Source organism: Drosophila gunungcola, unplaced genomic scaffold (assembly GCF_025200985.1).
Source record: "Drosophila gunungcola strain Sukarami unplaced genomic scaffold, Dgunungcola_SK_2 000108F, whole genome shotgun sequence".
Classification (NCBI taxonomy): domain Eukaryota; kingdom Metazoa; phylum Arthropoda; class Insecta; order Diptera; family Drosophilidae; genus Drosophila; species Drosophila gunungcola.
In genome coordinates, this window is record NW_026453270.1 from 438 (window position 1) to 144,616 (window position 144,179).

The 144,179-nt window shown below is 36.0% G+C and overlaps 11 protein-coding genes, 1 long non-coding RNA gene and 1 other non-coding gene across 18 annotated transcripts; 9 read left to right on the plus strand and 4 right to left on the minus strand.

The window, feature by feature from the left end:
* Positions 1-7,587: 7,587 nt before the first annotated feature.
* On the plus strand, positions 7,588-14,342 carry LOC128265295 (dynein regulatory complex subunit 4). Its single transcript, XM_053001214.1, has 5 exons — positions 7,588-7,913; positions 9,406-9,448; positions 11,331-11,495; positions 11,802-12,105; positions 12,658-14,342. Exons 1-5 carry the CDS (start codon positions 7,911-7,913, stop codon positions 13,580-13,582), a joined length of 1,440 nt encoding a protein of 479 aa, XP_052857174.1. The 5' UTR covers positions 7,588-7,910; the 3' UTR covers positions 13,583-14,342.
* A 2,224-nt stretch (positions 14,343-16,566) lies between these two features.
* LOC128265292 (uncharacterized) lies at positions 16,567-21,146 on the minus strand. Its single transcript, XM_053001210.1, is given in 8 exon segments — positions 16,567-17,316; positions 18,222-18,403; positions 18,455-18,645; positions 18,696-18,819; positions 18,882-18,997; positions 19,000-19,971; positions 20,735-20,974; positions 21,048-21,146. Coding segments are annotated over 7 exon segments (1,929 nt in total). The 5' UTR covers positions 20,937-20,974; positions 21,048-21,146; the 3' UTR covers positions 16,567-17,174.
* Positions 21,147-21,377: 231 nt separating this feature from the next.
* LOC128265302 (mitochondrial import inner membrane translocase subunit Tim29) lies at positions 21,378-22,175 on the plus strand. Its single transcript, XM_053001223.1, has one exon. The coding sequence runs from the start codon at positions 21,512-21,514 to the stop codon at positions 22,085-22,087; it is 576 nt and encodes a 191-aa protein (XP_052857183.1). The 5' UTR covers positions 21,378-21,511; the 3' UTR covers positions 22,088-22,175.
* Positions 22,176-22,481: 306 nt separating this feature from the next.
* On the minus strand, positions 22,482-24,565 carry LOC128265297 (alanyl-tRNA editing protein Aarsd1-A). Its single transcript, XM_053001216.1, has 3 exons — positions 24,406-24,565; positions 23,579-24,345; positions 22,482-23,099 (listed from the first exon to the last, which is right to left on the minus strand). The coding sequence occupies exons 1-3, from the start codon at positions 24,442-24,444 to the stop codon at positions 22,580-22,582; spliced, it is 1,326 nt and encodes a 441-aa protein (XP_052857176.1). The 5' UTR covers positions 24,445-24,565; the 3' UTR covers positions 22,482-22,579.
* Positions 24,566-25,318: 753 nt separating this feature from the next.
* Positions 25,319-33,103, plus strand: LOC128265290 (sodium-dependent neutral amino acid transporter B(0)AT3). Of its 3 annotated transcripts, none has more exons than XM_053001208.1 (7): positions 25,319-25,715; positions 26,514-27,008; positions 27,251-27,564; positions 28,195-29,152; positions 29,558-29,761; positions 30,114-30,535; positions 31,089-33,103. In XM_053001208.1, the coding sequence occupies exons 2-7, from the start codon at positions 26,919-26,921 to the stop codon at positions 31,285-31,287; spliced, it is 2,187 nt and encodes a 728-aa protein (XP_052857168.1). In that variant the 5' UTR covers positions 25,319-25,715; positions 26,514-26,918; the 3' UTR covers positions 31,288-33,103. The 3 variants fall into 3 exon arrangements, with proteins under 3 accessions (XP_052857168.1, XP_052857167.1, XP_052857169.1); XM_053001207.1 differs by having other exon boundaries at positions 25,319-25,662; XM_053001209.1 differs by having other exon boundaries at positions 25,319-25,662; positions 26,932-27,008.
* Positions 30,420-36,051, minus strand: LOC128265305 (uncharacterized). Its single transcript, XR_008268841.1, has 4 exons — positions 35,674-36,051; positions 33,465-34,475; positions 33,249-33,396; positions 30,420-30,549 (listed from the first exon to the last, which is right to left on the minus strand). It is a non-coding gene; the product is annotated as an uncharacterized LOC128265305 (long non-coding RNA).
* An 822-nt stretch (positions 36,052-36,873) lies between these two features.
* Positions 36,874-48,831, plus strand: LOC128265293 (glutaredoxin domain-containing cysteine-rich protein CG12206). The gene is given in 6 exon segments (XM_053001211.1): positions 36,874-37,181; positions 38,847-40,401; positions 47,499-47,526; positions 47,529-47,731; positions 47,793-47,858; positions 48,393-48,831. Coding segments are annotated over 5 exon segments (1,740 nt in total). The 5' UTR covers positions 36,874-37,181; positions 38,847-39,132; the 3' UTR covers positions 48,567-48,831.
* Positions 48,832-50,265: 1,434 nt separating this feature from the next.
* On the plus strand, positions 50,266-51,588 carry LOC128265298 (E3 ubiquitin-protein ligase MARCHF5). Its single transcript, XM_053001217.1, has one exon. It carries the CDS (start codon positions 50,441-50,443, stop codon positions 51,545-51,547), a length of 1,107 nt encoding a protein of 368 aa, XP_052857177.1. The 5' UTR covers positions 50,266-50,440; the 3' UTR covers positions 51,548-51,588.
* Positions 51,589-51,777: 189 nt separating this feature from the next.
* LOC128265294 (uncharacterized) lies at positions 51,778-55,344 on the minus strand. Its single transcript, XM_053001212.1, has 3 exons — positions 54,644-55,344; positions 53,001-53,701; positions 51,778-52,287 (listed from the first exon to the last, which is right to left on the minus strand). Exons 1-3 carry the CDS (start codon positions 55,218-55,220, stop codon positions 51,907-51,909), a joined length of 1,659 nt encoding a protein of 552 aa, XP_052857172.1. The 5' UTR covers positions 55,221-55,344; the 3' UTR covers positions 51,778-51,906.
* Positions 55,345-55,825: 481 nt separating this feature from the next.
* Positions 55,826-57,105, plus strand: LOC128265300 (uncharacterized). Of its 3 annotated transcripts, none has more exons than XM_053001221.1 (2): positions 55,826-56,037; positions 56,092-57,105. In XM_053001221.1, the coding sequence occupies exon 2, from the start codon at positions 56,312-56,314 to the stop codon at positions 56,912-56,914; it is 603 nt and encodes a 200-aa protein (XP_052857181.1). In that variant the 5' UTR covers positions 55,826-56,037; positions 56,092-56,311; the 3' UTR covers positions 56,915-57,105. The 3 variants fall into 3 exon arrangements, with proteins under 3 accessions (XP_052857181.1, XP_052857180.1, XP_052857182.1); XM_053001220.1 differs by having other exon boundaries at positions 55,826-56,033; positions 56,089-57,105; XM_053001222.1 differs by having other exon boundaries at positions 55,826-56,033.
* A 33,856-nt stretch (positions 57,106-90,961) lies between these two features.
* Positions 90,962-91,848, plus strand: LOC128265303 (uncharacterized). Its single transcript, XM_053001224.1, has one exon. It carries the CDS (start codon positions 91,120-91,122, stop codon positions 91,690-91,692), a length of 573 nt encoding a protein of 190 aa, XP_052857184.1. The 5' UTR covers positions 90,962-91,119; the 3' UTR covers positions 91,693-91,848.
* A 9,731-nt stretch (positions 91,849-101,579) lies between these two features.
* Trnaq-uug (transfer RNA glutamine (anticodon UUG)) lies at positions 101,580-101,651 on the plus strand. Its single transcript has one exon. It is a non-coding gene; the product is annotated as a tRNA-Gln (tRNA).
* A 34,815-nt stretch (positions 101,652-136,466) lies between these two features.
* Positions 136,467-138,302, plus strand: LOC128265299 (uncharacterized). 2 transcript variants are annotated; one of them, XM_053001219.1, is made up of 3 exons: positions 136,467-136,495; positions 136,706-137,192; positions 137,875-138,302. In XM_053001219.1, the coding sequence occupies exons 2-3, from the start codon at positions 136,809-136,811 to the stop codon at positions 138,100-138,102; spliced, it is 612 nt and encodes a 203-aa protein (XP_052857179.1). In that variant the 5' UTR covers positions 136,467-136,495; positions 136,706-136,808; the 3' UTR covers positions 138,103-138,302. The 2 variants fall into 2 exon arrangements, with proteins under 2 accessions (XP_052857179.1, XP_052857178.1); XM_053001218.1 differs by lacking the exon at positions 136,467-136,495 and having other exon boundaries at positions 136,672-137,192.
* Positions 138,303-144,179: the final 5,877 nt, after the last annotated feature.

Consider the following 144,179-nt stretch of genomic DNA (forward strand, 5'->3'; position numbering starts at 1 on the left):
ATAAATAAATTTTTCAAAAAACGTCTTTTAAAATTCGGTTTTTTTTGTCAAAACTAATGAATTGTTTTCAATCGATCAGGGATGGATAATATAGGCTGCCAGCTGTTCAAAATAGCTACTCTTTTGACTTTGGGTCTTATTTTGGCACAGTTACAACAAAAAGGCTCTTCAGAAATAATTTTGTTTGAAAAATCGCCAAAAATCCCAAAAAACACATTAAAAACTTGGTTTTTGTGTCAAAATCCTGGGAAATAATAGTCAAGTGTTGGAATGTCATACACCGTTGAATTTGTAATAAAATTTCCAATCGAATGGCATTTATAGTTAAAATTTTTTCAGATTTTCAAATTTCTGCAAAAAATGATGATGTACCCCCTTACAAAAAAGTCAGAAATTGAACATAAATAAATTTTTCAAAAACCGTTTTTCAAAATTCGGTTTTTTTGTCAAAACTAAATGAATTGTTTTCAATCGATCAGGGATGGATAATATAGGTTGCCAGCTGTTCAAAATAGCAACTCTTTTGACTTTGGGTCTTATATTGGCAAAGTTACAACAAAAAGGCTCTTCAGAAATAATTTTGTTTGAAAAATTGGCAAAACACCAAAAATCACATTAAAAACTTGGTTTTTGTGTCAAAATCCTGGGAAATAATGGTCAAGTGTTGGAATGTCATACACCGTTGAATTCGTAATAAAATTCCCAATCGAATGGCATTTACAGTTAAAATTTTTCAGATTTTCAAATTTCTGCAAAAAATGATGATGTACCCCCTTACAAAAAAGTCAGAAATTTGAACATAAATAAATTTTTCAAAAAACGTTTTTCAAAATTCGGTTTTTTTGTCAAAATTAAATGAATTGTTTTCAATCGATCAGGGATGGATAATATAGGTTGCCAGCTGTTCAAAATAGCAACTCTTTTGACTTTGGGTCTTATTTTGGCAAAGTTACAACAAAAAGACTCTTCAGAAATAATTTTGTTTGAAAAATTGGCAAAACACCAAAAATCACATTAAAAACTTGGTTTTTGTGTCAAAATCCTGGTAAATAATAGTCAAGTGTTGGAATGTCATACACCGTTGAATTCGTAATAAAATTCCCAATCGAATGGCATTTACAGTTAAAATTTTTTCAGATTTTCAAATTTCTGCAAAAGATGATGATGTACCCCCTTACAAAAAAGTCATAAATTTGAACATACATAAATTTTTCAAAAAACGTTTTTCGAAATTCGGTTTTTTTGTCAAAACTAAATGAATTGTTTTCAATCGATCAGGGAGGGATAATATAGGTTGCCAGCTGTTCAAGATAGCAACTCTTTTGACTTTGGGTCTTATTTTGGCACAGTTACAACAAAAAGCCTCTTCAGAAATAATTTTGTTTGAAAAATCGCCAAAAATCCCAAAAAACACATTAAAAACTTGGTTTTTGTGTCAAAATCCTGGGAAATAATAGTCAAGTGTTGGAATGTCATACACCGTTGAATTTGTAATAAAATTTCCAATCGAATGGCATTTATAGTTAAAATTTTTTCAGATTTTCAAATTTCTGCAAAAAATGATGATGTACCCCCTTACAAAAAAGTCAGAAATTTGAACATACATAAATTTTTCAAAAAACGTTTTTCAAAATTCGGTTTTTTTGTCAAAACTAAATGAATTGTTTTCAATCGATCAGGGATGGATAATATAGGTTGCCAGCTGTTCAAAATAGCAACTCTTTTGACTTTGGGTCTTATATTGGCAAAGTTACAACAAAAAGGCTCTTCAGAAATAATTTTGTTTGAAAAATTGGCAAAACACCAAAAATCACAATAAAAACTTGGTTTTTGTGTCAAAATCCTGGGAAATAATGGTCAAGTGTTGGAATGTCATACACCGTTGAATTCGTAATAAAATTCCCAATCGAATGGCATTTACAGTTAAAATTTTTCAGATTTTCAAATTTCTGCAAAAAATGATGATGTACCCCCTTACAAAAAAGTCAGAAATTTGAACATAAATAAATTTTTCAAAAAACGTCTTTTAAAATTCGGTTTTTTTGTCAAAACTAAATGAATTGTTTTCAATCGATCAGGGATGGATAATATAGGTTGCCAGCTGTTCAAAATAGCAACTCTTTTGACTTTGGGTCTTATTTTGGCACAGTTACAACAAAAAGCCTCTTCAGAAATAATTTTGTTTGAAAAATCGCCAAAAATCCCAAAAAACACATTAAAAACTTGGTTTTTGTGTCAAAATCCTGGTAAATAATAGTCAAATGTTGGAATGTCATACACCGTTGAATTTGTAATAAAATTTGCAATCGAATGGCATTTACAGTTAAAATTTTTTCAGATTTTCAAATTTCTGCCAAAAATGATGAAAAAAGTCAGAAATTTGGACATAAATAATTTTTTCAAGAAACGTATTTCAAAATTCGGTTTTTTTGTCAAAACTAAATGAATTGTTTTCAATCGATCAGGGATGGATAATATAGGTTGCCAGCTGTTCAAAATAGCAACTCTTTTGACTTTGGGTCTTATTTTGGCACAGTTACAACAAAAAGGCTCTTCAGAAATAATTTTGTTTGAAAAATTGGCAAAACACCAAAAATCACATTAAAAACTTGGTTTTTGTGTCAAAATCCTGGGAAATAATGGTCAAGTGTTGGAATGTCATACACCGTTGAATTCGTAATAAAATTCCCAATCGAATGGCATTTACAGTTAAAATTTTTTAAGATTTTCAAATTTCTGCAAAAAATGATGATGTACCCCCTTACAAAAAAGTCAGAAATTCGGACATAAATACATTTTTCAAAAAAACGTTTTTCAAAATTCGGTTTTTTTGTCAAAACTAAATTAATTGTTTTCAATCGATCAGGGATGGATAATATAGGTTGCCAGTTGTTCAAAATAGCAACTCTTTTGACTTAGGGTGTTATTCTGGCAAAGTTACAACAAAAAGACTCTTCAGAAATAATTTTGTTTGAAAAATCGCCAAAAATCCCAAAAAACACATTAAAAACTTGGTTTTTGTGTCAAAATCCTGGGAAATAATAGTCAAGTGTTGGAATGTCATACACCGTTGAATTTGTAATAAAATTTCCAATCGAATGGCATTTACAGTTAAAATTTTTTCAGATTTTCAAATTTCTGCAAAAAATGATGATGTACCCCCTTACAAAAAAGTCAGAAATTTGAACATAAATAAATTTTTAAAAAACCGTTTTTCAAAATTCGGTTTTTTTGTCAAAACTAAATGAATTGTTTTCAATCGATCAGGGATGGATAATATTGGTTGCCAGCTGTTCAAAATAGCAACTCTTTTGACTTTGGGTCTTATTTTGGCAAAGTTACAACAAAAAGGCTCTTCAGAAATAATTTTGTTTGAAAAATTGGCAAAACACCAAAAATCACATTAAAAACTTGGTTTTTGTGTCAAAATCCTGGGAAATAATGGTCAAGTGTTGGAATGTCATACACCGTTGAATTCGTAATAAAATTCCCAATCGAATGGCATTTACAGTTAAAATTTTTTAAGATTTTCAAATTTCTGCAAAAAATGATGATGTACCCCCTTACAAAAAAGTCAGAAATTCGGACATAAATACATTTTTCAAAAAAACGTTTTTCAAAATTCGGTTTTTTTGTCAAAACTAAATTAATTGTTTTCAATCGATCAGGGATGGATAATATAGGTTGCCAGTTGTTCAAAATAGCAACTCTTTTGACTTTGGGTGTTATTCTGGCAAAGTTACAACAAAAAGACTCTTCAGAAATAATTTTGTTTGAAAAATCGCCAAAAATCCCAAAAAACACATTAAAAACTTGGTTTTTGTGTCAAAATCCTGGGAAATAATAGTCAAGTGTTGGAATGTCATACACCGTTGAATTTGTAATAAAATTTCCAATCGAATGGCATTTACAGTTAAAATTTTTTCAGATTTTCAAATTTCTGCAAAAAATGATGATGTACCCCCTTACAAAAAAGTCAGAAATTTGAACATAAATAAATTTTTCAAAAAACGTCTTTTAAAATTCGGTTTTTTTGTCAAAACTAAATGAATTGTTTTCAATCGATCAGGGATGGATAATATAGGTTGCCAGCTGTTCAAAATAGCAACTCTTTTGACTTTGGGTCTTATTTTGGCACAGTTACAACAAAAAGCCTCTTCAGAAATAATTTTGTTTGAAAAATCGCCAAAAATCCCAAAAAACACATTAAAAACTTGGTTTTTGTGTCAAAATCCTGGGATATAATAGTCAAATGTTGGAATGTCATACACCGTTGAATTTGTAATAAAATTTCCAATCAAATGGCATTTACAGTTAAAATTTTTTCAGATTTTCAAATTTCTGCAAAAAATGATGTTGTACCCCCTTACAAAAAAGTCAGAAATTTGAACATAAATAAATTTTTCAAAAAACGTTTTTCAAAATTCGGTTTTTTTGTCAAAATTAAATGAATTGTTTTCAATCGATCAGGGATGGATAATATAGGTTGCCAGCTGTTCAAAATAGCAACTCTTTTGACTTTGGGTCTTATTTTGGCAAAGTTACAACAAAAAGACTCTTCAGAAATAATTTTGTTTGAAAAATTGGCAAAACACCAAAAATCCCATTAAAAACTTGGTTTTTGTGTCAAAATCCTGGTAAATAATAGTCAAGTGTTGGAATGTCATACACCGTTGAATTCGTAATAAAATTCCCAATCGAATGGCATTTACAGTTAAAATTTTTTCAGATTTTCAAATTTCTGCAAAAAATGATGATGTACCCCCTTACAAAAAGTCAGAAATTCGGACATAAATACATTTTTCAAAAAAACGTTTTTCAAAATTCGGTTTTTTTTGTCAAAACTAAATTAATTGTTTTCAATCGATCAGGGATGGATAATATAGGTTGCCAGCTGTTCAAAATAGCAACTCTTTTGACTTTGGGTCTTATTTTGGCACAGTTACAACAAAAAGGCTCTTCAGAAATAATTTTGTTTGAAAAATTGGCAAAACACCAAAAATCCCATTAAAAACTTGGTTTTTGTGTCAAAATCCTGGGAAATAATGGTCAAGTGTTGGAATGTCATACACCGTTGAATTCGTAATAAAATTCCCAATCGAATGGCATTTACAGTTAAAATTTTTTCAGATTTTCAAATTTCTGCAAAAAATGATGATGTACCCCCTTACAAAAAAGTCAGAAATTCGGACATAAATACATTTTTCAAAAAAACGTTTTTCAAAATTCGGTTTTTTTGTCAAAACTAAATTAATTGTTTTCAATCGATCAGGGATGGATAATATAGGTTGCCAGTTGTTCAAAATAGCAACTCTTTTGACTTTGGGTGTTATTCTGGCAAAGTTACAACAAAAAGACTCTTCAGAAATAATTTTGTTTGAAAAATCGCCAAAAAACACATTAAAAACTTGGTTTTTGTGTCAAAATCCTGGGAAATTCGTTATTAAATTCGTTATTAAATTGTCAATCAAACGGCATTCACATATAAAAATTCTTAAATTTTTGAAATTTTCGAAAAAATTCTTAATAAAAATGCAAAAACAGACCCACAAAAAAAAGTTTTTAAAAATCAATTTTTTTTTATCAAAACAAAACGAATTTTTATCGATCGATCGGCGATGTACAATATAAGTTGCCAGCTGTACGAATCAGTAACAAATCAGTTAGATTGACATACATCGTTAAATTCGTCATGAAATTTCCATTCAAATGGCATTAACAGCTAAACAATTTTTAATTTGTAAAATTTTCAAAAAAAATTATGATGTAACCTCTCATGAAAAATGCCAAAATTACAACATTTCCAAATTGATTTTTGTTATTTTTTTTGTTATTTTATATTTATTTCAGTTTCTTTTATCAAATTTTGCATTTTTGATTTCTTTTGAATATTAAGCATTTGTCTGTAAATAAAAAGCTTGGGCTGTGGATACGAAATAGACAACATTTTTGCTTGCAGGTACCATCTGACCTTTATATTTTTTTTTAATTTACTCGAATTTTGCTCTTTAAAGCGATAAGCAAATTTTCTAATCATGTTTTGAATACTTTCACTTTCAATCAGTGCCTCGCTCAGCCCCGCCCCCTTCCCGCCACCCCTTTAACCCTTGACAGCCGTTACGGAACTCAATGGGCCATGACCGACCGCAGCCGTTGGCCAGAATAAAAAGGAACAAAAATTATGCAGGGCGAAAGAAGAAGACCCGAGAAAGGGTTGAAGTCACACAGGAAAAAACGCCAGTGTAGTTCGCAGCCGAAAGCTGAAAACTAACAATAAAAACAACAAATACAAATTATTTCTTAATTATAAGTAATGAATTCTAATACAGTTATTTCTCAAACATATATTAGAAAAGCTTGTTTTGAAATATTCTTTAATATATTTCAGAAATGGAATCCCTATTTTAAAACAAAATGGAAATAATGTGAATTCAATGGTGACTTAATGAATTTAATTTAATTTAATTTAAGCTTGGCTTTTTGAAAAAAAAAAAAGTTAAGTAATTTCTTGATTGAATGTCAGAGGTATAGCATTAAAAATGGGCTCTAGACTATACTCTAATTTTTTTAATGTCTGTAGACTTTATATATAAATATCATAAATAAATGTATAACTATATTTATTTTAAATATTTTTATATTAAATGAATACGTTTTTTTTTCTTAGTGTAGCAGCCACAGCATCTTCGCTATCAGAAATTGACTTTTAATGAAAACAATTGAAAATTCTCGGTGTCTGTGTGCCGGGTCCCAAATTGTTGTTCCATGCGAAAGCCACGGAGTTCTCGTTTCAACTGCCCAACTGGCCAAACTGGCTGCGGTTATTAATTTCAATTAAAGCATTTAACCGGAGAGCCGCCGAAAGTCAGCAATATGCCTTTGTTTACCCAACTGGCGGCCCCGCCCACTAGACATTAATTAAGGCGAGAAAGTGGCGAGGTTTTTCGAGGAATTTCGCAGGCCATAGGTGGCAGTGTGTTATTCAAGGCACTAATAAAGTTGATTCGAGCGAGTTTTGCAGCACCAGCAGCAAAGGAGCCAAGGATCTGCCAGCTTCCTGATAATATCGTATTTCACGAAATCATCAAATTAGCCAGTCAAGAGCAGAGACTGCAGTGCCATAAGCATTTAAAGTCCGCCAAACAAACGGGCAAATAAACAACCCAATGCATGGGAAATTCTGGGGGGGGAAAATGCAGGGTGGAAATTCTGGGAGGGAAAATGCAGGGGGAAAATTCAAGAGACCATTTATAGGAAGCAGACAGCAGACGGCGATAAGAGAAAGAGTCTGGTCTGGTCTGGTCTGGTCTGGCTTTTCGGTTTTCGGTTTTCAGTGGCTTGGGCAGCAAACTAATGCCGGGCACTGTGTAAAGTACGAGGATACTGCCAAAAGTAGGTGCTATTAATTCTAAATATCTAGCATTTCATTTTGAATTTTGGTTTTAAGATTTTTTTTACATTTGTACCACTAATATCCACAGAAATAATATATTTGTCTTGGAACGTTACCCTTAGAGAATAATATAATACAAATGAAGAATGGGGAAAACTTAAGCTTCTTTTGTTCAAAAATGTTCACCTCAGAAACCCAGGTGATAACTGTGAAAATTCCCCTTGATTTTTTCCGTTTATTCCAGCACTTTCCCTTCGGGACCCCGGAAAATAATCGAGAGAAGAGAGCGCCAAAAAAACAGCGTTTTAACCTTTAACCTTTGCTTTTGGTTGCCCGGTTACCCACACACACATACACCAACACCATCACCAACACCCGTACATTGTCAACTGCTTTATCGATATCGTGTTTTTTGTTGTTGGACGGCAGGACATCGGCGGTTCAGTTGGCAGGAATAGTGCGGAGTGTAAAGGTCCTTTTTGCAGCAGAAGAATCGTGAGGGAGAACCGTCAGCAGAATGGTGAGTAATAAGTTGTTAAATCAGCGCAGCATCAGCGAAGCAGTGCATCCTTATAAGCCGCGCACTGCTTGGCCAGCTTGGCAGCTTCCGCCTCCTTCCGATTTCCGATTTCCGGTTCCGCTACTCCACTACTCCGCTACTTCATTCGCTCCTTTCGGTCTCAGTTTTTCAGTTTCAGTTGCACTGCAAGCGGCGCATTCAATTTTTCATGCCAAGCCAGGCTGTTGCTATTTTTGCATATACAAACTGCACTTTGCGAATGGGGTACGGTGAAGCCTGCTGGTCAAACAATTAAGTGGGAATAGGTTTTCGAATAAAAGCATTCAAAATAAATATGTTTAACATATAATTTTTTTTTTGTTATTTTTCAGTGGATTTTTTTTGTTATTGTGACTCCACTGTACATTTACTGCAGCAGGCATTCAAAATAAATAATTTTACCAACACACTTAATTAAATGGACAATTTTTCGAACCGATTAAAGTCTTTCGGAACCCAAAAATATATCTTTTTAATTTGAATTAAATTAAATTAAAACTATTTGTAACACAATGTCTTAAAAAAAAACAAAATTGGCGTACATTTAAATAAAAGTTAATATGCAGCTGATAGAAATTTTGAATACGTAACATTGTTTTTGTAGTTTTTCTGTGGCACCCTTAGCTTTCCTTTGATATCGTGGCTCTACTGTACATTTGTTGCAGCCAAGCAGCAGTCCTTTGAGCCCCCTCGATTCTCATTCTTTCGTTGGTTGTCTATTTTCGATCATTTGTTTATGTATAGACCTGCCCCCAACATATATCCGCCTTTTTTCCGTCCGATACATATATATATATATATATATATATGTTTATTTATATATTTTGCGCCTTTGGACATGGCGAAAGCGCGGTCGCCGGGCGCAGGCGGCTTCGAAAATTTTTGAATAATTTGCAGTCATAAAATATGCAATAAGCCAGCAGCCAACAGCCAACAGCTGTTGCGAAATTGTTTTGAAAGCCGCGCCATCACATTATTTAAAGCGACGATGGCAGTGCCCCGCCCTTCTCCCGCCTTTCTCCCACGTGGAGGGAACCGAATTAAACGTTGTTAAAGGATTTAAAGTGCGAAAAATAGTTGCGAGCTGCAGACGACAATTGCGCCAGACCCCGTTTTCATTTTCTGCGGAGCGAAGCTCATTCAATTTGCAAACACAAATGTGGAAATTCTTTGGGGCAAGTTCAGCGGCGACTTCAACTTGAGATTTGAGCTCAGCTGGAGTCTTTGGGTTTTTCTTTGATTTTTCGGCATTTATTTTAGTTTGTTTTTAGGACCTACAGGCTGCCTTTTATTGTATTTCGCAGGAAATATTATTCCTAATATTTGTCTTTATTACACATCATTAGTTATTGCGAAAAATAATTTAAATATTTAACAGCTATAATTTTAGGCTTATACAACTTTACAAGCTATTCTTTATTTATTACATTCAAAAATGTAATTTTTCTTACAGCCGCCGAAGGGTAAAAAGGGCAAGAAGGGCAAAAAATTGCCAGGTAAGTAAACCTTAAGTTAAATCATTTAGGTTTAGGTTCTCTATAAATCTGTTACCACATTTGGTTTATTTAGATTATTTTATTTTATTGAACCATTTGATAATCGTAATACGTATATATTTTTGATTATTTTAAAAACACAATCTCATTTGTTCTACATTTTTTAAAAATAATTACAATAACAATAGTTACTCGCATCCTATTTTCAAGTAATGGTAAAACCTTTTTGCATGGTACTTCAATTACCAAATAAGCAAGTTATGTCCGAGTTCGTAGTGGGTCCTCTTTAAGGACGCCGGCTGTTAAAGTCCTCGACGAGGAGACAAACGCAACAAGGACGAGGACTGCCTGGCAATTCATTTTCGGAACATTAATGGCAGCAGGGTGCCACTGGGTTTCGGGATATCTGGGCAGCTGGAATGGCGGACATTGGTCATTCAGGGCAATTTAAAAAGGCCAAGCAAAACAATTAGTAAATAACGATAATCTGCGTGAGACGAGGTGCAGGGGAAATGGAGGATCACTGTGGACATTCTTGTCCCAATGCAATTGCTTTGGCGGAGTCTTGCAGCCCAAAAATTAAGAGGAAAAAATGGGGGGCCAAACTGTCCACTTAATTTCCACGAGTGAGCACACTGCATTTTCCCCTGACCCCTTGACCCTTCGCTCTAAAGGACATCTAACGCACATAATTGTTTCTATGCATGCACTGGAAAAAATCTTCTGAAACAATTGGTTTACGTTATTTTTTTACTAAACTCAATTTTAATTTTTTCAATTGTTAGAATGCCGATATTTGTTTTTTTAAATTGACTGTTTTTGTGATCTTAAGACTATCGACCATTTTTACTTGCGATAGCCCTAACTCGATAAACCATATCTTAAACCGAGTGTTCTTTGGGTTTTATATTTTATTTTTACACAACTGCCCAGGTATTTTTCTCGAGTGGTTCTAGTGTGAGTCCTAGTAGTCCTGGTAGTCCTAGTAGTCCTTCCTAGTTCGAGTCCTGGCACCAGCCGGCCAACGATACCAATTACAGAAAACAATTACAACATGGTCTGCTGCTGGGCCACATATGCGGGCAGTGGGTAAGAAAAGGGGCGTGGCAGGGGTGCAAACTGTGTAAAGGGGGAAATGGGGAAAAAAATGGGGAAAAGGGGCACTTGGATGGGGGTAGCCAGGCGTGCAGCTCTCATTAAATTGCCATAAAGCCGGGAACCCCAAATATGCGGCCAAACTTTTCACTCACTCGCTTGCCCAAAACAATGGAAATTATCAAAGTCAAGATGCCATTAGAAACTAGCTTTAAAAGCGGAAAAAACTGTTTTGGGTCACCAAAAACTTAATACATATAATAACAATAAATATGATGATAAAAATGATAACTCACTTAGTCATCACTACATTTCATTGGTTCATGTTTTATAAAATTGTTTACTTTTATAATAAAAAGCTTTGCTTAAATAAATGAGAGCTTCAACCAAAACAAAACTATTAATTTATACCAAAAACTCAATCCATCACTTGTCATCCATTGTGGTTTTTAGTTTTTTTTAACTATAAAAGTATTTTTAAAAATTTTTAATTTTTAATTTGACTATTTACGGAATTGATTTTATTATCTGAACATATAATTTAAGTTTAATATACTATAATGCATTGTGTTTAATATTTAAATTAAATATTAAATCTAAAAAGCTTATTTCAATAGTCAGATTTATATTTTTACTACTCCATGTTTTATCTGTGTTTTTGTATATACATATTTGGTTACTATAACACTTTTAATTAGCTTAAATCTTTTTATTATCTTTTATTATTTTATTTAACAAATATAAACAAATATGTTTAAATATGGCTGATAACCTACTCAACCCTCAGTGCTCATCGATGGCGTGGACACCTCGGCGATGACCCGCGACCAGCTGGAGGCCTTTGCCCTCCGGCTGAAGGCGGAAATGGATCGGGAGCGGGAGGAGCGGAACTACTTCCAGTTGGAGCGGGACAAGATCCGCACTTTTTGGGAGATCACGCGCCAGCAGCTGGGTGAGTTTGGGGATTAATAATATAACAACATCAATATCAATATCAATTTCAATTTGAAACAAGAAGGTACGGAAACTTTGGCAAGTCCTTGCAGCTACAACAAAAACTTAGTAATATATAAAAGGGCTATATAATTATATATTTTTATGTGTATATACATAGTATGTATAACAACGAAAGCTGTCGATTTTCCTCTCTGAGCACTTTACATTGTCTTATTACTATTATTATAGAAACAGAAAGAAGGCCTTTGGCAAAGTATTATCCATAAACACTTAAATTAGTCTGGTTTTTGTATCTGTGCAGATGAGACCCGCTATGAGTTGCAGCAGAAGGACAAGGAGATCGAGGCCACGCAGGATCTGGCGGACATCGACACCAAGCACGTGATGCAGCAGATGAAGCACCTGCAGTTCGAGAACCACAACAAACTGGGCGAGGTGCGCGCCGAGGCGATGACCCAGCTGAAGCTGGCCCAGGAGCACCATGTCCTGCAGGAGATCGAGCTGCTGCGGGACAAGCGCCACCTGCGCAGGATCATCCGGGAGAAGATGGAGGCGGGCGAGATGCAGCTGCGCCACTTGGAGGCCAGCTTCAACGAAAAGCTGTTGTGGGTACCCCTGAAAAACCATGAAACACCATAGTCCCAATCGATCTATTGAGCCAAAATGCCCTGTTTTTATGCTTCCATATCGCATAGTTTTGTTGAGCAGGCCTCTTACAACCAATTTTAGTTTTTCGAAATTATTTATATACTATCATAAACTCCAATCAAAAATTTGTTGCAATTTGTATATAAAAAGAAATTATTTTTCTTGTGTAGAATATATGTTTACATTCTCTTTGAAGAAATCTAAGATTTTAAGGACTTAAGGGCTTAAAAAATATTTAATTTAAGACTTGAATTAGTTCAAAGAATTTTGACAAATAAATCTAAAGGCATTATATTACATTCATTGAGTAATATTAATTTTAAGACTTTTATAAATTTAAGAGATTTCGCCAGATGCTGTATGTCGTTAGGGATAAAAAAATATTTTAAGTTTAACAAAACAGCCATAATCGTTGTTGGTATCTTTGCTTCTGGCAAGGAATTCTTAAATTTGTATAATTTTGAAATAATTGAATTGATCAAAAATTAATTGTTTTGCGATCCTGGCAGGGAGCAGCGCATCACGTTCGAGCGCGAGCGCAAGGACAACGAGATGCTGCACGAGGAGAAGATGGTCGAGCAGAAGGCCAAGCTGGACCTGTTCTACGGCACCCAGATGTTCGAGGTGGAGGAGCGCAAGAACCAGCAGATCAAGGACCTGCAGGACCACCACGACCTGGCCTTCAACGACATGAAGAACTACTACAACGACATCACGCTGAACAACCTGGCGCTGATCGGCAGCATGAAGGAGCAGCTGGAGCAGCTGCGCAAACAGGCCGAGAGATCCGACCGGATTGCGGCGGACACGGCGGCTGAGAACCGGCGGCTGAAGGAGCCGCTGGAGCACGCCAACCTCCAGCTGAACGAGTTCCGCCGCAAGCTGGAGTTCTACGAGCGGGACAAGCAGCAGCTGAGCCGCCTCAAGGTGCGCAACACGCGGCTGGAGAAGAAGGTCAAGGGACTCACCTGGGAGGCGGAGACGCTCATCCTGCGCAACGACTCGCTGGTGGCGGAGCGCGAGGGCCTCAAGGAGCGCTTCAACGACGTCATCGTGGAGCTGCAGCAGAAGACCGGCCTGAAGAACGTCCTCCTGGAGCGCAAGATCGCCGCCCTGATGCGCGAGGGCGAGAAGCGCAGCATCGTGCTGCACGAAACCATCGCCACCTGCGCCCCCAACTACGCCGAGAAGCTGGCCAGCCTGGACGAGCGCGTGGGCAACGTCGTCGACGAGAAGAACAAGCTCATCCTGGACCTGCGCTACGAGGTGGCCAAGGCCAGGAAGGCCCACGACGACCTGCTCGAGACCTACGAGTGCAAGCTCAAGCAGCACGGCGTGCCCGTCGACGAGCTGGGCTTCAAACCGCTCAGGGAACGCGACCAGCAGCAGCTGTACATCTGCGGTCCGGCGGGAATCGTCACGGACAACAAGTAGTATTACAAAATGATCGAGGGACCAAAAACCAAGGAGACGGAAAACCATGGCAGAAACATTTCAATTTTAAAACACCAAAACGGTTTTGGATGGAGAGTGAGACAAAAACGATAACTAATCAAAATCACAACAATATTAAATCCCTAAAAGACCTTGGAGGCGACAGTCCTCAAAAGCATTATAAAAATAAGTTTAGGGACATATATAAAACGGATAAAAAAACCATTTTAGCTTTAAAACCCTAAAAAGATTTAAGATAGGGTGTGAAAAGAAATCTATAGTTAATTATTAATAAATCAAAAGCAATATAAGGTTAAAAAAGAAAAGGATCGAAAATGAAAAGCATCAAATGAAACATTCACAAGGCTCTCTTCAAAAATAGTGCTTAAAAAAAAGATTACGCAAAAAAAAGGGGATACAAAATAACATTAAAAGAGGGAGATCAAATGCAAAATGGGTAATACCCCAAAAACAAATCCCGCCTTCAGAGCCCCCAGTAAATTTAAATTGTAATAGTAATAGTGCTGTTCGGATTATTCAGAATTAATTCATTGCCTAGTTAGATTATACATAATCATGTAATATTTACAAAATTCTGGAACATTTAGTGGAAAAACAATTAATAAAAAATGTTTGCATTACAACACAAATAAATTGTTTCTTTATTTAGCGGAAGTAAGACTGAACCAATCCTTCACACATTACATAGTAATTTAAAAAGGTTATAGAGATGCATACCAAATACGCAAGTAAATTAAAATGCAAGTGCCGAGTGCTGTTCGAATCATTCAGAATTTATTCAACGTTAGCCTAGATTAGTGTATAAGAAGTATGTATACGTTTATGTATATGCTTATAAAAAACCTTCTGTAATACGTTAGCAGGGAGTTGAACATTTTGGGAATGCGCGTACAATCCGACTTCGACTAACACTACAGACAGAAAGAGATGCACAGTGAGAGTGAGGGGGCGAGAAAGAGAGACAGGATTGAGATTGAGATTGAGATAGAGTCAAAGTCGAGCCATGTATTTTGCTGATGTGTGTGTTTTTAATACTTAAAGGTCTGTGGTTTGGGGTCTTACGTAACTCGTAACTCGTAACTCTTCAACGGCAAATTATAAAAACCTTCTCTTTCGAAACTCCGCTTTCTGTTCTGAACGCTTCGTGGCTTTAGGCTAATTTACTATACTCTGTTTTCGTTATGGTTAGGGTTTCTTCTCTTTAGTTTGTCAATTGATTTATTTTTGAAATAGATATCACATGATGTTTTGCTTCTTGTTGCTGCTTTACTACGGATTTAATTCAATTCGTTTCGCTTCGTTTCGAGTCGATTTCAGTTTTCAGTATTTTAGTTTTAGTTTTAGTTTCCGTTTTCGTTTTTAGTTTCCTTTAAATTGATTTGATTTGATCAACAACAGTAATAATTTTTCTTATTTAAATTTCCCCTAACTGAAATGTGTTTCCTTGGCGTTTTATTGTTTAACTTTTTTTCGGTAACTTTACTGTAATAACTGTTTGGTTTGAGTTTCTGTGTGGCATACACTTTACAAACTGAAATTTTCTTACGTAACGATTATATGGTATAATGGCTTTTTGTCTAAAAATACAAAAAAAAATATATATAAAGAATAATATTCAAATTGGAATGATTTCTCTTATATATATATCAAATTCGGACCACAAATTTTGTGTGCTTAGTCTAAAAAATAAATGTTCCAAACCTAAATTAAAAATGGATGTAAAACAAAATGACAGGGAGAGACCTCAAACTAAGAAAACCTAGTGTTTTCCATTGGGTCTTTCCGGATTCCCCTCCTTATGGTTAAAACTCTTTCAAAGAGTGTACAAATGAGCCTTAAAGTTAGTAACAATAAATTCAAATAAGTGCGAGTGCTCAGGTCTTGCCTCAACAATCTGTAAAGTGTATACGTTCTGCGGTAGTCCGTAGATCCTTCCTTCCACTCCTGCTCCTTCGATGAACCGTATCCTGGATTTTTGGAATACTTCTGTGTAGTTTCTGCTGGATTTCGGAGTTCGATTGGCTGGCTTTGCAGTATCAGTTTCAGTTTCAGTTTTAGTTTAGCTTTTTGTTGTATAGGTACTTTTTCTGTTACGCTCCTATTGGTTTCCATATTTTGAGTTCACAAACTATATAGAATAACCTATAGCTTCCTGTTGCGGTTCGTATTCTGTATTCAGTATTCAGTGCTCAATAGTTTGCAGTTTTGTATTTATGTATGGTATAAATCAAAATTTAAAGCGATCACAACGGTTTAATTCACAGACGCGTGTGGAAACATTTGTTTAGAAATGTCCGTGGAAATATTTCCTATTTTCTTTCGTATCGTTTCGATTTCTCTGGTTAGTTAATTTTACGTTTTTCAATTTCCCTATTTTCGGTTGGCTTTTGCTTATCTTCCAAATTGGTTGCTATGCTTTCTATACAAGTAAATGTAATTTAATCGTAATTTGAGTATAATTTCACTTAACTAATTTTAGTCAAATTGGTAGCGTTTGCTCGTCGTTTCGTTATTGTTCTCTATATGGTTTCGTTTCGTTTCGGTTCGGCGTTTTTCACAGTCTTAATAAATATACTGATCGAGTGTGGGGTTTGTGTGTGTGTTTTTGTGGTGTGTATGGCACATTGGGAGTTTCCATTTCCATTTTCATTCATATTTATTGCCTTGTACGCGTTTCGACTATTTAGCTAATTTAATTCGTTTCTATCCGAGCACAACATAATTCTATAATCTGAGGCTATAACTGGATTTGCTTAGTGATTGGTGATTATTGCTTTGACTTGGACTATTTTAAAGTTACGTTAGATTAATACTCGATACATAGGCCATATGATTAGATTACATTAAACATTAACTTTATCTAAATGCCATAATTTGTGTTTCAGTTTCAGTTCCAGTATTCAATTTTTGAAAAAGTCTAAACTAAAATGAAAGTTTTACTAACATTTTTGTTTGTAAGGCAATTTGTTTGTTGTTTTTTTCGGTTTTTCTTTCTTTCTTTTTTTTTTTTTTTGTTTGTTTATTTGTTGTTTGCGCTTGCGTTTGCTTTTGCTTTGAGATTGTTTTAAATCCAAATTGAATTTAGATTGAGTTCAGTTCAGTTGATTCAGTTTGATTTGAAAAAATAAATCCACCAAATCTAGTACAAATACAAATATGAATACAACGGTGATGACACAAAACGAGCGTTAAAAATATCTAACCCGATTGCAAATGTGGATTCGGTTCCGGGGTGTAACTACTACCATTATTAGTACATAAGTATGTAGTAATGTTAGTTGGCCTGGCTCTACGAATATTGTGTATGTGTTACACGAGAGCTATTCGGAGCAGGATTGTGATTGTGATTGGGATGGGGAGGGGACTTGGACTGGTGCTTGGACGGGATCTAGTGTCTATGAAAGCGAGAGAGATGGCCGATGGCAACGAACCGGGGGCCATCGTCCTTCAACAAATGGAACTGCATTGCTTTGGAACAGCTGTGTAATTAATTGGGAGTCGTCGGTGATTCTCTAGGCGGCTCCTCCTCCCCATCTCCTCTTCTGCAGTCTCCGCCTAGGCTGTTGCCATTCTAGTAGAACTTCCTGCGGGCAAACGCGTTGATCAGGCGCGGCGTGTGCTCGTCCAGGCTGCACAGTTCCAGCAGGTTCTCATTGCGGGCGCCGGAGTAGATCATGGAGGCGTTGTGCTGCCGCAGGCTCACCATAACGAATCTGCGGAGGCACGAGTGGTTAATCAACTGGATCCCTTCAGGGGCATGTTGTTATCTGTTGTTATCAACATGAATGCATAATGTTCAAAACTTTAAAGATGTCGGTGCTCATCATAACTCCAAAATATTAAGTTCAAACGTACAGCACCGATCGTTTTACAATTTTAAACACTATTTGAGTTATTTGACAATAAAAAAAGAACAGAACGCAAAAACCCAAGTTTTTTCATCTAAATGTTTCCGAAAAGTGCAAAATTAAAATTAAAAAAAAAAACACCCACCACGATCCTGGAAAAAGCGATTATCTAACGATACAAATTTAATTTCGGAATTTGATTTTACTTCGTGAAAATACAACAAAACAACAAAACATTCTTTAAATTTAAAGTAATTTACTATTGGTTTTTATGAACATTTTTGAACTGTTTTGTCACGATTTAACCCTTTTTCTTAACATTAGGCGGGGAACTATTACCTAAAATGTGTCAAATATTGAGTAAAAACTTCCTTTAGATGGAGCCAAGACCAATTATGTCCTTATGACCTTAAGTCATTTTGTTTTTAAGCACTCTTTTTCTCTTTTTTTTTGAGCCTACAACTATGACCTTGGAGCAAAATCAGTAAACAAAAAATCGTAACTTAAAAAAAGGTGTGTCTTGAAAATAAACTACAGGCAGTATAAAAGTATAAGTGTTATTTCAATGCTAAATAATTAAACAAAACCCAAGAGTCTAAAACTGAAGTCTAAGCCTTATTTTAAAGGCACTTGAGTTTGGTTTTGTTACTTTCGTGGTATTAGTTTTAAAGTCATCTTATTGAGCAATTTTTCATACCCAATAGTTTAAAATTCGTGTAACAATAGTTCTTCTTTCGGGTGTCAGCATGTTTTAAGCAACGAATACTCACTTGGCATTGGAGCTCCGCTTCTCACGGTAATCGTCCATTAGGGCAGCCAAGCTCTTGGAATTATTGCCCGGATTTCCTCGCCCGGCACCCGGCACTAGCACCAGGAACACATCGTACGTGTTCTTCTCATCCTCCAGCGCTCTGTCCAGGACATCCGTCAGCGCCTGCTTGGTCTTCAGCACCTGCAGTGGATAATCGTTATAGTGATTGCCTCCCAGCGCATGGCTAACAACCTTCTGGTTCTGGCAGCAGGCCGTGGCCTCCGCCAACGACATCTCCTTGGTCCAGGGCAGCGTCTTCAGCTGGCCACTGCGGTCGTGCCAGAACTGCACCGTCACCTTGGGATCGCTACGGAAGTAGCCAAAGGCCAGGGCCACCAGGGCATCCAGGTATTTGAGCGAGCGACAGCGACCGGAAAGGTGTTCTGGGGAAAATATTAACTAGATGATTCAATACAGATTAGACGTCACTTACTGCCCAAGTAGAACTGCTCCAGATTGAGGGTGATGTGCAGCCGCCTGCCGAGCGCCTTGTTCTGGCCAAAGGATGCCTCGTACACTCTGTGTAGAAAATTCGCCCTTTGCGTGCGCGTTGGACACTGAAAAGTACACGTTTCGCATTAGGAACAGTTTAAGAATATCAAAAGCCAATGGATTTTACCACTACCACCACCTTCCGGGGCCTCCGCAGGCGCATGTCCTCCAGCAGGAGACGCACCGGCGGCACATTGCCCGCCTTCAGCTTCTTCTCGTCCAGCAGCTGATCGGCGAAGGGCGCACCTGGCTGTGCAGCCGCGAGAGGCGTGGCCAGAACTGGAGCAGCTGGTCGTAGGTCATGCGCGGAACAAGGAACTTGGCCAGCGCCGGATCGTTGAGCAGCTGCAGCGGCACATGCTCCCAGCTGAGCGACAGCTTCTTCACAATGGGCAGCGCCTGTTCGGGATCCTGCAGGAGGCGCAGCTTGAGCACGCCCTCAATTATCGCACGGCAGTGGCTCAGGGGCGTGAGGAAAGTGGGCCACTGGGCCAGCTCTTTGGGCGGCGAGGAGAGCAGTTTCAGGGCGGCCATGACTTCGGGTCGGAAGTCGGCATCCCGGAAGTGACAGCGGTGCAGCAGATCGCGGTGCGCCGCCCAGCGAGTGCCATCGCCCACCGACCAGAGGTGGAGCAGGCGGTCCACCGACTGATGGCCATACCAGTCCAGAATGGCCTTGCGCACCGTGCGGTTGAAGGGCGTCTGGCGGTCCAGCAGCTTCTGGACGCGCCTCACCAGCTGCACGAAGAGCAGGAGGTCCGACTCGCTGGTTATCAGGTCGGGGAACCTGCTGCGCACCAACTTGCGCTGCTTCTCGTCCTCGCGCGTGCTGAGGAAGACGGCCAGGATGAGGAGCGGCTCGTTCGGGCGCGGCAGGTGCTCCGCATTCGGTCCGCTGCCCAGCACACCAGCCAGGCACTCGGCCAGCTCTGCGTCGGTCACTTGGGCACAGAGGTCCCGCAGCGTGCTGAAGCTAATCTCGACGGCCAGGTCCAGCGTGGGCGGGGCGTAGACGGGGCAATCCGTGGAGCCGATGAAACAGTAGCGGCGCAGCTTGTCAATTGCCGGAATGGAGATTGGGGCAATGGACTCAGCCTGCAAGGGCTCCTCCTTCATGGGTTCCTCCTTCATGGGTTCCTCCTTCATCGGTTCCTCCTTCATGGGTTCATCCTGCAAGGGCTCATCCTTCAAGGGCTTCTTCTTTTTTGCTGCATCTGCTAACGAGATGATTGCAAGATTAGCTTATATTTTGGAATAAAACATACACAGTAACACATTTACTTTACTACTTATTGACTAATTTAACAATTGTGTATATTAAGCGGATGGGATGATATTGATGGGGATTTAAACAAATGTCTTTCCAGGGCCTAACTAAACTGCTAACTGCTATTTACTGTTCTTTCTTGAACGTAGCTGTTACTTATGAATGAACATATTTTAAATGTTTAACTAACTCCGATAGCTTGCAGCACTAAATTAAAATTAAGCCAATAAAGGTAATGCTATTTTTCCAATCACTGCTATGCTTGCATATGACATTAACACATAGCTTAACTTGCATAAAATACATACATACAAGTGCAAATAATTCACTTATACCCTGTAAGGAATTTTAAATAAGTGCTACTTTCTTGCCCCTAGCTGTGTTTGCATGGCAATGAGCACATTCTATTCCGATCAAAATTCAAAAAATCAAATTTTATAATTTTAAGTAATTTAATAATAGGAGTTCCTATAGCTTGCATTACTAAATTAAAACTAAGCCACTTTTGGTGCTACTTCTGCTGTGTTTATACATCAAGCTTGAAACACAATAAAAAAGTTCAATTCATATCCTGTACTGAATTAAAATTGAGTGCTACTTTCTTGCCCTTTGCTGTTGTTGCATGAGAATGAGCACATGTACCGTTTTGCAAGTTTTCGGAGGGGAGGGGGATGGGGATGGGAAAGGGGAAGTGGGAAGTGCGTCGTACTCACATTCCTTGGCTGCCTGCGACTCCTTGTTCATAGGCTGTTGTTGCTCCTTGGCGTCCCGCTTTGCCACCGAGGACTCCGCTAGTCCTGCTGATGCTGATCCTGATCCCGATCCTGAGGAGCCCTTGGACACCACGAGGCCAGAAGATAACCCCCGGGATAATCCCTTCGATCCCAGGGAGCCCGATCCCTTCGCCTTTTTCATGGCAGCAATTATTGCATTCTACACTCACGCCGCACTTTCTGGGAATTTGGATAAGCCAGCGTTATATTCCGATTCGCCACGCCCCATTCGCTGCGATTTGCCCACACTTACCTTTTTTTTAACTGCTCGCTGCTGGGCTTATTTTGTTTTAACAAGTTTTGTACATAATTTTGGAGAGAGTCAGCGATAGCACTATCGATAACATCGTTGGCTTGCTCCTTGTCATTTTGGCCATAACTATCGCTTCGCTATTATGTTTTTGAATTTGTTTGGTTTTAATTTTGTGAAAACAAGTTGTCGATTAGGTCATACAAAATTAAATAAATAAATGATAATGAAAATAAAACTGAACCAACCCTCCATTGGGTATTGTCTACGCCTATCGATATACCGCCATCGCGATACATCGCGCGCTGCTCTGGGAATTTGGCGCCAGCACGCATACGGTCACACTGGAGCGAACCGAACCGAGCCGAACAGCTGTTTTCCCGCACTGTCTATTTGATAACACTGGGATTCCGATTCCACCTGGCTTTCCTCCAAATTGATCACTGAAAATCGAAACCCCCTGGGAGATGCAGTTCCTCCGTGTGGGCGGTCGCATAACGGCACTGCGCCAGAGGCTGGCCGACAGGGTTCAGATGCCGGAGCGCTTTAAGGACACCTTCGTGGAGAAGTGGGTGCAGTACTGGAAGGGCCTGGTGCGCGACTACTCGGAGGTGGCGGTGGGCGTGGTGCGGGAGTCCTACACGAAGCCCAAGAAGGCGCTGCTCTACGGCACCGGCATGCTGTTCCTGTACCAGGCGGGCCTCAACAATCCCGGCGAGGAGGCCTTCATGACCCTGCTAAGGCGGTCCACGAACCGCATGATCACCGTGCCCACCGAGCTCCAGAATCCCGACTCCGCCGATTACCTGCTGACCCTGGAGCGGGCCATCAACCAGAAGAAACTGCGACTCCTCTCGCTGGGCATCTGCACGATCCTGTGGGTGGATCTGTACGACGAGGACGACTGCACATACCCGGCCATCTGCGAGTACACCAAAGTGGGGCTCCTCAACTTCCACGAGAGGATCATCGACGTGGGCTTCTGGAACCAGTACTGGCGCCTCGACTGGAAGATGCGCAACTACGATGTCAACTACCTGTGATCCTCCATATTGACACCACTCGTTGTTATTAATACCATGTTGTTCAGCCAAGGGAATACAATATATGTATGTTTTTAGTACAGGAAAACGTGTTCATTTCGTTATGTTCCTGGATTGTTTGCGTTTAATACGGCTGTAATAGTAAATTTTATTTTGGCTTACGGAAATGGCAAATGAAAATAGTTTAGAGGCCAGTTAAACACTATATAAATCTGCTTTTCAAATAGGTATAATCTCTGAAAATATCTATAAAAAAGTTTGCTTGGCAAATGCTTTTTTTTTTTAAATTTAAAAAACCAATAACTTGTTTATTCCTATCCAATGTTCAGATAAGTAAGAGCTTAGCGGTTTTCTTAATTGAAAGTGCATTTTTTTGCAAAATCTGATTTCCAAGTGCTTTAAAAAATAGCCAACATTTATTTTCGAACATTTATGTTCTCTAATACCATACAAATATTGTATATTGGATGGGGGGCACTGCCGAACGTTGCTCTACTCCTCCTTGTCCAACTCAGCGCCATTTGCAGGCGGGGCCGCTGCTGGGGCTTCTACGATCTTCTTTGGCTTGAACTGCGCCTCCAGCAGATCTTGGCAGTCCTGCAGCCGCGCCAGGTTGTTGATCTTGCCCTGGAAACTGCCCTCCTTGCCGTTGCCCTTGCCCTCGAGCAGTTCCACAAACTGGGGGCCCAGTTTCTCGACCAGTTCCGGATCTCCGCGCAGCACCAGATGGCCTTTGGCACTGCTGCCGGCGGCAACGCCCTCGGAAACGGTGAGGAAGTAGAGGATTCCCTCTGCGGGCGCCAGCCGCAAGAATGTGTTGATGAAGTCCACCTCGATGCCGTCGCGTCGATGGAGGGCGAAGTACTTGGGGCGCTCCTTCTTGGGCAGATCCTCCAGCCGCTCGGCCTCGGCGGTGGCGAAGTCCTTGAGCAGCTGCACGAAGTACTTGCGACTGCCCTTCACATTCTGCTGCAACTTCTGGACGAGCTCCAAGTGCTGGCCCGGGCCACCTCTGTAAAATAACAAATTAGTCGGTGAGTATACGGTCGAAAATTCTTACAAATTAATAAATATTATTAGATACATCATAAATATTAATCAGAAATATAATCTTTTACTGACAAGTGACATATAAACTGCATTTCGAATTTGTACATTACTTAAAATATTAATTATATTATATGATTTGGTAACAATATCATCGATATTAGTTTTACAAATAATTACAAATTTCATTTCTCAGTTTAATTGTGGTATGATAAATTTCAAATCTTAAATGGTCTTTATTATATATCGAAAAATTGTAAAAATGTCATGGATAAATTGTTAGAAATCATAAATACCAACCAAATAATTTCAGAAATAATAGGAATAAATTGAAAGTCTATATATGGTGATTACAGAGCTAATAGGTATGAACCAAGATCAAACCAAAGTGGCTACAAAGTTGTGAAGGGAGAAACCCTTGCTGAATACTTAAGGAACACTCACTTGAGGGCTTGGGTGAGCTGCTGCTCCCGCTGAAAGACCTCGCCCAGCTTTTGCAGAACCCTTTCGCCGACGACGAAGTGGACGAGCACGTTGGTCTTCACCTTCTCGGCGCAGAGCAGCTTGATGCACTGCAGCTGGGAGAGATTCGTGACGTGGGTGCCGCAGCACATGTTGCTTTCGATGCCCGCGATGCGCACCACGCGGGCCAGACCCTCATGGTCCTTGGGCAGTCCGCGCGGGGCGCGGGCATCCTGGAACTCCTGCGCCACCTCGGGGTCCACCAGGACCACGCTGACCTCGCGGCCCTCGCGTATCAGGTCGTTGGCCTGCCGCTCGATGAGGTCCAGCGACTCGCGACTGATGAGATGGGGCGTGCTCAGCTGGATGTACGAGGCACTGGAGCCCAGGGACCAGGAGGTCGTGTCGTACTTGAACTCCCTGTCAAACAGGGCGGTTATCAGGTGCTGTCCCGAGTGCTGTTGCATGTGGTCCAGTCGCCGTGGAAAGTCGAGTTGCTGGAGCACCTCCGAGTCCTGCTCGAAACTCGTCGGCGATTCCACAAAGTGAACGGCCGTGGTGCCCTTCCGCTGGACATTGCGCACGGGGAATCCGCCGAGGGTTCCGTAATCGCAGGGCTGGCCACCGCCCTCGGGAAACAGTATCGTGTCCTCGCAGACCACCTGGAAACCCTTCAGTTTCTGGACCTCTCCCTGCGGACTGGTCCAGTCCAAGGTGGCAAACTCACTGCTCACGACTTTCGTCTTGAACTGTTAATCGATCAATTAGGTTACAAATTATGTAACTACGGAGGTACTCAGCCAGGTTACCTGCTTCAGGAAGCTGTCCTCCTGGCACTTGAACACCATCTTCTCATTCAATCCACGCAATTCCCAGCCCGCTTATCGAAATAATAAACAATTTATGAGAGGTTCCATCAACAAGTGTTCATTTGGCGGCTAGTTCACTTCACTGCACCGCCAGTTCATTCCAGAGATGCCCAGATAGCAGATATTCACCGGAAAGCTGTCACGAGTCACGAGTCACTGACTGAAAGTCACGGTATTTCATACAATTATATCCTTATATAAAAATTGTACAATTTACAAATTGTACAATTGTACAAATCGTTGGCATTTAAAAAGACACAAATCATATTTGCCAATATTGTTTGGGTGACTAAGTTATAAAATATGTATTTTTATTTTAATCAAACCGTTAATATTTAAATGAATTATGAGTTAATATTGCATAATGTATTTCACATAGTTTTCACTGATATGCATTAAATTGTTTCACAGTCACTGCATACACTTAATTAATTTATAAAATTATTTACGCACTGTGCAGCACTTTTTTTTTAATAACTAACGCGGAAAGTTCAATTTGGGGAAAGTACTAACGCCTTTCCCTAATGACAGAACTGAATGAAACATTTAAATATGGAATGCAAAATGTATATTCAATTTAATTGATACGGATTATAATTGGATATAACGTTGGAAATATTATATTTATGGCCTCAAAATTTGGGACAAAAATGAGATAATTTGCTAGTTAATTTACTTATTTTTGGTTGTCTTATTTCTCTCATTATTCTGTTTACCATCTGCCCTCTCGCTCGGATTCAGGCAATGTGAAACTGCGTCTGCGCTGCTCTTTTCACGTTTTCATCTCCTCTCTCTCTGCCGTTTGCCCCTGTTATCGCCCGTTATCCATTATCCTTTTCGTCCAGCCATTCGGGTTGTTACGTCCCTTGCTGCTCAACAGTTTCCTGCCAACGTCCCGTTACGACACACCGTTACGTTATTCCAATCAGAGTCACGGGATAGCGAAGGGAGCAAATAGCGAACGGAATCGGTCTTTAAAAAGGTTTTAATGCAACCACCTGCCGTTGTTAATCAAGGGATAATCAAAGGATAATAAGCAACCCTCCTCTTCCTTCAGCGTTATCGGCCGAACGCTCGTTGTTTGTTTTAGTGCGACTCCATTTTTTTCGCGTGTTTTCTTCGGTTATATAAGTGAGAATTTGACGGTTAACAATTCAAAGGATACTACATATTCCTCCCCGAAAAAGTGCAAACAAAGTAAAGCTGCCCTTCAAATTATCTTTTAAAGCATGCTAGAGTAGAGTGGAAATGTAGGTCTCCATGTCAACGAAAAAATACTGCACTCCACCTGACAATTTAACCTCCATCGCCCTGGGAAACTTGGCCTAAACTAATTGCAGGTCGAAAATGAAAGTAAATTCCATTACACTGCATTAGTGAGTGGGCGGAAAATGTTGAGGGGGCGATGGAGGCGATGGTGGGTTAAAAAGGACTCACCGTTGATTGATTTATTGTGTGGACCTAGACCCAGTCACGCAAACCCCATAGATGCCCCAATGTGTGTGGATCGTTTTCCTTTGCATGATTTGATTGATGGAAAGCACACATGGAAAAATATTCTAATCTTAAACGAAATTAAATGAAATAAATATTTAACAGGCTTTGAACTACTTTATTGCATTGAATTATCAAGAATTTATTAGGGCTTTAACATGATTTTACATTTCTAATAATCAAAGAACAATCCGTAATCAAAAATATTGATTTAACTCTTTTCATGTATTTTAAACTAACTGTCATAATTATTTTCAATTAACTTCTGTATATTTTATATTTATTTATTTATATTTTGAACTACCTGCCATAAAACCAGTAGTTTTTTATTTTCAATTAATAATTTTTAATCAAGTAAAAACGTAGTTAACATCTTGTCATTGGTTTTTAAAATCCAAGATACGCTGATAAGTTTCATAAAATAGTGAATAATATTAATACGAATAGTCCCTTCAAACTTTCATTCATTTCTTTGAATATTGAATTGTTTTTTTCTGTGCATGCATGTTGTATACAATTATTAGTAATACGTGTTTCACTTGAAAAAAAAACAGCTAGCGGCACAGCGATGGCGTCTTCTACTAATGCACCGTTATCACCTGCAATTAAGCACTAACAAAAGCACCAAGCCACAGTAAAAACACAATACCAGACCTAAAAATAGACCAACTAAAACACAACTGAAAGGGCTTAAAATGCGATTGATTTAGCCACCCATAAAAGTATGCTACGAAAAATGTCCATTGAGTAGCTAGTTGCCAGAACGCAACACCAGGTGGCGCCAAAAAGAGTGAAAACTGAGGAACATTTGAAGAAACGGAAACGGAAGTGATTTAGCACACTTAGGCCCACACACACAGACACACACGCACACACACGCACATACCCACACAGCACCCACACGCACACACACAAATCTAATACTCTGTAATAAGTCGAAATAATAATAAAACGCAATCATGGCCAACACAGCTCAGTTATTGCGTCGTCAAAGCTCCCGGGATATAGTCCTCAAAAGCCAGAAGAGCATCGATCAGCTGGAATTGAGGGTAAGTGAAGGGGACTATGTCCTTAGACAGTTATTAAGGCCAAATATATGCTTCAAAAGAATACTATTTTCAATTTAAAAATATTTTATACTTATTTTAGCATACATATTTAAATGTAACAAGTATATATTTGTGTACTGGTAAAGATTTAAAAGATTAGTTATACAGCTTTTAGAAAATGTGGTTATTTTTGGCAAAAAATAAAAAAAAAAAACGTTACTAAACCCAATTAACTTCCACAGGAACTGCGAGGTCGCCTGGTATCGAAGGAGCATGGCGTCGGCCACCACCACCACACATCCTTGCACCACCACCAGCCACTGTATGGGGCCACCAACCAGGGCTTCATGTCGGACGCCTTCGACGAGTCCTCGGAGCTGGAGCAGGACCCGCCGCCCTTCGGCTCGGAGGCGAGCACCTCGAAGGCCAAGGCCGAGCTGGTGGCCAACGCCTCCGTCGCCGCCGCCGATCAGCAGGACATCGTCGAGGGCGAGAAGGAGGGCGAGGAGCGCGAGTCCTGGGACAGCAAGATCATGTTCCTGCTGGCCACCATCGGGTGCGTTGCCTGACAGCATTAGGTCTCCCTTGTTCATGCTCACAAAACAGAAGTCTAAGTGAAAATTCCACTACCAGTAGGTTTTTGATTCTTACAGATTTTGGATTTTAATCAAAATGTCATTATAAAACACTTACTCGACCAAAAAGCCATTAAACTCAACAGTGAGTCGGTAAATTGAATCTATACGAATGTTTTTGTCTGAGAAAAAAAGTTATTTTACTTCTGTTAAGCCCCTGTAATCTTCTGCAGCTGTCACTTAACATAGTCGTTAGGGTCTGTTAATTACTCTTAATCATTGGTACCTTACAACAAATTTTATGTGTCATTTTTTGCTAAATCAGGTTGGATTTTTCGACCTAAAATTTGAAGACCAGTGTAATATTAATTTTATAAAAATTTCTAAAATTTGTATTTGACTTCTATGGAAGGTCCAACAAGTGTCATATTTAGCAAAGTTTGTATTGTTAATTGTTAATTTATAGATCATGTTGTAAAAAATGCATACTTCATATATTGCAGTTCATATTAATTTGATTAGATTTTCTCATTGAGGGCATGAATACGAAGACTAATTCCTGATTCTTATAATCTCAGTAATTGATTTTCCCTCCTCATGCACATCCACAGCTATGCCGTTGGCCTGGGGAACGTGTGGCGCTTCCCGTATTTGGCCCAGAAGAACGGGGGCGGGGCCTTCCTGGTGCCGTACTTCATCATGCTGTGCATCCAGGGCATACCGATATTCTACCTGGAACTGGCCATTGGCCAGCGACTGCGAAAGGGGGCGATCGGGGTGTGGAGCCAGGTGTCGCCGTATCTGGGCGGCATCGGGATCTCGTCGGCGGTGGTCAGCTACATAGTGGCCCTGTACTACAACACGATCATCGCCTGGTGCCTGATCTACCTGCTGCACAGCTTCGAGTCGCCGCTGCCGTGGGCCGACTGTCCGACGCGGCTGTACAAGAACTTCACCTACGACCACGAGCCGGAGTGCGTGGCCTCGTCGCCCACGCAGTTCTACTGGTACCGCACCACGCTGCAGTGCTCGGAGTCGGTGGACCTGCCGGAGAACTTCAACTACCACATGGCCATTGCGCTGATCGTCTCCTGGTTCCTGGTCTACATCTGCATGGTGCAGGGCATCACGTCGTCCGGCAAGATCGTCTACATGACCGCCATCTTCCCCTACGTGGTGCTCATCATATTCTTCTTCCGGGGCATCACGCTGAAGGGAGCCGCCGACGGGGTGGCCCACTTGTTCACGCCGCGGTGGGAGACGCTCTTGGATCCGGTGGTCTGGCTGGAGGCCGGCACCCAGATCTTCTTCTCGCTGGGCCTGGCCTTCGGCGGACTGATCGCCTTCAGTTCGTACAATCCGGCCAACAACAACTGCTACAGGGACGCCTTGCTCGTGTCGCTCACCAACTGCGGCACCTCCATGTTCGCGGGCGTGGTGGTGTTCTCGGTCATCGGGTTCAAGGCCACGGCCACCTTTGACCGCTGCACCGAGGAGCGGAACGGGCTGATGGCCCAGAACAGGACGCACAACCTGCCCGTATGCGATCTGCAAACCGAGCTGGCCAATGTGAGTATATAAGACTAGGGGGAAACGCGAATTCTTTAGCATCATTCGCTGGCTAAAAAAGATGGGGGTTCTTTCACTACCTATATACAATGCACAATAACTAAGAGTTCGTAAAAAACGTTTTCTTCCTGGTGTAACTTCTTATACATTTTCGAAGCGCCGTAGGCCTGGATTTTGTAACACTTGACGTATGAGTAATTTTTGTAAGGATATGAGTCTCACAAAAGTAACTCATACGCCAAGTGTTCCCAAATTTAAAGAGAATATAACAAGATGTACAAAAGAATCGTAATAATATAATACATAAATATCTGGCTAATGGCAATGTAATTTAAGCAAAGGAACTTGATAAATTTTAACTTACTTGGTTTTGGTACTATTCTAATTTCGCACATTCATTTTCAGAGTGCTTCTGGCACTGGATTGGCCTTCATCATCTTCACGGAGGCGATCAATCAATTTCCGGGCGCCCAACTCTGGGCGGTACTGTTCTTCCTGATGCTTTTCACCCTGGGAATCGACTCGCAGTTCGGAACTCTCGAGGGCGTGGTCACCTCGCTGGTGGACATGAAACTGTTCCCAAATCTGCCAAAGGAGTACATTGTGGGGGTGAGAATTTCGGAATTGGTTGCCAAAATAAGATATATTTTAATAGTAATACAAATAGATTTCTTGAAAATAATAAAACATAAAAAATAGACCAACATACTATTGATCCCAATTTATTGAAATAAATAGTATAATGTTTTTTATATAGTATTTTGCCGACTTTTGTTAATCAGTAGAATCATTTTTTAAAAAGAAAGTTTGTTGGCATTTTTGAAGCTAACATTTAAGTGATTAAAATATTCACTTCATTTTAAAAGAATATCCAATATGCATACCTTTGTGTTAATTTTATGAAACAACATGTTTTCAATGAAACTGATCTCGTTATTTTATTACTATTATTTTATTTCAGGGCCTCTGCTTTTCCTGCTGCCTGATTTCCATGTGCTTTGCCAACGGAGCTGGCAGCTACATTTTCCAGCTCATGGACAGTTTCGCCGGCAATTTCCCTCTGCTGATCATAGCGCTCTTCGAGTGTCTGTCCATCAGTTATATTTATGGAGTGCGGCGATTCTCGGACGACATAGAGATGATGACCGGGTCGCGCCCAAACTTTTACTGGATGTTCTGCTGGAAGTACTTGTCGCCCTGTGCGATGGTCACCATCCTGCTGGCCTCCTTCTACCAACTGCTGACCGAGGGCAGCAGCTACCCCGCGTGGATCGGGGCCAAGGGTGCCTCCGAGAACCAGGAGTGGCCCCACTGGTGCATCGTCGTCGCCTTCTTCCTGATCCTCTCGTCCATCCTGTGGATCCCCATTGTGGCGGTGCTGCGGTGAGAACCTAAATCTGTATAAAAAATTTAATTGTGGCAGCTGGATTTTTGATTTTTTATTTATACATTATTAGACATTTATAAATAGTCATAAATGGCTTATATTACCTTATTCTTTTTGGGCACAATTTTTGTATAATTAAATAACAAAGAAAAGGTAGCAAACTATACTTATGAAACATTTACAAGTCCATCAAAACGGATTTATATAATATGATCTCGGGATCTTAATATGGTTAATAACAGATAAATCTAGATCTTTGGATTTTTTTTTATTTTCATTGTTAGAACTTTCTAAAAAGTCTTAAATGGCAAATAACACCTTCTTCTATTTAGGCATTTTTTTTAAACATGTTTATAAAATATTTACAAAGCTATCAATACAGATTGAATTGGTTTCTGGATCTTAAATAATTTAACAATCGATAAATTGATTTTACAGTTTGTATGCTAATTTGAATGCAGATCAATCTGTTAAACTTGCATTATTGTTATTTAAGGCTCCAAACTTGATTGATTTAAATGAGAGTTTAACCCATTTTGCGGCTTTCAGTCTGTGTGGCATCAAGGTGGTGGAGGACTCGGATCCAGCCTGGTTCCCCGAGGCGGAGCTCAGGGAGGTTCATGGCATTGTGCCCCACGAGCCGACCGAACTGGAACGCAGCATTTTCTGCTTTAACATGGACGGAACGGAGGGCATGTGCTGCCCCAAGTACGGACTTCCCGAGAAGTCCCTCGAGGAGGAGGAGTAGGCCCCAAGGGATCCCCAATCACAGTGAACAACAACGACAATATGCCCGATCAGAACCGAAGGAAATATAACGAATCTCGATGTAAATATGGACAATAACTAAGCACTCACCGATGTTAGCGGCGTCGATAAAAAAAAAAAACACTCCTATATGGTCCCAAAGACTGTTAAAAAAACATAACAAATAAAGCAAAGCAGCCACAACAAGGAAAATAGGGAAATAGCAATAGTAGGTAAAAACTCGACGCTGGATGCGCGGTTTCATTCAAGCAGAAAGCTATAGAAAATCAGAAAACATTAAAACAAAGGCCGTAATCAATGGAAATATTTCCGCATAACTTCATTACCATGTGGCCATATATATACGCGATTATTGTTTACCATTTTACCATTTTACCATTAAACCATTTTACCTTTACTTTTGGGTTTCTTTTTCGAAAGGGCCGCCCTTATAGGGTCTACATATCCGATTTCGCTAGCAAAGAGAAACCGCACTCTTTGCCACATCAAAATGCAAAATGCACGACTTGCTGACTATATACGATATATCTATATACGATAACTACGCTGTATTCTAGACTTAATTGTTTGATTTGACCATATCATGCGAGCATAGAGCACCACCTATAAGAGATATATACCTATATAATTATGATATAGTGACTTTGACCTTTGACTTTATACCCAACACAGTTCATTCTCTGTTGTGATCAGCTCGGCTTTCTGTGTTTACTGTTGTTTATCGAGGATAATGTTGCTCGTGCAGACGAAATCATATCACATCCGAAACTATGCTTAAAACTTTAACAAACCACTTTAACGTCTCAGTGTTATAGAGAAATGGAAACATGGGAGATATGTTATGTTTTGCTCCAATCGATAGCTATACGATAAAATTACTTGTTGATATCCGATATCATCGCCATAGCTCTCCACTCCATTGTACTTATGATCTACACACTCGAGATTATAGGTATATATATATATTTACATTAAAAGTAACATTAACAAAACGCAAACGCAACCGTTCAACTAGGTGGAAAAGGAACTCTATATACATATACTATACATAACTGGAGAAGGCAGCTTTGGGTTTTATGACTCACGATATCATCGCATTGAGAAACTATTATTATACAAAATAACGAATATAAATTAACATATATTTATGGGTGTTGAAATGCTGCTAACGGGTGTGTGAATTCGTTTTAAAAGATCATGTAGATGTCTTCAGTTTTATTTTCCAAAGAACACGGCCATTTTTAAAATCAAGCAAAACAGGAAACCCTTTTAAATCAATTCACTCGCCCAGAAAGCAATTGATTTCACTGTATTATAAATTCTACATTTATTTATGGTATATTTACATCGATATATTATATACATCTATTTAGAGCCAAAAAAAAACGTATATTATACATGTATTAAGTGTTATTGATGTTGACAATAAAGAACCCCTACGAAACGAGTTTTAAACCAAAACGAAACAGATGCGATATATATAGAACACAACACAACCCACAGTTTGAAAAAATCCAAAAGTGAAGTATTAAACAAAAGCATACATAAATATATTTACGTCGAAGCAATAATTATATAATTACTCGAAGAGATTCGATTATTATTACTATATTGTTATCATTATTTTACTCGCTTTCAAGGGTCTCGTAATTGATGTTAAATTCACTCATTCGTACTGAACACATGAAATGATGATAAAGATAATACCACGTATCATAATTTACCAATGTTTAATTCGCAACTGATAAAAAATAACGAAAATTCCAACTAAATGACAATAAACAATGTAAAACTTATCTTCATAATGTATTTCAATTGGAAAATTTTAATATTGGGCTTTATTTAGTTATGTATTTTGTTTTTTAATTTTCATTGGGTCCTACTTTGTTTTTTATTGGTCGTTCTTCATCTTATATAATATCTTAAAGATCTAATAATTACCTTTAACGTTCCATTAACTTCAAAGCTCCCTTGCAGTTCCAGAAGTCACAACAACTTATAAAGTTCCTTTTAAGTGCTCCAAGTTCAGTGAAGCCTGGCTAGTTTCTGTCCACAGAGAAAAATAATATTCCCAAAATTTGTTATTTTTCTGTTTAAAAAGTTTTTAATTTGTTCATGACTGTCAGAATTCAAAATGGATTTCAGTGTTGTACTCACCAAAAAAAAACATCAACAGCTCTTCAACAAACATGTTCATAACTGCTATCAGAACAATAAACTTAATCAATTTGTTTTTGATAAAACTTTGTATCAGGGGTGCTCATGCCTATGTGCTCACTGTGCGTACATTTGTTTTTGTAACTGCACACTGGCTTAATAGATAAGCATGCTAGGCACAATTCGACGCACTAACAATTTTTCGTTTCTTCCTTGCGGTCCCTTTTCTTTGCTGATAAGACCGAGGCAAGGCAACAACAATTTCATTGGGCTTTTTTTTTGGTCGCCAATTTGTTTTGTGTTTTCTTCGACTATACACTGTCATTGTTTCTCGACTCCACGAGTGTTTTCTTACGGTAAAGGCACTGCCTGCAGTTCTGAGCACGCCTGCTTTGTAAAATAGTTTTATCACATTTAATATTAAACAGGCTGGTTGCTCTTAATGCCTAAGAAAATTTGTCGAAATGTGTCTTAAAAAGTGCACCTATGTTTGTATATTCAACTTTTTGTTTGAAACTAGTTTTTTTCAGTGCACTTGTGTTTGTGGGCATGCGCAACGGTAATCTGCATTGGGCAACGCCTGCAGCAGCCCCTGTGATTTCAGCGGAGCGCAACAGGCGGAAACAAACTGGCCAAGTGACCACCAAGTGGCCACCAAGTGGCCACCGAGATGGGCGGTATGAGCGGTATGGGCGGTACGAGCGGTACGGGTACGGGCGGTATATGGTCGTCATCGTCGGACGTCTCACTTCACATCGAATTAGCGGTAAATTACAAGCTGCAGTGCCTGTTGCATGTTGCTGCTGCTGAGCTGCACTCGTACTTTCTGCATACTCCGCGTTTTACATTCCGTTGATTGCACACACAAATTCGAGGCGTCTTTCTTTCGGTTTCTTCTTTTCCTTTGCATAAACACTTTGGTATTAAGTGTAATTAAAAGCACAAATCCATTGATTGTTCAGCGAGCGGAGCCGCATGAAGGAAAGTTTTTGTTTTTGTTTTTGTTTGTATCTATAAATATAAGCGGAAATTTCGGTTTTTAATATGGCTCATAGAAGTGGGGACACAAAAGAGCACAAAAAAGACTTAAACATTTAAACTTAAATGTTGCTTAAACTTTTTTTTTACCAAACTGTTCAATTCTTAATCTGGATAGCAATTAACGCCATTATGACCTGTTAAAATTATATTTATGCAATATCAATCTCGTACCCAGAAGCATTAATAAGTGTCATAATAAATAAATATATTGATAAATACATGACAGGCAGCAATGTTAAATTGCGTGGTTACTTTCCTTTGTTATGGCTTAAAAAGTGCATTAAAAACAAATCTTACTTATATAAGAACGCTGTTTGAGGGTATTTAAAATATATATTTAACATGTTAGTCATAAATTTAAATAAAGGAGTTTGTTGTTTAAAAAAGTTGAAACACAAATAATACTGTACCCTCTGCAAGGGATATCAAATCATAAATAACAATGCACTCAAATTTGTTAGATGAAAAGGCAAGAAAGAGAGGCAACAGAGAGAGAAAGAGACAGCAGCGGCACAGATAAAGATAGATATATGCATAGTTAAAAAATGCAATAGCTAGACCACAAAAAAAAAAAATAAATGCAGCCACAGACGTTTATGCGACCGCCAGTGGCATGCACAGTGGGCAAAATCGCGTGGGAAGTGGAAAGATACTAGGTCAAAATGCATTATTTATGACGCAAAATATTTGACAAAGATAGTTATTTTTATATGGTGTACGAGTTTGGGCAATAAAGCACTTTGAAATGTTTAGCAAGCTTTTGAAGTGTTTCTTAGGGAAAGAACATTTTCGTTATGTTTTAAAATTTTAAGACAACGATAAAAAAATGGCACCCCCAAAAAAAATATTGGATAAACCATTTTTACAATCAATACTGACTTTAGTTTACCCAACAGTACTTGACAGTCCTCTTTGATCGCTTTACTATTTGTCCAGTTTTAGTTAAAAAAGTAGAAAACAAAAAAATTAAATTGGAAAAAAAGTTTTTTAAATGTTTCCTATTGATATTTTTTTGTATTTAATATTTATTAATTAATATATGTACCTTATTTACAAAAACTCAACATTTCTAGTACTTCATTTTAGATAAACAATGTTTTGGTTTCTAGAGAAGTCTCTAAACGTTTCCTACATTCATGTTTCTCAGTTCGAACTCGACCGATTTTACCTGTGAGAGGTTTTGATATGCCAGCGGAATTCCTGCTCCAGAGTTGAAGTCTCAATCGCGGCATCGTCGCACCTGAGCCCCTAAAAACTGAAAACCAGTTTGAGGCCTTGCCACATTCCATTCGAGTGCCCACTGTGCTGCCCCGCTCTTTTCGATGTTCCACTGTGCAGCTGCGGCAGAAAACAATTAACTTTGGCAACAAACGAGTACTGCGCCACCAGCACTAACAACAATAACAATAATAAAAGCGGCGGACAAGTGCCGACGTTGACGTCGGCAGAGGCAGCGACTGCGACTGCAGCAGAAGCAGCAACGTCGACAGCGGCTGCGCCTGCGCACGTAAACAAATTCTCGCGCCGCATAGTTGTTGTACTTGTCGAAAGGGTAATTTGATTTTTTCAAACAATTTGTAACATAAACTATTCAAAGAATGTTCGGATTAATTTTACGACATAAATTAAAGTTAACGTATAAAATTGAAGATAATAATACAATTATTATATTTATAAGGAAAAGGGTTTTTTTTTCAAAAGAACTTTTTTAGAATATTACAACAATTATTTGTACTAAAAGAGGGATACGATTTTTTACGGCTTAAATTTAACTCCAAATTTTTTATATTTATATTTAAATTCTTATAATGAATTTAAACAGCATGAATATTAATTTAAGTATTAATGGTTAATAATTTTAGCCAAAATGCCTTAAGAGAAGGATTACAATTTATTTAAAGCCTTTTGCCATTAGCTTACGAATGTCACTTTAATTTTACAACTGAAATAATACGCTTTTGACATCAATTTTATAACATATAACATAGTTGTATCACACAATATCCAACCTTTTTGTCTTAATAACAGATTAATTTGTGTTTTTAGTTTTAAAATAATATTGTAAAATATTTTCAGCTTGAAATCGAACTTAAAATATAAATGAATATTTATTAAACTTGATTTAAACTACAATAGGAAGGGTATTTAAATCTTGGCTTTTCGAGAGTGCAGCTTTCTTGTTTTTGTTTCAGGTAATTTCTGCGGCTGCTGCTTTTTTGTGAGTTTCTTGAAAGCAAAAATTAAAAAACCACAACAACTGGCTTGAGAAAGAGATGGAGACTGTGTGGCTGAAAGAGATGGTGCTAGACGAAGAAGAAGTAAAAAAAAAAAAATACCTGGCGAAACACGCCAACCCAAAGCGACTTTGTTGCTACGGTTTTCAGTTGCCAGCGCGATTTTGAATGGGTTGTACGCGCGGCGAGTACTGAAAATATTTCCAAACAGATCAATTCCAAATCTAAAAAAAACAGAAATTATAAAACACGAGAAATAACGAAAAGACAGCCATCGTGCGTGTGCAATATATGGAAAATATACCCCAATAAAAATCTCTCAAAGTGCAAAACTGTCTTTCCGAATTTTCTGATTTTTGTTTTTTATTTTTCGATGTGTGTGTGTAATGAAAATAGTGTGCAATAAGCGGCGAATGCAGGCCAGCAGCAACAACAACAACGGGTAAGCGCCGCTTCAAATATTTCCAAACAACGAAAGAAAAAAAAACGGAGAAATACCAGGTTCAAGTGTAACCAGTTTCCAGATTCCAAACAGAAAAAAATCGGAAAAAAACGAACAAAAAATGCCGCGGGCAGAGCGCGCCCAATATTTCAAGTTCCCCAGCTATTCAAATGTAAATCCCGACTTGTTCTTTACTCCGAAGAACATTGCCTGTCGATTCCAAGAAGTTGCTGCACTAATTGATCTGACTTGACCCACTGTCGTTACAATAGGTGTCACAAAAACAGAATTTTTAAGGCTATTCTTTTACCGCCTGGAAATATGAGAAGAAAGAGAAACACACAAACAAGTAAAAAAAGCATTTTCTTTCGTAGAAAATAAGTTATTATGCCACATGTGAAACCGAATAGTTTGCAAACATTGGTAGTAGTAGTTTTAAAATCCATTTGTTTCTGTTACAATTCGTAAACTTAGACACGAATACATTTTACAGGAGCTTGGGTTGTAATTTATATCTCTGAAGCCCCTTCCATCTGTGGTTATTAATATTGTTTAAATATTATATAATTATTAAGTGTCGCTTTAATTTAAAACTCACATTCATTTTAATTTCTTAATCTTATAAGATTAAATATTATTATCGAAATTCTATGCGCTTGGCTTCCAATTTATAATTAAAATTCCAAGGTGTTTCCTGAATAAATATATATATAAAATATTTTTAAAATTATGATATTAAATAGGCAAGGAAAGTGCTTAATTATTATATTAAGGATGTATTGTATAACAAATATGTAGAAAATATGTATTGAATTTTCAATACACATCTTTTCAAGTTCCTGTCACAGGAAATCGCCTACCACCAGGTGGCGACACTTCAGCCACCAGGTGGCGTCACCTTCTAAAACTTCAGGGTATTTCAGGGTCTCGTTTCCCTTTTGTTTTAATGGCATTCTTCTGCCGGTTCTGTCTGCTTTTTGTGGTTTCGTGTTTATCATTATTATGATTATTGTTTTTTCTGGTTTCCCATCCGTTTTTTTTTCGTACGCCTGCAAAGCTTTTAACATTTATTCGGCATCATCTTCGGCTTAAATGTCAAGCTCGTGTGGCGGCTTACACACTCAGAAATATATGACCCCAAAATCAGTTATACTTAAAAGATGCACAAGAACTGTTTGCCTATGCGAAGCAACTTTTAAAAATAAGCAATACGTTAAAACATTATTGAAAAAGTATAAATTTAATTTTTTAAATAGTATTCATAGTAATAAGAATAAATGTGCAAAGGTGCTTTTTAAGACTTTCAATACGTTTTCAATAAATATTTTTAAAAAATTTATACATAATTTTTTGAATGATATTAAAAATTATTAGAGGAATATACATTTTAGCTTAATTTTAGGGTGATTTTAATAATCTGAGTAAGCGTCTCTTAGGCCGCTATATCTAGCTTATGGAATGTTCTGGAAAATAGAGAACTTTTTTATAAAAAATGTTTCAATAACTTACATTTTAGACATTTCAATACGTTATAAACAGTTTTAAATATTATTGAAAATATATAAATATCATTTTTGAAATAATATTCATAATTATGATAAGAATATTATTTACATTTTTGTGAGTGTCTCCTTAACGCAATTCTGGTTTGCTTCTTCTTTGCAGCAGCAAGAGCAGCAGCAGCTGCATCAGCAATTACAGCAATCTACATGCGGTCGTCTAACTGTAAGGCACTTGGCAACGGTCAGCAGGAAAATCAACAACAGCAGGAAAATCAACAACAGCAGCAACAGCAGCAACAAGTGGAACGCACAGCAGCACAGCAGCAACATCATTAGCCGGCATTTGATTGCATCAGCCTGCAGGCATAAGATATAGGCATTTGATATCTGAAATCGGAATCGGAATTGGAATCGGAATCGCATAAAGCCAAATCAAATGCTGTAGAACCATGGCGGCAATTACTAGCAATGTCTCGCGAGTGGAGCCAATGCGCGGTATTTCCATAATCATCGAATCGCCAGAAGTGGCAACAGCAACAACAGCACAAGTAGCAGCAACTGCCAAGAGCAACAGCAGCAGCAGCAGCAACACTGAAATGTCGCTCAAGTCCCAGGCTGGCATGTTGCTGGCATTTGGCGACACAGCAGCAACAACCAAAGATAATTTGGAAACTAGTTACGACACAGCAGCAGCCAGTGCAGCAGCAGCAGCAACAGCAGCAACAGCAGCAACGGCAGCAACAGCAGCAACACCACCGACCACCAAAATCTATCCACAATTGCTGCTGCGCATTGGCGGAGAAATTGCCGGTGCAACAGCAGTAACATCACCGACCATAATCAGCTGCAATGGTGAAATTGCTGCCAGTCAGCCAGCAGCAACAGCAGCAAAAGCAGCGGACACAGCGGCCACATTGCAGCATAATAATACGGTGAAGATTCAAATTGAAAGCCAGGGTCAACCGCGATCACTGGGCAAGCAAATCAGTGTGGTAAAATTGAATGAGGAGGAGATGCAACAGCAACATTTGTGCTATCTGGTGGACACCAGTGGTCAGTATTCGCCATGCGAGACCCTGGACAGTGGCACGGGCAGCGACCTGGAGGGTCACGGTCAGGGTCAGGGTCAGGGCCACCAAACCCACCAAAACCACCAAAACCAGCAACAGCAGCAACAAAAGGTGAGGTCACCGCAGCTGGAGTTGCATCTGCAGACCACGAGGTTAAAGGTCAACGAGGCGGACGACAACAATCCTCCCCCGAGGGCCTACAGCCTCACCGACGACAGCGAAGAGGGCGACGAGAGCAGCAACTCCTCGCTGAGCTGCGATTCCCTGCACTCCGGCGGACTTTTGCCCACTTCGCTGCTCCGGGACATTCGACTCAGGGAAAGGGAATCGGGAATCGGTGGTCCGCTGGCCACCAAAATCGATGGCAGACCTCTGCAATTCGAGGCGGATGGCTACTACACCTTTCACGTCCACGAACACGACAATTTCCGCAGCTTCAACTCCAGCTCGTCGACGGAGTACGAGGCGCACGCCTTTCCGGAGGAGCCGCTGGACGAGCACTTCGCCGGATATCGGGATGTCCGGACGGAGGGCAGGCAGTCCGCCAGCTCCACCATTCGCTCGGCCAAGGGAACCGTCCGGGGCGTCAAGAATCGTGTGCGCAATGGAGTAGCCACCTTCCTGCAGCTGCAGCAGCCCAATGTCAAGGTGAGTTTGGCCAGTTAATATCGTAGGAGAAAATGAGCTAAACAGGCAGTCAATACGATATAGGACCTCCTTTTACTTAACCTATACGTAAAAAGTTTTAAATATCTTAAAAAATGCTGTTTAAGGTATTTATGTACTGAAATATTTGTATTTGATTTGGTTTTTAAATTAGCTTGATACCAAAAAATGCAATATTTATTATTTTCGCAAATATGCTTATAAAAAACGGCATAAATTCACTGCAACAAAGGAGGGTTCAGATTTAGCTTATCAATCAGACTCTTAAACTTATTAAACAACACAGACGTCTAAATAGTATAATAATAATAAACAATGTAAGACACATTTTTAAACATGAAATGGCTTTTTGCAAAACCTAGTGAACAATCAAAAGCCATGGAGAAGTGCAATCTGCAAATGTATTCAGTGAATGTCTTCACCAAGTGAATGTATTAACTGCAAGTGAATTATTTTGTACATTTCTTTGTTAAGTGAAAAACATTTCAGCAATGAAAGTAATTAAGTTCACTTGCACTCACAACCAGTGAAAGAAATGTGTAAAAAGTGTCTGCCCTGAAGTTTTCAAATAGATGTTTTTAGGCCAAATTTTTTCTGTTTAGGCCAAGTTCAATTTTTTGTATCGCTTAAATCAACATTTTAGAATGTTTATTAAGTATTAACCTTGACAACTGCAATTAGACTTTCAGTAAACTTAAGCAATTAAATGTTTTCCAAAATGAGTGGGCCCAAACCAGTGTTTGAGTTAGTTGTTGTTTCTATTTGAATGTATACCTATCTCTATGTGGTCGATGTGTTCAGGAGAAGTCTTCTGAAATGTTTCTGCGCACTTTAAATTATTTATTTTAGAAGCCAAAGATTTTTATATATTTAAATATTAGATATTATTTAAATAGGTTTGGCATTAGTTTGCATTGAATTGGCACATGGGAATTTTCAAAAGCGCAAACATTCATTCAATCGCATGTGGGTGTTATCTATCCATTGAGAAAGTTTTCGGTTTCGTTATGGATTTCTTTTTCATTTTTTGTGTGTGTAATTTTTAGCATTTATGTTTTTATTTGTTATTGTTAAACTTTTGTCTTTGGGTCGCTGACTTTTACAGATGCAGCCGAAACTAAAGACACAGATGCATTCAGACGGCATTATGCAATGCCAATATATATTTATATAAATATATATATATTGCATGTGAGGGCTCGTTTGTTGGCCCGTGCGAAAGCGAGTCCAGACTTTTATGTGATTCATCGGTTTTTCGGTTTTGGGTCCTCATATTTTTTATTTCACTATGATTATTTTTGAGAAATTTATTTCTCGCAAGACAATTAACACCTGACTGCCGCTGTCTATTTGCGGAGCTTGCCGTTAAGTGGCTTAATATGTCACATACGCCCTTCATCTCTATATGGATCCGAGATCCGAAAAGGCAAAAGAAAGCTGACGGAAGTACGAACTCAGATAGTCGGCTAGATAAGTTAGATAAATGCCGGCTTAAATGGTCCGCCACTTGACTAATTGCAAGCGTCTTTTTGTCTTTTTGCCTCTTTTTCTACCACTACCACTACCACTACTACTTTTGATTTCTGTTTTCTCTTTTGGGAAAGTTCTCTTCTGACGGGGGGTATCCAAAATCCAAAATAAAAAAATAAAAACTAAATTAATTGACCCATTTTTCGGTGGGGGGAGCGCGTCGAATCACGGTTTTATTGAGATCGAATTGGCCACGCTCGCACCTTCAGAAAAAAAAAGCCCTAGATTTTTGCCCAGTCATCTGGTTGCTCTGTGATATTGTGTACTATATATGGGGTCTTGAGTTACACATTTTCTTTCGAACGCCCTTTTCGACTTTGCGAAATCAATTTACCTGACTGGGCGTATCGAATTTACCCTGCAAGTTGGGCAATATCGACAACTATCCAATGATCGTATTTAAACTGGTTGGTGAAATATTATGAGATCAGTAAAAGTGTTACTTTGCTAACTATGCTAGTAGCTATTGGAAAATTCTTTAATAGTTTTAACTGCTATTAGTGATATTTTGGATTTAACTATACTTATAGTTTTCTAACTTATACATATATATATTATATATATTTTTTATAAATATATATTTAAAATCAACATTATATTGGACATAAGTTCTTAAGTCTTTCTAATTTGTTAGAAAATTCTTAAATAGTTTCAACTGTCAACATTGTTATTTTCTGATTTTATAACAATTGGCAATGATTAATTAAAGTTTTTAAAATACAAAATAAAGCTTGTGCTAAGTTTGGTCTCACTTGTACATATGTACAAGACTCACGAAGCTTTCAACAACCTTCACGAATTTAATTAAAATTCGACAAGTATATCATAGGGCTGTCATCTTCGATGACCCCTGAATTCATACATTTTTCATCCGCAAATTCAATCAAAAGTTTTACTGCCCCATCAAATTAAATGTCAACTTCTTGGACGACTCAAAAGTTTTTGTCTTGCGATTTTTCTTAGTCAAATTAGCAAAGCCAACCTTGAAACCAAAATCAATATATAATTATTGCCAAAAAAAAAAAAAAAAAACACCAAAAAATACGAGAGAAACCAAATTATTTGGCTAAAAACAGCTTGCATAATTTTTCAAGAAACACACAAATTATCATTATAAAGAGCGACTAATGCGTTAATTATGCAACAAATACAACACCAACAACAACAACAATCGGATATAACAAGCAGACAGATCGAATTATATTTTATGGGCCGCAGTCTATTCCTTTTGGCTTTTGTTTCAGAGACAAGTTTTTTTTGCGATTGGAGTGGTGTCATTAAAATATCATTTAGCTAATTTGAGTTTGAGCACATTTATATGCACATTCGGGTCTAAGTTTAAGCACTAATAGGTATTGCCAGAAAACGAAAGCTTATCTGTGTGTAATGACCCGATGACAAGTCCACTTACACACGAAAGTCCCCTTCCCAATGATTTTAATTGAATAATTTCCCCCCACAAATTGCACTCGCAATGTACAAAAGTTGAGCAAAATATGGGGAAAATGGCCCTTCTAGTTGTTTTTAAAATTGCTGACCCGTCCTTAACACTTATTGTCCAGCAAACTCATTTTTTTTAATTGCCTCAAAACATTTTGACTGCCCCCAATTAAACAAAAAAATTTTACGCAAGTAAATAAACAAAGAAGTCATTTAGGTCACAAATGGTACATAAAATATCTGGGAAATAAAGCTCAAACAAATCTCAAATGACAAATAATATCAGGCCATTAAAGTGCAATATTATTTGTATTATTTTATTTTTTTGACACCAATCTAAGTTTATTTAGGCATCAAACGAATAATAACAATAAATACAAATAATCAAGATTTTCTGGTTGCTAAACACTAATAATTTTCTTTAATTTATCAAACCTTTAGAATTGTTAAAACCAAAAAAAATCAAAACACTCCCAATTGAATAAGACTCGTAAAAAAAAACTTTTTTATACGAGAAACAATGACTGTCTCTATTTGCCTTCAAACGAAAGTGAAAATGAAAACGAAAATTTACGTGACTGAGCTGCAGATTTATGGCGTTTTTCGGTCGATCTTTTACACTGTACGAGAGTACAATAAAAAAGATACATTTCTGGGCGAACAATTAGGCAACAAAGGTTCGAGGGACGTTAGCTGCATTTCAATTTCAATTTGCATTCAGGGCCAAAAGAAAGCCGCCAGAGCAGCCCCCGAAATGGTCTTAATAAAGTAGCCAATTATTGCCAAATTGAAGCTTGTTCAGGGCAAAAATACCAAAGCCTTAAAACTGAAAACAAAAAACTGAAAACAAAAACAAAAAACCAAAAACCAAAACCAAACGAAACGAAAGTGAAATGTTTCCACTGCGCTCACGTACGTGTGTGAATTTATGCAAAAAGAAAGGGGGTGGCTATATACACATATATCGGTATAGCTGGGTGTGAGAACCGACTTGCAGACAGATCAAGGCACTACCTTACCTTAACTGAATAAGTCGACAGCCGCACTTCAATACCAAATAACAAGTGCTTTTTTAATGCGCTTTGGTGAAATTAAAGTAATTAATGAGAAAAAATTATTTAAAATATTATATAAGAAATTTTTTTGTTTGTTAAGGTGAATTTATTTAAAATAATAAAAAATATAATTAAAGTTTCTAATACGAAACCTACATAAGAAATCTCAATTCTTTATCTCAAGAAATCTCAATTCTTTATATAACTATACAAATTAAAATATTAATTATTTCTTCACTTATTTTCTTCACTTTCACAATATTAAAATAACTTTTATATAACAGAAATAACAGAAAAATTAAAAAAAAATACACATTTCTTTGTTCTTAATTTAGTTCTTCATATTTTTTTCACTTACATAATAACTTTAATTCAAATGTTATGATGAACTTTTCGGATATATTAAAATAATATTTATTCGAAGGTTATTTCTAAAAGTCTTAAAAGATATCAATGCAGAGATATTTTCCCACACTTTTCGGTTATAAAGACAGCCAGAGGCAGAGGTAGAGGCCGGTTTAAAATTAATTTCCATGATTATGTGGCGCTGCCCAAAAATAAAATAAAAATTTATCGATTTGCATCGAGAAACGCACTTTTTTGGCCGTCCCGCCCGAAAGTCTGAAAGTCTGCAACTGAAACAAAGGCTTACGCAACGTGTAACCGGTGTGACGTATTAATTGAGATTTTTTGGGGCTCCTTGGAGCTGCAGACTTCCAGATCAAAAGCTAGCGATTGCCAATCCCCTCCTTTGCCGAACAACTGACCTGCTTTCTCTTTCGCAGCTTTTTGAAAACTGCTCAAGATGCTGTTTTTTCAGTGCCTTATTTTGTTTGGTTTTTTTTTTGGTTTTTTTGGTTTGTAGTGTTTGGCGTTCTACAGAAGATGGCCAGATTTTTGAGTTGTCATTTGGCCTGCGGTTCACAGTTCACAGCCTTGTTTACATTTACATTCATATTCATACTCATATGTACAGACTTTTAAGTTATTTGGCCTGCGGGTCTCAGCCTCATTCATATTCGTACCCGTTTAGTTGGTTATCTTTTTCTGTATTTTTTTATGTTTATTCTCATGATCATGTTCATTGCGTTCGATGGCTTTGAACTCTCGTTGGAGGAGCCACAAATGACTCTTAATGGCAAATGGCAACTATTAATGTACCAGTTTACCAGCCTTACATTTGTTTACATCTCTCCGCGCGGCGTTATGTTTGGTTATTATATGCCATATATTAAATCGCCGCCACCTCAGGCGATACATCCATGATGAAGGGGTTGGGGGTTGGGCATCGGGGAATTGGATGTTCGACGTGGACTTGCGGCTTATGCAAGTGCAATGCGCCGATGCAGGTCGTTGAAGTAGTCGATGAGGCATGTACCCTAGGATTTCAATAAAAATCTTTCTTTCGATTCTTGTTTGTTTTTCTATTATAAAAAGCTCTTTAATTTTGCTGCAAGTTATATATTTTCTTATATTTATAAGGTAATTATAAGGTTTAACGATCAATTGTATTTAATTGGTTTGATGAGAATTCATCCAAAATACACTTAAATCATAAAGGGCATTATTCGTTTAATATTAATCAAAACTCTACTCTATTAGCTTATAAAATGTATTAATTTAGTAACGTCAGCATTCATTACTAATCAAGATAAGCCAAGTTTGATTTATTGTTTTATTAGTCAATGCCAATAATATTATAGTTTATTATAGTCCAGTTTTTTGCTACAAAAATGTGGAAACCTGTTGTGGTAGTTAGTGAAATAAATGGCTCAAATTAGTTATTAATGAAGATCTGCTCGGTTTTTTGTGCACTTTGGATGGTTAATGAAAAGCAATTCCCTTGTGACAGCGCTTAAAAAGCGAATTTGATCCCATTTCTCATGTTCAGATCACATTTCACGATCATAGCTCTCTGGCCAGTTGCCATATGTCCTGCTCTATTAGTTTATGTTTGTGTGGCCAATAAATCTTGCAAAATATGACATCTAGTCGCCGCGGGAAATTCGATCGAGTTTAAGGTATCGACGATGAAAATCTAGTTAATCAGGCTGACTCACGGAGGAGACCCCCTCCCCCTCCCTTGTCCCCCACAAAGCAAAAAAAAAACAGGTACCCCGAATCGAGAAAAATAATTCGCATTTCGCAGTGTGCAAAATTTTCACTTCGGACATTCATTTGCCATTTACACAAATTGGCTATGCGTAATTTTGAATTGGATCCGTTGTGATTGGAGTATGAATGGCATGGACGATGCTGATCAATAATGGATGGCACTGAAAGACCACGTCTGAGAGAACGCTCTGTTCCAAGATCTTACCATAAGTGCGATCTGCTAATGAGTCTGGAAAATAAACCGGCTCGGTTTCGTTTAACAAGTATGTTATTTCGCTTGGCAATTAGCGAGTCGAGCGATTTGTAACCACAATTCTCCATGTGGCTCAAGTGTTTTGGCCAAGGCTGTTACCATTTTTCCCGCTCCGTGGGGGGAAGGTTAAGTACTGAAATCTGAAAACTGAAACTAACAACTAACAACTTAAAACTAAAAGCTAAAAACAAAGGCGATGGAGCAAGGCGAAGATGCCCTCGATATATTGGCCAAGCCACAAGTTGGCTTATTGTAACAAACATCTCATTTTGGGGTGTGAATCAGCGATCGAGTGCCAGATATCACACACAGTTGGGTTTCATCAAATGGCAGTGTTTGCATTTTTATAGAAACTCTAGCTGAAATTACTACAAGCTAAATCGAAGACAAAGCTTGTTGATTTTACAATATATATTCCGAAAAAACATCTTAAGTTTAGTTAACATTTCATCTATAGTTTTCAAATCATAAACATCAAAATTTTAAATAGTTTACAAAAAAAGGAAACAGAATTGGATATGAATTCAGTATTTTGAAATTTTGGTTCATGTTACCGGTAACATTGTTTATTATGTTTTATAATAATGAATAAAAAACTTTAAATATAATATTATATACTCCTATTGTTATTTCTCCCAAATGTAATGTCAGTCAAAACTAACTTGTATTTTTCGTATATTTTATAGAACTTCATGGAAAAGGACTTGGGCAAGGTGGTTTATACACCACCAGTATGGGAATCATCAGGAAAACGTACGCCAAGTGCGCCAATGTCAAACAGATCCTGCGAACTTTGCTAATCAAATTCGAGGAGCGGGACATCTTTATGAGCGTGGAGTACCAGCAGGAAATGAGGGAAAGAATGCACGACGAGACTATCCGGGTGCCACAGCTCTTCGTCGAGGGCCAGCACATTGGGGTAAAATATCAACAACAAATAAATAAGTATGTTAGCTAATTGAAAATTTATTTTATCACAGGATGCCGACACTGTGGAGCGACTGAATGAAAGTGGCGAACTGCGGCAGCTGCTGAAACCGTATAAAGTGAGTGGAAAACTTCTGAAACATTTTGTAACTTAGGTTTTATAAATTTAATTTCGATTTTTTCTTCTACATTTGAAATTTTTTTTCTGTGCAATTAACAAATTAGTTAATAAAAAAACCACAGAAAATAGCAATTGTTTAAATATTTCCTATTTATGTTTACGCCAAAATCAGCTTTGAAATTTCCTCAACAAATACTTGTTTTTTTTTCAATTTTAGGCTTTTAAAAAATAATTAAATAATTTTAATTCCGGCAAGCAATTTGTCTTTTTGTTTTATCTTTTTTGTCCTGTTAAAAATTCAACTCCTATTGAACTTTTTTTATTTAAATTCTTCGTGCTTTAAACTCAAAAATAATTACTGTTTTTTAATGCATTGCTCTTACAGAGAATGGTGATAGACAACTAGTTTTCCACAAGTTCCTAGTATTTAAAAAGGCTTTGAACACCATAAAAACCTTTTTTCCGCTTCTTCTTTTCATAAATAGAATGTTTTTATATTTATATATTTTATATAATTTTGCATTTTTCGCAGTCGATTGCCACGGCGTATACGTGCCAGACATGTGGAGGATATCGCCTGTTGCCGTGTCCTTCGTGCAGCGGATCCAAGAAGTCGGTGCACCGGAACCACTTTACGGCGGAGTTCGTGGCCCTCAAGTGCATGAATTGCGACGAAGTCGGACTGGTCAAATGCCCCAATTGCTGAGGAAAATAGCGCCGCCCACGATTTCTTCTAGCTTTAGTGCTTTTTTTTGTATCTATATCAAAATGATTTTTTTTTTGTGCGCAATTCTTGTAGTCGCTTATTATTAACAGTTGTGATATTTGAGAGCAGTTTGAGCCGCAAATAAGTGGCCGAAAAGGGAGCGAAACGAAAGGAAATGAAACGGATATGACACACACACCCACACAAACGAAACAACCTATTCATATGTGAATCGAAGAGATATTGAATAAAATTAAAAAACCTATTTTACTAAGGTGAATTGATTTTCCGGTTTTTAAAGCAAACTTTTGGGCTAATTTTTTTGACAAATAAAATTTAATCAGTTTCCTAAAAATCAACAGCCTGCTTTCAGGCCTTTGATTGCTCTGTTAAAAATAAATAATGATCAGGATTGGTTGAAATCAAACCAAATGAATATTTAAACTATTCCGGTTATTAAAACAAAAGTTATTTGTGCCACCTCTCATTAATCTATTTATAATTAAAAACATGTTATTTGTATTAATATTTTGTAAATACGAAAAATTGATTGGTTGCTCCTAAAAGTATGACACACAAAATAAAAGCTGGCAACCCATACCATCCATCCCTGATCGATTGAAAACAATTAATTTAGTTTTGACAAAAAAACCGAATTTTGAAAAACGTTTTTTGACAAATTTATTTATGTCCCAATTTCTGACTTTTTTGTAAGGGGGTACATCATCATTTTTTGCAGAAATTTGAAAATCTGAAAAAATTTTAACTCTAAATGCCATTCGATTGGAAATTTTATTACGAATTCAACGGTGTATGACATTCCAACATTTGACCATTATTTCCCAGGGTTCTGACAAAAAAAACAAGTTTTTAATGTGTTTTTTGGGTTTTTGGAGATTTTTCAAACAAAATTATTTGTGAAGAGTCTTTTTGTTGTAACTTTGCCAAAATAAGACCCAAAGTCAAAAGAGTTGCTATTTTGAACAGCTGGCAGCCTATACCATCCGTCCCTGATCGATTTAAAACAATTAATTTTGTTTTGACAAAAAAACCGAATTTTGAAAAACGTTTTTTGAAAAATTTATTTATGTTCAAATTTCTGACTTTTTTGTAAGGGGGTACATCATCATTTTTTGCAGAAATTTGAAAATCTGAAAAAATTTTAACTGTAAATGCCATTCGATTGGAAATTTTATAACGAATTCAACGGTGTATGATATTCCAACATTTGACCATTATTTCCCAGGGTTCTGACAAAAAAAACAAGTTTTTAATGTGTTTTTTGGGTTTTTGGAGCATTTTCAAACAAAATTATTTGTGAAGAGTCTTTTTGTTGTAACTTTTCCAAAATAAGACCCAAAGTCAAAAGAGTTGCTATTTTGAACAGCTGGCAACCTATATAATCCATCCCTGATCGATTGAAAACAATTAATTTAGTTTTGACAAAAAAACCGAATTTTGAAAAACGTTTTTGACAAATTTATTTATGAAAGAAATTTGAAAATCTGAAAAAATTTGAACTGTAATTCCCATTCGATTGGAAATTTTATGACGAATTCAACGGTGTATGACATTCCAACTTTTGACCCTTGTTTCTCTGGGATTTTTTAATGTTTTTTTGGGGGTTTGGTTTGGAGGTATGCAAAAGAAGAAAGAAACATCGAATCTCTGCCATATAGTTCAATCAGCCTAGTTGTGCTTTAAGTGTCGTTAGAATTTTTGTTTGGTACACAGCTCTGTGTGGCTCTGAGCCAAAATCGGGCGGTGCAGTTCTGTCAGTCATTCCTTTTTAATATCTGGATTGTTGCACTTTGCACTTTCTCTTTGGATTTGCACCGTCGTGACCGTGGTGTGGTGTGATAAAGGGGTATTCAATGGACCTTCACTTCGATATCAATCAAATGGATGTGCGTAGATCCAGCGGTGGATCGATTCACCGTTTGGCGGATCGCTTCTGCTGGATATGTTTCGCCGGCGAGGAGGACAACCCGCGGGCCAAGTGGGTGCAGCCGTGTCGGTGCCGTGGCGCCACCATGTGGGTGCACCAGAGCTGTCTGTGTCGGTGGATCGACGAGAAGCAGCGGGGGGGCAATCGCCGCACCTCGGTGGTCTGCCAGCAGTGCCAGACGGAGTACATCGTCGTCTTTCCCAGAACGAACTTCTTGGCCAGTGCTCTGGACTGGTTGGACCGGGCAGTGAGAAGGACCTGCCCCTATTTGGCCGTGCATGTGCTGATGTGCTGCGTCTACTGGACGGCCACCACCTACGGAGCCGTGACCGTCTTCCAGGTGGTGGGCCACAGACGGGCCCTGGAACTCATGGAGAGCGAGGTCTTCCTGCTGCTGGGCCTGCCCCTCATACCCGTGGGCCTGGTGCTCGGCCGACTGGTGCGGTGGCAGGATGCCGTGCTCAAGGTCATGCGGAGCAGGTACAACATCCTCCGCAAGTTGCCCTTCTTCCGTTGGGCTGGCGAGCCGGAAATCGCCGGTTTGGATCCCGCTCTGAGCGACAGTTCGAGCAGCTTGCCACCCCTGCAAAACACTCCCGTCCTCACAGATCCCCTCTACATATCGCGACTCTTCTGCGGAGCCGTGTTCCTGCCCACGGTGGCCACCGCGATGGGGAATCTGTTCTTCAAGGGGATGGAGGATCCGCTGCAGCGCACCCTCCTGGGCGGCATCACCTACATCGGGGCCAAGGGCCTGCTGAAGATCTATCTGCGCCAGAAGCTATACATCCGTCGCCGCAAGCGTCGCATTGTGAACTACACCGATGAGAATGTGCGCATCCATATGGGTGGCCACGCCCGGGAGGCACCGCCTGTCCAGGGCCATCAGAATCCCCAAAATCGGCGGCAATTTGCCGGATACGATGAGAGCTACGAGGACAGCTCCAGTGTGATCACCACGGACTCTGAAGGCGCTAGTCAAGACAGCGATAGTCCTGTCTCCATCCACCTGCAAGCTCCTTTCCTGAACTAGTCGGACCGAACTAGTCGGATGTATACTAAATTACTCCAACATTTTTGTACACCCAACAAAAATTAAAGTTTAGTTTTAAAGGGTGTGTCTTTTTTTTTCTATATGAGTAAAATATAGTGTAGAATAATCTATGTAGTAATTATCTCCAAATATAAATTTGTTTTACAAAAATGATACAAATATTCGTAGTTAAAATTTAAAAGGTAAAAGTTTTAAATTAAAATCTGCCTTTTAAGATTTAAAGATATTAAATTGATAACTAATCACAGGGAAACATTTTAATGAGCTGAGTTTTCTCAGAACTTCGAAGGCCCTACGATAAATAAAATATTTCAAATCACAAATGCAATTGAATGAATTTAGTTGGGGATAAATTCCTCCAAGTAGATGGGCGGCTTCGGGCAAGTCCGCTCGAAGCCCGGGAGATCGTCACAGCAGCGGTAATTGAGGCAGTTCTTGTCTGGCACGACCTTCAGACTGTCCATGAAATCCTGGCTGAGGGTCTGGAGGCGGGTCAGGAAGCGCTTGAAGGTCCCGAAGGTGAGTTCGCGATGGCGCGGACATCGCGTGTCATGGTGGTGTGGAACGTCCGGGCAATAGACCCAGTACCGATCCGGGACCCTGTCCTGCAGGCACATATCCAAAATTTGCTGGACGTGACCGCCCAGATCAGCTAACTTCTGGTCACTGACCACAATCGCCTGCCAGTACCTGGTGCTCTCCCAAAGCCAGCGGACTACCTGCACACATGATAATTTATTAAAATATATAAAGCACTTTAAACTCAGAAAATACAAACAAAACAACATTCTTCAGTTTCGTGTTCATATTATTAATAGATTGTTAATATAATCTAATAGTTATGCTACCTCTTCAATGCTATCTCTTAAGCTGCGCATGTCTTTATATAATTCGTTAGTTTAACATTATAACAAGCATTTTGTAACTATCTTAACATATTTAATAAATATATATATAAATAAAATTGCCGTAATTCTATGTAACCGCGATTTCTTCAGCTTCATACAAGATTTTCTCTACACTTATACAAAAATTAAACTTTAAAAATAAGTAAACAAATAAATATATTTCAAATTTAAATTAAATACAAAAAATGTATTACAGCCCTTACTAAAAAGCATGATATAGTATTACAACACTTGAAGTAAAGTGAAAAATATTCGATTTCAAGTGGGTCCTATTGGTTTGAAATGCATTGTATTTAAATAAATTGGTGGATATTAAAATCTCTTTCGAAAATAGTTATATTAAAACTTAAAAAAATTAAAATTGAGTATAAAATACTTGGGCTTACGACGTTTTTCAATTGATTATGCAATTGCAAATTCAGGAGCCTCTCATCGAATCGTAATCGAATCAAAGCTATTCCCTAATGCTCCTTTGCGTTGAGCTTCATTGAGTCTTGAACTTAATTTTTTCAGTGTATACCCACCTCAGGCAGCTGGCCAATCGCGCCGATGTGTTCGTTTTCCGGATAGTTGGCCAGGGATCGCCGCAGCCCGGGCGACAGGTGGGCGAAGCGAATATTGCCCAGCAGATCGACCTGGTGCTTCTGGCGCTCGGACCAGTCGAACTCCAGCCAGTGGAGGCAGGCGAAGAAGACCTCGTCCTCGCTGTTGGCGCCCAGCGTGTCCTGGCGCAGCAGACAGGCCACCTCCGTGGCCTCGAAGTCGAGGAACTCGCTGGAGGCCACCACCGGCAGGAAACACCGCCGCAGCCGCGACATCATCAGTATCATGACATCGGGGCACTTCTGCTCCCGGGCCAACAGGTATGTGTGGAAGGCGTTCGCCTCCCAAAAGCCACGCTCGTGGTCCGGCGAAAAGTAGTACCAGCTCAGATTCATCAGCGGCTTGATGCCCAGGAATTTGGCCGCCAGGAAGAAGGATATCAAGTCGTGGTCGATGGAAATGCCTGACTCGTCGGCCAGCATCCACTCGTAGATGTTGGTCAACAGGTCCATTTGCATATTCTGCACCGGGATATGCACAAAGGGTCCCACACAGCGGCGCAAATTACGGGCAAAGTAGGTGAACAAGTAGCGGTCCACGCAGCAGAACATGGACTCAAACTGGAGCTCCAGGTCGTCGTTCACCCGATTCTTTATCGCTTCCCATATGATCTCGTAGTTAACTAAAAAAAAATATTTAAAAAAAAAAATTAAATTTATTAAAATCTCCATTTTAATGCACAACCCCCAATTAATTTAAATTAAATAAAACTTCTGTAAGTACAACAAAGAGTAAAAATAATACAAAATCGAACTTTTGTATCTTTTATTGTTAATTTTGTTCATTCGAAAATGAAATTGACTGTGACTTAGACTGTTGTCACTAAATAAAAAATTATAAATAAAATAAAAATAAAAAAATTATTTAACAACATGACAAAACACATAGTAAGTCCAAGTATTTCCTATTCAATTTAAATGTTTTTCGCTTTGAATTCTATCCAAAACATGTAATTCTTTTTTAAAATTCATTTGATTACTTTCTTTTGACTAACAATATCTGAAAGTTAACTTTAAGCAATATTAAACTTTTAATATAAATGCCATTTTAAAGCTTATATCTTCCTCAATAATTAAAATATTTGAATGAAATTTATTTCGATTGACTAAAGCAACTTGTTATATCTTTAAATATTTGAACTATATAAAAAGGACACACAATTTATTAGTTTTTTAATTAATTAATTAATAACTTGTTTACAAATGTATATAAAATACAGATATCTAAATTATTTTACGAAAATACATTTTAAACTAATTTTAAGCGTTTGTATAATTAGTTCATTTTTCTACCCATCATAGAAACTAGATTGTTGTTGCTTGAATTAAAGATGAACAAATGAACAAATTTCTCAACAAGATGTATGATGAATGTATTAAAATAAAACTAACGTGGCTTAAAAATTAAGAGTTAGACAACAGTTTTAGACTCTTCGGTAGAGAAATGAAACTAAAAAGTATTGGGCTTATACAATATTATTTGGTATTGAATTAGTGTTTATACTTTAATACTGTTTATAAAACTAAACTTTCAGTATTTTTGGGGCAAAGTTAAGGGATCTTACCCATTTTGCGTCCTGTTTTGACCTGGAGTGCCTCGGCAAAGGAAATATTCGGATTGGCGCTTTCCAGCCTCGACGTGACCTCGAAATCGCGGGCACCAATTGTGTGGCTGAGATCCAGAACGGGGACTATGGCTTCTGGATCCGCGATCAATGTTAAAGAAGATATCTCAGACGAATTCTCATCTTCGGTCTCTTCACTTGTGGGCAGCAGCTTAGAAACGCTCCAGGTTTCGCCCATATTGTGCAGGCGACGTTGCCGCGAAATGGTTAAAATGTCATCAAAATCGTGATTAATTTGATCCGAACTCATTGTAAGAGTTGGGGGATACGATGAGATTACCCCAGTTACAGAACCCACAAAACCGAGCTTGGAGCTGTTCGATAGCGGCGAACTCCACTGAGGATCGGCGACCTCCACTAAAGGTTGAGCCACGGGACACGGTGCGATCTGCTGGTTTATATACCGCGTCCAGTCCCAATTCGGCGTTATCAATACTCCGGGATGCTTCAGTTGGATATCATTGCGATTCACTCTTTTCATCTCTTTGGTCTTCATTTTTTTCTTTAACAGAAACATAGTTACTGTACAATATGTTATTCACGAAAAAAATATATTCAGAAATCGCTTTGAATTATATTTTACTTTAAAGTACAGTCTTTGCAAAATGTACAAATGGAATTGGCCAACTAAATACAAGTTTTTTTTTAAGGAAAACAATAAGGGCTTTGATATTCAGCAATAGATTTGAAAGATATTCTATGGCCAACTTAAATATATTTTGGACAGTAGATTTTTTTCTTCTGATTCGAAAACCTTATGCAAAATATTTTAAATTAATTTTCAAAATTTATCAGACACTTTTCAGTTGGCAGTTTTCCAAAATAATATGTTATTTTTTAAAGAAAATTAAAAGGGCTTTGATATATGTGAATCAATTTGAAAGATATTCTAGGGCCCAAAATTAACATATTTTAGACGGTAGGTTTTTTAGCAAAAAAGATTTAAATATAAATTTCAAAGTTCAATAGATATTTGTCGGCTAGCAGTTTTCAAAAATAATAATTAAGTTGTATATTTCTTAGAGCAGAAACACTCCGGTTTATTTTTGTTTCAACTGGAAGTAGGCTTTGACTTTACCTTTGCCTCTACAGATTGTTAGTGTTAGCATTATCACACAGCTCGTTCAACGTTTCGGTCGACCCATTTTCGAGTCAAGCTGAATAGAGATTCGTAAATCCAGAAAAAAACAAATAATAAATTTTAAATAGTAAATTTTATCCTGTCACTTCCAAATACCTTTATGCGTGCTCTTTCGATGCAACAATAAAACACGCATAACTACGCGAGCAAGCAGACTACAACTTGCTGAGAAAGCAACCAAGCACAAAAGTAAGTGGTCAAAAGCAGCTTTTCTCATTTTGCTTAATTTCGAAACCTTTTAAAGCAGGAGAAAAATAGAAGTCCTTACTTTGCTCACAAAGCAAGGCGGCAAATTTTATTATAAAAGAAAATCAATCTGACAACTAAGCAAGAAAAAGCAACAAAAAGCAGTGTGCACAAAGCAAAAAGCACAAGACACAAAGCACAAATCAAACTATCAAGAAAGCAAGTTTAATAAGGGAAAACCGAATTATTTCTGGTAGAGATCCACTAGGGAAACCACCAGGATGTCGGACAACTCAGCTGTGAGCACTGCTCTCAATGTTTTGCTTTGCGGAGCCACCGGCTTTGGGCTCTACAAGATCGGGCCCAGCGAGCACCCATATGCCTTCACCGCCTGCATGATGGGGTTTTGCCATGGACTGGGCGGCTTGGTGAGCGGCTTGACCGGCGATGAGAATGCCAAAAAGGTCACGGAGACGACCACTGGCTTCATGGAGATCATCCCGCTGCCGCTGGTCAATGTGAACCTGTATTTGGCCGCGGAGAGCAACAACATCGCCCTGGGCCATGGACTGTTCATAGTGCCGCTGGCGGTCGGCGTGATCCTCAACATGGTGAAGGGCGAGAGTGGCGACGACAGCGAGGGTGGTGTCCTGGAGACCCTGAAGACGCTCACCGTTCTGGGCAACATCACGTCGCTGCTCTACCTGTCGATCAACGAGAGCAGCTGGAACCTGACCGGCATGGCCCTCCTGGCCTTCATGGCCAAGTTCGGGGCCAAGTTCTGCGAGGAGCAAGTCTGCGAGGGCAGCGGCGAACCCGTGTCCTATGTCAGTTGGTCGGGCTTCTTCTTCCTCACCGCCTTGGCCGCCTCGGGTGAGAAATAGAGATGTGGAGCAATGGAGAAATAGATCCTGGCCAGCCCCCCAATTTACCATACACTTCCTGGAACCCAACTCATTTGACCTTGGACGAGCAGAGTGATGAATAAATTTTGGAGGCGATTCTTACGGCGACGCGTTAATTATAAATTATTTTGGCTTAATTTAACAAATATATACACCTTTTGAAGTGTTTATTTATTTTTTTTTTTTTTTGAGCAATGTTACAACTTTAACAAATATTTATATAATTTGGAGTGATAGTTTTGTTTTTGTATTTAGTAGTTTTATTTGAGACTTTATAAAAGAAAACTTTTAAATGTTTTTTTTTTGCTTAAACTCTAATATAATTAATAAATGCCAACAAGTAATTTAAAATACAATTATTATTAATAAAAAACTTCAACAACTTTGAATCTAAAATTATTTTACAGATTTAATAAAGGATTTGAACATTATTTTTCTCTTTTCAAAAGGTTAGGTAATTGTAAATGGTTTGGAAATTCTGTATTGGAATAGTTTCGAGAAATCGAAAGTAAAAGTTTTGGAAGATCAAAGTAAAAGCTGGCAAAGGGTTTAATTTTCATAGCTGCTGTGCCCACAGAACCTGGAGTACTGCACACACTCGTATATCCAGTAAAGGGGCCACCACTCTTAATTGTCACTAATTTAATTGTTATGGCATTGCATTCCGCTCGAATCGATTCGATGGTGGATGGTGGAATGGGGGGTGGTGGAATGGGGGGTGGGGCATTGGGCAACCGAAATCCCATTGGCCACGCCCCAAACCGAAATAAAACCAAAATAAAGGCCTACACCAACCGTTGACAATAAGAACTAATAAATTTTAAGACCTAATGTCAACAAATCGCCGGTAAGTAGGGGCACGCACAATCCGAACAGTGAAGCTCGGCTACCAGGGCAGCCTCCCCTTGTCTTTGCGCCCTGGCAAAGCGAAAAAGCGTGCTCAATGAGCATGACAGCCACAAAACAAAAAGACCAAATAATCAACAAGAAAATAGAAAAGATATAATAAAAATTGTTGTACATTTTTGGGCCGTGTCTTGTGTCTTGTTCATTGTTATTTTTATGACTTAGTGCCATTGGGTTTTCGGGCTTCGGTATTCGGCTTTTTGGCTTTTTGGGGTGGGGCTCAGTTACGTGCTAATTTCTGGCCGACTGACGAAATCGAAACTGAAAACTGAAAACTCGGCCCGAGAACTGGTTGTTACAGAAATATTTGTGTTATCGCTGGTAATTGGCTGGCATTGTCTGTTTTTCTTTCGCTTTTCCCCGCTCCCCAAAGTCGTGGCATTGGGCGAGTCTTAGAGATCAGGGACTATTACTATGGGGGCTTTGCTATCTGCCGATCACATCCGCTTGCAGAGAATCACATTGTTAAGGGAGAAAATCACCATTGCATTTTATCGACAACACAAAGTACTTATAACTAAATGCAATGCAAACAGCAACACCGAACAAAAGCAAACTGTAAGTGTAGTTTTAACAAGTGTGTCTTGAAAATATACTACATATATTATTAAAGTATAGGTATTAATCCAGTACTAAATAATATAACTCCTATACATTTTAGTTCTATGCCGAAGAGTTCAAAACTGTTAAAACTGTTATTTTTAAAGCACAAAAGTTTTATTTTAATATTATTATTGAAAAAGTTTAAGACCAAGACAAAATTTCTGAACATTAAAGTTTAAATTGGTATACTCCATAGTTCAATATTTTATTTAGTTTCTGTAACAATATTAAAAAATTCTTGTCGCTCATTTTCTGCTCTGTTTTCTATCCAAAGCTTTGAATATGAATTGAAGTGCCTTTATGGAGTGGAAATATGGCCAGTAAGTTGATTGGTTTTTTTTGGCGGCTGCTCTGGGGGAAATTAGATTTATTACACCAGGCGATGATTAAGGGAATTTTGTGGCAAGTGGCAAGTGGCACTCCAGATGAGCCGGTGGCCTCTTCAGCGGCTACACATGCCGAATAAGGCACTGAGAAAATCCCCACAGTCAATACATAAACTCTATAAATAACTATATTTTAACTATTTCAAAGTTTGAAAATATTTAATTAACCTTACGTATCGCGAATTCGAAAAATAAATATCGATCTGCATTTAAGTACTAAGGTTTTTACAAAATTGGATATGATACATCACATTGCGTCACAGCAGTACATTTTGTGTCCCAAATCCTTAATATTTAAGAATGTCCAAAATGGAAAACAGTGTAATGCTGCAATAGCACTAAAAAAGTTGTTTATTAATTCGCATTACAATAGTGTCATATGAACAATTTTATAAAAAAATCTTACAAGATACCTGACTTCTGAAGCAGATTTAATTTCAAATCAGTAGGCATTTTTGGCCCAGTGTAGGTGTACTCCTTTGTGGTGTTTCCCACAGCATCGGAGCTTGAGTCTGAACCAATTCCGAAACCGAATCAGAATCAGAATCGACCCCAGACATCGGCCATGTTAATCTCTTGTTATTGTTGTGGTCTAAACAGGCGGCGGAGATGATTAATCGCTTTTTGGCAGCATTAGCGTAATGCTTCGAGTGGCGCAGCCATTTCGGCCTGTCGATCTCTATCAGTTGGGCAATATTTATAGCACTGCCTCATATGCCCGATCATATCACCACCGATGTCCAGACCATTTCGAAACCCCAACCCCTTGTGGCCCTTATCGCACCTGGCACAGGTACTATATATTTGTATAGTACTTCCTCCGTTACAGCTGTCAACGCCCTTTGGGACCCACCAGTTATCTATATTGTACACTATATATAGAGTATCAAGCGACACAGAACAACAAAAGTATGGTGGGTGCTACCAAAGATGCATTTAATGTAAGTTATAGAATTGCAGCTATTACTATTTTATAGCAAACCATTCATTTTTTACTTTATACAAGAAGTTATAATTTTCTTAAAACATTTTTTTTTATTGTAAATAATATAGAAACGAATTTGAACAGCTTTATAGTAATCATTATTAATTAGTTATTATTTTCACAGTTCAGTTATAATGCTCTCAAAAAGTGTTTCTTATTAAACTAGTAAACTTAACGGTTATTAATAATTTTAAAACTATTTTATTTTCTGAAGTATGATTAGGTTTCAAATAATATATAAGATATTCAAAACTTTTATTAATTGTTATTGCATATTTCAACGGTTTGCTATTCCATCAAAAGCTATTTCTGAATATAAAGAATTTACAATTGCCAAATGTTTAATTGTTATTCATAGGCTTAAATAAAAGATGATTTTGTGTATCCACTAACTTTCAATTTTCATTGACATTGCCATTGAAGTACATTATTTCTTACACTGTCTTCTTTGTTATCTGTATCATCAATGCTCCAGTTGAAGAATTCACTTTGAAATTTCAACTTCCATTTAACAAAATAAGACATGAGTGTGCCTGGGTGTGAGCAATTAAGTGCAGATAGTGTCATTGCATACATTTCCACGCTTCCCAGTTACTTAACTATGCATAGCGCTTGGGCCCAACTAAATATTTTATTTGTGCCATCGATTTGGCCGCCTTTTCAAATTTCGATCGATAGCTGTGTGTTTTTAGTTGGGAATTCATTTAAGTTTATTTATATGTATGTAGTTGCACAGGAAAAAATGTACCAATATTAAAATTTAAAATAAGAACAAAGTCATCGTTTTCCACTTACAATTAAATTATATTTAATTTGAATTAGGAGTACTTTATTAATAAAAGTTTGTATTATGAAAAAAAAATACATTAAAATAAAAATGAAATTGAAAAATAACTAAAATGTAAGCATTGCTATTTTAGTACATCTTTTAGAAATTCAATGACATGATATGTTATAACGACTAAACTTTAATTCAAAAGCAAAAATCCAAATAATATATTTCCATTATTGTTTTTGTACATATAAGACTTTAAGCTTGTTACATACAAATTTTCATGTCGCTATGCTGATATTAACAACTATTTTGACGCGGAAAAAACGGCAAAGTAATGCCCGATTTTGGTAAAAATTTGTTTTGCATCGTGCGCGCTTGCATACAGTATGTCCCACACACACACACACACACACACACACACACACACACACACACACACACACACACACACACACACACACACACACACACTCACACTCACACACACACACACACACACACACACACACTATATACTGTACATATTTTATAAGCCGCCCGAGGGGAAATTGGCCGGTACGAGGCATTAGCATTAGCATTCATGGGGCTTTCAGGTTTTCGATGGCGGTGCCAAGAATGCCGGCCTCCCCCGTCGCCGCCCCCCTTTGCCCACACATCGGGGTCTTGGTATGCGAATGCGAATGCTGGAAGTTTTGGAATTAGAATGTAAAGTGAAAGGAGTTCTACGGGTTAATGCCATGCCAAAAGTCCATGCCGCGTCTTTCGAGTCTCCAGTCTACAGTCTACAGTCTACAGTCCACAGTCTTTGGCTTCTACTTGCTGCCAGTATTCTGGTGCCGATTCTTCACCATTCTTCGCCATCGCCATCGTCTTTCTATCTTTCTTCTGCGGACGCCATGCGACGTTTTAATGAATGAGGAATGACTGCATGAAAATTACCTCGGCACGATACGTTCGAGATACATATACGATATACTATATAGTATATACCCATGAGTTCGGGGGCAGAGATGCAGAAATACCTTGGGCTGACTCTGCAAATATCACCCAGCACCCATCACCCAGCACCAAGCCGGCAGGCAAATTAACGGCAGTCGACTAAAAGTCAGGCCAAGTCTCATATAGGTCGCAGTTTCCATGGGGACACGGATGTGGCATCCGGAAATCTTGTTTCATAGGGCAATGATTGAACAACTACATAAAATTGTTAACACAATTTGGACATCAAACAAAAAATATTAATAATAATTTACATTTAAAAAAAAACATTAAAATCCAATATTTTTTAACCTTTACATTTTACAAAAGTATTTAAAAACAATGGCTATTATATTATATATTTTACAAAAATATATCGAACAACTGTTTATCTATTTATTTACAGTTTACTTAAACTCCTAATTGCACACTCTTAATTCTGTTTATAAAAAGTGCTTCCTTATTTATACTATAATAGTTAAAAATTACATTTATTCTATTATTTATTATTTATTCTATTATTTGTATTTTAGCATTTTTAATAGTCAATAAGGATCTAAGTACTGTCCAGTAAATATTTTTAAAAAATTCTTAAATGTGAAGAAGTTGATTGACGAGAATTACCCAAGAGTTATTTAAGAGTGGAAATTTAACGGACTTGTGGAACTTGAATTCTTTAGCACTGGCATCCAAAATGAAATTGTCAAGTAAATTTAAAACAAATATTTCCCAAACATTTCAGCCAAAACGAATAATATATGCGACTTTAATCCCACTCTTTTCCGAGGTAAGAGAATATATCCAAATGAGCAATTTGAATGCCTGGCATTATCGTATCATCGTATCGTATCGGCTCGGATCGCATAGCTATGAGTTGCGAAAGCAGATTATTAACACCGAAATAGTTTTTCGTGTAGGATTAGAGGGGGAATATTTTTAGGTGGACAGCCAGACAGCCAGACAGCCAGACAACCAGACAAAACCGAACCGAACAGAACCGAGCCGTCGAGGAGGTGGAAAAGAGTGGGCGGCATTGGATGGATGCTTGGATACTTGGATGAGACGCGGAGAGATGAGATGAAGATGTCGCCTGACAACCGAATGCGCTGAGAGAAAAAAAACCCTTGAAATCATAAAAATAAATCGAAAAATTGTTTCTCTAATTTAGAAAGTTATTTTAACTAACAGTTTTTTTTTTAAAGATCTATTATATTCAAATAAATACAACCTTTTCTGTATATATCTTATCAGTTTTATTATAAATTGTTAAAAAAAAGGATATTTTCTTTAATTAAGAATGTCAATTTAACTAACCGTTTTCATTACAGATCTGTTTTTAAATAGTAAATACAATCTTTTCTGTTTTTTACTTATCACGTTTATTATAAAATGTTTGATAGCTACATTTATTATTTTTAATTTTATAAAATCTGTTAAACATGGCTCGAAATGGTTAATCTTATTGATTAGGGATTCCTGTTACAAGTCCTTTGATATTGGTTTTGATTTTTAATTTGTTGACAATTTAAGTAGGCTTTTGTTCGAGTGCAAAGAACCTCTTCGTTCTTTCTTCCGCATGTCTGAGACTATTTTTAAACCAACTAATCGCCCAGAACGGTGACAACGTCGCCAAAGGCCGCCAACGCAGTCGCAGTCATTTTCCATTTTACATTTTCCACTCTCCATTTTCCCATATGGAATCCACTTTTCATTTAGCCGAACTTCAGTCTTCAGTTGGCCAGGCATATGTCTGGTTGCCAGAGGACGAACATAAATTAATTGACATTTATGGGAACGATTTTCCTATCTCTGGGGGGAAAATTCCGCTGCGAGGAAAAGCTAACATTGCCCTGAAGTTTATTTTTACACTTTCATGGCATGGAATTTTCTATTTGTCAGCGTCGACGTCTCATAGATACACCTCTCAATGAGTTTCCCCATTTGAAAATGCTTTATTTTATTTTTATACAGCCAAATATTTGTACGAAAACGGGGTTACAATTTCCCCTCGTTTCCTTTTTTTTTTTTTTGTCAGAAATAAGAAAAAGAAAAATAAGAAATAAGTTGATGGCGCCTTGGAATACACTGATCAACAGGGCTGTGAAATAATAAATTAATGGGTGATATTTCAGGAAATTAACAAAAAGTATTTGAGTTTGATTGTTTTATTTTTCCCTCTGATTTCTTGAGTTTGATTTAAATTAAAACTTAAAAACTCTTAAATGCGATGATAATTTAATAAACCTGTGAAAGATATAAGTAAGCATTATTCATTTATTTTATCACATTTTCAATTACGTTTGTTAATATTATAAATTTTGTATATATGATTTTTTCACCATATTTGTTGTTGTTTATACTTCTCTTCTTATTTTATTTTGGTTTTAATAAAAATTATGTTTGAATTGTGCTATTCAAATGTTATTAATCAATTGTAATTACTTTTAACGATTTTTATCTTAAATAAAATACGTGTTTGTAGTTATTTACACAGATTTTGTTGTATGTATGAGTGTTTCATTTGAATATTTTTGAAACATTGAATCCACCAGTAAATATCTTTTGGTTTGTTTTTTTTTATCATATGCAGAATTTGTTTAAATTCAATTTTTTGCCATTTAGTGTTGCGTTGTTTAACTCTTAATGATTGCCACGCCCCTTAACTCAGGCCCACCTTTGCACCTTGTTTTGTTTCTGCTATCAAAATGCACTATACTTGTGTTATTAAATAATTGCCAAGCACTTTCCGTGGAAAAACTCCGACGTGACTTCCGTTGCCATGCAAAAACTTTTCCTACCGCCCCTGTAAAAATGTGATGGGCGGTGGGGGGTTTGGAAAATCGAGGGGGGGGTGGTTCGCTGTCAACAGGATATGTCTGCTACGTTGTCGTCGTCGGTTTGCTGATGGCATAATTAATGCCTTGCTGTGACAACGACTGCAAAAGCAATACGGTATGCTTTCCACCCCTTTCGGCTTTTGAAGTTTTTCCTATTAACACACGCTTTTCCGGTTTTCCGGCCCCAGCGCTTTCCATTCCAGTGGGAAACTGTCGGAAAGGGGGCAAGCTGGGGAAAAATGCAAGTTTGATTGACAGCAACCGAGTGCTACCCACATTTTGGCATGCCAAGAGCGACTTCCAGGTTTACAGCAATTTTTCAAGAATTTTCCACGTCTTCTCGCTTTGATATTCTAGTTGGGCAATCCAAAAATGAAGAAAAACATCAAAAACAATGTAGTACTCTTCGTGTTTTATTCACGAAGGGACTTCGGGAATTTTTATAGAATTTCGTGGACAATGGCGGTCGGCGTTTAAAAGTTACAGTCACCAATTTCCGCATTTCATTGAAAAGTATATACATTAAATAGGATTTAGGATTTAAGACATAGATATTGTACAAAAAATCAGTAAATAGTATAGACACACACTCAAATTTGTTTTGAATTAGCAAAGAGCAAAACTTTAAGACCACTATTAAAATAATTTTGTTTTTGTTTTTATAAAAACTTTAAAACTCTCAAATTTAATAAAAACTGTATAAATCAGATAAGTATAAATTGGCTTATTAGAATGCAATACAAATTTTATAAATCAATTAAGTATATATTGGTTTATTGGAATGCATAGTTTTTAAGCATCATAATTATATTTTATTACACTTTCAAAGCCGTTTTTCTTTTTAATTATTAATAAATTTTTAATTACTTATTAATATTTTTTGTAGGTAATTTATTCCCCATGTTATATGCTTATATTTTTGATTTTGTACATTTTTTTAAATACCTTTTTTCTTTATTTATTTTAAACTAATATCTTATCTTAAGGCAGTCAAAATTGTTGACATTATAAGACCCCAAAAATTCCCTTTTGACAAATCCTGGCAAAATTTCTCTGGCAAATATTTTATTGTCCCTCAACTTTCCCAGCATTTTTCAGCACTTTTTAGCATTTTCCTGGCCAAGCCTCTGTTGTATTTTCCAACTTTAAAAGAAAGGGGGAGGGCGAGGCCACCCACAAAAATGTCTGCAGGCCGTCGAAAGTGAAATACTTAACCGACCTGGAAAAACTATGTGATGTGGCATGGTGCATAATAAATATATTTTCCAATCCAAAAACCCGTTTTTCCATTTTGATTCCGTTTCGTTCCGTGCCATTTCGTTCCGTTTTTCGACCAGACAGCACGTCTGCGGCAATGCGGATGCTGAGAGCGAAAGAGACGGCCTCTATTGAATAGAAAGAGACGGCTGTAGCCGGGAAAACTCAATGAATGGCACTCACAAAAAAAAACTAGCTGAAGGCTGACTGCACTCAGCAATGTCGAGGCACATTACCCAAAACTTTTACCCTTAAAACAATGCAATTATATATAAACATTTTTTAGTTTTTTTTAACCATTTTTGCTGTATAAAGTGTATACTATATTGAATAGTTTATTTTTGCTGTATTTTCTGGAATTTAATAACAAGGCATTTAAGGTATACATTTTTTAATTTTCCAAGCATTTTTGCTGCAGAACTATATTTTTTTTAATAACAAGGGTATAAACTACACAGATATGTTTTAGTTTCTTTAAGTAAATGCCAAAATAAACATTTTTGTTTGTCGTGTAAGCCTGAATATTTGTACTTAGGCAGCGATTGAGGATCCCAGACAAAAGCGACATGAATTGTTATGGCCTGTGTTGCAGCGATCGTTTCTGCAGCTATTACCTGTTGTCTTTCTATATTTTTTCTTGGCATCAGATAAGTTAATTGGCCGCTTTGGCCCAAAGGGAAACGGCAACGATGTTGCTGGTTGCAGTTGCCGCTGGCAAAACTTGTTGCTGCCGTGCCTCTCAGTGTGCAGCAGCAACATTGTTACACCAGCAACAGCAACAGCAACAATTGCCTACAACTCGTAACCCAGTGACACAGTTTTGATTGAATTGAATGGAATGGAGTGGAATTTGGAATTGAGTCTATTTGTGCAGGTTGTGCCCCTCAAAACCCGATCCGATCCGATCTGATCGAGTGCAAGCCGCATTTTAAGTGTATACTTTTAAATGTAGCGGTAATAGTTTCCTAAATCCAATAGCTACCTATTAGAATTGTTACATAAGTCGAGGAATTTTTCAAGTAATCGCTTGGGTATTGAACTTTGCTTTATTGTGCTAAACATATTTAACTTTACTCTGAAAATAAAACAAATATCGAACATATTTTAGACATTATAATAATAACATCTTTAAAATAAAACTAATATGCAAATTTCAATGTTATATAAGCAACTCATTAATAAAACAGACACATAATAATTTCTTAATATTTAAGAGGAATATTAAAATTGCGATGACAATGTTGTAGACTTCATTTTAAATTGTACTTGTGAATGAAAATAATATGCTATTTCGAATGCTTTATATACATCAAAAAGTAAAGAAAAATAATCATATTTTGCCCTACATTTGTGCTATTAGTGTGTATGTATTCTATATTTTTAATTTAATTAATATGCCAAATGAATGCCATTTCCCAACGCCATCGCTTTAGCCCTTTAATTCACGAGCTTTTCATTTTTAACCCATCTCAATTTACATGCACACCGGCAAATTCATTCATTTATTTATCTGCTCGAAAACTTATCCGTCCCTGTGTGCGATAATTTAATTAAGCCGACATGACGATTCACAAAGAGATAATTGCTAAATTACCGCCAACAACAATAAAAACCACAGAAGCAGCAACAAATGCAATGAAAAATGATTTCAATAATTGCCCGAAAAGGTAAATACAGAAAATTTGTTTGAGAAATTAGTTGGCCGCATGCAATTGCATTGATCGGAAAACCAGAAAATCAGAGAGCGTATCAACCGATGTCCATGTGTGGGTTAACAGCGGCCACAAAAGGGTTAAGCAAAATGGAATGCTTGAAAAAAACACATTTTTTCCGAGTTTTTTGCACTGCGGCGCCACATGAGATTTCATTCATAAAACTTGCACATTTTCAACGGCTTTTGCAGTATTTTTTTGAATGCCCTTTAATAAACGAATATGAATTAATTTTTAATTTTTCCTTTTGGAGTCTTAAAATACAAATGTAATTTTAAAAAATTACTATTATAACTATTTATAAAATATAAATACAAATTAGATTTTAATATTATTTTAACTATTCACAAAATACAAAAAAAAACATTTTTAAATTAAAATAAAAGCAAACATGTGTAATTGTTAATTATTTCTAGACAAATGAGGTGTCGAAGATTTAAAACCCCTTAAAAAGTGTATCGCAATTTAATGATTGAATTGCCACCGATGGTGAGCGGAAGTGACGTAACGACGGCACTCGGACCGTGCGAGCGAGACGGGGAACGAGGGTGCGAAGGAGACAGCATGAGACGCGCGCCGCAGATTTAACGCACCGCTGGTTTCGAGTTTGTGGCCAAAGTCTTTCATTTTCATTCCCATTCGTGACCTCGCGCTGCATTTTCAGCATTTTCAGCTTTTCTTCGGCACGATGGGGGGTTTGGAAAATCACAGTTGTCAACTACATGCAAATTGGAGAGCGACAGGGCACGAGTGGCGCCGAGAGAGACGGAAAACTGGCCATGCAACCCGGCTTGGCCCCCTTTTTTCGCGCGGAATTTCAGGTTTTAGTATACTCTTGAAAAGCGAACTGCAACTTTATGCAGAGGTTTACCTTTACATATGAAAAATATATATATTCGTATTACTCAGCTTAAAAGCTATATGGTTGTAAACAATATTAAATAATGTTAATTCTAAAATGTGTATCTTAAGATTTATACATTTTAGTACCTCTTTAGAAAATAGTTCCAAAGTTACATAAAAAACTGAGCCATTGTATATTTATGGTAATTTTAATATTTTTGTAAGCAAATTTATATTTGAGGAAGTCGTATCTTATATAAATATTTTTTGTATATTTAAATATAATTTCAGAGTTGCATAAAAAACTAAACCATTTATAATTTATTTTTTCCTAAATGTAAAGCTGCAACTATGGTTTTCCTGATTTAAAGTGTATAAAAACCTCGACTCTCAGTTTCAGTTCGCTTGCAGCGTAACTCGTGACGTAAGTGCACCGCAAAGGGGGCGGGGGCGTGGGCGGGCCAGCGGTTCATTGAGCAAAGTGCGCAAATGTCACTTGGCTTTGACACATTGCCAATGAATTTCCAACAGTGGGTACAGGTACCATCAACATCAACATTAATCAGCAATATGCCAAGGTGATTTCGATTTTAATTTCGCGGAAAGATGCAAATGCAGTTGTGGGAAAATACTCTCAATCAGCACAGATGATTGAAATGTGAAACTACTTTATGAAAACATACATTATTTAACAAAAGCGTTACAAATATTTACATACAAAAATATTAATTATTAAGATTAATTAATGACCTCAGTTATAACTTAAAAAGAGATATATTGTTTTTAAAATTTTGTATATAATTTTTAAGCTCGCCTGGAAAAATGTACGGGTTATTATAGGTTTATATATATAGAGTTTTGCAAAAAATGCTGTCCCTAATTTTAAGTTGTGCAAAATGTAACTCTTCTTCTGTTGATTCATTTAACCCATTTTTTATTTGGGACCACTTGGCATACCACATACCACATCGTATCGGTCGCATAAATAACTCTTCGAGCGCGTTCAATGGCAATTATTCACTGGTTGCATTCTGGAATGCCGGTATGCTAATCACTTTAAATGGGTAGAGAAGGTTTTACATCCATTTTTTTTTTAGCGAGATCCAGCACTGCGGGGCTTGAAGTACCCCTTAAAAAAAAAAAAAAAAGAAAACGACTTGATAATTCGTTTCTTGAAAATTGTTGAATTTTTAAATTAAAAATGCGAAAATGTTGAAAACAATTGTTGCAGCAACATGTTGCTAAATAAATAAAAACTACACTACTCAAAAAACAAAGGCATGGCAAAAACTCAAAGAAAACCACTCAAGAGAGCCAGGCAGACGGAGTGAGATTAGAGAGTGAGAAATAGGAGAGCGAGAGTAAGAGAACTGGAGAATGAACAAGTCAAAAGCTTAACCGGCAAAAGAGCTTTTCAGATTTCACAATTTGGCGCGAAGAAAACGAAAACGAAATCGAAATCGCTTATATATATCTGTATTTATATATATATGTATATAAATATGTATTATATTTGTACAGAGGGGTGATTACGACGCTCATTCACTCATTTTTCTGAGTAAAAGCGACCGCGTAGTATTTCGCTCGCTTATACGCTCGTATTTTTTCTTTTGCAAAAAAGTTTTGCCCAAAAATCTAGGTTTTAGTTATTGAGCATAATCATAGAGAATTAAATTACATATACATATGTATATAAATTTGAATTTAAAATAAATACGCCATTAAATACTTGGCATCAATACTTTTTTTATACTTTATATTTTATTAAACTTTATATTATACAGAATATTTAATTAGACAATGAATTGGTTCCCTATATTTATACATTTATACAAAATAAATTCAATAAATTTGTATTTAAAATAATGTTGCCATTAAATACTTGCCATCAATCCTTTTTTATACTCCACACAGCATATTTAAAGAGACATTTACGTGCTTCCTTATATTTAAACCTGAATCGAAAATGCTGTTCCCTATATTGTCTTTTTTGTCGTTTTGATGACGAATTCTTAAAATTTTATTTCTAGTAATTTACGACCAGCACATACTAAGAGCTACTATTCCGCACACAATTGTATTTGTATCTTTGTGTTGTGGTTGGTGTCAGAGGCGTTGTCAAACTATTGATTACATCCCTTTAATTTAATAAGTCAAATAATGGCTTATGTCTGATACAATTGTAATTGCATTCATATTGATTCTATATTATTAAGTGATCTTTTCAGATTGAACAATTATTTGTTATAATAAATATATAATTCACTATATAGGTTAGAAACAATCCATAAATGTTTCTATCCTATTATTTACTGCGCACATTGACTACCATAGTTTTCATCATTTATACATTCAATAATAATTCATTTAGTTATATTACGGCATGGAAGCCCCTTTTTTTCTATTTTTTTGTTTTTTATTTAATTATTTAATTTTTTATTTAAATTATTAGTTAAAATTTTTTTTAAGTTTATTGTGAGTGTTTTCAAGTGGTCCTTAAGTTTAATGCAAAATTAAGCTACAGGATAGATAAATCCATAGGTATTATTGTCATATATTAAACGAGTAATATTAGACAATTTATTTTTGAAGTCTTAACCCCTCTTTGCCGACGCCTCTGCCTGTGCCTGCGATTTTGCCTTCGGCGTGGGCGTCGTCCGAAATGTCTGCGAATTCCTCGCTTTTCCACCCGCTTTTCCATCGGACGTGAGTGAAAGGAAAAGTGGTTGCCATTTGCCATCACCGTTACCAACATAATGGCCCAAAAAAAAACAAACAAATATAAATGGAAATAAAAATAAAAATAGGAGAAAAGCGGAGAGAAGAAGTCTTTGGAACCCAGACAAATTTAATTGCGGCGGCGACCTAAAATCGGGAAAAGAAACAAAAAGACGGGAAGTCGGAGATCTATTGATTTTTTCCGCGACTGCCACGCCCATTTGACTGTGCGAATATAAAGTATTTATGTTACAGCCGGCGGCAAAAGATAAAGATCGGTGCGTCGTCGTAAAACTTGTCCAAATTTATAATTTGACATTTATGCATTCTTTATGATTATTTATTACGTTAATTTTTGATTAAAACTGGCGTCGACAACAACCCCTGACTTCTGACGGGTCTGGCCTCTTAATTCATTTGCGACATTTATGGCTCCGCTTTTCTTCATTTTTTTTTTTGACTCAATTAGATAAATTTTAAAGGGAAGGACGAAGTTTGTGATCTTGAAATTGATTGAAGGGGCTGCCACAGAAATTACCACAATTACACGATTCTGTGGGCTTTATTTTTTTTACAGTATATCAGTATAAGTATATAAAATCATGTTCTCCAAATAAATGTACAGGAAAAAAAAACTAAGATTAATAGACTTTAAAAATATGGTTTTGTTATGGTATATGCATTTATATATTTATTATAATTAAGCAACTAATCAGAGTTGGTAAGGGAATTCTTTATAATCCAGCTAAGAAATTCCACAGGAATAACCAAAATTACACGAATCTGTACTATTGTTTATAAAACTGATAATATAATTAAATTAAATTAATTATTAATTCTTTATCATGTTCTCTTGATTTAACTATCAAGAGTTAAATCACAGTTAAGATTAATTATTTTAATAAATAAAGTTTATATACAGTCTATTTATTTCTATGTTTATATTAATTTAGCAACCAATCAGAGTTGGTAATGTAGCTAAGAACAGGATTTCGATAGCATCTAATATTCTTGGAGCCACACGTGCTTCCACTTTCCACTGATTGCACGCCCAGTTGGCACTATAAAATACGAATAATTATACTATATTTCCGAGTGGCGATTAATGAATTTAGCATTCGCATTCGCATTCGGCTAAGAGACAGAAAAAAAAACAGAAAAGAAATTAAAAGAAGAGCCGTCGAGTGCGAAATGTTGCCGGGCGAGGCGGTCATAATCAGCAAGCATACATAAATTACACAGACAAATGCACACCAGACATATAGTATGGCATATACTATGCTATATGCCATATACCATATACCATATGCCATACCATATACACAAGTCCATTATCGTGCATTCGAAATTCGAGATTCGAGATTTCTCCCCATGCTTTTCGCTGATTTACTTATTTTAATTTCACATTTCACATACACTTTTTGTTCGCTTTATTGCCCAGCCAACTTCCGTCCCCGAACTTTGTCAACTGCAGTTAAAATTTATTTTATTTTATTGTATTTTATTTGTAAAAAGCTCTCTATAAAATTAAATACCCGCATGAGTTCGGCGCGTCTTTACATGCTGTGAAACATGGGAAAACAAGTCGCAGTCGTAAAGTTAGTCTAAAAACTCTGAAAACGGCAAAATTAAAGTGCCAATAAAGAATATGTGCACGGTTTTGTCGTCGTTAAAATATGCGAGTGACGCACACAATTTGCACACTCGCAAATCGTGCCCTTGGCCCTCAAGTCGAGCCAAAGATTATGATGCTATTGCTATGGTTAATGGATTATGTCTGAAGTTCATCAGTTCCGGGAACTAAAACTGGGATACGGCAAACATACACAAGAATACATAATCTTACATTTTTGAAACTGGATTTTTGAAAGAAATAAAAAAAAGGTGCTAGAATATTTGCAAAATGTTAAGGTATCGCTGGAATCGTAAGAAAGATACATATGTCCCCAGTTCACGACTTCCTGGATAGCTTTTAAATTAAGCGATAGTTAAAAGTACGGCTAGTTACCTGCACTCTGATGGAGTAATAGTCGCAATTTAACAGTCAGAATACTAATACGACATTTAAGATAAGTTTACAGATCCAGGAGAGATAAAGTTTTTAGATAGAAGAACTAATAAAGATGAGTGATAGGTGACTACGTAAATTGTAGAGTAGCAGTCGGTTATGTTGGTTATATAATTGAGAGTGCTTACTTGATTGATTGAACTATTTTGTAGATTTCCATCCTGGTCCTTACTTAATTTCCCGTTAACTTTAAATATTACGTTTTTTTGCAATATAACACGATAAAACGAATGCATGATCTCATACACTCGGAAGCAGTAAGTCCAAAAATAAAACATTTCGTATCTGCAATTACCGATTTCCCATAACTCATGCAAAAATATAAAATATATTTATAAATGCGGGTTTTCAATATAATCAGAGTTCTAAGAATTTACACTCATGTTTCGCCGTTTGTTATTATTTATAATTTTTTTGTTCGACAAATCGAAAGCACAATAAAGATTGCAGCTCTCTGACATTTGATACACCCTACCCTCTAGATTTTTGTTTACAATACTTGTTTTTGCTGCAGTTCGTAGTATTATTATTATGTCTTGGCTTCGTCTTCGTCTTCGCCTTTGTTTATATTTATATTTTTGTTTTTGCCGCCGCCACCGCCGCCGTCTATTTTCTATTTTCTATTTGCAGCGTTTGTTTAGCATTTTTACGTAATTTCATTTCGCATTCTACTTTGCCCTGCACTTTGTCACCCTCTATCGCTCGCTTTCTGTTTTTTTCCTGCTATTTTCCCTATTTTTTTTTTTTCGTTTCTGTGTGCATTTGGCAAATTAGCTTCGCTGCGACCCCCCTTTTCCCCCGGTGTAAAATGTCAACACAAAAGGTGAAGGTATCGTAAATTTCTGTTTGTTTTTCCTGACACCCATTTATAATGGTTCTAGCATTGAGAATTTCAGACTTAAACAAAGTATCATGCATTTTTTTAAGAGTTTAGGAAATATTTATTTCTACAACTACCGTAGATGTATTTTTATTAGATCTATTTCTTTTCTACAATAATTAATGAATTAATTTTATGCAGCCTTTTTTATAACATTTTTTATATAGCTTGCCTTGCATTTAAATGGTTATTAGTTTATCATTTAAAGGGCATTTTTTAGTCGCATCACTCATTTTCTACAGAAATACGTTTACGAAAACAGTGTTAGGGTATCTCCTTACTGCGGACTCATTACTTGCATTTTTCCCTTTGTCTTAGTCGCTTTATCAGTATTTCAAATGTGGGAACCACAGGCGAGCCCCGCCCACCGCTCCCTTCGATGGACGTGGCGACGGTGGGACGCCAAAACAAAAATTCTGGGGCAAAACAAATTTCTCACAGCGCAACAGTTTGACACCTTACTGGCACGTAGAGAAAAAATGCATACTAAAGTTATATTTAAAAAAATATATCTGTAATGGAAACATTTTCGACAAATATATGTATCCCAACGTTTAGTTATTTAAATTATTGAATATTAATAGTTCATTTCAAATAAATACCCAAGCCTAAAGAAAATTTTGAAAAGTGTATTTGCATTTTGTCATAATTAAATAATCGCAGTAATACCTTTCCATTGGCAAAATTCGGATGCTTTACTTTCGAGAAGCTTTTAATTCCTCCTCATTTTCTGCCAGTGCAGTTGATAAGGCCGCCGTGAGAGGACATCTGTTAATTAGACATGCACGTGGCTTTTATGGAGCGTTGGCATGGCGCCTGCTCTCATTTGTGGAGCGCGGGATAACCCCCCCAGCCCCCTTAACCCTTGGCCGCCGTTTACAGTTACGGCGATAAGCTGCAAGTGCCAGGTACGAAGTGCTTAATAATCGCATTTGTTATTGCATTTGCACGAGGAGTTCTTGCCTTTTTGCTTTTTTTGCACATATGCAAATGCGAATGCATATGCATGTGCATAATATGCTCGCCTAATCGCATGCAAATGCCGCTTTTGCAGCAATATTAATATAATGGTGTACATGTGTGGTACACTGCAAGACCACTTACTCGCAATTCGAATTGAATTGAATGACTTTTGGTTGGCAAATAAATTTATTTGTTTTAAAAACGTTTAAAAAAAAGTAAAAAAAGCTAAAATGTTGCATATAAATCTATTCATATAAATCACCTATAAAACCTCACAATATCTTCCTTATGAAATTCACTTAGCCAGGTAATTTCTTTATTTTTCTGAGTATATGTACATATATACGAGTATTTGTAGCTAACTTATGTCTTGAAATGTTAACCGATAATTTAGGGTAAATCGGAAATGTCAATCAGATTTCTGTTTGCCACTTTTCCGTGGGGACAATTCCCCCCAGAGATTTCTCAATATCTCTTTATTTTTCTGTTCCTTTCTGTTCCTTTTTATTTAAAAATATCATTAATTTTGATTTATGGACGATTATTTGTTGAAGTCAAACTTTTAAATGTAATCAACTTACAGAAAGCTATTAAGGAAACTTAAAATAATAGTTTTTTATTTATTTACAAATACCTTCAATCTAGTTCTACTTATATTTAAGTATGGATTCTAGTACTAGTCAGGAAATACAAACTAGAATTGACTTACATACTAAATTTTGTAAATCCCGTTGTTCCTGCTTCAGGTGTTTTCTTTGTCATTCTCTGAGTTTTTTCCTCGTTTTTACGAATAGGAAAACAATTTGGCAAACAGCATTTGACTACTAATTGCTGATGCTTTCGCTGCTGTTTGCTGTAACTCTTTTATCTCTAGGCCAGCTACAACACATACCTACACATATAGTACAACCAAAGTCAAGTTCATAATTTCAATTTTCAAGGTTTTCGGTAAACATTTTTCAACAAAAGAGGAAAGACAAAGCAGAACAGCAGAAAACAAAGTAAACAAGACCAGTAAAATAGCGCGGAAAGAGTGCAAAAAAGTGTGCAAAAAAGAAAAAGTAATGGGACCGTGGGTTGGGGAACTTGGGGGAAAAATCGGGGGTCTCGACTCGACTATGTTTGCATTTTTATTTGACTTCTCTTTTTTTGCCGGCTCCCCATTTCACATTCTCCACTCATTTGTTTTGCTTTGGCATTTTGTTTACGAGTGTTTTATGGCGGGCCAATAATTGGCCCTGCACACCCACAGTGACTCCTCGATATCGCGGATCGATGGCATCGATCCAGAAGCAGATTAAAAAATAATTACCCAGTATCTGATCGAACTCAAGTAGGAGCGAATAATGAAATCGAGTCCAGATTTGCAAATGCAATTAGTTATCAGTTTTATAGCGATTGCCTATTATTATTATTTGATTTCCCTTATCACTGTTATTGTTTAATAAATGAAAGCTAAGAATACCTAATTATGAAGATCTAAAGTTAAGGTAATTTTTATCATTTAATCTATTTATTCCAATGTGGAATGTCTTAAGTCTCTGATATCATTAAGAAAACATTTAGTTTTATTATTATTATTATTATTATTATTATTATTATTATTATTTTTATTATTATTATTATTATTATTATTATTATTATTATTATTATTATTATTATTATTATTATTATTATTATTATTATTATTATTATTATTATTATTATTATTATTATTATTATTATTATTATAATAAGATCTCAAGTTAAGATAGATTATAACATTAAATTAAGTTATGAAAATATTTTTACTTCTTAGACAGAATGAAGAAATATTGTTCTTTGCCCTTCCTATTCTTGTTTTTATTTTTTTTTTTTTAAATAAGGTAGGCCATATCATTTAACTAACTATATATTATATTCACGTATATCTCGGTGAGCGATCGTTTTGGTAGTTTCGGTAATTTCCCCGCGAAAGCGTTTCGTGGAAACTATACTACTTTCCTAGATAATAGAAACTGGCGCCTGTCTTGCAGCCGTTTTGCGATAATTCTCCGACAAATTGAGGTGTGAATATGGGAATATAGTATAGGAATATGCCAGTTTACTCACTGCATTCCGGGGAAAAAAAAACTCACACAACTGGCAAAAACGCTCTTTGAACTCCCATGTGAAATGCATAAGTCGTATTTGATCGGTCTAAAGATAGATTTATCTACGGTTGGATAGACGATTTAGCTATAAGTCGACACAATTGAAATTCCCCCTTAAAGCTGCCAAGTCATTGCCTTGCCTTCCGCTTAAATATAAATGAATGAACGGACTGAATGAATTATGGGCAAATATTTGCATTCACATGATGCCCTTTGGCGACTTTTTAAGTGTGAGCAAACCTCTTTCGAACAGCGAACATCACTGTTCCGGATTCTCGATTGCCAAGAAATTGAGCAATTTTTATGTCCCGTGGTAAATATTAATTGGAAATGCTCATGTGTTTAATCGCCCTAAAGTGGCGCTAGACACGTGTATTTATCAAAAAATAATATGTATATGCACAATTAATCAGTGGATTTTAAGTGTCTGTTCATTAGAGACTTACATGAGCTGAAATATGCAGCTTACTAGAGGTATGTAAAATAACTCAGAAAATTATTATAAATGTAAATGTATTTTATACAATTCAAAGTTAAGACCAAACAATGTTTGATGAACGCTATTTGTAATCAGTAAGGTTGTGACTTGTAATTAGTTTTTATAAAGACTATTGAAAAAAGGCTATTGCTTACATTTTAACACAATTTGAAAATTTAATGTTGAAAACAATTTTAAGTTAAGACCAAACAATGTTTAATGAGCGCTGTTCGTAATCAGTTAAGTTGTAATCTTTAGATTGTGTACATTACAGTGGGACCTCTCACCTCTGAATACTATGTATTACAAAACAGATGATGCTGCTATCGTTCCTTCCGTTTTTACAATGCTATATGTTATGTATATAGAAATAATCGACGCTTGTAGACGACTCAGTCCTCACTTTCGATAAGACCTCAATGGCAGATGGAAACAAAATAAAAAAAAAACAAAATACAAAAAACGGGTGTCAGCGAGTTCAAATAGATGTTCCGTTTGAATTCAGCAAACCAAATGGTAAAATGGGTGTCCAGATGAGGTGGAATATCACTATCGTGATCCAAAAACCCAGGGGTCAAGCCTCGCACACGTCGCTGCAATTAATGTTAATTGGGTTGGTCACTTTTCCTCATTCTTTTGCTTTTCTAATTTCTTTTCGTTTTTTCGTTATTCGCAAAGTCTTTTTGCGTTATCAAAATTGGGTCAAACTTGATGTAGGCACTTTTTGTTGATTAGTTACCGGTAGAAAAAGAAAAAAAAAAAAAGCCGTCCGCAATTTATGGCTCGGCTGCGTTAACTTTGTTGCCATTCGGTTTTGAGCGGGGCGGTCCAAAAGTGATAAGAACGCGACTCTTATCAGAACTACAACAGCCAACTACAAAAACGAAACAAATCAGTTCTCCTTGAGCGGCGTCGAGTGGTTGCCGTGTGCGCGGCAATCGCCTCTGCACCGAACAAAAATAAGTATCTTTCTCTAATATTCAGCTTATTTCCTTATTTATTTAAAGTAAAACTATTTATCTTTATGAACCAAATTGAAAACCACACTCAAATTGTAATATTTTCTATTTAATATTGTTTATATTAAAGTTGTCCAATCGATTTTTTTTTAATTTTTAGTTTTGAAGCCATTATGATCAACGCAATAAATATTAGTCTGAAATTAAATAAAAATCAATACGTTGGTAATATTTCAAAAACCAAAAACCTCTCTAATTGCTGAACATAAACATATACCAAGACAGCAGCTCTTTTTTAAATTGATTCTTAATGAATTTTATGTCGGGTATTGAATCTAATCTACTTTGATATATGTTTACTTTATATAAAATATATTTCATTATTTGCGCACATGTCATTAGTTTTAAGCGCTCTTTTATGAGAATTTAGTATCATGTCTTGAACATTTAATTTTTCTATTTAACGAACAACCTCGTTCTAATAGAAATTATTAAAATAAGCTCTTTAATTTTGAATATTCATAAATACTTAAAGTGTAAAGCTAAATATACTATTTAGTAATGAGCGCCTCGTTTTTTTATGGGTTAAAGTTACAATTTATATAATGTTTTGATAGTAATTAATATCTTTCTTATTTTTATTTTTGGATATTGGTATTTACCTTAAATAATTATTAACATTATTAACACTTTTGCTGTTCTAGCAAAAAAAAAGTTCCTTAACATTGAATTTGTGACAGTTTGTGTGTGCAGATAAAATATTTTTGCAATGCGCCTGATAGTTGAGATAACGGTATAGCTATAGTATAGTATAGTATTATTTATATGCTCACGCACACAGATAGCAGTCACATTAATCTTGATTGGTGATTATTTTCCGGGCCAATAAATCTCGTGCCAAGACGGGGATTTTCGTTTTCTGTTTGAAAAGGTTGCTTTCTTCAACAAAAATCATAAGAAAGCCTTATTCATTGTGTAATTCCGGAAATAAATTAAAATAATATTGGTATATTTTTGACACTGTCACACAGATTTCTGGAAAAGGTTGGCGATTACCATGAAATTCCAGGAAATTCTCTGTTTTAAATTATTTTCTCTGGCCTAAGCTTTCAAATTGCCTATGTAATTCATCCTTGAAGTATTATGGTTAAAATTCCAAATTAAATTTCCCAGAAATACTGGCATGTGACATGTAAGTCAAAAGTTAAAGTGTTAGTGTATTTCAAATAGTAATTTAATGTGTACTAACGAAACTAGTAATAATTAGTTTTCTTTTTTTTTAGGTTTAAACCTTAGTTGTAGTTGTATTTATCTCAAAATCTTATCTTATTAATATTTTTATGTTGGTAGGAATTTGGGGTTTATTCTTATGTCAACTGTGCGTATGATTAACTTCAACTGAATCCATTTAAAGATTAAATTTCGAGATTAAGCAGCATAAAGTTGCCAATATCGACTCATATCCGGCGGTCAACTGGACAATCTGCAAAAAGTATTTACGGTCGTGCGGATATGGTTGCCAAGGCGACTTCTAAGAAAGGTCCCCGGATAGTTATAGTTATGGTTATGGGTCTTATCGGATGAGAGCCACACGCTCCGCGAAAAAGTCTTGCGACTTCCAACCGATTGACCAATAAAGTGTCACATCATCCACAAATAATTGTGAAATTCCTCCTTCAAACCAAAAAAAAAAAAAAAAAAAAAAAAAAAAAAAAAACAACAAAAAAAAAAAAAACAAAAAACAAAAAGGGGTAATATAATCTTGGAGCCAATTTATTGTTGGCCAAGTTAATCGCGTGCCTCAAGTGCTCGGCCGCCTGTCAAATTATCAGCTGTTCCCCATTAATTACATGCGCCCATATCGCCTCCCAATATACGGAATCGAAATTTCTAATTTCTCGTTACTCATACGCACCGTTGCCGTGCCAAAGCCAACAAAAAAAAAATGTTGGTAAAAGGAGGGCTGTTGATTACGTTACGCACAGAAAGAACTCTACGCACGAGTATGCGCAAATAGAATTTATAAAACTAATCTGAAGTGTACCATAGAAGAGGAAGCGCGTTGCGTAAATATTTCATATTTCAAGTGGCTCGGACTACGGCTGATAAGGCCAACGCCACCGCCGGCAGCTGATTATAATATAATTATAATTTCAGTCTTGGCAACCGGCGACAAGATGTGAAAACGTCATCGCTATCAGTCGCCTATCAGCCTATCAGCCCACTTTCACAATTTCCAGCTGCTGGCGGGCAATATTCACCCCCCTCCCCAATCATCCTTATCCCCCCATATACAGCTCACTGATTACATTTTAACTATTTTGTTTACATTTCTTACAATTTTAAATAATTAAAATACAATGAGATTCTTAAAATAAATGTTTCATTATTAAAGTACAAGTACAGTACAGTTTAAGCTTATTTAATTGAAACTATTTTGCTTACAATATAAAATAATCTTACAATTTAAAATAATAATTATGCTATTAATAATTAAGATTCTTTCCTAATATTTTCTTTTATTATATATTAAAAAAAATTATTTCCTAAAACATTCATAAACACAAACAATACAAGTTATTAGATCTTCTAAAAAGCTATCAAAAACTTACTGTCATATAAAAAACATCGAAGTATTTAATTTTAATTTTATTAAAATATTTTATACAGAAGAACAATATTTTAAAGTCTTTTAGAGACTACTTTCTAACTTGTGCTTTCTATTTATTTCGCAATTCATTTGAAAACAGTATATACGGCATAGTTTAGATTTTGTACAATTTACAAAAAAGGATAATTGTTAGTATTGAATTAATTCTTGTACTTTAATACTGTCGGTAGTTTATTTTCAAGACATACACATTAAAAAAGGTTAAAGAACTTTAGATGTCTTGAATGTAACACTTTTTTTCGGAAAGCCAAATATCATATCAATCCTTAAAATTACCCAAACTCTGGCAGAGGAGTCTTTTGAAGGCAGTGAATGTGAATATGAATTTCCCAGCCACTATCGGTGAATAATGTTAAAAGTTTTAGCCGAGTGATAAGTGATAAGCCATTTGGCGCCAGTTGAAGTGGAAGTGCCGATGCCTATGCCGATGCCGAGATTTGCGATTACAACATAGGGCAATCCACTGGCATTTGGTCTTTGGATTCTTCGATTGCGATTCGCATTCCCATTTCTGATGCCATTTCGATTCGGTAATGGATCGTGACCTCTGGTCAGCACAGCTCACATGTGGCCCCGTATCTGTCACTGCTCTAAAGCATGGCATAAATCTCATTGCTCATTGCTGCCTAATTGAAATCATCTTTTTTCGGGCTGGCGAAATTGAATTGCCGCAATCGAGTGTCGAATGTCGAATGTCGAACGGATCGAAGCGAATCGAGGGGCGATAATGGGTGTGATAATGGCACCCCTGCCTTCTGCCCCATGGACTATGTACATAGTATTGACTTGCCCTTCGCATCGGTGTGAATGAATCCCTTTTACAGACTCGTATTCTTAATCAACTCATTACTTTACACAATGTGTATATATATGACTCTAAGGGGCAATGAAATATTATTTATTTTCTAGATGACAGCTTTACAGACTTACGATGTATTGTTGGCAACAAAAAAAGTTATGTAACTGAAGCTTTATCTGAAAATTTAAATTAAATATCATGTATGTTTAAGTAAATTTCTTCAGGCTTTAAAGGAAAAATTAATATGTATTTAAAATAATACTGTATTTTGCATTTAAAAAAATATATATATATTTATACCGTTTTTAATTTTTTACTATTTATTCACCATGAAACAACTTTGTATTTTTAAAAATGTTTAAAGTATGGCCTGGTATATTTCGTTTAAGTTAAACGAATAAAATATTTTATAATTCAATATTTTGATGTCTTGATTTGTATTTGTTTGTTTATTTTCCAGTAATAAAAAAAATCTGTTCTCATTTGTTCTATTAATTAGTGAAAAGTGTTAATGAAATTTTACGTATTTTATGAAAACCAGTATTCAAAAACGAATATAAAACAATTTGAAGGGTATTACCTCGTCTTTATCATTCTCGAAATGGAATAACATCTGCTTTTCCACCGACTCGTTTCACAATCGGCGCCTGTTCTTATCAGCCTGTCGACTCATTTGCATTCACTCATCATTTGTTGCTAATGCCCAACGACAAGTTACAACAAATTACAACAAATTACTATTCGCGATGGAGGAATATAAGCGACATTGCTCATACGCCCCATTTGCCGGCGCACTTGATACCGATACGCACTTATTGCGACGGATCGCACCGTTCTACTTATATGTATATATATAGATTCGCAACCTCTTCAATGGGATCAATTTCGCTATGGCCTCGAGAAGATCGAAAATATATATTCCATATCCTCGACAGAAACTATTGAAATAAAATGGGATAAGGAAAAAGAAAAATGAAAATCTAAGTAGGGAAAAGTGAGAGTGAAAGCCAAAGAGGGGACACGAGTGACCTAGTTTGTTTTCTATAATCGCCCAGCACATAGCCCCCATGCATATATACACCACTTATATAGAGGCCCATAAATAAGATTACTGATTACCACCGGTCGCCAGAATCGTGGCTCGTAAAAAAATAAAAAAAAAACTGAAAATAAAAATAAAAATGTCGCCGTCTGCCTATGAAATCCAATAGCTTTGGGATAAGTGTGTGTACCCTGTTTGTAGTATCGCAGGTCTGGATCCCAAGAAAAAAGACTTTCGATTGTCGCTTAAGTGATTTACGCCGCCTTATTGGGAAACGCTTAAATACCTTACGGAAAAGCTAAAAGATGGCATATGAACTTAGAGTGCTGTCAGCCAGTTTGTTAAATAAATAAATTTAAATTTAAATTGAAAAAAAAAACAATCACAAAATTAATGATATTTTTGTTTGTTTTTGTTAGGAATACTTTATATTTTTAAAGTAATTTTAAAACCGATTAACTTAATAAATAAATGAGTACTGTTCCATATTTACCACATATAAGCTAAATTGCTGATTATATTAAATCAATGACGTAAAAGTAATGGAAAATAAAAAAACAATTAGTTATGGTAAAAAATCTAGGAGTTTGAAAGTCCATACAGAAGTTATGTAACGACTCTAACTGGAAAAATCTCATTTAGCTATGCTAAATTGTTCGAAGGTTGAGGCAATTAGGTGACATTGTGGAAATGTTTGGCATTAAAATATTAACGAATTCAATTTCTTGAAATTGTTTGATTAATATAAAATGTGCAGGAATAATTCAGAATTTCTATGAAGGAAAACTATTTTGGATTAGGCTTTGAACATAATTCGAGTTGTCAATATAATTAATGCAGGGAAACACCCACTCTCAATTGTGTTTCCATTAATAGAAAAACCATTAGAAATGAGTGACAAATATACAATTTCTGCGGGTACTCATTTATGCTTTTGTTTCGAGTCAGCGACCCGAATGACTAAGTGACTAAATGACCGACTGAATGGATGAGTGATTGCGAAACAGCAGCGAAAATTACGCGAAAGGCGCCTGTTTGCGTGATTTGCATTATGCTAATGATGCGTAAGTTCCCCCTATTCCCCCCAGAAAAACCCCGAACCCAGAAACCCCTAAGGTCCCACTGTTGGATAATTAACAACAACATTTGCAATTGCATATTCTTAGTTCATTCGCTAATGTTTCTGCAACCCTATCCGCACTATTATTTAGGATACACTCCAAACAAATAGAATGTTTTGTGGGAACAAATCGTTCATTATAATAAATTAAACTACAATTGCTTAGATTAAAAAGCGCAATTAAGTAACATTTTGCAATATTTTTGTTTCTGTTGCTATGCAAATTATTATCTCTGTTAACGAGAGTTCATTGATTTGTAATTTAAGCAAGATTGCCTTGAGATAATTGATTTAAATATACGTTCACATTATTTATTCATTTTTTATAAAATTAATTTTTCGGCATATTGAATGTGAATTAAATTAACTACAAAACGTAGACCCTTTTTTACGTGTTTTTAAATTCCTTGCCATTTGGACAATTTGCAGACAAGTGTTTCTGAAAAATATTATTATGAAGAGATAAAGAATTATAAGAAAATAAAACAAAAAACAAGCAGAGTATCTAAGGCTGCGATCCACTTGACTAGCCTCTCGTTTATGTTTATTTTGCCCATCAAATGCAAAATGCGCGGCAAATGCGACGCCTGCTGCTGCTTCGCATTTATTTTAGTTTGTTTCTGTTTCTGTTGTTGTAATGTGGTAAAGGTCTCGCACGTGTAACGCTTACATACACTCGAAGAAAATTCGCATTGCATCGCAACGCACACCCACAAGCAAACGATTGCGGAGGCAGTGAAACTATTTTAAATGCTTTAGCTTACAATGTTGCTGGTCGGAGGAAACTGCGTAAAACATTTTTAATCGCACATGCCAGTGGCTCGTGTCTGGCATTCGTGGGCGGCTGGGTGGTGCAGTGGTTAGGGGGTGGTGGGTGGTGGTTGGTAGTGGCCTAGCTGAGTTTGGTAGAGAGGGGTGGATCCGAATCCGACCATGTTTACATCACCCCAACATTAAGCAAATATTTTTTGGCGCATTATTGAAATTTATTATTACTTTCGAACGGCGCGAAATTATTTGGAATTTTAACAAATGAAAATATTTGTTTAAAGTTTAAAAAAAGATTACCGTGAAAGGAGAAATTTATGATTTTAACTATCTCAAATTTATTGTTGCTCCGCTTGGATTAAATAAAACGGCTTTTAATTAAAATATATATTATGTAATCCTTAACTTTTGAACTTCTTAAGTGAGTTGTGTAAGTTTACCCAAACTAATTGCTTATATTTCAAATTTTGGGGAATATTTTAGCCTAACGTTTTGTAACATAAAAGATATTCTGGCTGGTGAACCTCTTCTCAGACTTTTAATAATCTCAAAACTGTTTTTAAAATACTTATTTCGTTTTTACTAACTCTTCGAGAATTCTTTTTTTTTCCCGCCGCCAATGCCAACGACTTTTTGATTATGCTGAAAGTATTTTTTGGCTTATATGGCACACCCCATCAATATGTTCATCATAAAGTATATTTTCCCAAGCCGACATCTCACTCCTCGGCATTGGCATCATCATCATCATTTTTTATTTTTATATTCCTGCCAACTGTCTTCTGTCATTAGCTTCCTTCGGTCGTGTTATTTATCTGACGGAGTCGCAAAGTCAGATGCATAATTACGTATTATCAGCGTCTTACATTGACATTCTGTGCATTTTTAATGACTTCTTTTGGGCCGAAATAAAGAAATCGACTGTCTTACTGTCTCACTGTCTGCTGTCTGCCGAGACTTCCAAATGCAGGGCAGACTGTACCGGGGATACAGTGGAAGATAGCGAATAAAAGGCTTAAGTGTACATCATTGACATTTGACAGGCAGACAGACCATCATCATACTATATATGTGCCAATATATATGGTATGTATATGCCACCCCCACTGCTTTAATTTTATGCAGCGTGAAGCAAATTGTCGGTTCTTTTTGTTTTTTATTGTTTTTTTATTTTAACCGGCGAACCCAACTCAAATCGCTCATTTCGATGGAGCAACTTTTTTGGTTCTTTGTGCCCTGCACTTTTGACGAATACTTCTGTCAAATTAAAAGGGGAAAGTGGAAGGGGCTCTTTGATTGCTAAGAGTTCAAATTTACGCACTCCGCTAATCCATAAATACTAAATAAATGTAAGAAAGATACAATTTCTCTTGAACAATAATTATTGTATTCGAATAATATTATTGTTATACATCAGAAAAGATTACAGATCCCGGCTTTTGCTATCCAATCAATGCAAAGGGAACTGAAAGATGATCTTAGTATTCGCAGAATTTCCCACTGCCGACTTCCGGTTCGACCCAGAAAAAGACTTCCTGGAAATGGATCCCCAGGGCACTTGAACTACTATATATGTATATTTTATGAACGACTGCCATGGGAACTTGAATGGGGATGCAGAGAGCTCGGCGAAGTGCCATAAATAATCCAAATAATAATGTGTCCAATCCTTGAGCAACCGACAAAGCGAAATAAATCAAATCAAATGCGAAAATAATGCCGCCGAAAATGCTTGATTTTCATACATATCCGCATGTTGTGCAATTAGGCTAGAGGCAAGTCCATCATATTGAAACCCATCCATTGTTCGGTTTGTTTTGATCTCGAAACTGGCGCTACGTTTTGGAAGATCAGGGAGGTGCTCCATAAAATATGTGAATGGCAGTTCACGTAGTGACGAATGTTCAAGTACTTATACTTTTTTTACACAGAATGTTAAAGTTTTTGAATGTTGGAGATGCTGTTCAGATTTCATTAATAGATGTTTTTGTTTGATTAAGAAATATCGCGCATTATAAACTAGTTAAATTAAAGATGCTCGAGCGGTCGAATGATTAATTTAACAACCAGAAGTGTTCTTTTCTTTGAATTTAAGAATTATGTTTTGGCGATAGCTTGAACTTTACCTAACAACCTAATAATTAAAATCAAATTTGAACCAGTTCGGTGTTCACAGCTCAATTTTTTTGTGATGGTTCTGCATCTATTTGACATTTAAATGAAAAAGTTATTTTGTCAGGAAAGCATTTTTATACCAAATCAATTTGATCACTCAAAACATCAAAGAGCTCCGTACATAACACTGAAATTAATCTTGTCAGCTGGCTAAATTAATTTATTATTATGCTTAATTTAGGTATGACTAAAAAAATGGACACTTCAATTCAAAAGGTGTATTATTTAAGATATTCTTAATATTATGAAAAGCAAAGATTTTTTTTAAACAAGTGATTATTATATTAATTTAAATTACAAACAATTTCATTATTATAAATATCGATTTATTTTTGGCTCATTTATTTTAATATCATATTAATATCAGTCGAATTATTTGCATCAATAAAATACGTTTAATAAATAATAAATTAATTAATAATTACCATTCACAATATTTTATATAAATTTGCATAATAATCAAAATGTTAATCAATTATTACCATTATCGTTCATCCCAAACAACGGCTAATCATCCTTCTGATTAAATATTCATTAATATATTTTATATGACAATTTGTACCGACATTATAGTCTGTGAATATTAATAAACAGTAGTGTATGACAAATTATTACACCCACCTGTTTATTATTCCCTATTAACGCCATTATCCATCTGATCGCACGATCTTCAGCGTTTTTGGACCCACTTTTCGGTGTCAAATGGTGTTGTGTATATCTTGTAGGTAATTGTACTTCCTTCGGCAAAACCCATGCTCCCAGCAACCGAATGAGGCAATCTGTATGTTATATATGAATCACGGATCGCATAGATCTGAAAACTTGTCCGGGGCATTTGCCATAAATCAGGCGGACAAGGGGCGACAATCGTGTACAAAGCCATGTTGTACATGCCTCGACTTCGCTTTGCAGTTGTCAAAAATTCGCACATTTCTGCGTCGCTTTTTTTTTTTTTTTTCAGCCTGCCTGCCTGATTTCTGATTTTGTTTTTCGTATTTCGGATTTCTGACTCGATCGGCCTCCAAAAAGTGCGTGCGCTGGTGTGTTGTCATTGTCATGTAGCCGACAATTAAAAGTGGTCCCCTTCCGCTGGCCATCGCCCCTCGAAAACCCCCCGAAGTACCCCTTAAAAACCCCTCTAAGCCCCATTACCCCCCCCCCCCCCCAAAAAAAAAAAAAAAAAAAAATTGGTCAGGGCAGCTGTTAAATAATTTATGAAGTGCGTAGGGTTTCTGGCGCGCATTTCAAGCAGCTCGAGAGCCCACAAAACGCAACTCATTTCATTTATTTCACTTCCAAAACTCCGGCCAAATATTTGCGCATCGCTCACGCACTTTTTTTGGGCTGCCCCATTCAATTTGGTCGAAGCGTCTCCTCTTCACATACCCTACACATGAAGGGGTATCATGAACTTGAAGAGTAACTTAAACAAGTTGGAAAACTGTATGATTAGCCAGTGAAATATATTTTATAAAAAATAAAAATAAATGCTCTGCGCGTAAAATAAAGAAGAAATGATTTCTTTTTGTTTAATTAAATATTTTTACTTTTTAATAGTTATGTGTTAGACAGAACCTTACAAACCAAGTAATATATTTAATTACCTTCTTGACTAGCAAATGTAAGCAAAAGAAAAGTTTATTTAAATTACTAAGGCACAAATAAAAAAAAAGCCTTAGACAAGAGTATTTAACTGCTCGCTTCTTGTATTGATTCAAAAGTTGTTCATTTTTTTCGTTTGACTCGATTCGGAACGTTTCGTTTCGTTTCGATTTGGTTTGGTTTTGTTAGCCGGGAAATATTTGGCCACGCAGGTTTTTTGTTGTTGTTTTTTTTCTCTTTGGTGCGTTGCTCATTAAACATTTTGGCCAAAAACTTAGTTGCGATCTGCATGCAAATGCGGCTGATTAGTCGGGGCGCCGAGTGGGCCATAAATCAATGGCACACACGAGCCACAAAAGTCTGCAGGTCCGCAAGTGGCAAAGTCAAATGGAAAATGGAAACTGCAAACTGGAGCTGGCCCAGAACGGATTCGAAAAAAGACGAACCCAGACCAGGGAACACCACACACCGCACACCACACACCAAACACCACCAGCTGCAGAGGGTCTTCCAGGTCGGGTTTTGGTCTGGTCTTGCCTGGTCTGGTACGAAATGGCTTAGTATGGTCTATGCCCCGCCAGGTCCCGATCACGAATGCTCGCTCAACCTTAGCACACAGTCAGGAAAGTTGAGGGTTGTCCCTGCACTGTCAAAAAAGGTGCGTGATTTTTTTCTAACAAGAAGAATAACATCTAAAAGCAGTACAAACAATTTCCAGCAAAAACTTTGTTTCTTCTTATAAGAACTATAAGTCGAGTTTTTTTTTTTTTTTTTTATTATTGAGAAAATAAATGGGTTTTATTGGTTGGTGTGCTGCCTGAAACGTAATTTATTTGCAGTAGAGTGAATTGGTGTATTTATTTATATTAAACGTCAAAAAAATTTGTTTTCAATTTTATTTCCTACTTATGTTTAACACTTTGCCGAAATTGCGTCTTTTTAATTGTTCTACAGCTTTGTCATTCATTGTTCTTCCAAGGCTATAATCCTTTGAATCCTTTCGCGCAGTGTTTTAAAGGGAAGTGTTAAGCCACAGAAAGTGGAAAGAAGAGCCTGATTAATTATGAATTGAGTGTCTGAGCCGAGTTGCCTGCACTTGCACTTGTGTGTTTTTTTTATATTTTATTTTTCATTTTTTTATTTCACTAGTTGCACTTGCGGCACTTTTCATATTTTTACGCTTGCGGAGTTTGCCTGCAGACTTTATATTGTCTGGTTGGTGATCTCTGGGGCCGGGAGGGGGGCGGTGTCCCGAAAGGGGCGGGGCCGGGGTCAAGGGCGGAGCTGCAAAGGGGGAGGCATTCGAGCAACAACTTTTGTCACGCCACACACTGACGTCGATGAGGAGCGGTTCAAATAATCTTTTCGTTACAAAATGTTATTTAAAAACGCAGATAAGTCCTTACTTTAATTTTTTAGCTTGTGACTAAAAATAATATTAAGGATATTTTAATTTCTTTGATTTTTAGTGAACATAAAACCTATATTAAATTTTTTTAAAAATCTCAATGGTGCGGTTCCTTTTGAAATTAAAAGTAAAACGTAGAAATAAAATAAAAAGACAAAATAAAAATAAAAAAGGAAACTTAACCCTTGATCCGCCCCTGTGCTCTTTGCTGCACTTGCCACTTCACTTGCAAACATGCACTAATGCTCGCGGCACGTCCCAGTGTCTTTATCATATAAACGGTGCGATTTAAATTAATAATTAAAGCGGGCTTGTGGTTGTTGCTCTGCTGTGGTCTTTGGTCTCTGGTCTCTAGTCTGTGGACTTCGGACCTGGGTATTTTCGCCATCTGCCGATCTGCCGACAGGTGGATCTTAGATCGCAGGTGGATGCGAGTGGATTAAGCGCCCACCCTTGATGCCATAAATCAACGGGGACATTGGGTTTGGGCTGGTGCTCAGCCAAATGAGAAGTTGAGGATTCCATTACAGTGTATGATCGGTTTTAAAGGCTTCTTTGCCATCCTCACACTTTAAGCGATGTATTCTTAATTTTGAACGATTCATTTACTTAATTTATTTGAAATTAAAAGAAAAACTGGCTAGTTTCCATTCAATGGTATAAATATAAATATAAGACGACTTTTTTCCGCAAATTTATTTTAATAATGATCTGAATTTGTTTACACATATTTTTTACCAATACACTGTGCAACATTGATACGGTCATCGATTCTGAACCAAATCGTTGCTGACGGACTTGCAAAAACTAGAAATTCTGCGTTTTCACTTTTTTCAAATTGGATCAGGTTAGAAATTTATGCTATAAAACAAAATGTTTAACGTGCATTTGGAATTGGATAGTAATACAATAGTATTTATTTGTTTTTGTTATTTTTGTGATTTTGCCTACCTAAGTTAGCTCAGCCCCTTGAGTCAGTCAAAAAAGCCATGTAAATGGGATCGAAGCGAGTTGACTAACACTAAATTGGCCGTTTTTGCAGTTGAAGTACCAAAAATCTCGGGGGCAAGCTATGCCAAATAGGAAATAGGTAGAAAGTTAGTGAAAATTCAAGGGAAGATGCTGCTGATGGACGCCCTGTTCAACAGCCTGTTGGTGGTCAGTTCGGGCTACGGGCTGTACACCCTCCACCCCCTGGACACGCCCTACGGCTATGCGACGGCGGCCTTGAGCCTGGTCCACGGCATTTTGGGGGTGGTGCGGGCGGCCAGCAACGACGACGACGAGTGCAATCGAATGAGGCTGATAACATCGGGAATTATGGAGATAGTGCCGCCGCCGCTGACCAATATCGAACTTTATCTGAAGTCCAGCAATCCGGGGTTGGCCTGGGCCCATGGCTGTTTTGTGGTGCCACTGGCCTTCGATTTGGTGGCCAAACTGGGCGACAACGAGGACACCTCCACTGAAACGCTCAAGGAGCTCACACTGCTGGGCAATGTGGTCTCGCTGCTCTTCCTGGGCGTCAATCAATCGAACAACCTGTACGGCAGCATGGCGGCATTGGCCTTTGGAGCCCGCTATGGATCCGTCATCCTCGACTACTACTGGGAGGGCCTGGGCGCCGACTTCACACTGCTGGCCCACTCCATGTTCGTCGTCCTGATGACCATGACCCTCGCGGGCAAATAAATAAAGACAACCCATCCCAAGGCCAGCGGTTCGTTGGCCAGGCTCAGCGCTCAATAAACTTGCAATTAATGTTGGCAAATTAAAATGCAAAAATAAACATTAATTGTTTTGTCACACTCGCAGCACGACCAAAAAAATGAAGTGTCTTCATCTCCATTCTGCCCCTTTGTCTCCATCACGATCTCAATCATCCGCAGATCCAGAGATTCAGAGATCCAGCTGGGGACAACACTTTAGCTTCAATTTACAACGTTGCCAAATGATCTGAACCCCACGCGAAGCCAAAAAATCCGGAAAAAATGCGCGATTTAAGATGGCCGAGTTCCCCAAAAATACTCGGTTTAATACATAGATTTTTGTTTCGCTCAGAAAAATAACATTTTGTTAGCTTTCGCGATTATCTCTTTTGGTTATTATTTAACCGTATCATAAAACCAAAATATCAAACAGTCTTACGAGCATAATACAAATCTGCTTTAAAACATAGAATTAAAGAAATTTCAATATCATAGTATTATTTAATATTACTTTAAAAAAAAGCAAAAGCTCTAAAATAAATAAGTGAGAGGATATTTCAATAGTTCATACCAATTTTAAAAATTAAACTTTTGGTATTTATGATTTAAAATCAGAATACTTGGCGTTATTTAATATACATATTCGGCACAGCAATAATATATTATTTTTAGGAGCAGCCCAAGGACTTGGCGGTGGAAAGATGGCCTACTTTTGGGCGTCGGGAGGCGTGAATCTCGGTGGCGGAACGCTAATGAAACGGCGCCATTAAAACGACCAACAAATGTGCGGAAAAGAGCCGCGAACACTGCGGATGGGCCATAATTTATGCATTTTAATTAATTGCCAGTTGCGGGACCCTGTCACCGGGTTTTTATGATGGTTCTGAGAGATCGGATCGAAATATCCCCTTCCTTCCTAATCATGTCGTCATGTCGCGGGGCTACGGGGATTAAGGGGCCTATGCGGATGCTCGGCACAACAGAGAAATTCATTTGTGCATTTAAAAGACGATCCATTTATTTTATGAATCAAAGTCAAGAGCTGCGAAGAAGTGAAAGGGGAAATATCGCAGATAAAGTCAGGGAAATACAGTAGGAAAACAAAAAAATAACCAAGTAATTTATATTTAAAATGTAAAGTAAATAACATAATTTTGTATTATGACAAAATATAAATTTTATTTATATTTAAATCTAAATGGAACTCTGTATTTGCTGACTGCGCATATACGCATACACTGCGTATGCGTAATAAATTAAAACCACTTATAAAGAAGGTTTCAACTTGTATTCCTATTGTAAAATTAAGTAATGGGTTGTTTTAACATTGACAATAGACATTTTACAATAAATAAAGCTTAAGAATTTTAAACTAAATTTTATAAGTTTTATATCACCACTTATTAAGTTGTTAAGTACAATTTTTTGTTACTTAAGGCAAGTTGTACTCAATAAATTCTACGACTTTGTTTTCCATTTAGCAGAAAGTTAAATTTTAATGAACACATTACTTTAACCTTTTTTTTTCTGCCCCCAAGGGATTCCACTCTATCGATTGAGCCCTGTTTTTAGACGCTTGTAACCGCCGAAACATTTCAAAAATGTCTTTAAGAAATAGAGTCCGCGGCGAGAGGCAGCAAAACAAAACAGAAACCGCAAAAAGGAAGCGGTCCAAAATAAAAAGCAAAGCAAAAGCGCGCGCTGAAAATTGCACGCCGAATGCGCCTGCGCAGCGATTTTAGCAAGTTCAAAAACCTGCAGTGACTCAGTCGGTTAAAAAAGCCGGCCGGCATTGGCGCAGTCTCCGCTTTTATGCTTTTATAATCATTCCTCTTATTTTTCTTAGTTTATTTTTGCATTTCTGCGCTGTTGCCGGCGCTGCTCGCTTTTGCTCTTTTTCTGTTGTTGTCTTGGCGTGTTTATTAAAAAAGAAAAATAAAAACCGATCGGCAGACAGCGGCATCGTTAAGCAACAAACAAAAAAAACCAAACAAAACAAAACAAATAAAATAAAAAAAGAAGAAAAAAAACGATGCATGCAAAATGAATGCGGACATCGAAGAGACGAAAAGAGTGCGAATACTGCTAATGAATGCGAAATGGAACACAGAGACCACAAATGCAAAGCCCACCAAGAACAGCACTAAAATACTCTGTAAAAATATAATAAATATAAAAACTTATATACATGTATAAGTAAATTTTAATTTAACTATATGTATAATAAGTACTTTAACAAAAGTATAACAAGGCAGAGTAATATATTTTATTTAATGTTTGAACTGCTTCGCGAATATCGCATTCAATTTAAGATTATAATGACAGTAAGAATAAAAGCTAGCAGTACCTCTTTCTTTATTCCTATCTATAAATATTCAACAATACATTTTAGGATTTAAACAAAAATATATCTCATTTTTTCTTTTCAATTGTTTAAACACTTAAAAAGAATATGAAACATGAATTTTAAGGATTTTATTTGCAATCAACTATACACTTCTTACACAACTATTAACTACAATATACAATACTTTATTATTAAATATCTTGAACACGTTTTAATGAATACATTTTATTTAATTCTTCATAAACTAATCAATGTATTGAATATGCCCCGATTTGCCTTATGGCCGCCGCCATATCTTTAATGAGTGCCCGCCAATGTGTTCAAAAAGAAACGGTCAAAATGCCTGGCGACGCCAACGCAACCGGCATCTTTCAATATGTACTATATCGCCATATAGTCATATAGTCATATAGTATATATACTCGATCGTATCTGAATGCATACACATGCATGTTTGGCGACGGCGCGAAATTCAAAAAAGCTGCGCACCATGACTCTGCTGCGCCTGCGTAGTGTTGTTGCTGCTGGGACGTGATTTGTTTACGAATCTTAACAGACTGTGTACACAAAATGCCTTAAATTACCACGAAAGGCGTCGTCCGTTCAAATATTGTGCGCACACACAAAACGCGGCTCAAAATCACGGCTCTCCATCTATTTGCACTGCCAAAATCAATAATTGCGAAATGATCGCCAATACACTGAAACAAACTAAGTTTACATCTCAAAAATAGTACGAAATATTGGCTTTAATATTTAATATATTTTTGATTTTGGATCCAAAAAGTTTTTTTTTGTAATTTGGAAAATCATTTTTAAATCATTTTGCTATTTGGCAATCATTTTGTCGATGCGACAATTTTTTTTAATTAAATTTCTTAAGCACTTTAAATATTTTATTGCAGTGCTGTAAACCCGTTACAGCCGCAATGACTCAAAAACACACACACATACGTAGATATTCCTGGTGGCGTGGGAGAGACCAAAAACTAGAGCTGCATTCGTATGAATGATGTGTTCTATACTGCACACTACATTTACGAGTGAATCACTCGATTCGCAGAACTAAGAAATGCAGCCAAATTGATTGTCCGATCACGATGCCAGTAACACTGGCAATCGCAAGTGAATGGGCACTATATGGTGACTACATATATAGGAGTGTGTGCAACGGTTTGCGCTTCGGGGGATTACTTCAGTTGCTTGGTTGTGAATGGAATGAGAATGCGCCGGCGAATGGGTCCAATTCTGGGTCAACTAACTTGACCGATTCGATGCGGTGTTTATCAGCCGCAGAACGGTTGTGAATAGCCATTATTTATCTACGAATAAAACCTATCATTTAAAAATTTGTTATTAAAATTTGTTAAATTAAATAACACTATCCCTTTTAGAATTAAAAAAAAGACGACTAAGCGCTTTTTAGTCTCATTGTAACATATTCTAAAGGCTTAAATAATTCGAAACCTGCTTTCAATAAAAACCCTAAAGCCTAAAAAGCCTAAAACTTTACCAATTTAATTTAAATTTGCCATTTTCTAACGATCTGCATTAGTGTTAGTATTCTAAGGTTAGCATTTTTCAAGTCTCCGAAGCTTATCCCACTACTAAAGGTCAAGAATGCAGATATTTACAAACAGGATGCCTTTCTGTATGGTTCAATATGCTAATATTGTTCGGCATAGAACGATGAATCAGAATATTTCGCTGAAACAGATTTGCTCGGATTGTTGTCTGAGCTGAATAAACAACACAGCGAAATGGTTCTAAGAAATTCCAATCGACTTGTTACACAGCGCCGATGAATCACATTTTCACGAGATCTTTGGACCGCTGTTATCCAGATACTCGATACTTTTGGTCCTTGAAAAGCGATGCCCGAACCCAGAAACAAAGGCGTGGACCGAAATGCAACGCCAATTAGCAGAAGAGTTAAGTCCGGCAATAAGAACTTGTTAATTGCGCTCTCCACTTCGACTTCGGTTGGCAAACATTTCCGCAGCTCGTTATGAGGGGCCTGTTAACGAGGGAACACTGTGCCGCACAAACTAGGAAGTTGAGCAAACTGACACCGAAAAACTTGTTGCTAAATTAGTGCAAATCATTTGCATTGATTAAACTTAATTCATATCTGAATGCCTATTTGATTTGGCCGCACGAAAAAATCTACATACAAATGCACAGGAAAAAACATGGTATTACTTTGTGCATAATTTATTTTTCAATGTTTGAGAATAGATAAGTTTACTTATGATGTAATTAAGAGAATTAAGTACATAAATAAATATCTGAAAAAAGAATTTTTGAATATGCATAAATATTATATTATATTAAATATAAATATATATACATATATATTAATTATTATATTAAATTAAATCCCAAAGATTTTTATAATGCATTCTTACTATCATACCTATTTATTTTTATTGAAACAGTTGTTAAGGAACACTAAAATTAAATTTAAAATTACATTTCCAAAAAGTACAGGGTTTTTCTCTACGTGTATCTATTTCTTATGGAGAATCAACAATGGCCATGACGTCATGATAATGGGGATTTGGGATGGGCCCTGCACCTGTCGCCAAGCTGGCTTAAGCTTAAACTTAAGCATATGCTTGAAAGTCGGTTCGTCATTAGTTGGCAAAAGTTAGCAAACGAGTTTTATGGTTTTATAGTTTCATAGAGATATCCAGTTTTTTTCTTTTTTTGGCCTCATCTTCGTGCTTGCATATTCATCGCTTGCGTGTGTATATAATTACAATAATAATCGTTATGGTTATGCATTAATTAAATTAGTTATCTCGCCACGATTGTCACATTAAACATTCTGACCCGACTTTGGTTGGATTTGGGATTAGTTTAAGTTTTCTCTTTGGCAGACAAGCCTCTTCTCAAACGTTTTAATTAGCATTTGTGCTGCATTTAAGTTTTTGAAATTTGTGAGGGGGCCATTAGCTTATTTACAGATTAGATCTTAATTTTGGTTGCCATTCAGTGAAGCCATAAAATATTCCAGTCCATTAAATGTTCATAGCTTTGATTTTATTTTAGTATATTTCTTGAAGGCAAGTTAAAATTATAAAATAATTATTAAATATTACATTGAAAAATTAAATTCAATTTTGATTAAGTGTTTATGACTTTGATTCTATGTAATTTAATATATTTTATTCTTCCAACGCATATTTAAATGAATAATGAAAAATAGTTACCCACGAGACAAATATTCTAAGTTTTCTTGTTGATTTGATTAGTCAGCTTGCACTTCATTATCATATTTATTTGAAGAAATTCAAGACAATGCCTTTTATGACGTGGCTAGCATATTTAAAATATCTAAAAGCATTTCAGAGATTCCCCTATATTTCGCCGAATTTTTGCGATCATTTATTCGGCTCTCGACGGCACTGTATATGGCAAGTGTCGGTGTTTCAGACCGATTTTCTGTCGCTAGGCGTTACACAAATGTCGTCTGACACATTTTCCACTCGCCGGCACTTAGAGGGAAACGAATGTGAAAAGCGGAAAAGCGCGCAGGGAGCAGGGGAAATTTGAAAAGCATTTTCGGTTGTCAGTTTTGTGGGTCGCGGGTATATTATAGAACATACTATAATATGTGGAATAATGTAGAATAATATGCGTCATAATGGCAGGCCTGTGAACCACTCTCTTTTTTTCAGCGATCCCAATCAAAGTTCGCGGCTGAAATTCAAAACCCAAAAAACCGAAAACCCAAAAAAGCCAAGACAAAGGCAGGCTGTTTACCTGTAGGGCCCAGTAGTTGAAGTGCTCCTCAAAAGGACAAACTTTCATTCAGGAGGCAAACAATAATCAAAGCGTAATGAATGGCCCGGGAAACAAAAAGATTCAGATTCGGCGAGAAAGGTGGTTGAACCCCCTTTTTTTTCTTACAGAAGTAGCTTGTCCTTGTACCCGAAATATGGAAAATAAGAAGCATAGTAAGTAATACAAAAGGAAGCCCGCCCTTTTGCCGGTACAGTCCCATCAAAAGTCCAGTATATCGGAACCACTTGATGGAGTGATGTGGCAAATATTTGCCCCGGTAGCCATTCATTTGTCTTTTTACTGGAAATTTATATATTTCCAGATTAGTCGAGTGTTAAGTGTAGAGTGCCTATCGCAATCCAGACGAAGAATGCGACGCGATTATTGTAGTTTTAACGTAGAGTAAGGATTCCATTAAGAAAACTCTATAATATTTGGTTTTCGGTAAGCTCGTTGAGAATTTGATCTCAACATTTCCTTTAAATTTTAAAATGTTATGAATGAGCGCTTTTTTGTTTTCCATTTTATTTGTATAAAAGTATTTTCCTTTTAATCATATTAAAAAATATTCCAAAGCATACAAAAATAAAAAGAAGTAAACTATTTTTTTGTGAAATATATAGATAGGTAGATTTATGGAAACGGAAATCCCAGAAAAACCCCGTTTATTTTGAATAATATTCCCCTTATAACAAGAACTCAAAATATTGCCGTTAATGAAGTTCACCACATCGATTCCTCACTGTAACTACATTACCAACCTTAACTGACCACTTCTGTTGGAGGGGCCGAAGAAGGACTTATCGCTTCGGGTGATCAGAAGTGTAAATATTAGCCAGACAAACTGGGAGGGTGGCACCCAACGTTTATGGTAATGGCCATAAAATATATATGAAATTAAATTTAAAATAGTTGACGTCGTTTATCAGTTGAGTTCCCCCGAATTCGATATACAAATATTTTCTTATTTACAGACCGAAACGTTGAATGAAATCGGGACAGATAGCACCGGTCGAAGAGAAACTCAATTTACCTGGCATTTTTGTTGCATTTTGGTGTTAGAAACTTTGTTTGTCTATAGTAGATAGCTAATCATTACATAAACCCAGACCCATATATGAAAATAAAGAAACCAATTGCACGATCGTCTCAGTAATATTTTAAGTTAAAATAACATTAAAGAAATCCTAAAATGTATAAATAAATAGATCTACTTAAAATGGTATAACTTATCTAAATAAATTTTTTTTAATATCTAAAGTTATTTCATATTAACATAAGAAAAAAATCATTTTTTATTTGTAATTGGTATTGGTATCCGAATTTCTGCCTGGAAACTATCGTTTTTGATATAATCTAGACATTTTCCATTGCAATAGATTACGCAATGCCACTTGAAATGCTAATCGGCGCCTTTAGTATGGGTCGCTGGATCGAAGAGAATTTTTATTACCCTAGATGGGTGGAAAAGAACGTGCTTAATCAGGAATTCAAAGGGTGGCCGTGGGCCCCAAGAAGTGATCGCAAAACCCATAAAGCGTCGAAAGGGGGCTATGATCAGGTGTAAATATGTTGAGGTGCGTGCGGCCAACTCGTTTTCGATTTGTCAATTTTTATGTTTCACAGTTACGTGTCTGAATTTCATGAGCGGTTTTTTTTTTTTTTTTTTAAACCAGATCTGTGGCGGCCTTAGAGCCTCGACCTTTTGATAATTCAACGCCCTGATTTTCGGCGGGGTAACGATCAAGATAATTTTCCATAGAAGAGATGAAAACGCTTCCTATTGCGACGTCATAAATGTAATTGTAATTGTCTGGATTTTTAGAGGTTGTCCCTTTTGGCAACAAAAGCTAGCTGTTACCCCCTAGTTGATTACCACTTTTATTTGGGCTACAACGCAAATGCAGGAGCCAGACATAATTGTAATTTCAGTTTGAATACAGTTTAATTGATGCGCATAATTGACCCTTGTCAGAGGGTTCAGACATGTCGCAGCCTGTTGCTGCTTTTTCCAGAACCCTCTCCTTAAGAAGGGTGCCGCGAACATCCCCTCATTACACACCTGAGTTCAATATAATAATGTCAGTCATCACTCTATTATTTTCGTATAGTATTGAGTATTTACTGAGTGGAAGAAGATTTGCATAATTGGGAACTTACTACATTTACTGAACGGAAGATAATCCATGTTAATATAGAGTTTTTATGTAAAAAATTTAAAAATTTGTTATATAAAAGAATGCCGTGGATGGGAATTTGTAAGACAATTCAATTTTTAAATAGTTTTAAAATAGTTTAGGTTTATTGCCAGTTCTGCATACTAACTGCTATTAATTTGGACTCAGTTGTATGTAAATATTTTGCCCAAGGGTTTCCCTCGCGTGCTGTTCGCAAATATCCTGGTTCTGAGGACCTCCCCTAAGTGGCATTTTGAGTTTGTTGTACTTTTCGCTCCTAAAGGGTCGCCAGCCAGAATATATGTATCAACAGATCTGGGTTATCTCGACATTTCGATCACTGAGACCCTTATCAAATCGAAAGTCATTGAACTAAGTACATCAATATTTGAAGGAAAATTTAAATAAACAAATAGTGCAAAGATGAGCAGACAATTCTGATGTTATTAAACCTGAACGGTACAATATAATACAATATACTTTGATATTAGTTTGCATTTTCTATTCCTCTTGATTTAAGCTGTTTTCTTCATCGAAGGACAAAAACTTCTTTAAGTTACAAAAAATAAAAATAAAATTATCCAAATGAGCAAAAATAAGGCAATTAAATTTCATATCTAAAAGGATCATTATACAAATAACCAGCTTCATTTTGTATTGAAATTAAGCCACTTATCTGGTTATTAAAATTATATAATTAGTAACTTACTTGCATGTTAAATTCATAATATGTTTAGTGCCTTAATGCAGCCACGGCCATTCACGAGGACACCCACACAGTCCTCCACAAAGGACCTTGAACACCCACTGGATGACGTCCTTGTCTGCTGCATGCAATTCTCTCCAATGCTCTCTTTGCCTACACCCAGAAAAAATAAAAGTTCAGTTCTAATAAGTATTTAGTATAAGTATTAGTTTAATACTAAATATTATTACCCCTTTTCTTTACTGTTTTATTTCTATACCAAGGTCTAAGACCTTTTTTTAAACCACATATGTTTTATATTGATACTTTCGTGGTATTAATTTAATATTCATCTTATTGAGACATTTTTTATTATTAATTCCTTTGACAATATTTTTTTGGGTGTACACTCAAAAGAAATGTTAAAACAGTATAGAAGCCTAAAATGGCATTCAATTTTAAGTCTCCCTGTTTGTTAACCATATACTTCTATTTTTTAATTGTGTATCTTTTTATTTAATGATATTTTTTTTTAAATTAATAAACCAAAATTAATTTTGATGCTTATTTCGGATTGAATATAACTACTCACAATATATATTGTGAGTAAATATTTCCAAAAGTATATAAGTAATCAAAAATTGTTAAATAAATTGTGTAAATGAAATATATTGAGCATTTGTTTTTGAAATATCAAGAGGAAAATCCTTTTAAGTTTGACCACCCTTTTTTCGCCGCGTGTATTAACCCCCATCAGCGGCCTAATAAGAGCGAGCGAGACAAAGTGGGTTATTTATAGAACTGAAGGCCTGAGCTGCTCTCTTTCTCTCCCATTTTCGGTTGGCTGCGATTTTGCCGCGCTGCAATTATCTGGTTCTATGGTGTAATGGTTAGCACTCTGGACTTTGAATCCAGCGATCCGAGTTCAAATCTCGGTAGAACCTCTGCCGATTGATACTTTTTTTGTTATTTCGTTTAGGGTTTCGGCATTTCTTATTTCTGAGGGTCGCTTATCGGATGACGGATGATTGACAGCGGCTTGGACCCTCCGCTCACATTCGATGATGATATTTGACCATATAGTTGAGGAGAAGAGGGGGAGTATTGGTCAATAGTCGGCACTTCATTGCTCATTATCTCGTTAATCAAGTCGACAAACTTGTTCGTCTATTTGCACAATTGCCATGGGCCAACCCCGGAACCATCGCCACCATCTCCCTTTCCCCGAGCGATAGAAAATCCATTGAAATGATTCCAAACCAACGCTGTTTTGTATTTATTTTGTATATTTTTTTTCTGAGACTGCCGGTGTGAATTTGATTTGTGTCGCGTGATATGACAGGGGGCGAGATATGACATCTTTGTGAATGGTCAGCATGAGAGAGTGGGAATCGAAGGGAGTGTGGCGGCAATCCAGGGCATTAACCCAGCCAGACGGAAATGATACTGGGGGGCGGGAAAAGTACCCCTGGTACTAGAGAAAAATCAATTTGAAAAACCAAATTCACAATGATTTCCATACAAAATTTAAAATCTATTGATTTAAAGCCTAGTCATAAATGAAAAACTAATGTTGTAACCGTTAAGGGTGAACAACAACAACGACGTTTATATGACTTGAAATTGGGAAACATATTAAATTTGTAGCTTTCAAATGATATAAATAATTAAAATAAGAGTTTATTATTAAAATAACATACAATATGTTCCTGAATAAAATGACTTTTGCAATAAATACGACCCGAAACCAACATATCTGTGGATACTAAGCCACATTGCTTGAGAGCTCCAATATTCATTGATATATATATATATATATATATATATATATATATATATATATATTTAGCTCCATTTTGTGTTTGCTTGTCAAACAAAAAAAAATTTTTCCGTTCATAATTTTTTTTGGTTTTGGCTCCATTTGGAAATCTGCGGTTCCGTAATCAATTTTGTTTCTTTTTTTGTCGGCCACACGCGCAAATGTTTGGGGCACAGTTAAGGCCGGCCTTCACTTAGGCTTTTTCTATTAATTTTTTTTTTCTCGTTTTGTTGGCTTTTAAGCGGCCCTTTAATGGTTGCTAACCCGACGCGCTTGGCAACAGAGGCCCATGAAGGGCCTTGCCAAAAAGCAGTCTTAGAAATTAAATTGTAGAAACAAAAGCAACAAAAATAGAAAAACTAAAACCATAACCAAAACCGAAAAGTAAAAGTTGCCCGATTCTACAGATGGCCAAAAGCTAACACTCGGGCCGGAAATGTTAACACAAATTTTCACAAGCAATGGATGAATGGATGGATGTACTGCCAAATGGACGTGGGGTTGAATATATATATATATGTTTTTCTATCTTTACGGGGACCTGTCGCGGCTCAATTAGCAAAATGCCTACGAGCTGCTTTTGGCCGTTGAGGCAGTAGAGCCCACTGGACATGGACATGGTCGTCATTAAATTATGGATGTGCCACTTACAAAGCCACACGAGCACACGTCTGTTTTCGAAGGAATATGCTCAACTATGGTAATACCTTGTAGGCCTTGTGTATCCTGGCTAAGTTGATAAGAAAACAAAATATAAATAAAATATAAAAGCTGCCTATTCGCCCTCGATAAAAATCATATTTAATTTAAATAAATAAATAAAAACATTTTCATTTTCATGCAATTCAAAATTCCTTGGATATATTTTTAATTGTTTTTAATAATTATATTTTTGTATAGAAAATATAACAGATTTTCAGCTAGGCATACCCTTATATGGAATCCCTCGGCTGGATATCGGGCAGAAAAACTGGAACTGGAAAACTGACAAATGGACAGCCGAAACCGGGGGCAGCATCCCCATCCCCATCCAGATTCCAAATCGCAGACAGTTGTTTTTTGGTCTCGAATCTTTTGGCCTTCTTGCGAGACAATTGTTGCGCGTGTGTCCATTTGGCCCCCCTGGGCCATTTAGCCCCCCTTCGGTGGCCAGTGGCGTCTGCCCGTTACAATGTCCATTCATTTATAACGAATTTCAACATTGAAATGTTTAAATTTGTTTTAGCAGCCAGGAGGAACTGGCAGCCAGGCCTAAAACAAATCGTTCGTATGTCTCTTGCCTCATCCACACTCATTCACACCAACTCGAATGCACACAGCAGTGATCAAAGTAACAGGAGCTGGCAAATAAATAGTAAATAAGTCAAACAAATAAATATTTTTTACAAATATATGCTTTAAAATATTTTAAAACTAAAAATTTAAATAACAAATTAAATGAATAACATTTTGTAATTTATTTCAAATACGCTGTTAGTTCCACTTGTTATTATAATAAAATTATATTTTAAAATGTTTTTTTCATTTAATTTGTAGTTTAACATTTTTATTGTTCGTATTTTTACCCCTGCTGTATCTTTAAAATATGTTCAAATTTAAATTGAAACAGAGTAAGTAAAATAAAAAACTTTTTTCAATTTACAAAAATTTATATAAAACATGGGATTTTTTTAAATTTGAAGAATATCAATATAAATAGCTATATCTTTGCCCCTGCTGTATTTGTATATGAACTTATAGTCATGTCGTCTGGCTATCTGTCAGGGCCGGGTATACTAGTGTCCAAAAGACATTAGTTCGTAACTTAATTAATGTTTTTGTGTTAATTGCCGGCAGCAACAAAAAAATTTAGAAAAACTCGAAAATGTTCGACAACACGAAAAAGTGGATACAAAATTAAAAACAAAAAAAATTAAATGGAAACTAAACAGAAAGCGAAAAGGGGGGAACATGAATGAAGGCATCGGGAATTAAATTGTCAGCCCATCGAGGAACAAAACCAAGCAACAACTGCCCAAAAATAGAGATATCGATCGCAACGAGCCGGAGATGTTCCCAGAAAGGCCTACATGGCCCACTAAGTGACCCAAATGACAAAGATGATGATCCGAACAAGAAGATGGACTGCCCTGATAGGTATTTACAATATGGGTGCTGCGTCTTGTAGTTGGAAACGAGTTGGCCAAATTGATTCCTAAATAGATATTGTTAGGCGCTGTGATTTAAGACCCCACTTCCTGTGAAGATTTTGGGGCATCTCTTTTTTTTGTCACTTTGATTAAATACTCCTCTTAAACGTCTGCCAGATTTGTTAGTATTCCGCCAATAAATCCTTTGTCATTTGCAATTTATATAGGGCATATATTTATGTTTATCTGCGGCCACTTTTCTTATTTGATCAGCAATTAATACTCATAAAATTATTTCAAATGACTTTTTTAACCAAACAGAAAGATAACCTAATTTGAAAGTAAGAAAAGACAAGGAAAGGTGGTTCAAACATAATAATACAGTAAACTTCTCAATTAAATCTTACAAATATTTTATAAATTTATATACTTGTCTAATGATTTTTAACAAATAGAGAGATTACCAATTTTTAAATTAAAAAAACACAAAAAGTTGGTTCAAATATTCTGACAGTAAACATCTTTAATAAGTTATACAAATAATTTATAAATAAGTATTATAGCATTTCAATTTTTTAACCGCATATACATAAAAAATAAATACAATTTTTAGCTTTAGGCTGTAAGCTGGCTTGAAAACGCCACGTTTCAATCACAGGTTTTTGGACACACCGCGGGCACTTTGACACTTCTTCGGCGGACGTTTCCACCATTTGGCCAGAAGCCCCAGGCAAATTAACAGATGCATAATTCAAAATGTGGCTGCAGCGTTAATTTCCAAAAAGCGAGTGGCGAATGGCACCACTTATGGATAATTTCTGAATTTTGGCGGCTGCCCGCAGTGGCGACGGCGCCAATTGTCCGCCCGATGGTCTCGCTTTTGGACATTGGTGTCATAATATTCGCAACGTACTAGACTTTGCTTTAGAGTTTATATATATATATATATATATATATATTTTTTTTTTGTTTGGGTTTTTCTGTGGTCTAAAAACAGATTTAGCCAGCGAGAGTGCGTTGATTAGAAGCGACCAATTAGCCGATACAGATATATTCTATATTTTATATATACCATTTGCTTTGGCGATGACTTTGCACTTCGAACAATTTGAACTGCATGCTGCCAACACAGTTGGTGAACTCGCAGCGAGTCATTGAACAACAGGCATTTGCAAGGGTCGATCGGGTGATACCCACTACTTTCTTTTACAGGAATATATGATCTTTTTGGGAATATTTCACTTAACATTAAACAATATTTTTTTTCTTTTTTGTGAGTCTGGGAAAATTAAAAGGATTTTTCGGTACAATTGAGCAGTATTTATTTGGATAAAATTGACAGCATTGAAGGAAAATATTGTATGTAAAAATCTATACATAAATGTAAATATAATAATTATGTATAACTATGTATGTATCTTTGGTTTTTATAAAAAATTTCGCCTTAATAATCCTTTACAAAATGTTTTTTTTTTTATTAACGGATAGAATGAACGACCGCACAAGACCAAGTATTTTACAACACTAGCAAAAATTCAAGAAAAAAATTTAAAGTTGACATGTCTAAGAAATTTGTAGAAATATAATTTGGATACATTACAAACATATATATTTTACGATTGTAAAGTAAGAATATTATATTTTCGGAAGTCCTCTTCTGGAGAAAAAAGGTCAAAAACGGTTTGCTTTGGTGCTGCAGCCTGAACTTCCCCAGTGCCCAATATACCCCTTGGAAATCTAGGGAAATACCCTCTGCGAATATCGATTCCATGTCCAAAGTCTGACTAAGCCGGCCGGTGGCGTTGACGCTAACGATGACGCCATCTGGTGGGCAACTACTCTGTCACTGATTTTGCCTTGGCACCCCCCACACCCCCGCCCCCTTTGCACCCCTTCTCACGAACCCCTACCATTGCCCCCCTTCAAAACTCAACCCCCTTGCAGCACTAAAGAGCTGCTTAAAGACATCGTTGTCGACGCATTTGGCCAACATCGTCTGCGTTTTTGGCCTCGGCCCGGTGTGCAGGTTTTTCCTTTTGGCCAGCCTCGTGAAAATGCATTAGCCGCAGCCTATGATTCATTCCCTGGCAGTCGCAGAAAATAAAGAAAAATAAAAGAAACATATGCATGTACTATGCACAAAGGCAAAAAAAAAAAAAAAAAAAAAAAAAAAAAAAAAAAAAAGTCTAAGAAAATGCCAAGTGGAAGAGCCCCCGGCATATGGATTTTCCCATTTTCCCATTGCCAGTGCATTTGGCCCCGATTCGCGGGCCAGGCCCCAAAATTCGTGTTTGTTTCTCGAGTCGATTGCTTTATTGTCTGCCCCGAGTTCAAGTGGATGTATCAACGGAATATCTAGGACTGCGACCAAAAATGGGATTGTTAGTGGCGCCTTTCTGCAGGGTATCTATAGTACAGGGCTTCAAAGCGGGATAAACTGCTTCGAACTATGTTTATGTATAAGATAATAAGAGACATAATTAAGAAGATAAATTCAAAGTAACTTCCATTGGACCTCATACAAAATATTAAAAGTAAAATCAAAATATAATTTCCAAGAGTTATATTTTGATATTATAATCAATTCCGAAAATAGTCAAGTAATAATAAAGGCGAGAAATATTTAAATGAAGTACAAAGTATTTGGATTTACTACGTTTTGTTGTACCAGTTCAACAATACTTCTTAATATAATTATATTGTAATTTTATTAAGAAATTACTAACTCTTAAAACAGCCAAATAACTTAAAATATAAATTTCTAGTTTTTTCAAAGACCATTGAGCATTGAAAAGCTCACGGAATTTCATTCAACTGCGAATGTCTTCACGCTCGTTTCGCTGAAACTTGCCAGTATTTTTTTTTTAGTTTTTGACCGAAACGCTTTTCGCGAGAAAAGGGCCGAAATATAGTAGATTCGGACTTGATAGTGCCTCTGCACGTAGCAGAAAACACGCTCCAGCTTCGAAAAAAAAAATAACCAAACAAAAAAAACAGAACCGGCCCTGTCCGAGTGTCCCGTGTTTCTATATTTCACGGGCAATTAAAAAAAACAAAAAAAAAAAAAAAACCCGGTCTCCGGTGGCCTGGCAACAAGTTGAAAAATTAGAAACTAAACGTTCAGTTCAGGAACTGTGCGAAGTCTTGAGACCGATGTTCATTAGGGGACGCATGCGCAGGTAGGCCTACATTTAATGTAATTATCGATGATTAATGAATTACTTGAGCAAACATTGTGCGAACGAACCGATACCTATGGTAACAGTATGTATGTATATGGCTCTACCGAAAACCGAAACCGATACAGATATAGGCAGAGATATAGCCACAGATACAACGGCGAATCTGTGAACTAGGCCTAATGACCAAAGAGGGCCGAAACAAACCCAAAAACCGTCAGGTAGCTAGCACCCGGGACCTGCAATGGAAAATAGTTGAAAATAAAAATCAAATCGAGCTGGGCGAGCTGAAATTAACACAAATCCTAGAGACGAGCCGCTCTAATTTCCTCGGCTACAATTAGCAACCTGGCACATTTGCCATCGCCTCGATATTTCCCAGTAGATACGTTTACTTCATTTGTGCACTTAACAAAAATAATGGGAGGTCCCATTTAAGCAAATAAAAACGTTTTAGTAAGTTACACATTCTTTTAGGAGGCTTCCAGTATAAATACATTAATAATACTATTAAAGAGAAAACAAAGAAATAACAAAATTTTAACTCGTTGCTGTTAAATTTAAAAAAAAATTCTGGATCTAATAACTTTATTTTGGAAAACTCAAAAAAAAAACTCACTCATCGTTTACAATTAATTAAATAAAAATAAACTTCCGAGATCTAATTGCTTAATTTAAAATATTCAATAAAAAAAAACATGTTTTGTATATATTATGTTTACCGCTCATACATTTTTTCTTTATGTACATCTTTTATTCATCTCGGTTCAAAATTAATTAAATTAAAATAAAATTATAAATCTATTAACATTATTTTCGAACGTACAATAAAAAAAAATAAATTTATTTAAATTATTTACCTAAAATTGGGTAGAATTGTAGATAACTTATGTTCAATACATTTTGCTTTACGTATTTTTTGTTATTCACTCCCTGTTTAAACTTGAGCTACAACTTCAAGTTCGATTAGGACTTTGATCAGAATTTTTTTCACTGCATTTTTTTGGGTGTATACAGTTTGGAGGAGGAGTTGCCCAAAATGTCTAAGAAACGCACAACTAATGATTGGAAAACGATTTCTCCGGAGCAGTTATGGCAGTCAATTAGGCGGCGTGTGAATATCGGAGACGTTAACCGGGGTGTCTGGCGTTCACGCCCCCCAAAACCAAAACACAGACTTAGATCCAGACCCTTAAAACCAACCTGGTGGCGTCATCCATCCAACCATCGATCGATTCATTCATTCATTCATCCATCCATCCATCCATCCATCCATCCATCCATCCATCCATCCATCCATCCATCGATTCATCCATCCAATTCCAACTGCGGGTCCAAATAGCCCTCGGCCCTAGAAGAACCATCGTTTACAATACATGGTATGTATGTATGGCATATGGGAACGCCAATGATTTGAATTTCAAATCGCCCGGGCAACACCTATTTATCTCCGCCTCCTCGCGACACGCGTTCATCTAAAAAGTTCGATTTGTCAAAGCCCAAACACGATTATTCATTATTAGGGGAAGAGGAGAAGAAGGGGTCTCCTCCAAAAAGTCCCGATAACTCCTAATGGGTTGCATTAATTACACAACATTTACTAAAATATTTTAATTATCAGCAACAAAAAATGCAGATTTAAAATTAATTAAAAATGTATACATACATTTTTAAATATAAAAATACAGCTTAATTAGAAAACATTATTTTAATAATCTGTAACTCAACAAGCAGTTTTTATTTACATTGGCAATATTTTTCAGACCTAAACTATCATCGAGAACCTTTTAAAAGCATCTGGCCAAAATTACAATGCCCTCGAGGCTTGGGTATCAAAATTATAATTAAATTAAAAGAACGGAACGACAAAAAAAAAAACCTATTAAAAATGCCACTTACAATTAACAAAGGAATAGGAACTGCGTAATGGTTACTGGTTACTGGATTCTAAACACTCGTGTGCTCAGCTGTTCAGAGCCAAAAAAAAGAAAAAAAAAGAGCCGAAAAACTGAAACCCAAAAGGCAAAAGAAATACAATCTATCTGCGCAGTTACATAAATTTCTGTTGAGTAGATTGGCTTGCTCCGTGAATGGTTCATATGGATCGAAACGGGATTCGAGGGGATCGAGGGGACTATATAGGTCTGTTTCGCTTTTGGTTCTAACGATCTGAATTCTAACGCATCGATGCAGGCGACAAGGTTGTCACAAGCAAACTTAAAAGTAAAAAAAAAGTTGTTCAGATATTCAGACAAACTAAAAATATTAAAATAACTAATTTAAATTTGAGATGTTCATATTTTTCTCAAGCTTTTGTAATCAAAAAAAATTTATTTTGTATTGAAACATAGTCATCAAACATTATCATGTAACATAATCATTAAAAACAAAAATATATTTATACTAAAATTATGCTATGTGTTTCGGATTATAGGAATTGAATCGTATGGTATGTATAATTTCATACCAAGTAAATATAATGCAATTAGTATTTTTACATAAATTTCTATTTAAATTTAAATTTTTCAATTATAGATACATTTTTTAAAGACCTTTTTAACGACACGCGAAAAGTATTACTTATTAAAAGTATTCGATTATCTAAAAGTTGCTTGGAATTATGCATGCCAAAATAAAGTTGATGAATGATTGTTATTATTTTAATAAATGATGTTTCATTTTTTTGAATTCCTATAATGACTTGGCTTTCGTCGGTTTTGTCGCCTGTGGCCAGAGACAAAGTGTGAATATGGAAAGAATGTGCGTGTTTTTGAGGTAGCCCAACATTCGGAGGCAGTCGGCAAATACGCATAACAAACGCAATTAAATTTTATAAATATTTAAAACACCCATTTACATACTCGACCCACACATAGATCGGCTGGGGGATCGTTTTTGTGGATCGGTGGATAGGTGGATCGGTTGTATCGGTGGTTTGCTAGATTAGTGGCTTGATGGCTTGGTGGATCGCTGGGGGTCTCGGGATCGGCATGTGGCCACCACGAACATGGCCAAAATCGAAAGGGGAAGTCGCACAAGCACTGTGCGTATAAAAGACTTTTTATTGCTTTTGAATTTAATTTTGTTTTATGCGATGTTTCGGTTTCTGTTGGAATGTGAGCCAACTTGATTTGTCATGTTAACGTATATATATACTTATCCATATATATATATATAGGGGGCTAATCAAACGACAGCGGGTTGACAATGAAGGGCTCGATTTTTTGGGCTCGACTTTGGGCCTCGAGCTGTTTGTGATTTCCCCCCCCCTTTTTTTTTTTTTTTTTTTGAATTAATTATTTATGTATTTATTATCGGCGACAAGCGAGCCCTAATACATAATTATATAGACAGATGTTGGTGTGTTTGCTCATGTTTGTACACATTTCCAAATTGTTTTTTATTATTTCTGGCCCGAAGGAAATTGAAAGTTATTTGCGTTCAGAATTTAATTTGAGAGACTTCGTGCTGAATGCCACTTAAAGTTGATTTGTGGACGTGTGGATTAGCCCACTTTGTTCCACCATTAGATCTGAACCTAATGACTTTGAATAGGCTTTAAAGATGCTCAAGGGTTTGTTTTGGGAAATCGAAATGCCAAGGGAACTGCCTAAACAAGAATTATTTAAAAAAAAAACAAGAAATCAATAAGCTAATTGACTAACTAGTGGCCATTAAAGAACTGAAGTTTACAACTTTGCAAACAAATATTTTTTCAAAAGGTTAAGCTCACAATAATCTTATCTAATTATCTAACTTAAAATCTCACAAATTTCAAATTGAAAAAAACTATGGGTAAATTATCTGAAGATAATATTTAAAATAAAACAATAAAAATCTTCCAAAGGGTAAAGCTCACAAACATCTTTTGTATGCATTTTTTAAAATCTCAAAAATGTTCTAATAAATTTTCGATCTAAATATTCTAGACCCTATATAAAAATGTACAACTTAAATTGATTTTAAGGACTAGTACTCCCTGTCACTTGCGGTTATTTATGAGGCACAATTCCTTGGCGAAAATTTCGCGCGAAAAAATGTCTGTCTTCAATGCAAAGTGCTCTTCATTCACAGAACTCCCAGGTTTTATTTTTGTTGTGTTTTTTCGGGGCCCTTTGTGGTCTTAACCTGGATTTTTTTTTTTTTTTTTTTTTTTTTTTTTTTTTTGTTTCTAAAGCCCCAACAATCTTTCCTTAAGCCTCGCTCGCTGCTTAACGTCTTCGTATTACTTAGCAAATTAATAACCATAAAAATCTTAATGCCCAGCTCGCCGAAGAAACGAAATCTTTAGCTTGCCTGTTGAATTTCTTATGAAAAACGTTTCGCGAAATCACAAAAAATGGCAGAGGAGCTGGAGCCAAAAAAAAGAAGAAATAAATAAAACTGAACTCTCAAGACAAAAAAGAAAACGAAGCAAAACAAAACGAATTCAAAATAAATACAAGCTGAAGAATAAGATTAACAGAAGTGCCGCCATTTAAATTTATTTACTTACGAGTGTGAACTTTATGCCCGTGGCATTCAACTTCCCTCAACCCCCATTCCCAAACAAGGGTTAAAGGGGGCGGGGGAACGCCACCGTTGTCAATGCCAAAAAATGTGTGACGGTTGCCAGATCCCAAAACTCGATCTTAGTTCGCTTCCTGTCCCCAAAATAAAAAAAAAAATTTAAAACAAAAAAAAAACCAAAACTAAGATGCCCAAGCCCGCAACCTTTTTTGTTTCTCACATGATCGGCGAAATAATACGGCCTAGGTAGATCTCATTATGGGGTTAACGAGAAATACTCTTTTCCCCTTTTTTTTTTTGACAAACCAATAGAAACTTTCACTTTGTGAACAAATTAACACAAAGAAGGCTGGGTTTTAAGATGCTGCGAGATTTCGGAATTGTGTAATATTAAAAATGTATAATAAACTAAGTCGGAAAGTCTCAAAAGTTTATGTTAAAAAATAATCTGATTAAATAGAGTACTTTAGTGGTAAAAAACCTACTAACATTCAAATTTAAAAAACATTAATCTTCTTGCTTAATTTATTATTTATCTATGCTAATGAAACATCTATAATATTGTGAATGGTGACGCATGTCTACATTTTAAACCTAAACGAACGTATATACATATATTAAAGTATACCATTTCTGTAAGACACCATATCATTTAGAAGGTAAAAATTAAATTTAAAGATACTTAATTATGGACAAGATCCTTAACATTTAGTTTCTTCTAGAATATTTTGCAGCATTCCCCCTTTTAAATTTATAATTTTTCGCCAGAACCTTTAAAGTCAGTTACTCCTTTCCCACAATCTCCATTTTGATACGCTCCATTCACCATTTTTTATTTGGCGACTCGCCGCTAGCCCTCATCATCGTCTTCATGATTGTCGTCGGTTTCGTAATTTGATTCCAGTTAAAATGAAATGAAATCTTGTTGCCCTAAAAAGCAAAAGCCCCAAAAAATATATAAAACACAAAAAAAATAAAGAAGACAAAACGCTAAACTCCTCGCATATCTTTCTGGCGTTTCCTTTTAAACTAAAAAATAACGATGCCGCGGCTTGGGGCTTTTAAGCCCAATCCCAATATTTTGGAGGACCGCCGACCCTTTTTCGATACTCTGCAAAAAGGGTTCAGCACTTAAGTCGCTATATAAGCCATAAAATCAGGTAGATATGTCACATATCTGTAAATGCTGGAAATAGCCTTAAAACTAACAATGTTTCTGGATCTACTTAACCAGAATTTGTGTTGTTTTTTCTTATACTTTGATATTTTGTTAGATTACTATTGCCCAAATTTATAAATAAACAATATGGATATCTTGTTTTCAATGTTATTGTTTTCATTGTTATTGCAAGTGATCTAAGAACTTCAGTAGTAGAGTATTTAAATTCTCGTTTGAGCAATGTAGCAGATTCTTTCCTTGTTTTTTATCACGACTCGGTTTATTTTTGTGTGTGTTCTGGACGGATTTTATGGGAACTGTGGCAACATTTCGCACATATATCTTGAGAGTAATTTCTTTTGGCCTACGCAAAATGCCAATCTCCCCTCCCCGAAAGCCCCCTAAAAACCCGTTCCGAGCCGCACGTGCTGCTCGGTTAATAATATTTGAAATCTCTTTCCGCTCGTAGTTGGCATTTTATGCTCATAATTTATGCGACGCCTCAAACGATTCATTTGCATACGAAATGCTTGAAATGGCATTGATTTGACAACAGTCAGACGCGAAGACTCAGGTGGATCGCCATCGAGATCGAAATCGAGATCGAGTCTTCTCCAGAGCACAGAAGACAAAAGACTGAAGACAGAGGACTGAAGATTTGAAGACCCCATGGCAACAACAACTGGGTGAGCATATGAGGCGACATCGCAGCGACAGGCATTTAAACACATCGACTAATTAATGAAATCTCAATCTAATCCGAACGATCGATGCCGAACCACTTGAATTAAGCATTTTTTTTTCTGCACAAAACACTACTAAAAAAAAGGTGGCATCGTGACACGAGCTGCAATGAAACTGTAATTAGGTAGCGGAAAAATATTTATATTTTATCTATTAATATTAATACTTAAATAGTTAAGTAAGCCAACAATATTTGTACCACTTATTAATATTGGATATACAAAAACATCGAAGTATCGATAAATATATAAAACAAACATAAAATCATAGCTGCTAAAATGTACATACATTGTGTTTTGCAGTACAATAAAATTATAAAAATACAATGCACAATGGAAGCTATGAATATCTTTAAGTGTATGCCAAAGTATATCAATTATTCCAACATTCTAAAAGTGATCTGCACTTTTGACACCGGATCGTGGCCCGAAAAGAAACGAATATTTGGACACCCCTAGAAATCGAGTTCAATGGAGATGTGCCGACAGAAGAGCCAAAAGCCGAACCTGTTGCGATGAATATGTTAATCGCATGCATTGATTGACATTCCTTAATTTGCCTAATAATCGGCCCGTTAAGTTGGCCTGGCAACAGCTGAGCTCGAATTAGTCTGAAATCGGCTCTTAAATCGATCTGAGATCGATCTGAGATCGATCTGAAATCGACCCGAGATCGAGGTTCAGATCGAGAGCACGGCGCTATGGAAAAATAAATAAAAGTGGCTAAAACAACAATCGCATATCGCTTTAGACACGGTTGGCAATCAGGGAATTAATGCGTATTTCTCTGTCATTTTTCGGGGCACCAGTGAGCAGCAGCAGTTCACAATTGCCAACTAATTGTTGGGCCTAAGTTCGTTTGGGCCGCAGCGAATCGCTTTTGGCCATATCTCTCTTTTTTTCGACTTTTGCCTGGCTTTTTGGCCGGGCACCGAATCAAGTGACAATTGTTCCAAAGTTCGCAGTTGTAGTTTCTCGTTTTTGATTGATTAATTGCCCATTTGATTTGATTTTCCTCTATTTTTCGCCGCCTTTGACAATCGCCGAATTCTCTGATAAAGACTTTTGACGACTCACAAGACGGCAAAAAAAAAGTAAATACCACGAATAATAGAGGCTGGGTAAAAGAAATACATAACAAAGATCGGCAATTATTTCACTTTATTCGATTTGGGCACATGGGAAAAATATACCCGAGCTCAAATATACGTGATTGCAATTTAAATATAGCTGAAAGCCAAATTTACGGCCTGATTTTATTAACAATCGATACTAATTGAGTAAAAACAAAAAACGAAACAGAATTTAACAAAAATACTTTTTTTTAATCAACATTTTTATTTATTTAAGCAATATGAAGCAAGAAGTTTTAAATAGTTATGTACTTAACGAACTTAAATATTTTAACACACTTATAATGTAAACTTTATATAAACACCTCATTAAACACATTGTAAAGGCCTACAAAAAGTGGTTATCAGTTCAGGTCGGTTAATAATTTAACCAATAAAATACCACACTTCGATGAGCATAAAGGTCACTTAAAATTGCTACAACTTGGGCCATCTTCTTAAGAATGTAAATGAAGTTATAAATGCAAGTTGGATTTCCTTATCAAAAAACTGAAATTATAATTACAACACAAAACAAGTGAGAAGAAATCAACAAACAAGTATGTATTAAAATATAATTTAAAAAAAAACAATTGAAATAATGTTTAATAAAGATAACATATCTATTAATTTTGGCCAAATTTAAAAACCTTTAAAGAAATGTTTTCGAAAAGATTTTTGTTATTATAAAATGTCAATTTAAAGATAACAAAACCCAACAAAATGTCGGCAAAAGCTGAATGAAATATTTCCCAAGTAATTTGAAAAATTTGAAACAGTTTGGAAGACAAAGCCTATCGCTAGAAAATTCCAAATAATTTCTTAGCTAAGCCCTTGAACGAAAAAACTTTGAGTTGGGTTCACAATTTCAGCTGGAATTGGTCAACTCCACCTCCGCCACGTTCTTCGGTTTTAAAGGAAGGCGCAGAAAGTCCGAAAAAAAAGATAAATTAAGGGAATCCTATTAAGCAGGCAAAACGTAAGCGGAATTTTAAGTTCATTTGCCCAGCAGAGCGTGCCTCGACTTTCATATGATGATTCCTTTATTCTTTTTTGCCGGGCCTAACTCTTTTTCCCAGTCGATTGCCGATCTATTTTATTGGCAGTGGAAGATCACTCGGGTTTTCAAATTAAAGAACGTAGTTAATTGAATGAAAACAAAAAACAAAACAATGTGTAAAGTCGATTAAACAGAACTTCAGAATACACAATGCTTAATACATATGTTATATTATATATTATATTATTTAAGATTTATCAAAAGCCCTTTACAAATTTGACAATAGTTGAACTTGCTTTGGGTAATTTTAAAAATTTAAGGATCCTGCATAAGGCATACGTTATAAAACCAAAATTGACTAATATTTGACACTATTCTTTCGCTAAAATAAAAATTAAATGAAAAACATTTAGCATTGGCAAACTGAACCCTACACTTAGTGTCAAAAAGCAGCAGCATCAATGGCTCCAATAAAGGCCGAACGCTTATTTCTGGCTGGGATTGGGTACCATCAGTAGTGGTCCGGGGTTCGTCGCCAAATGACTGTTGCAACAGGTTGCTGCAAATGCCACGCCCCCCATGGGGGGTCTCCTTAAATTTCTGGAATCGTCGGGGTTTTAAATGCACGGCAGGAAGAGTTGAGTTCCTTCACTTTGTATTCACAAATTAGACACAAGTTAAATATTTTTACGGTTTGTGAAGTGGAGCCGACGATGAGCGATGGACTCGTAGACACTGCTCTGTTGCTGACGATGATGATGATGTTGTTTTTGCTGACTGCAAGACCAGAGGCACTGCAAAAAAATGTGGGCACAAGTTGCAGAAAGGCAAAAGCCACAATCTATAAATTTAAAAAACAAAAATACAAGAGATTCTTAACACTCAACACAAACCTATTTTAGAACTCTAAATCATGTTAAACAAAGCCCATTATTATTCGTTTTCATTCCAAAAGAAAATACTAATTATAATATTTTAAACAACTAAAACTTTACAAACTGAAAGCTTAATATCGTTATATAAGGTTTTAGGTAATAAGAGTATAATAAATAAATGATTCATGTCAAATGAACATTATTTGTTTAACAAATAATAACTATGACTTAGTGCGTTTTCTTACATATTTAAATATTTTACATATTAAAGATTTTTTTTTCGTGTACTTATTGGGTCCCTTTTCAAACCAGCGCATCACTCAAAATTTACTTATCATGTAAAGCATGACCGTGTGAAACGATGCCGCCATCGTCTGTCTCTGTTGCTCCCTTTGCACCACCCCCTGGACTCCCCTGCCTTGCCCCCCTTTTCCGCCCCTGTCTGCTGTCCGAGGATCCTGTCCCACCTCCCCCTTCCCCTTCCCCAATTCATTACCGCACATTGTACTTTTATGGATATGGCATAAGTTCCTTTTGGCCATGTCTGTGTCTGTCTGCCCCACCCAAAAAGAGGTACAGTGGTGCAGGGACGTAGGAAAACGGGGGTCCACTGCATACATTTTGGATAAATTTAAATAAGGCTCCAATCATGTATAGGTTTTAGTATTCGATATTGACAACTATATTAATAACATGTTCTCAACTTAAGACAAAATTAGTCATTTTAATGAACTTTAAAGAACAGCAATGGCTGCAATCATTTAAATAAATAAGTACTTACTTTTGACAACTCAATATATAACATTTTCTCGTTTCAAGATAAATAAATTTTAATGAAAAATAAATTGTTATCACTTTAAAGAAAATATTGAACAACTTTCTCAAAAACCTTAAAAAACACAAAAAAAAAGTTTTAAAAAAAAAAAAAAAAAGTTTTTAATAAAAACAAAAACACAGTGTGCTGAAACTGTGTATGTGTGTGTTGGATGGGCGAGGGGTTGGGATGTGCTGGGCGGTGTGTGGGGCCCAGGAGTTAGAGGCCTCTCTCTGTTTCTCTCCCTCTCACCCCCTTTAATGTGTCGTTGTCTACTTGAAAGTCTGCACGCAATGCGTTTACGGGGGGAAAGGGGGTGAAAAGGGAGGAGCGAGGAGTGGGTAAAATGGGGTGGGGAGGGTGTTAGCTGCTCAAACGGTTGGAGCCACTTCCAGCTACACTGGAACACTCAGCTGGGAATGGCAATCGCTTGGGAAGCTTATGACGAGTTTAACGGGATATTAAATTCCATATTGTGACCATTAGAACTTACAGTTTTGTAAAGAAAACCAGTTTTTGTTGATTGCGTTATAAAATTTCTAAATTAGGCCTTCAAATGTCTTATTTTCTTTCATACAGAAGATTGCCAAATAGCTCACGAACATGAAAAGGTGAAATGGTTAACAGGTCACAATTTTCTCCAGTGTAGCCACTCACACACTGGGGAATGTGTACCCCCTCCTCCTCCCCCCAACCGAAAATACCATCCCATTCCACACACCCCCTCGCCCTTTTATCTCTTTCATTTGTATGTAAGCTTTCCTGCCCGTCTACTATAGTGTGTGTGAGTGAGTGTGTGTGTGTGCTCTCTCAGTTGTTGTTGGTTCATTGCCCGCCAAAATTTTTTGAAGGCCAAAATAATATGAGATTTTTTTTTGTACGCCTCGCTTTTTTGTTGGTCTTTTTGTTTCTTTGCTTTTGGCTGCTGCTTCTTTTTCCTTTTCTCTCACTTCAGTCATTTCAGGTTTTCCCTTTCTGGCAAATTTAGCCCCCCACCGAAAACCGAAAAAAAGTAAAACAAAACTAAATAAATAAAGAACAGCGAAAAACCAAAAAGAAAAAAGATTCACATACTTGACTGTCCTTCCCTCTCCCTCACTCCCACATGGTGCTACCACCTCCACTTCCCCTCTTCCCCTTCCACTATGCAATTTACGCACTGTGTTTTCTTTTTTTTTTTTGTTGACAAAAAAATTCGATTTTTTTCCTGGGAATTAGAGAAGCCAGCAAGATTTCCGATCAATTGAACTTCAAGCTTGGATTGGTTTTTCGAATTGGTTATTAGATTACTACATATATGTTGGAAAGGATTAAGGAGATCTAAAGGGCAGGCCTTCCTTTTTTTTCATAATATTTTTAGGGCTTACAGTAATATATTTAAGATGTTATCAAATTTGTTTACTATTAGGTATATTTTTACAATATTATGTTACACTTACAAATATAGGGTTACAAAGATTGGATGCTATGAGCTAGACTTTATGAAATAACTCTTAAATATAATAATAATTAAGGAAACAGGTTATAAAGTGCAAAAATGCAAAACCAAGACAAACATGAAATATTTATATTTTGATTATATAAAAACCATACATTTTCAAGATTTTCTTAGCTTGGAAAATGTATAATGCTAACTGATTTAATAAAATGTTTATGTTGGGAATAATTTGTTTTAATATAATGCATTAATGTTTCGTTTTAATGGCGTTAGAAAATACTAGTTAAGACGAATAATTTTAAACATATTTATGAACCAATCTCCAAAAAACAATTATCTATTAAAGTTCCTCTAACATTTAGGATTTTATCTTCTTCTTGTAAAACAATATTTCTATATCCCGCGCGTGACTTTCCGAATTTAGTTAGTTTCGCCTACTGTACATATTTCTGAACCCTTTTCTTCCGACTGCCTGCTATCTTTGTAGTTTTTGGGGGTTTCCAAGAAACCATCCCCCTCCGGTTATGAGGAATTTCGGGCTTCATTTTGGAGTGGTTTTGCGGGGGGGCGGGGGGAACTACTCTTTGGGCACCAACCATTCAACCATCCAACCACTTGAACAAAGCTCCGAAAACCGAGAACCGAGTATCTCATGCCTGGGATTTTTTTTCTGATTTTTTGTTCCCTCCACAACTCACGTTGTTAGCCAAAAAACAAGCGCGAGCACTTGAGAGATCTGTTAATAGAGCTGATAAACTGTTCGATACAATTTCGTGTCTCAAAATTCGAATTCGCCATCGCACACAAACCGAAAAAAAACAGTGTCAAGAAACTCTCGAGTATCTAATTATATGGTAATACCAACACACGGGTGTACATATAAATTACTCTTATTACACACACACACACATATATATATATATATATATATATATATGTATGTATATGTATATATATATATCGGGGAAACGCTTACGCAATACGCGATATAAGTTAACCACCCGTCGATCTATTACGCCATCGAAATCGTTTAGTTTGCCTGCTATTCCCATTCGGATTTCGTACTCAAGGGTTTGATCAGTGGGCTAGTCATTCAGGGGCCTTTTAGCCCACCCATATTTCCATATGCTTGTATGATCTCTTTGTCTTGGCTGATCATGATGATCAATCATAAGTGATCTCATCCCAAAGGCTGGGTTCTTTCGGCTTTCATATTGCTCGTTTCGTTTGCGGAGAAATGTATATTCCCAAGTGGCAATTAATGAGATCTACATCATCAGTTACACTCATTAACTGGAAAATCTTAGGTATTTCGGTAAATATCGATGGTAGTGTTGTAAAAAGGTTTTCAATACGATTATAACTAACAACTTTGTTCAAAAATAAATTGTAAAGTATACTTTTATTAAAATTTCTAAACAATATTTCAAAGATAGAAAAGTCGTCACCTTTTAAGCTTCTAATAATGCCTTATGTTTAATTTCTTTTGACCTTAGAAACTTCTTACAGTGAACTCATTAATATTTTATGAACCGCAAAATTTGAGAATTAATTTGAGGAATTTCCATGCAACAACTAAGGTAAACCAACCTAAAATGGCAAATTTCTCAATTTCCCTCAACACTTCATTAGCAATGTTTGAAAATAGATTTTGATCGGGTGAACTAATTTAAAATCGATTTGTGTGATTCTGAATAATCGGTAAATTATTTTCGCTGGCATTCCATCAAAATTGAATAATCAAGCCAACAATAACCGAGGCGTTTATCTATGGGTATGTATCTGTATTTGAATCGGTATATGTATCTGTATCTGTATCTGTATTTGTATCTGTATCTGTAGATGGCAAAGTAGCCTCACCCATTTGTAAATTTCATCAGATGCCATTTCTCTCCGCCCGGGGCAATTCATTCATAAAAAATATGAGAAATCAACTTGTGACAATGCGTAGACAAACACATAAGATGCCACATGATCCCATCATCATAATCATCGCTTACTACCGTACATACGCACTACTTTAACCCCCCAAAGCCCCATTTTCGATCGTTTGAGGCGACGAACCAAACCTAAACGCAGCTTTTAAATTACGTAAATTGATCGCAACGGATTCCAACCTTATCAAGTGAAAAAAAAAAAAAAAACCAACAGGCAAATAGAGTGAAGGGGGCGCTTGGACCCCCTAAGTCACCCTTTACCCCCCTATTCGCCCACTCCAAAGATTCGTTTATTTTTTTCCGTTTTGAGGCCTCTTGGCAACCCAAGGCAAACGGCGGCAACTTGTTTCTTTGAGTACCCTAGAAAAGGGGCATTGTGATATTTCTCCTTACTAAAAAATAGTTTTCTTTACTCATAGTTTTGTATTAATTTTTTTAAAACTATATTCTTAATATATTTACAAATATATATTTTCGTATAGCATTAAATGTTATGTGGCTTACTATTTATGAGTTGTTGTTTTCGTTTTATACATATATAAATTACGCAAAATTTATGGAACAGAAAATAATCCTCTAATTTTTTATTTATATATATATATAAGATATGCTACTAAAAACAAAATTGTTTCTTCTTCTTTTATACAAATTTTAGAAACACAATGGAATTATAGTAACAAATAAAGTTTTCAAACTCTGTCTAAAGGGTACATCAAAATTCGTTGTGTTTTTCAAAACCCTCTCCTGGATTTGATTTGTTTTTTTCGTTTTTTCCGCTTATAATTTATATGCTGCTTATTTTGATTTGTTGTTTTGAGGCTTTTGTGTTTTGATTTCTTTTTCGGCACGCACACCAATGCGTGTCTAGATCTGGTATTAGTATTATTGTATTATGGTTTTGGCCTTCCATTCCGGGAGCAATTTCTTCTCTATTTTGATTACTATTTTGGCTTTACATGCCGTCATACACCTGCCCTGTGGATACACCTTTATTTATTCTTTTTTTTTTGGAGCCTTCTTCCTTTTTATTTTGCTTTCGATGTTCTTTTGTCTTGGGTGTTGGGTCAATGGGACAATAAAAAAAAATAAAAAACAGAGAAGAAACAAAGAAAAACATCAAATAAAATGTACATAATTACACGAACAATGAATGGGCCGGGAGTTTTGGAGTTGGTCTTGGTCTTGGTCTTGGTCTTGGACTTGGACTTTTATTTGGTCTCCGATTGCATGTGGGCTTCATTCACTCATTCCCTCACTCACTCACTCACTCACTCATTCAGCTTTGATTCATATTCATTCATTCATGTTCATGAGCAACAAGTTTCAAAGTTTCGTGCCACATGCACACGATCTCGAGCTCGAGCCCGAATCACTCAACCTTAACCAACTCGATCTCGGTCTAACCCTTCGTAACTAACTCTCCATCTCAATAACTCTGTACACCGAAAAAAAATATCATACATCAGTGGGTTTTTACGACCTTTAGTTGAAATTTTAGCAGCCTTACACTTATATATTTATAAGCTTATATTTTTTAAATCCACATATTTTTGATTTGTATTTAAGTAAGTCTATTTCAAAGTGCGTATTCTAGAACTATTTCAGAAATGTCTAAGCACTTTAATATAAGCACTTTATATTTCAAGTTGCACATCCATATTATATACTCATCACATCTCAATAATTTTTTTATGAATTACAAAAATGAATATGCATATCTATTTTTGAGTGCACAGCTATGCCTATATGACTGTTTCTAGCTATTGTTGTGGGAGCTTTCGCTTAATTATTACAGCAGCAGCCAAATCGGCCAAAGAAGAGGCCCAAATTTAACACCTACGCTGTCCGTGTCTCTGTTTCGGCCTTTTCTTATGCGGATCATTAAGTTGCCGACGCTCCTTTTATGTGCCTTGGTTGCCGAGTTTTGTCTGCCTTTTGGCAGTTGGATTCTTCTGAATTCCACACTGCCGAGGTTAAATAAGTAGCAACCGAAAGTAGCTAAACAAATAAAACAAAAAAGTTTTAGGTAAATTTAAAAGTAATATAAAATAATATAGTTGTAGAAACCGCAAAGTCAACGCTTAATTATTCAGTGTCAAAGTGCAGAGCAGACATATTTATGTGACCACTTCTGTAGCTGTACAATCTAGTCTAGTGCGTGGGAGTGAGAGGCTTGGACTAAAAGAGGGAAAGGGAGCATTATTTACTTTCCCACAGCGAAAGCTTCACTGTACTCTGCCGAGTCCCGGCCAATTTGTCAATTTAATTTGATTTAATGCTATTCTATTTCAATATCCACGCTTTGTTTAACAGAACATTTTGTGGCTTCCATATGTGTGCCTCTATTATTTACGCGTGGTGTTTGGACTATACAATAAAATGAGCTTCCTTTACTTCGATTCATTGATTCATTCATAAATCAAAGTAACAACGCTTACTCTTCCCCTTTCGCTTAATTATTTTATACCCTTAAATCCAGCATTGAAGAGGTATATGAGTTTGTTAATAATTAATTATATTCGTTACTTATAAAGTAAATAATATCTCATATTTTGTACAATTTTATTTTACAAAGTTTAGCTCTTCGAAAATAACAATATACATACGTTAAAGATTGGTTTACTTTTTGACTTTTCTATTGAAATAAATTAAGTTAAAATTGCTATAAAGAACAGGTATGTGGTAGTCGGAAGGCTTTACCCCTCGATAACCCTTTCTTTGAATGAATTTAATGGTGTATTGGCGATATATTGAAATGCGGAGCACGTGACGTAGTCGCAGACATGGCTGAAATCAAAATGCGTGGTCAAATCTTACGAACATTGGCCCCAACTTGAGGGTGTATTGGTGCCCACCTGAAATGGCCACAACTTGAGCCGCATTTGGCCACGAATCTGCGGCTTTTTGGCCTTTCCGCTGCGCGTTTTATTGTATGTGGTAGTAAGTAGTATGTAGTTGGTGCCAAATTGCTTGCCCCCACACACAAAATGTGGATGACAGCACCCACAACAGTACCACCAAATCACACCAGACGCTCCCCAGAAAGTGGATGTGGGCGTCCCCAAAAATACAACACACAAAATACAAAACTTCTGGCTTTGACATCTCGATGGGATAAGGTGCCACAACAAAAATAAAATTATAGTTACATTGTTTCTATGCAGTACAAATTTGTTTTAAATTGTGTTTGCACATCGTTCACATCCTACTTAGTAAACACAATTAAACATATGAGCTTAAAGCTGATGAAATTATAAAATAAAAAATTACTTACAACATTAAAGAGCTATTTCTGATTGTGTTGTATTACTATTTCCCATCATTTAGGGCCACTTTATTAACGAATGACTATGAAACCTTAATAAGAAACGTATAAAGGTATTTAACTGAGCCGCTTTAAAATTTAAAGGGGGGCTTTAATCTCCAAGGGTTTTTTCCCACTTTCGACCTGTGCCACCTCAACTAATTCTGGAGGGCCATTTGCATAATCCCAACGACAGCCCTGTTGATTTTCGAATTTTATAATTTTAACACGTTTGGCAAATGCAAATTACGCGTCTCAAAATTCCAGCAGCCAAGAAATGGAACTTTTTGTAGTTGGAAAACTAATTTGTAGCGTTAGGAATGCCTGAAATCTGTTGCCAGCTGGATTGGAAATCGGAAATGCCCGGTCCGCAATTGCAACCATGTTTGAAATAATAGTAATATATCTTACAAAATATATTATGACACGTTTGTATAGGTAAAGCAGATTAAAACTGTATTTTATTTTTTAATAAATTTATAATATATCCCATTAATCTTTATACCTGTATTACTATTTTTTAACAACAAACATTTTCGTGTCTTTCTAAATTTGTGGTCTAGCTCTATAACAACAGCAATTAAGAATTATTAACAAAAAAAAATAACTTTGTCTCTCTTTCTCCTTCATTTTTTCCATATGCAAATGCTACTAATATTTTGAGCACACCTGTATTTATATTTATGTGGCTGACTTCTGCGAAAATTCTATGAATGGAGGGGTAGTAACGAGAAAATTGCTGTAACTGACTTAAAACTGGAAAGGGGCGTTGGCGATGGAATGTTGTTAAGTGGCACGCCGAATCACCTGGTAAAAGTTAAGCGGGGAGACGACAAAATTGGCATTTGACACAATTTTTTAATAAATAAATAGATCAGTTATCCCATGCCTACATCTACATATAAATACCTTGGGCATATCTCTAAATCAGATTTAGTAAATAAATTTATGAGCTCTACTTACCATTTAAAAAAAAAAAAGTTAATTAATTGAATTAAAGGCTCACATTTTATTTAAAAATAAGCATTAAACGAAAATCTCTCATCTAAGAATAAAAAACCAAATGCCATTGCATTAAATTGTTTATGGCCAATAGTTGACCATTAGTTTTCAAACCAGAGAAAGTTTCGCCATCGACCTTCTGTGAGTGATTAAAGTATCTGATCTCCCATCGAACCAAATTAAATTTGGCAAATTAGTCGACTATCTATCTATTGGGGATCTGGTTGGACCACTCTCAAGATTCCCATTCCCATTCCCAATTCCATCCAAAGTCGAATGCGAAACACTGAAACTGCTGCGCCATTGATTGCGTATCAGCTCTCTGCGACTTATCGCCAACTTATAGTCGGCCAACTCAAGGCTATTGGCTATAGTTTTTTAGCGTTTTTTATTATATATTATTATTTTTTTTGTTTCGCCGCGAAAGTGCGTCGCATTTTGTTTACCACATACAGGTGGAATAGAGCAAAAAATAAATGCGAAAACGAGAGTATTCATAGTGGAAAATTTGCAAGAGAAACAACGCAGTTTTGTTTGATATGGTTGGCATTAATATTTGCGTTCTAACATTGGCCAAACATTTATGGGTTATTATTATATGCATTTAAGGAAATAACGTTTTCGTGTGAAAGATATTTTATTTTGATTATTTATTTTTAATTAATTTTAATTTTCTTTAATGTGTTTTTAAAGTTTCAGAATTACAATGGGTACCATTATATTTATAAAACACTTTTGTATCAATTCAAATTATATTTTTTAATTATGATTTTTCTGCCTCCTAGAATTTCACTTACCAGTTGATGATATTACTTCCCATTATAATTATAGTTGAATCAACTGTACGACTCAATCAATTAGGGCAGTAAGAGAAAAAAACAAAAAAAAAAAAAAAAAAAGGAAGGAGGAAGGAGGAAGGAGGAGGAAAGACACCTGTGGCCAGTCAAATTATCCTAAAGAGTTTTAATCTACGTGGGTACTGTTGGTGGTTCAGTAGCTCAGTGGTTCGGCTCAAAAGGTGGCCAATTTCATGCGTTAATACCTACGCAATGGACACGCGCCGTTGGCTAAAAGTCACAACCACGGGCCACGCATATTGAACGACTTCCGCTTGATAACTGCCATCGGTTCCGATTCTATTTGTATACAGTATGTCCGTTTGATGTCCGGCTAATTGCCAGGTCAACCCACCACTGCATATATGACACTCTGGCTAATTGCCCGCTGGCCAAAACTTTGGCCCAAAGCCAACAGGTTGATTTATCAGCCAACACAGCAAATGATCAGTGGCCGCGATCATTATTTTATGAATTATCATTATTCAGTTTTATTAATAAAATCACTACTAAACTTTAAAATAAAGCTGCAAAGTGACCATGCTTGGGAGCAGAAACTAAACTTAATATTTTGTAGCATGGTCACACTGCACATTTCGCACGCAGCACATAATTCGAGTTTATTAAATAATTGATTTTAAGAAAAGTATTCCTTCCATAAATTGCTTATAATAAACATTTCGAAAAGCGAAAGAAATGCCACTAAAAGGAATCATCTGTCAAACTATGATGAATGCGACGCATAATCGATTGTGTATGAAAGATTCAATTTAAATGTAATAACAATTGCCTAATATGATCTACAATAAATGAACACAATTCGATCTCTGTACATCGATCCATTTATCACGGTTCCCCCATATATTTCTATTTACAAACCCATATAAGATGTACAGATTGTGCACATTGTTTCATCATTGCTGTCATCTCCTCATCTAATTGGGCAACATGATTCGATTTGTTTGCTCGATTTGCCATACTCTTTCTAGGAGTACTCTCATTATTTGGGATAATTGAAATTTCCATAAATGTGTTAACTAGATATTGATCTTGATAATAATAATTTACAAACACTTTTGAAGGGTATTTAACTCAATGATCTCAACGGTGTTCGTTATACTTTTTTCGGAAATAAGTCAATGCAATTCGATTGAATTATAAACCAGAAAAAATAAAAGAATTGACTGCAAAATAATAGTTCAATTTTGATATTAGAATTTAAAAACCCAATTGACACTACCGATGTGGCTTTTTATTTACAACCTTTTCAAATTCCCATTTATTATTCGCCCTTTTGATGTTTTTGTCTTGTATTGCGACATTTTGTCAGTGTCATGCGACATAATTGCTGTCGAATTTTTGGAATATTCTCAAGAATCTTTGAGGTCTAAGTGTGTGTGGCTATCAGAGGGTAGGGGCAAACTAGGGTAGCAGTTTCACCACCCTCCACCACTAGTATTTCATAGCCCCCTTAAATCCATTCATATACCCGCCAGTGGCGCCATCCACTATCAGTGGGCGTAAACGAACGAGGAGCGTGCGCAACATGCGACCATGAAAAAGAAATTAAATATGTAAACATTATATTATAAAATTGAAAAAAAAAAAAAAAGAAATAAAAAAAAATGGATTATAAAACTGCGGAAAAAATATTCAAAAAAGTTGGAGGAAAAAACCGTAAGAACTATCTCTATTTCGGTTCTGTTTAAATACATATATGCATGTTTTACAATAGCCAAAAGAGAGAATAGTCCATAAAAAGAAATCAATTAAAATGAATTTATTAAGACAGCGGCAGCGGGCATTTCTTCTAGGCAGGTACAGTAATAACTCGACACATAAAGATTATTTAGTTAAATTTAACAGGCACACTTTGCTTTTATGGCAATTGTTTTATTTGAGAAACCTATTAAGTTTTAGAAGCTATCTGTAGATATTGTTAATTTGTGAAACAAAATTGTGTAAACGGCTTTAAAAAAATGTGATAATGTAATTAACTCCAAATGTTTGCATATTCTTAAAATTCCACATTAAAAGTTTCAACTGTGCTTTGTTAGGTAGTTTTCTTATCTTAAGTACAAGTAGTAAAAAGTCTCGTGATAATAGTGAACCTTAAATGATATAGTAAGGCTTATGTACGTACAAACCATAATTTGTTATGAATCTTAACTTACATTATATATCAACTATGATATATGTATATATTATTTATATTATAAGTGTTACTTGCTAATTTAAAAATATTTAAATAATAGTATTTCAATAGTGCATACTTATTGTAAGCAAGATCAAATATGGTTATAAAAGTCTTTTTTATAAATCAGAATTTATACAATCTTTTAATTTTTTCCTTTAATCAGTATTTACTGTGCCGTATGAGAAACGCTATCCCTGACCTTGCCGAAATCAAATTAGACAAGCAAATACTAAATTTCCAAATTATTCAGAACGAATAGAAAGGTGGCTGAAAGAGGTGGGGCCAGGCGATGGGTGGTGTGTGGGTAGTGGGCGGTGGGAGGCGACGGTGAAGGTGTTGCCATGCCAGAAAAAAACCGAAGCGAAATCGCAGACACCGCTGCCGACGTCGAACGGTTATCAAATGCGGAAATTTTTTGCCGCAACAAACTAGCAAATGTTCGGCCCCTAAAAAAAAGGACCCCACTTCATCAAAAGCTTACCCGCCCCTCGTCTTTGCCCGTATGCAAATTCTGCTTTTATTTCAATCACACAGAACAAAAATAAGATCACTGCAAAACTGGCAATCTATAACATAGCCATATATTTGGTTAATGATCTTAAACCGGTTTTGAATGTTTTTAAACAATTTTTTTGCTATATTGACAAGCCAATACACATAATATTTTAAAAACTTTTTGGAATATTTAATTTAGTGTTTTCCATGTATTATAAGTTAAATAAGTTTTGTAAAATTAAATTGTTATACTATTTAAATGTATTATTAATCATAATTCATTTTTACAAATACTCCTAGTAGAGCAATAAAAAATTGTTTTCCATGTAGCCTTCCTTGGATTCCCTTGCTTAAACAGAGAGAAACTTGGTTTGGGCCTTCAAGTGAAGCACAAATAAAACACCATACACATATCAACAAAGGGGAACGCATAAAAAATGTGGAAGACAATAAAACGAAAAGTGGAACAGAGAAGCTTCACCTTTGTGTGGCCAATCAACCTCTGAATTCGATTGAATTCGATTTGAAAGGTTCTTCCTGAACGCGATTAGTCGATTTTGTTCGGGAGTCCCAGTTCCAAAATCTTGAATATGAAATGGATGGAAACGTTATGAATTTTGAATTGAAAGTGGAGTGATATTTATATGGGATTGCATTTAAATATATAAATAATTAATCAGCTTAATCTTGACGCCCAGAAATTAATACCTATACTGCCAAAAGTCTGGCAAATTTAAAATATGTATATGTGTCTTAATTTTTTAATTGGGTTTTGTACACTGATAAAAAATGATAAATGTTAAGGTAAAGATCTGACTATTAAATTCTAAACTTTATATATATAATATTTAAATTCATTTTTAAATCATAATACTAAATTTAATTGCATGATAAATCATATTAAAAAATTAATAATTAAAATAGTTTAATAAATGTGCAAAATATTAGATTTAAAATAGTTCCTGTTTGATTTAAACGCATTTAAATTATTTTAATTCCCTAGGTTTTTTTAGCAGTGTGTTAACGACTAATGAAAGACCCATCATACTGCTATTGAAATTTTTGTTTGGGAAAACCAGTTCCAAATGCAGAATTGCATTTAAATGTGTGTTATTGTAAAACAAATGAAAACAAAGCCTTAATTTAATCCACCTACCATCCAGCGATGGATTAGGCCGGATAACCCAGAGATACTTCAGATACAAGATACAGATTTCTTGAGTACAGGCTGAAGTATCTACACAAAATCATCCCAGTTTACCTTTCCACAAAAACACTCTTCAAACAAGCGAGGCAAAGACCAACAACAAAAACCAAAAGATCTCCGTTCAAGGGCATTCTGCTTCGGCTTCAACTAGCCATAAATCCCCGGCAACATTTTCCACTCGACGTGACGCGATCTTTTTTTGGTCGAATCTTGCGTATCTCGGAGATTTCCGATTTCGGATCTCGGATCTCGGATCTCGGATCTGGGATCTCTGTTGCCAAGCGATCGTGCGCAGTGTAATGACAGCAGCAGCAACAAAGATCCCAGAGTTCAGATCACCGATCCCATGCCCAATTAACAAAAGCGATCAGGCCAGGTAGTTCGAACCTCGAAAGGTTCGAATCCTAAGCCTTGGTAATGGGATATGGCCTAATTCTGTGCCACCGATACGGAAGTCGATCGGTAACTAGCCAAGATATTGATATGGCCACCGACACTGCGATCGGTTTCATTCAATTGAAGGGAAATTGAAACTGTCAAACGATCCGATCTCGATTGAGGTTGATTTCGGGCCCAAGGAAAGTGCCACATTTAGTCTGTTATTTATGATGGAACTTAAAACTATTGTGAAGGGAATTTAATTTATTTTGATTTAATTTCGATTTAAAAGGGCATCAGGACATCATGAAAATAAATCTGCATTTAATAGCTACCTGATATATTCACATTACAATTCAAATGAGAATATTTTAATATCAAATTGAAGTTACGGTTTTACATTTTTTGGGATTTCAAATATGGTTCTGCTTAAAAATCGTGTTTATTTTTGTTTATAAAGTTGTGAGCTGATTTCAGGCCTAGTGAATGTAAATTGTTTTTTAATTTAAGGATCATAAATAAAATAGTCAAAAAATAAATAAATAAATAAAAGTGCGACAAAAAATGTACCATAAATTGAATAGTTTTAATTCAGATTATTAAAACAAATTTTTTAAACACATAATTTTAATCAACGTTTTTTATAAAGGGATTTCAACTTTGAAATAATCCAGTTAATACTATAAAGCAACAAAATCTTATAATAAAAAACCTAACTATTTCCAGTTCAAGTCGCAACATTAATTAGTTGAAGCGTTTAAGATAAGAAATGTAGTGCCTTAATGTATTCCCATTAACTTGACCTCTTTTCAATGAGCCGATTTTAAAAGTAAAAGCAAAAAAAAAAAAAAGAGAAATAAAACGAAACCGTGCCAAGGAATTTGAATAGCATTTGATTTCTGGATCCGATTGAATGTGTATGGTTCGGAGGCAATGTTGATATGGGTTGGAATCGAAGGGAATTAAGTTACTCGAAACTTCCTGGAAAATCTAGTAACAAGGCATATGTAATATAAATGCACATATGTTTTTCCCAAACTTTTATGGCCACTCGTAAATCTCCTGCCGGAGTTTCGCTCAGTGTGCAGTGCGGTTTGATTGATTGATGGCTTGATTGATAGACCCATTCGACATCAACCCCTCGGATCAAAAATCATCCAACTGTCGCCTATCGCCAGGGGTTGTGTTGTAATGAGCATAATATACAAATTCTGTCTTGTGGCAAATGCAATAAACGAAGTTCAAAGACAAATTTGTTTGCCATTTACATTTAGCGATGGACTTTCATTCAGCTCACGCACCGAAATAAAAATATTTCACTGTAACTTACAAATAATATAGAATGACTCAAATAATATAGAATATTCATTTAGATAACATTTTCAATTTTCTCTCTAAATATTTTCTTAATAATTGTATATAGTAGTATAAAGCCAGTAATTAACATGAAATGAAAGGCAAATAAATAAATTAATAAATAAATTCCCAAATACCAAATGAAATATCAAATTATTAAGTCTTATAGTTTGCAATACATATTTATTTTCTTACATGCTCATCTCTTGCTCACATGAGATACATAAGTGATGTATCTGTATCTGCAGGATTATTTTTAAAGGCCAAATTCCTTACTAGAGTACTTCAAAGTACCTTGCATGCTCATCTCTAGTTTACATGAGGTACATTCGTGATGTATCTGTATCTGCAGGATGGCCAGCTGGCGGGGCAATTACGCACACATATGGATTGCACCTTGCTAATCCGATCGGCCCTTGGAAGAGCTAATGGTTCTGTATCCATTCATATTACCACTCCCATTTTCATACCAAATCCATGACCATATCCGCATCTGTATCTTTAGCTGTATCTACACCATATATCTTTCGCTTTCGCTAAAAATACCGTTCGCTCGCTATTTCAGCGCGTGTGACGGGCATCCGTGTGTTTATTCAAGACGGCTTCTATTTATTTTTTATACGTATGTTTTAATGTTTGCATATTGTACGATCTGGGCGCATAGCCCCCCATGGCATCCATTCTATATCTATTTAAATTCGCATTTCTAATTTTTCCCCTCAACTCGTAGGCGCTATTTTCGTACCGCTTCAAGCGATATATGCGCGCCAAAAAAAGTAAAATAGAATAAAATATCTGCCAAAGAAACAACGCATTTTATACCACTAAGTTTTAGTGAGTCGACCGAAAGGAATCCTATAGTAAAATATCAATGGGTAAATTTCACCTCCACGAAATGAAAAATGATGTATTCCTTAAAAAACTATAGTTTTAAAAGCTTAAGCCAAAAAATTCTCTGAAGGAGATTTTAAAGTGATTCTGATATTGAAAATAATTTATTTAAAACAACTTTTATACATAAAGCACTATATAATGTAAAATTGCTTTTAATTTTTGTTTGTTAGAAATAAATCTTTTTTTTTTGTTTTTTTTTAGAAAACTAACAGCTTACACAATGTACATATTAACTTTATTTTGTTATTCTGATAGGGATTTAGTACTGAATCAATTTCTGATTGCCTATAAATTTGCTTCAGAAATATCATATATTTAATTCATCTACATTTAAAATGTATGTTGTTTATCTTTCTTAATTACCTGCTTACCCCGGAAAGCAATTAGATTTAACATACAGATGTGGAAATCCTTATGCCCCAACCATATACCTTCGAACAAATCGGTTTCCCCGACTTGATTGGCCAAGAAGAGGAATTCGTTTATTTATTAGACGCGCTACAATTTTAATATGAACCATTCAAATGTAGAAGACGGTGTGCAAAAAAAAAAAAACAAATAAATAAATAAAATAAAAACAAGAAAGAAAATAAGAAGGAATTGGGGAATTGACGGAACGTGTAGGAAATAGGTCAAATCTATTTCGGGTGAGCGAAAAAAAGGCGATAAAAATAATGGGTAGCAGCAAACGGTTTCCATCTCTTATATAGTATAATACCTTCCCGCTTTATTTTGCCATAATGCCGCCAACACCTCTCCATCCTTTTCTCTGTTGGCGGAAAATATTTTGGGTCGTGTTGCTAGGCACTGGAAACAAAGATGATTTAGCCACTGGGAATATGCCGAAATTTGGGCGGGAATTTAGATCATGCCACGCCCCAATAGAGCATCTTTTTGTTGATGAGATTACACCCAGAAAAAAAACTATAACGTAATATTTCAATTGACAAAAACATTATTAAACTTAAGTTAAATTATTAATATAAAATTAAATGTCTATATATTAAAATAAATTCCAAAAATAGTTAATAAAAACATATTTAAATATTTTAATATTTTCAAATTTAATACAACTAAAATCCGCAGTGGATGAAAATCGAGGTGTAAAATTTTTAAATGAAGTACTAAAAATTTGTTCCATACAAATTTCACCTCACTCTCATATTTTATTTTTTGATTTCTTTGTATTATTACCTTCTGGCGTTAAGTATAACGTTAACTTAACGTTTTTCGAATAGTGTATTAGTTTGGTTTCAATAGATTGCCAATGCTTCCTCAGCTGGATCTCTTATTATGATTAATGGTCTTGAGTTTGCGAGTTGGATACTTTTGTATTTGGTTCTACAGGATTTGATCCATATGCGCATCTCCAAAGGTGTTTATTTATTGTATTGATTAATAGTATTTTAAAGGTAGTGCCCCTTGACTTACTTGGCGAAATCGAATAAAATAAAACGCCTCTGGATTCGAAGTCGAGCCATCAGCTGTGGGTTATTCTCATACCAATTATAAGTAGGGCAAAAGTATATTTTGGGTTTTAAAATTAACTTAAAGAGATCCCCTATGTCTGTTAAGCCCTTATAAATACATATTTAAGTAGAAGATTACTTGCTCTAATTTGAAGTAAATCCTTTGAATTAATACATGTTGTACTAGCTTTTGAAAGAAAATCTTTGAATGGCAGACATATACTCTTTGAAGAACTTTACTATTAATTATTTGCCAGCAATAAACTATGGCCAACTTGGCCACAAAGGCAACAATTTCCCAGGCAATTGCAATACAGAATGCAGTTGAAATCTAGAGCAAATCCGAGGAATCCTTGCACAGTCCCTTTGATCTGGATTTTCCCGGAATGCTGATGGATTTCTGGCCTTTATGTCCGTCGACTTTTATTAATGCCCACCAACAGGAAACGCTTTCTTGGCCACATTGCACTTGTCATGCTGCCAAGAAACGTTCGGCTTCGAACTGAAAAATTCAATTGACCAGGAGTCGTGACAAATGGAAAATCCAAGGGACCCGAGACCTTAAAACCTGAAAAGTGTCTCGCTTGTGTCCACAATGGAAACATGGAAACCGTCCGCATCATCGAGCATCAATGAAATATTGATTTCGTTGAATATTGAGAAAGTCGAACAAAGTTTTCTATGGACCAGCTCAGCCCGCATGAATCAGCTTAGTAAAATAGTGGAATACTGCCAATTAAGGTCGGCGAAAAACAAAAAACACAAAATAAAACAACCAAAACAAAGTGGCATTAAAACCGTAAGCGATGCGATGGCCCACGCCATGTTAAGCAGGCAAATAGAAAAATTTATTAAACAAATAAAGCCAGGAGAAGGGTGGGGGATCTTCAATTAGTCAGACTTTCCACCCCACAGCAACAGTGGCGAAACTATCTACACACTGCAAACGAATTCTGTTCATAAGAGTTTCAAAATTGCTTATATCTAATGTCCAAAATGCACTTTAATTTAAAAAAGTTTTCATAGATCTTTGCATTTAGCTCTAACATTTATTTTAATAATATTTAATTGTAAATAGTAGTTTTTAGTTTATGGAATTAGCAATGAAGCAACTTATAAAAATCCACTTTTATCATATATGATACCTATAGGTATAATATTTTAAAACGTTTTTAAAGGGTTTATTTTACTTATTTTGCATTATTTTCTTACGCTTGTTGAAAATTATTTAGTGCAGTAGTTTAAAAAGTGAGCTTTATAGAATTATTATTAAATAAGTTATTATTATGTAAATATTGTATTTTTTGTTATTGATTCTTATTCCTCATATTCAGTTCAACTCCTTGAAATTAAAAGTCACACTTAACTGCTGGACTACTTAATTTCTCTCAGTGTCCTAGAAGCGCAATTAACTCGACGAAAAAGACTCGGGGTCCGGGGCATTTCAATATAATAGTAATTGTGCTGTACTCACTCAGTTAGCTGATTCATCTCCGCCCCGGGAAAACACCTGCAGATACACAGATACACAGTCAGAGAAACTCGGACAGGTAGTTCGGGGTTAAGGGTTGACATAAAGTATATCCACCATATAGGAGGGGTCTATTATCATCGTCTTGGGCATACGAAAAAGTGTTTTTACGATCGAGCACACACTTTTATGGCAAATGTGCAGGATGTCGCATTTTTATGGCACTTTCACCTTCGAACTCATCTGCAGATTCCCACCGAGGCGCCATTAAATATATGTAGACACAATATATATATAGATAGATCTATATATATATAGTTCCCAGAAGCACTTGAGATAATGCAGTTATCGGTCGTAACTATCGCTTCAGGTAGACATGAGACGCCATTCCCATTCTGAAGTTGTTTTAGTTTTCAAGATTGATTTTACGGAACATATTTCATGTGCCCTACAGGAAATAAAATTGTAAGTCATGAAATCTTAAATATGTTGTAGCTTACCTCTGACAGCCATAAAAAGCATTTCCTGAGACTTAATTCCTCTAGCAAATAAATGTATCATATTTTGAGTAATTACATACTGCGACAATTGGTCTTTTTTAATTTCTTTAGATTCTGTGTAAAAAAGTGTAAAGTGTTTGACCTCAAGTACAAAAATTCCCTTTTGAAACTTCAGATTTTTCTTTGACTTTTTCTCACTCACACACCTTTGAAATTACCGCCACCACAATCACTACAAATTGTTAGACAATTGTTTTGCCAAATTCCAAGCTACCGAAATGTTCGAGCTTCGGCATATCAACTTCTGGATCCGTCGGATAATACGTCATTTGTTTCACCGCGACGATGCCGTGTACTCGATCTGGAACTTTTGTCCCACGCACTGCTGGAATCAGTCCATAGGGCTGCTCCAATCGTGCGGCCTTTGCCGCACCGAATGGTTCCCGGTCATCTTCTGGCCGGTGGTGCTGCTCAGCCTCTGCGGAGCGGGCTCCAATTGTTACGAGCTGATGCAGGTGTGGAGCTGTCCCTGCTGGAAGATGAACATGTGGCGCCAGCGGCACTTCTACGTCCTTAACGACTGTGTGCTGCGCAAGGCGAGACTTTTGGGCTCCAGTCTTAGCCTGATCGCGTGGCTTATGCTCGTCTACGGCATCTTGAGGGTGGGTACGCGTATTCTTCGGCATTACAGATTTATTGTTAGATTTTCCTTTCTTGAATAGCCGTTTATATATATATATATATAAAGTATATATCTAACTTCAACGGCATCTTAATGGTACGCGAATTCTTTAGCTTTTCAGGATTGGTTTTTAGGGCATTTAAATGGTTGGTATACGAATTCTTTAGCTTTCCAGGATTAATTATTAGCTTTTGTACCCGTTCTCTGTATTGCTTTTAACGTAAACGCGAATTCTTAAGCTTGTAATCTTCAACAGCCGAGAAGGATTTAAGCTGTCTTCAACTTTGTTATAACTGCGAGTTGATAAGCTTATAATCTACTAGCTGCTTATTTTTCAGCTAGTATTGCATTATTGACATTTCTTCAACCAGTCCAGTACAATTCCCAAGCTTATATTCTTACATAACTGCTTAATTTATAGCTTAAATTAAATTGACTTTTACTTTTCACCACCTAACCAATTTTCTATGTAGACTTTAATAATTTGATATAAGACCATCTATAACCAAAAAGTTCCCCTAAAGTTATTTAAATTGTCTTTAATTAAATTATATATTATTATATATACATAGGCTTTTTCAGTCACTTGATTTGCCTTTAATGGAACCGCGAATTCTTCAGCCTCACCTTATCTATATATTTTTTTTTTTTCGACTCTCCAGGTTTCCCCCAGCGCAATGTCGCCCTGGATCCTGGTGACCAGTATTGTTCTGACCGTGGATTGGTTGATGTGGTCCTTTGATGTGATCACCGGTCGACTGGCCATAAACCTGCATACGCTGCTGTCGCATGTTCTGCACGTGTTCTTCTTGGGCATGGTGTGCTGTGTGAAGAACGTGTTCGAGGTGGCGCTCGGGGATCACATGGAGCACTCGCTGCGGATCATTTGAGGACGGGGGACGCTGGCCGCCGAATGTCATCATTAAGTAAAGGTGCAGGACCGGCATAATTGCATCCCAGCCAGCATTAAGCCCAATTAAGTTGGCGGCGGCACGCACACCATCTCGCCCTAATCAGAGTATATGATGCCCTTTTCATTCTTTTCCCTTTGCCTGTGTAAATACTCTTTCGTCCAGAAAAAGATAATAATATATATATATATATATTTTAATATGTTTCTAAACATAGGTATTGTAAGAAAAAGTCTTTACTGAAATTTATACAAATTAATAAGCTGTCAAATTGTTGCCTATGGAGAGTGCTAGAGGTAATAATATTAATGAATTAAATTTCCTAATAAACCCTTCAAATATCATAATAATAAATATTTACGACCAATATTAATACTAATGAAACAGCGAATTCTTTAGTTGACTCAAGCGAAACCACGAATGCATATGCATTACATGATCTGCACATCTGATAGAAGATAAAGCGTTTCTATAGGGTACTAAATATATACCTACATTTGTGTCATCAGTACATATTATTAAAGTTTTACTGATATCAAATTCTTGACATATTCCAATATAATGTTTTTTTTATCACCATCTATGTCTTAGGGACACAACCCTTGGCCAAGTTAGGGCACAATGTTAATTCGCCTTCATTTCAACACTGTTAGCTTCATCGATCGGCGAGTTGCACCTGTTGCTACCCCAGCCTCAACCCCTTCATGCCTTAACCCCTTTTCGCGAAACTCTCGCAAGCTGCAAGCCAACGAAATCTATACATAATTAAAAGGAAAAAGGGAAAAAAGCACGCACAACGAGGGCAGTGCGTTGAAAGTTTAACGAGACGGCTTGGCCTTATATCCTCGTCCGTCCAGACCAGTTATGTGACATTCGAACCCCTCGATGAAAAAAGGAGAAAAATATAAAGGAAAAAAGTTACAGCTGGCCCCTGGACGACGCCTTCGAACGCATCTGTCCGCCTAAGAAAGAAATCTGCCAGGAGAACCAGATAGCCAGCGAATATACCCCTATACTTAGGCGAAATGAGATCCCTTGGTGAAATCCAATTGGAAAGGGTAAAAGGATAATGCTAATCTCAATCAAATAAAGAAAATATATATTTTGTTTAACTTTCTGTTCTCTTCAGATCTCTTCTGTGCTCATTTTTTCATTCAAAACGAGAACAAACGTTTAACTTTTTATTTTGGAATAAATATTTTCCCTTTTCATTTTAAAATTCACAGAATAAAACTCAGTATTTTTGTTTGTGTGTGGCTCTTCGCTGCGCTTTTCTTTATTAAACCTTTTCCACATTTTCTTTTTTTGTTCAATGTTTACTTACAAAAGCTGTCTTTTTCCTAAGCTCTTTCTTTCGTCCTATCAAATTGTTTGTTTTTGTTGTTTCAATACGTATACGCCTCGGCTTCTTACAAATTTGTTAAATTTCTATTTATATAATTTGTTGTTGCTGCTTTCTAAATGTATATATAATTGAATAATGTATAAGTATATGGTGTATACTATATAATATATTTTATTTCAAATAATTTTTAATTTATTAATATATTGTTATTTTTTTGTATATTTTATATATAGTATATGCATGTAAAACACATTTATTAAATATTTTCGAAAAAATACAAAATTTACAAAAGTTTTCTCTTTGCCTTACCATTTTTTTGTTTTTTAGTTAAACTATTGAAGCCAGTTTAATGTATTTTTTTGTTTTTGTTTAAAGCTGTCTATATAAGCAGATTTCAGTGATTTGTTATCTGTTGGGATTTTATGTGCCTTCATTTATTTAACATTGTTGGAATTACTTGTTATTTTCTTTCTGTCATTATATACACTCTTGTTTCTATGACTATTTTGTACTTTTGATTCTGCATTGCCTTTGCTTGTGTGTGTGTGTAAATGTAGGTGCGTGTGCACGTGTGTAAGTGTGGCATGACCTTGAAGTCCAGACAATTTCCAGTTCTTAAATAAAATTTTGGCAATAAATTATCCAAATATACGCTAGGCATTGACAAAAAAAACTTTACTCAAAAAGAATGCAAAAATTGGTTTAAGCAAAATAAATGAAACGATTTAGCTTTTAGCAAGGCGTTAACATATGAATACATTAAATTTAAGCAATAAAGAAAAAAAAAAGCCATAAATTAATATTTTAGTAAGGGAATGGACATAAGCAAAAGGTATCTCGCCATTTATATACATCTATAAACGAAAACATCAAACGACTTTAAAAATTGATTTCTGATCTTTGTCAAGTTGTTAATAATAATTGATTCATTTACTTAATGTTTATAATACCAAATACACTAGTAAATAACTAAAACAAACTATTGAATTTTTGTGAACGAAAACATAATAAAGTTTTTTTTTCCATATATGGACTTGGTATAAGAGCATTTATAAAGTCAATGCCAATATTTATAATGTATATTTAACGCTTTTGATTAACTCATGTTTGAATTAACTTGATCGAGATGATTTAACTTAACTAAAATTGATACTGACTCCCAGTGACATTTTTTTTTCTGGAAACTGAAGTCAGAACAAGCTGCTAGAAGGCGAAAAAATGAAGACCAAAAAAAAATAAAGATAAACAGAAGCCGCAGCAGCAAAAAAAATATAAATAAAAACAAAAACAAAAGGCAGACGCAGTCGCAGCGAAGCCGGCACGACCTTCACCCAATAAAGCGACCGACCGCGGTCAGAGTGTAAAAAAAAATAAAGAAAAAATGGTTGGTTGCCATTATTTTGTTTTTATTTATGTTTTTTTTTTGTTTTTTTTTTGCAGTTAAACAATTGTGCACGCCAATTTTGTTGTCTCTGTTTTGCTTGGCCCGTCGCCCTCATTGTGTGTGTGCGAATTTGCCGGCTACTTATCTGTCTACCCTTTCGACTTTTAGGAGTATATCCACTTGCCCGATCGACTTTTAAACATAATGAACAATAAACGTATTTTATATGTTTAAGCTCTGCATATTACCAAATTAATCAAAACACTTGCTTAAAACTCTATGCACAAACACTTCACTTAAGTGATAATCTTAGATTTCACAAAAATTTTTGTTAATTTTAACATAAAAATGATTTAAGCTCACAAAAAATGCATTACAATTATTAATTGGTAAAAACAATTCTATGATCTAGTCAAAACTCAGTACACATCTAATCAAAAATGAAACAAAATAAAGAAAAATTAAAATACATTTTAAAATGTCAGTAAAGAGCAGTAGCGAATTCGTTTAGTTCACTTTAATAAATTTCCCTTTCATCTGTCGCCTTGTTTTTTTTTGCAGCTCAATTCACTTACCAAGTTAAAATTAAAAAAAAAAAAAAAAAAAACAACGAAACCTACGAAACCAACGAAACCAACGAAACCGAAACTGAATGATTGTAGTAAAATAATAAAGCAGCAAACAAAAAGCAAAAAAAAACGTGTATAAATAAAATGTTATTTTATGGCTATCGTGATCGTTGTTATTGTTATGGCGGTGACTGTCTCCCGGCCGGCTTTTCTGCTTCTTCTTCGCTTTGCTTTTGTTGTCGCTTTGATTTCATTAAAAATTTTGCCGGTAAAACAATAAAAACAACAACGGTAAAACAACCACTCTGATTGAATTAACTTAATTTGTCTGGTGGGCGAAGGGGCGTGGCAGCAACACCCCGGGCGAAAAGCGAAAAAAAGCGTTGAACTGCTTGATTTGAAACGGCGACAAGAGTAATTTTCCCACCACCCACAAAGTGAATCATTTCGAATGAATCATTGCGAAATGAAAGTGAGAACAATAGATAAAAACCATAATACTAAAAAAAAAAAAAATAAGTAAATGTTATTTTACTTGTTAGGAAAAACCTAAGAATAAGAACGAAAAACGTATTAAACAAAAAGGTAGATTATAGTTTAAAGTGGGCTAAAAAACTGAAGAGCAAGTTTTTTATATATACAAATAGGAAAACCAATTAATAAACTTTTAACTTTTTATTCTTAATTTTTAAAGACATTTATTTTTTTAAATACTCCCTAAAAATAAAATGGTGTCAATCCGATATAAAAAAGCCATCCAGAAACTGCAACAAAGTTCCACATTTTCCAAAAACAAAAATGCAAATAATCAAAAATCGAAAATCGAAAACTCTGAAACAGAAAAGCCTTGTACCACATGAATAGATCTGGAAATCTTCAATGCATCATAAAAAACCAATCATAAAACAAAAGCGAAGAAATAAAAACAAAATTAAAACGGATTTCTTTCTTGGTATGTTGAAATATATTTATTGTATAATTCCATTATCATAAATTTTGAAAAAAAAAATATTTAAACGGTTTGTTTCTATATATAGTAGTGTGTGTGTGTTGTGTAATATATATAGTTTATATATGTAAAAGGTACATAAAATGTAATTTATTGTGTTTACTTTTCTCATTTTTTTTCGCTTTCAATTTGCTTTTTATTAATAGGTAACTACATAACGAGTTTAAAATTATTAGATAATATATTAATATAGGTGTTTAGCTTGATTCGCCAGTTATATCGATATTATTTTGCGATGTTTTCACATATTTAATAAGCAATAACCAAAGTGAACAGAATTTTTCATAACTTCTTTTGTCATCAAATCAAAAATAGGTTTTTCAAATATATAGTCATAAGCATATGCAAAAAAAGTGTTTTAAATATACATGCAATAATTCATCATGTTCGTCTATTATAGTTTCATATTTTTTCGTTCAGTGTGTTAACAGTTTTTTTTTTTTTTTTGCTTTCATTTTAATGAGTTTTTCACATTTTTTACACAAGTTTTTACATTTGTTATTTTTCTTCAAATAATTTGCTTTTTGTTTAAAAATAAATCTTTAACAACTAATTCAAATAGTAGTTTGTGTGTGTATAATATAAAAAATTTCATAATCATACAAATATATTTAAACTTAAAAACTTTTTTTTTTGTTTTTTTATTATAAATGTATTTTAAAAGAAAAAAAAAAGTATAATGTTTTTTGTTTTGTTTTGTTTGCGAGGATTTTGGTTTTGGTCATAGTTTTAATATATATTTTTTGTTTGTAATAAAAAAAATTATGTTTAAAAATGCTCTTTCACTTGAATTTGTTGTTTCGTTAATAAATTAATTAAAGGACTAAACAAAGAAAAGGTTTGCTTTTCGTATTTTTTGTTTCTTGTCATTTCTTTTTTAGGTTATTGTATCGTAAATTTGTACGGTTCTTGTTTTTGTTTGTTGAAATTATAGAAAGAAAACAAGGTGTTTTTTTTTTGTAATTCTTTAAACTATTTCTTGTTGTATGTACTATAGGAAAATAGGTGCATTCGTGTTTGTGTATTTTGTATCTTGTTTATGTATAGGTGTGTTGTGTAGTGTGTTTGTTGGTTTATTGAAGTTTTGTTTTCGTTTCGCGTTGTACAATTCGCTTAAGTCTATTGCTTTGTGTTTTCTCTCCGGGTTTTTGTGTTTTCTATAAAAATATTTCCATCTCTTGGGTTTTGGGTTCGCTATTTTGTAGGCGTGTGTAACTATTATTTAACGAGATTGCTATTTACAGTGTGTACACATTTTTTGGTCGAAACAATACCAAAAATATACTTCTTAATTGTTTGTCCAAGTATATGTATTAATATTTTTTTTTTTCGTTTTCCATTTAACAATTTTTTTGTAGTTTAGTTTAATTATTCAAAAAAATAAAGAAGAGTTAAGATTGTTTAGTTTTTCAAAAGGTTTTGCGGCGGCGTATTAAAAGAAAAGAATAGTAAAAGATACAAAATATTTCATGGGTTTTAACGTAAAGCTAGTAGTAAACAAAAATAATAAGAAATATATATGTATTTGGGTATAGTAGGTATTAGCCTAGAACTCACATAAAAAATTTCGTTGAAACGTCGGCCTACACTCTATATAGAAATTTACTCAATATATAATATACAATATACCTAAATAACCTCCCCTGATCTCATTCAATTTCTGGTCATCATATATCCATATATATATGTTGGATGTTTTTTTTTTTTGTTTTTGTGTCTAAACCTAAATAACAGTTGACATTGTGTTTC

Coding starts and splice junctions, on each gene's coding strand:
- LOC128265294 (XM_053001212.1), bottom strand. CDS start 55,220: ATGTTTCTGTTAAAGAAAAAAATGAAGACCAAAGAGATGAAAAGAGTG. Junction 53,702..54,643: donor CAAAACAGGACGCAAAATGG/GTAAGATCCCTT, acceptor ATTTTTTTTTAG/TTAACTACGAGATCATATGG. Junction 52,288..53,000: donor CGATTGGCCAGCTGCCTGAG/GTGGGTATACAC, acceptor TCATGTGTGCAG/GTAGTCCGCTGGCTTTGGGA.
- LOC128265299 (XM_053001219.1), top strand. CDS start 136,809: ATGTTCGAGCTTCGGCATATCAACTTCTGGATCCGTCGGATAATACGT. Junction 137,193..137,874: donor TCGTCTACGGCATCTTGAGG/GTGGGTACGCGT, acceptor TCGACTCTCCAG/GTTTCCCCCAGCGCAATGTC.
- LOC128265303 (XM_053001224.1), top strand. CDS start 91,120: ATGCTGCTGATGGACGCCCTGTTCAACAGCCTGTTGGTGGTCAGTTCG.
- LOC128265295 (XM_053001214.1), top strand. Junction 11,496..11,801: donor GATCACGCGCCAGCAGCTGG/GTGAGTTTGGGG, acceptor GTATCTGTGCAG/ATGAGACCCGCTATGAGTTG. Junction 12,106..12,657: donor AGCTTCAACGAAAAGCTGTT/GTGGGTACCCCT, acceptor CGATCCTGGCAG/GGAGCAGCGCATCACGTTCG.
- LOC128265302 (XM_053001223.1), top strand. CDS start 21,512: ATGCAGTTCCTCCGTGTGGGCGGTCGCATAACGGCACTGCGCCAGAGG.
- LOC128265297 (XM_053001216.1), bottom strand. CDS start 24,444: ATGGTGTTCAAGTGCCAGGAGGACAGCTTCCTGAAGCAG. Junction 24,346..24,405: donor AGGACAGCTTCCTGAAGCAG/GTAACCTGGCTG, acceptor ATCGATTAACAG/TTCAAGACGAAAGTCGTGAG. Junction 23,100..23,578: donor CAGCTCACCCAAGCCCTCAA/GTGAGTGTTCCT, acceptor GTTATTTTACAG/AGGTGGCCCGGGCCAGCACT.
- LOC128265298 (XM_053001217.1), top strand. CDS start 50,441: ATGGACCTTCACTTCGATATCAATCAAATGGATGTGCGTAGATCCAGC.
- LOC128265290 (XM_053001208.1), top strand. CDS start 26,919: ATGGCCAACACAGCTCAGTTATTGCGTCGTCAAAGCTCCCGGGATATA. Junction 27,009..27,250: donor TCGATCAGCTGGAATTGAGG/GTAAGTGAAGGG, acceptor TAACTTCCACAG/GAACTGCGAGGTCGCCTGGT. Junction 29,762..30,113: donor CAAAGGAGTACATTGTGGGG/GTGAGAATTTCG, acceptor ATTTTATTTCAG/GGCCTCTGCTTTTCCTGCTG.
- LOC128265300 (XM_053001221.1), top strand. CDS start 56,312: ATGTCGGACAACTCAGCTGTGAGCACTGCTCTCAATGTTTTGCTTTGC.